At 35.3% G+C, this 144,179-nt stretch overlaps 6 protein-coding genes, 4 long non-coding RNA genes and 1 pseudogene across 10 annotated transcripts; 4 read left to right on the forward strand and 7 right to left on the reverse strand.

The window, feature by feature from the left end:
* Positions 1-1,009: 1,009 nt before the first annotated feature.
* Positions 1,010-1,975, forward strand: LOC146904313 (uncharacterized). The gene is made up of 3 exons (XR_015020071.1): positions 1,010-1,272; positions 1,379-1,460; positions 1,690-1,975. It is a non-coding gene; the product is annotated as an uncharacterized LOC146904313 (long non-coding RNA).
* Positions 1,976-12,933: 10,958 nt separating this feature from the next.
* On the reverse strand, positions 12,934-15,271 carry LOC146904314 (uncharacterized). Its single transcript, XR_015020072.1, has 2 exons — positions 14,835-15,271; positions 12,934-13,123 (listed from the first exon to the last, which is right to left on the reverse strand). It is a non-coding gene; the product is annotated as an uncharacterized LOC146904314 (long non-coding RNA).
* Positions 15,272-48,727: 33,456 nt separating this feature from the next.
* LOC146904315 (uncharacterized) lies at positions 48,728-49,886 on the reverse strand. The gene is made up of 2 exons (XR_015020073.1): positions 49,802-49,886; positions 48,728-49,087 (listed from the first exon to the last, which is right to left on the reverse strand). It is a non-coding gene; the product is annotated as an uncharacterized LOC146904315 (long non-coding RNA).
* An 11,545-nt stretch (positions 49,887-61,431) lies between these two features.
* On the forward strand, positions 61,432-61,960 carry LOC146904316 (uncharacterized). The gene is made up of 2 exons (XM_085726675.1): positions 61,432-61,538; positions 61,626-61,960. The coding sequence occupies exons 1-2, from the start codon at positions 61,446-61,448 to the stop codon at positions 61,737-61,739; spliced, it is 207 nt and encodes a 68-aa protein (XP_085582801.1). The 5' UTR covers positions 61,432-61,445; the 3' UTR covers positions 61,740-61,960.
* Positions 61,961-62,801: 841 nt separating this feature from the next.
* Positions 62,802-64,734, reverse strand: LOC146904317 (gamma aminobutyrate transaminase 1, mitochondrial-like). Its single transcript, XM_085726674.1, has 5 exons — positions 64,609-64,734; positions 64,284-64,531; positions 64,126-64,204; positions 63,637-63,752; positions 62,802-62,989 (listed from the first exon to the last, which is right to left on the reverse strand). The coding sequence occupies exons 1-5, from the start codon at positions 64,676-64,678 to the stop codon at positions 62,915-62,917; spliced, it is 588 nt and encodes a 195-aa protein (XP_085582800.1). The 5' UTR covers positions 64,679-64,734; the 3' UTR covers positions 62,802-62,914.
* Positions 64,735-68,286: 3,552 nt separating this feature from the next.
* LOC146904318 (uncharacterized) lies at positions 68,287-69,755 on the reverse strand. The gene has a single exon (XM_085727378.1). It carries the CDS (start codon positions 68,932-68,934, stop codon positions 68,575-68,577), a length of 360 nt encoding a protein of 119 aa, XP_085583504.1. The 5' UTR covers positions 68,935-69,755; the 3' UTR covers positions 68,287-68,574.
* On the reverse strand, positions 68,950-69,702 carry LOC146904319 (uncharacterized). Its single transcript, XM_085728262.1, has one exon. It carries the CDS (start codon positions 69,700-69,702, stop codon positions 68,950-68,952), a length of 753 nt encoding a protein of 250 aa, XP_085584388.1.
* A 2,892-nt stretch (positions 69,756-72,647) lies between the features above and the next one.
* LOC146904320 (uncharacterized) lies at positions 72,648-73,490 on the reverse strand. Its single transcript, XR_015019424.1, has 3 exons — positions 73,281-73,490; positions 72,877-73,036; positions 72,648-72,778 (listed from the first exon to the last, which is right to left on the reverse strand). It is a non-coding gene; the product is annotated as an uncharacterized LOC146904320 (long non-coding RNA).
* Positions 73,491-93,312: 19,822 nt separating this feature from the next.
* LOC146904321 (uncharacterized) lies at positions 93,313-94,689 on the forward strand. The gene is made up of 2 exons (XM_085728263.1): positions 93,313-94,276; positions 94,394-94,689. The coding sequence occupies exons 1-2, from the start codon at positions 93,313-93,315 to the stop codon at positions 94,687-94,689; spliced, it is 1,260 nt and encodes a 419-aa protein (XP_085584389.1).
* A 7,295-nt stretch (positions 94,690-101,984) lies between these two features.
* LOC146904322 (uncharacterized) lies at positions 101,985-106,302 on the forward strand (annotated as a pseudogene).
* Positions 106,303-137,037: 30,735 nt separating this feature from the next.
* Positions 137,038-140,689, reverse strand: LOC146904323 (F-box/FBD/LRR-repeat protein At1g13570-like). Its single transcript, XM_085727595.1, has 4 exons — positions 140,439-140,689; positions 138,187-139,216; positions 137,848-138,018; positions 137,038-137,537 (listed from the first exon to the last, which is right to left on the reverse strand). Exons 2-4 carry the CDS (start codon positions 139,174-139,176, stop codon positions 137,235-137,237), a joined length of 1,464 nt encoding a protein of 487 aa, XP_085583721.1. The 5' UTR covers positions 139,177-139,216; positions 140,439-140,689; the 3' UTR covers positions 137,038-137,234.
* Between the last annotated feature and the right edge of the window lie 3,490 nt (positions 140,690-144,179).

A 144,179-nucleotide genomic window follows, 5' to 3' on the forward strand; every position in this document is an offset into this window, starting at 1 on the left:
TCACTATACTCAACTTTTAGCAATAATTGTCTTCTTATGAAAAGAGTCATGAATATATGTACTTACTTATTGTCATTTCAGTCCCTATATGAAAAGAGTTATTGTGAGTATTGATGGATTATTTTAGTGTCATGGACTATTTTGACCAACAAAGTGGACAATCAAAGACTATTTTGAAATCTTAATCTTATCTTATCTTAATCTTAAATAATATACAAGCCACCAACATTTTTTAGACCACCAATCTTAGGTGTCAACCTCTCAACACCCTAATGCCACATCATCATTAAAAACTAATCTTAATCTTAATCTTAATCTTAATAATATACAAGCCACCTACATTTTTTAGACCACCAATCTTAGGTGTCAACCTCTCAACACCCTAATGCCACATCATCATTAAAAACTAATTTTATTTTTACCATTTTAAGCATTGACACACTTCAAACAATAAAATATCATTATCACACATTTTCCCTCTTCAATTCAAATTTCAAATTTCAAAATTGTTTAAATCCTCATTTTCCTCCTACTTTTTCTCTTACCCTAATAAATATCACTTTCTACATCATTTCTCTCTCATTCACTCTAAACTTCTTTTCTTTTTGGGTAAAATATGCTTTTCATCCCTGCAATTATATGCCATTTGATTTTTCATCCCTGAGCTTACTAATCCTCCCATTTTGCCCCTGTAAAAGTTAATCATTTGAGAATTCGTCCCTCATCAGAGTTAATCACTCATATGCACGCGAAATGACCAAAATGCCCTTAGTTGATGAAGGAGGGTATTTTGGTCCTTTCTGTTTAACTGGAACAACTAAGGCCATTTTGGTCATTTCGCGTGACGTGGCAATGATTAACTCTGATGAGGGACGAATTTTCAAATGATTAACTTTTACAAGGGCAAAATGGGAGGATTAGTAAGCTCAGGATGAAAAATCAAATGGCCTATAATTGCAGGGATGAAATGCATATTTTACCCTTTCTTTTTTTCCTCACTTTCTCTCTCACGGACACAACTCAACACCACTCTCACGTTTTTCACTCTCCCTTCATGAAACCATTTTTCCTCTACCTTCTTTCTATATTTTCGATCAACTCTGGCCTCCAATCCCCGAAAATAAAACCATCATAATCTTCGCTTTCTCATCCTCTACACAACCCACTCACTTTCTGCCACACCGGAGTTACACCACCGCCGTTGACAACCGCATCGGAATTCGCTTTTTGCCTAGCCGGAGTTGCTGTTTAAAGCTTCTTTTTTTGTTAAAGGTTAATTTCTTAATTTCAGCTTTTGTAGACCTCTTTTATAATACTGAACCATTTGTTTCTATTCACTTTGATCTTTGGTGTTTTTTGTTTATTGGTTTACTGATAGACTCGCAAAGGCTTCGGATTTCGTCGCCGAACTCCAATCCAAATCACTGCTCCAAAATTGTACACATAACCTTCAACTTCATGTATGATTCTCAAATTTATTCAATCTGTTTTATGTTTTTTATTTTATTTTTGTGCCTGAACAGTTTAAGGTAATGGGGTTCTGCAAAATTTGTTTTTTTGTTAAGAGTTCAATTTGGTTTGTAGTAATTTGGGTAGATATATATGACCTTTTTGTTTGAGTTTTTTTTTCTTCTAATTATTATTATTGAGGTTCTGACTCTATGTTTGAACTATGTTTCTAATTCATAGATCTTGCTTTTGTGGGCAAATGGAAATCAAATGGAGGGTCCTTTCACTATTAAGAGCATGTAAGTAATAGTTTATGATTATTGAAAGTTTTTGTTGATTCAAGTTTGTGCATTTGTTTGGATTTTCTTTACATATGTAGTGTCTCTATATTGGTGATGTAAATGTAACCCTCTTGCACTTCTTAATACTATGTGTTCTTTTGAATAGACAAGACTACTTTGTGATTACACCAATGTAATGTTTCTTGAGATATTTAACAATGAATCAAATTGATTGATTGGGATGAGATTTCTCTTTTAAAGTGGAAAAAAAATTCCAAAACACGGGGGGCTATGAATATTTGATTTAAGTTTCAGTTTAGTAAAATCTAAACTTTCATATTCCCAAAAAAACATGTGGTCTATCGGTATCTATGTTATCAATACTTTAAAGGGGAATTAGTCACTTTAGTCCCTGAATAGGGAAGGAGTAGTCACTTTAGTCCATGAATGCAGAGAAATTGCAAAACAGTCCCTGAATGTAGACTCTGTTGGTCAATTTCAGGGACTAAAGTGACTAACGAAGTTTACATTCAGGGACTAAATTGACTAACGGAGTCTGCATTCAGGGACTAAATTGACTAACGGAGTCTGCATTCAGGGACTATTTTGCAATTTATCTGCATTCAGGGACTAAAGTGACGACTCATTTCCTATTCAAGGACTAAAGTTACTAATTCCCCTACTTTAAATTATAGTGTCATTAAAAATATATTTTTATAACAGTTTAAAAGCAGCCTGTGCGTTGCAGTTGTTTTATTTATCAGTTGTTATAGATTAACTATATATTTTAATTTAGACCAACGACAATGTATCTTATTTATTTTGGTAGTGGCTCGAGGACCTATCATTCCAGGTACGACATTAATCTCTTTTTGCCCGTGCGTTGCACGGGGCAAATACTAGTTTTGATACATTTAAGGACTATTGTGACTACTCCTTACATATTCAAGGATCAAAGTGACTATTACTTATTTTTTTCAATGGAATTTTACTTTCTCATGTTGCTTAAGATTGAAGAAGAAACAGTTTTAATTTCATATCTATGAACTTGATTAGGGTTCGTCAATTTTGTTAGTTTATAATGAATTATTTTTGAGGGTAGCATTCTCGTATTTTTGAGTTTGGTTGAGTATATACCCAAATTTACCTTTTTTAATGAATTAATTTTTGTCATAAAACTTGCCTTTTTGTGAAGTGGGTATCTCATTTTGTAACTGTAGAGGTTAATCCATTGAGTCATGTAGGACTAAAGTTCTTGCTTGTAACATTGAATTGAATTGAAGAGATGGTAGGAAATAGTAAGTGGTTTTGACATTGATAGGCCCGCAAGTATATGACTATATTGGTTTTAATATAAATGGCTTGTCAAATCCACATAGATCAATTACAATTACCGCTATACAATGTTGCTAAATTATATCAACCTAAAAACATTAAGGTCTAAGTTAGAAAGTGTGTACCTTTTCACTTTGACATAAAATCCCTTGCCATTAGTTTATATTAGTTATAGCCAAATGACAAACATGTAAATTTGAATATAGTTTCTTAATTTACACCTAATTTGTTAATTTATACCAACTTTATTTATAAACCAAGAATTAATGAAACATATTTGTATACATTTATATGTACATTTTGACTTGTTTCATGTTTATAATTGTGTATTCCAAAAGAAAAATGTGTTATAACAAAATGGGTCTAAGTTAACAAGGTGAATGCGAATTAACAAATATTACTTAACGAAAGTTACAAAAAAAACCATCAAGTTATTAAGAAGGTGCACAATTGTCCAAATAAAAAGATGCACACGTATACACAATTATTATTTTTTACTTTAAAAACTAAATTTTACTAGGTTTATTATTTTTCCTTACACTTGGATATCCATCAGACATAGACTATATTAATAAAATTTAATCCAAGTCTAAAACGAAAATCCAAAATTAAAGAAAAATAAGTTAAATAAAACTAACGCATTCCAATAACACCACCCCATCCCATTTTTTTCAATGGAGAACAACGTTTGGATATATGCAATGCAAAAAGCTCGCAACTGTTTTTATATGCATCATGTGCCGTGATGCTTTATTGAACATTCGATGTGGGACTCCTATATATGATATAGCTCTTTCAACCACTCACTGCTTTCTATTGTTCTTCTCCTCATATCATGATTAATTGTAGCAACAGTTTAAATAACTTTTAATAATGTCTCAAATTATGTTTATTGGAATATTTAAATTAGATTATGGTATTTTCATGTATACCAAAAAGGTTACTCTTATTTTAATTAAATTATAGATGATATCTTGGAGTTATGGTTACTCAGGACAAAAACTTGATTCATTTCTGAGCATGGTTATTTAGATTTGTAATCAACTAGGCTTTTTTTTTTTTTGAACCAGCAACTAGGCTATATATATATCAACTAGGCTTGATTTTAATTAGTAGTTAACTAGTGCCTATAATCACTGAGAAAAAAAATCACTCAACCTACATATTTTCCTTTTAGAAAACGTGAGTGCGTAAATATTTTCCTTTTTCTTTTTCGATCTCAACCTACATGTAGTCGAATTTGATGAAATTAAGAATCAACTAGTCATGCATGTTCCAACTTCAAGCCAAGTGAACAATATCATTTTGGACCATAATCAACTTTCTCCATTTGTTGTCTTCAAGGGCATGTTACATAACTATGATTACAAACTCCTAGTTCTGAGTAATACTTAACTTCATTTCATATCTTAGTTAGACTTAGAAACTACTTCAAAAAAGTTCAATAGCTAGATTACCTTAACAAAAATGGTCCACTAACTATTATTTTCGATTTGAAACATTTTCCTGAATGAACAAAGAGCGAACTATTATATATACTCTATTATACAATTAGGCTGATTTATTAGTTACACACATACTTCATGAAGGCTCAGTTTAATTAGAAAAGCATAATGTATCATGGTACTAAGAAGATGCTTCCCCTCAAAAGTGTAATTTGTCCTCAATCAAAATCGCTAGATTTTACCAAAAAAATAATAATACTACATATATGTTATAAATGGTATATAGTCATAAATGACTTAGTTTATAAGAAATCGTAAAAGCGCAATCAAAATCGATGGATTTTGCCTATTTTGGGATTCTACTATGGATTTGAGTCGTTGAAGGTGAAGAAAGTTGCAAAATCCTAGATTTTAGGATTTAAGTCGGGATTTTGACAACAATGTAAACAACCTCTAACTTCCCCCTTATGCATATTGATTAGTTTCCTTTCTACCAATCTTTTAATAACCAGGGCCTCAGAATTTCAGATTTTTTTTTTAAATGGCAAATATTATTCTCGTCGAGTATAAAGAAACACAAAACTCGCGGAAAGCGGAAAAAAAATACAAGAAGGCGCCGCATATAGACGAAACACTAAAAAACCAGAACCCCCAAAACCTCGATATCAATTAATGAGGCCGAACTATGCATGCAACCAGCCAGCAGAAATAGTCCCCCTATACCCATGCATACCCCTGCCTCATTACGGAACCGCCAAAAAACTCTAAAACAGCCAAACACCAACAAGAAAAGCCGCCCTTCAGCAAAGAACTCAAACCAACAGACCCACTTAGCAAATAAAAAAAAAAAACAGCTCAGCAGAACACCACCAAAGATAGACCAGCAACCGCACCTCATCATAGCTGAAAGTCATCCATCCCAAAAGCCAAAGGGTAATGAATTGACAAAATGAATTTTGCTAGAACCTACTGTTCCTATCACAAAACCAGAAAAGTTCCTACAGCAAAACACAACCAACCAAGCTGCGACTGAACCTCTTGCAAAAAACAACAAGACTACACTAGACACGCATCGCTTTCCTTCAAGGCAAATTTGTAGATTCCAACACCACTCATAAAAAAGGCGTGCCGAAGTATGCATCCTATTCAACATCTATCACCATGACAACTTCTTAATCTCCTCCACTATCTCATCAACCTCATAATTAATCCCATTAAAACTTTTATCGTCCGCACTTTCCACAAAGCCCAAATTGTTGTATTCCAAATCAACAATAAGCCCTTGGTAATATTTTTATTTCTTCCCCCCCCACTCCAACACTCCCAATGGACAATGAGATTTGGAGGAGTTAGAAAGAAATAGTCCAGCCACCACATCATACTTCCTCCACGTCGAACTTGCCAAGTCACAATGAAAAAATAGATGTAGTGACGATTCTTCCCCCATATTGCACATGACACACACATTTGACTCTTCCGGAGCTAAAACATTCCTCAAAGCAAGGTTGACTTTAGTTGGAACTCGATTAAGAAGGACTTTCCAAGCGAACGCCACAACTTTCGAAAGTGCCGGACTTTTCCACAACTTTTCAAACACCCCTTTTTTCCTCTTCGCACCACAAATATTCCCACAACACCAATCCCTTCAACTTCGTATATGCCGACTTTTCCATAAAAACTCCCATGTCTTCTAAATTTCAACTCCTCACATCCTCATGGAGGGACCAAATCATACCTTCCAAGTCCTCCTTAAGACTTATTAACAACTCCTCTTCCCACACAAAAAGACGTCTTCTCTACTTAAATCTCTATTCCCTACCTAACTCCGATACCACCCCCACTTCCCCCCACCATAGCCTCCTTTTGATTTAAAATTGAATAGAGTCTTGGATATTTTATTTGAAGACACCTATCCTCTCTCCACTTGTCATTACAAAAGCTTGTATTCATGCCATTTCCTACTGTTGTGAAAGTGACTCAAAATTGGAGAAATTGAAGTTTGTTGAATCTGTCAAAATCGGGGCCCGAATGGTTCTGTCTGGAGCCCGAATTTTGCATGTTTTTGAAGACATTTGATTCGACTTTTTTCGGGGCCCGAATGGTCAAAATCGGTGCTCGAATTGTCGTAACAGCATAAAAATAAGCCGTATTTTTATGGGCCAAATATGTTCCAATTTTATGAGGGATACTTTTACTATAAATATAGATCTTGTATCAGATGTAAACCTTGAGATAGAGGGGGCTGAAACAAGGGTTTAGAATTCAAAATAGGGTTTGTATAAAGTTTGCTCTTGGCAACAAACACTAGGGTTGGGTTGATTCACCTTGGGAAACACTATTAGGATTGAGTCTCTTGGTCACGGGAAGAGATTGGGGCTTTAGGTAGAATTAGGCTGGAGACTTATTCTTGTAACCCATTGATCTCTCTTTTGTAAAGTTACTCATCATTATAGTGAAACGGATGGCTGCTCTCTCCCGCAGACTAGGTCAATTTGGACCGAACTGGGTAAACAAATTCTTTTGTGTTCTCTCTTCTTTTCTCTCGATGTTTTCTACCTTTGCTTGTGTTTATAACTTCCATACACTTTGTTTCGTTGCTTGATTATTACTTGCTCCACACATCAAGTATTTATTGGTGTGATTTTTTCATCGAATTCACAACAATTGGCGCCCACCGTGGGACAAGGGTCAAAGGATAATCAAGTATCATGGGTTCGAAGTGGGATATTGAGAAATTTACCGGAGATAACGATTTTGGGTTATGGAAGGTAAAGATGGAAGGGGTGTTAATACAACAAAAGTGTGAGAAAGCTTTGAAGGGTGAAGCTTTGAAACAATTTCCTAGCATAATTATTTTTTTGGTAGATTTTATATACTTTTTTTGAAGGATATTAGATTTTAGATACTATTTAACACTCAAATTGTCTTTTTTTTTTTTTAAAAAAATAAAAATAATATTTAAACAATCATTTTTTTGACAACTTTTGTAAAAACTTTCTCATTGATACTCACATTATGTTTTTATTTTCTCTCCTTATTGTTTTAATTTTGTGCCAATACTTTATTCACTTTATGAAATTCAGTTGTCTCAAAAATTATTATTTAAATAAATATTCAAATAAGACAACTCTTTTTTTTTTTTTTTACTTTTAACAAAATTTTACTAAATTTTGGTTATTTTTTCCTAAAATTTACTACCTACAAACTTTGATTTGAATTATATTAAAAAAAATTAATTTAATACAAATCAAAATAGCAAGTACAAAATTTAAAGGAAAAGGAGTTACAAAAAACTATCGTATACCATTATTTTTCAATGGTGAATGATGTTTGGATATATGCCTTACAATAAGTTCGCAGCTTTTTTTATATGCACCATGTGCTGTAATGCTTCATTGAACCTTCGAAGTGGGACTCCTATATATGAAATACCTCTTTCAACCAGTCACTGCTTTCCATTGTTTTTCTCCTCTCACTCGGTCACTCTTCATTCTCATATCATGATTAATTGTAGCAACAATTTATGTAACTTTTAATACTGTCTCAAACTCTGTTATAGCTATTATAAACTATTCTAATTTACACTCGATGCTGCCAACTCTTGAGCAATTTTCTGCAGTGCATTAGGGTGATCATTTCTGGTGTAACCTGGTCTGGAATTTCATTTTGTTCGGTGCAAAGTCAAACCACATGTTATTTAGAGCAGGAACTATGTACATGTTGTTGTCACTCCTATCCTATGTGTTTATGCTGCATTTTAAAAATAATTATTGTAGTCGTCAGCTTGCTAAAATTGGAGATTAGATTTCTTAGTTTCTGTTGCAAGTTTTTGTAGCTACTCTCATGTAATGTAGGAGTAATTTCATTTGACCTTTAGAAGTGGATAGGTGATTAGGTGAGGAGTTCTTGGCCTCTCCTCTTGGCCAAGATTTGAACAGTTCCAAAATATCTGCTGGCTTGCAGCTACTTTAGGATTTATATGTTTGACCTCTTATTAGAGAACAACATAAGAGACGAGGGCCGAAATGAAAGGATAATGATATTTGCATTGAAGAATATAGATCATGAACACTCCGCGAGCTAATGTGGCAGTAAGTGATTGGTTTCTTACAACACATACACACTGTGATTTCTGCTCGTTCCTGAACTATACACTGCTTCTTCCTTTATAATTACAACTCGTATCGATTCAGGAAGATCGGGATGAGGTGTATTCTTGATAAACAGCAGTACTAGAAATAAAATATGACAGTTATGATCAATTATGTTTTTATGAATTCAATTTATGTTATTGTCTGTTATGGTCAATTAAGATAGGTAAGAAACAGACCTTCATCCACATGCCTCTCTCTCATTAAACAACTCACTCGTTCATCTTCTTCAACCTACCAACATCCATCTGCTTATGTTAAATCACCATAACACTCTCTACATATTTTTTTATCTTGAAGAATAACTCACTTGTCTTCTCTTTATTTATTGATTCCAGTAAAAAATCATCTCTCTAATTTCCTCTGTCCATCTTTTCCAACCTGGTATCTTTCTATCCCTTTGAAACTCATTCCTTCTTCTAACTCATCTCATTCCCATTCTCTCATTCGAACCCACTCAAAGCAAGTTCAATAACAACTCTAAAATTCAATCACAGCTCAAAATCAACTCTCAATTCAGTTGTTGGGTTTGATTTGATGTTGGAACCTTTCGATTGATCTTTTGAAACAATACAATTCTTCTATTTCATTTGAATTGAAAAATGCATCTTCTTCTAATTGTTGGGTTTGTTGTGTGAATAAACTCCAATTTTTGGGTTTGATTTGAATTTGGTCTCTTTCATTTGATTTGAACTGTTGTTTGTGGAGATTTTCAATATTCTGTTTGTCTGGATTCTTTTAGATTCAAATTTTTGTGTTGGTGACCTTTTCTAGATTTAAATGTTTTTAATGGTTTGAAGAAGATGAAGGATTTAAGAAGATGAAGGAATGGGTTTGAGAGGGGGACTTGTTTGATGTGTCAAACTAGTGATCTAACCCGTGCGTCGCACGGTAAACTTTTTTTTGTTCATTTGTCTTGAACCGGATCTCGTTTGGTTTCCTTCAACAGTTCATCTGCATACCGTGATAAATATTGATGTACACAAACAAATGTAAAAATATAATATTGACTCGCACAAACAAATGTAAAAAGAGAAAATAGTTCATATATAAAACGAAAGATAAATTATACACCCTCCTGTCACAAATATAAGCAAAAATCCATATTTTAGATTCATTCAATAAATGATGTATATTGTCTACAATAAAGGCTACATGCATCAATTAATGAATGAATCTAAAACATATATTTTTGCTTATATTTGTGACCAGAGGGTGTATGTTAGACACAAAAACAAAAAACAAATGAAATAATGGAAATTTTGGAGTAGAAATACAAATTACAAACATTGTACCCAAAAAAAATGACGTCAAAACCCCCCACGTTCAACTAAAAACTTCACATGCTTTAACACAACTAAAAACAAAATAAAAAATCATATTTTTTGTGTAAAAAATAATTTCATTTAGGTTCAAAGATGCGCTCAAGTAATTAATGAGTTCGACAAAGTAATAAATTGTTCGGGGTTCAGTTTGATTCTTGGATGAAACAATTTTTGACCAGACTATACTTACCTCACGATCGAACTCCAAATTACCAGTATGCATGGCAATGAGGCGAGGTGGAGACAAATTTTACCTTCCCCGTCCCTAATTTACTTATATTTACCTGTTACCCTACCTATACCCAACAGGGATGAGAAATTGAATCTCATCCCCGTCTCTGACGGGTTCGAGTATCACATCCCCGTACCCAAAGCTAATAATTTATTTTAATACAAAAAGAAGTTTTCTCCAGCCCCTATGATAATGTTGTATTGTAGAAAATAGAGACCGAGGGTGTGAGATGTGGAAAAAGAAGAGAGAGAACTCGAGTGAGTCCAAATACACTGACATTCTTACTGATTGAGTGAAATGATTTAAGATTTGAATTTTTATTTATATAAAAAAGAGTAATATACTAATTTTTAACATCCGAAGGATGAGTTTGGGTATGGGTTCCGAGTGGGTATATATCCTTGTAACATGTCTCGTACCTATGTTTTGAAATCGAGAAAAAACCAAACCATATCCAAACTCAATCAAAACGAAAAAACCCAACCAATCAGGGTGTGTTTAGGCGGGTACCCACAGGGTATGGGTTTTGGTACCATGTCTAATTACCGGGATCCATTCTCCTAAAAACCATATGGTTAACACACAATAAAAGGCCATGTCAAATAATAGTTGGGAGGTTAAGAATCAAGCCACATCTCAATTCAACATAACTTTTGGCGTATTAGAACATATAATAAAAATACGATAATACAAATATCTATAATTAAAGAGTCAGGATCCATATAAGGTGTAAGGAAAAAGACTTATACTAAAGCTCAACCATTAAATCAAATTGATTCAACGGTTCATAAATTTTCCATAAGAAAGGCATGTGAGTCATGTTTCTATTTCTTTTTGTGTTTCTTATTTTTCATAGAGAGCAAAATGATCATCATGTCTATAAAAAGTTCAAGGAATGGTCCTTGTACACTTGGCTGACTTGATGCCACCTGTACAACACAGCACAACGCAGTAATGGAGCATTTGAGCAGAGGGACCATTTTGATGGACGTTTGTTAAATTCAGGTACAAAGTAGCCATTTGTCTGATTCGTGCAAATCCAGGGACGAATTTGACTATTCACTCAAATTTTTTTTAGGTAAAAGTTATTTTGGTCCTTTAAGTTTGACAAAAATACGTCATGTTAACTAGTGCCCCCGGAGCACTAGTTAAGAAAGTAAAAATTAGAAATTTTTACTTGAAAACAACAAACTTTTGACTTTTAAAAAATTAAACATATCATTTTTTAACAATTTTCAATGCAAAATTTCTAAATTAATCTCCTTATCTAGTGCACCGAGGACACTAGTTAACATTACCCAATACTTAAATATCAACTTGTTACAATTAATTAACTTAAAGGATCTAAATGATATTTAAAAAGACTTTGTGATGTAATTTAACCAGAAAAAACTATTAAAAATTGTTAAGAAAAATTAAAAGAATTTACGAACATAATTAATTTTTTAGTTGATTTTAGATACTACTATTTTACTCTCAAATTGTGTATGTTTTTTTTTTTTTACTTTAGTTTAAGAAAAAAGTTTTACTAGATTTTAATTATTTTTCCTAAAACTTTGGAGTTTATTGTCTCCGATTAAGATTATATTAACAAAATTAATATAAACATATATAAATCGGAAACGGTTCCATTCCAAAATTTAAAAAAAAATAAGTTAAATAAAACTAACATATACCAATAATACCACCCCATCCCATTTTCTCAATGTTGAACAAGCTTTGGATATATGTCTTACAACTAGCTCGCAACTCAATTTTATATACACCATGTGTTGGGATGCTTTATTGAACCTTCGATGTGGGACTCATATATATGAAATACATCTTTCAACCACTGCTTCCATTGTTCCTCACCTGCACTATATGCCTCCATTGTTCCTCACCTGCACTATATCAGAAACAGTTTATGTAACTTTTTGTTGTCTCTAATTCTGCTTATTGGAATATTTAGATTAGATTATTCTATTTTCATGTATACCAAAAAGGTTATTCTTATTTTAATTTAATTATAGATGATATCTTGGAGGTGTAGTTACTGGTACTCAGGACAAAACTTGATTCTTTTCAGAGCATTGTTATTTAGATTTGAAATAAAATATGACAATTATGGTCAATTATGTTTTTATGAATTCTTCCTTTATAACTACAAGACGTATCGATTCGGGAAGATCGTGGTGAGGTGTATTCTTGATAAAACTGAGAATTAAGTAATAAGTACATGATTTCTGTACAACAAAGAAAACTTCCAATCCAAGTAGATACAAATAAAGGATGAAGCATAACTTCTAAGAGTATTCTGCAATAGTCGAATCATATTAAACTTGAGCCAACAAATTGATTGAAGGAGATAATTTAAGTAAACAATAAGGTAAGCACAATAAAGCTATACCATGATCACAGTAAAATCTTCAAATTTCAATGCATGATAACATACTCAGTAACGAATTCAGCTTTGGAGAGGAGGTGGCCAGAACAAGTTGGAATGTTCAGGATCATCAGACATAAGCGAAATACCAACCTTCATCCAAGTGCAAAACACGCTCTACAGGTGCAGTTTCGCTATATGGTTCGAAAATATTATCATTATATCCTGACAATAATGCAGTGAAATTGCCAAATGTGTTTTATACATTTCCCAGAAGATTTAGTGTAACACCCATACCAGACGTATCTAGAAAGTCTAGCACGTGCGTTAATATTAGTACTGGATACATTAAAGTTTACAACATAAATTACATAAGAATGAATATTTATACAACAAATTGCGTTCGTACATACAACAACATAAACATCTCATCCATACATAGAATTTACGTCCTTGATTTTCTTGGCATCTTGAAGCGATACGAACGCGCACTTGTTGAAACATCCATCCGGCTTCAAGCTTGCATAACATCCTGCTTATCTGAAACAAATAAGGATTGGGATGAGACATAATGTCTCAGTGAGTTCCCCTAAATCCTAGGCTATAGGTAACCTCAAGGGGAAACCTACGGTCACCACGTGTCTACATTACAACCTGACGGTTGATTATACATGTGTGGGGACTTGCATACTTAGACGGTGTGCATACTAGGGCCGTCGTAATCTTATCTTAACTTGTTATAGGCTTCACTTCCTATACGTGTCATGGCGGTCGAGGGGAACCTAAGACCGCATTGCCAAAGATACGTTCTACATATCGAGGCCTAAACATAACATAATCATGGCACGATTCTAAACCGGACGATAAGGGAAAACCTAAGATCGTCATCGGTATCATGTTCATGTCTTACTCTATTCCATGCCTTATACTTGTCATTTAGCACCTGGTGCTCTTATTCATAAACATAATGTGCATGGCTTCATTCTTGCCTGATCTTGAACATAGCATAACCATAATCATAAGAAACATAATCATATTCATATAATGCATAAACATATATAAGTTCATTCGTTAGGTTAGCGTTGAACAAACAGTTATTATCTTGATTCATTTTACGGATAGTCCCGAGTGGAGTAACCCCGAGATAAATCCCATACATGACCGATGTACGTACATCGAACTCCCTCGGTGTCGTGCGGGTCCCTTGCGGCTTGAACCGTTCCCCTTAGGTCGAGAACCTCCCGTATCCCCCTGGCGTGGATAACAAGAGACACGAGCACCTACATCTTGCTTACTCAGTGACATGCGGGTCCCTTACGGCTTGAATCGTTCTCATTATGAGAACCCCTTGTATCCCCCTGATGTGGATAGCAAGAGACATGTCACCTACACATATTAATCATGGTCTTGTCGTGCATATAAGTTAAACATATACATACTTGCTTATTTACCTCGGAACCTTAATCGATCCGATTAGTGGTAACTTATACTTGTTCATACTTAACATGGTGGAGAGAATAACTTATCAATCCACAACTTACATACTAGCTAAGTCATTCTAGCTCATGTGCGAAGAGAATATCATTCGCGTCTTACTTACATATGTATTCATAATCTTATACTTGACATACTTAGTGATTCATGCTATCTTGCTAGTTCTCAACAACTATGTCGAGGCTCTACATTCATGCCCTTTCTTAAATCATGCTACCCGAGTAATATCGGCTTAAACTCTCGTGATTCACTCTTGTCATTCATGTTAAGATTGCCATGATTTTCATTTCAAGAATCGTTTGATGTTATGTGCATTGCCTAGATGTTGTTTTAGGGTTATAAAGTTATAAAACGTTGAAAGAAAATCTTCGGAATGCACCACAGACCCTGAACTGGGCCAACAGGCCAAAACAAGTTGGCCAAGTCCAGAGAGCTGCGCTAATAGCTCAGCTGGGGCGTGGCTCATCTTGAAAATTTCGCTATTAGCGTAGATTTCGCTAATAGCGTGGCTCTTCGGGTCAGAGGTACAAAATTTCCAGTTTTGACCCAAAACTTGTCCAGTTTGATCCTGCAATGCACCATAATCATCCACAACATATATTGACTTTAAATAACATATTTCATGGCAAACTAACATGGAATCAACAAGAATTGCTCAAAAGAACATTAGGGTTCTTACTCCCTCATAAACATAAATCAATCATTTCTAACATGAATTTATGCAACCAAAGGTAGGTAAACTATCTATGGAACTCACCTAACATGTTTTCTTGCTTTCCTTCAAGCTTCAAGCATCATCCTTAGTTTTCCCTTCATTCTTGATCTTTAGCTTTTCCCACCAAACCATGCTTAAATCCATGCTTCCTCTTGTTTCTTGCTTGCTAAGCTACCAATTGCATGATTTTGGAAGACTTTGATGCCTTAGAGAGGAAAGATTGGGGCGGCCAAGTAGAGAGAAGGAGGAGAGAATTTTCTTCCCAAAACCTAGAGAGAGAAAGTGGAAAGGAAAATGAATATTTTGGGTCCAAACATGCTTAAATACTCCCTTGTGCGAGATTACTTAATTGCCCTTCGTCTCAGTTGTGTTTACCTGACACTGATACATAAGTCCATGCTTAACTTATATTGCATACTTTTACTATCCTCCATACTTAGCATTCTTCATCATACTCACTTTCCATGAACCTGAGTCCTCTGATACATTTAATAGATAAAGTTTCCTTTAGTTGATGAGCGGGATGGTACACTCTACCCCTCTTAAAAAAATTTCGTCCTCGAAATTTAGAGATCGACTACCAATCATCATGACAAAACTTATCATCTATGGTATGAGTCAAACATTTTTCCTTTCATACATATCCAAAGGGTTTATCGCATCATGTCCTTATCTTGTTCACAACCCACATGTAACTGAACATAGCCTTCTTGATCTTAATATCACTCAAACTTAGAGCTATCTTGGTATGTCCTGACTTGGAACTTACCTTGCTACACATAAACTTCTTGTCTCAGACTCGCACCTTACTCACTTAACATAAACCAGTCATAAAAGTATCTTATCATAAACATGAACACTCAGGATTTGCCTTTTAACTCGAATCCTACCAGAACCCAGGTTTGCCCTGCAGTGCTTACTTGTAACTTTAAATCATCTTTTCATGCATACATAATCTTATCGGGTGAACATATAATTCATACATCAGTTAATTATTGTACCTTGAGACAGTTGCCTCATGCTGACATTACTTATCTTGGCGATTCTACGAATCTCTTGTCTCTTTTCAGAGTCTTAAGAAATCTTTCGATCTCATTACCATTCTTATTGCACCGAAATTTGTGGATGACTCATATAACTTGTCGTAGAGAGATGAAATTAATTATGCCTATACATATAACATTCATCAACCCGTCTTGTAGCTTACATGCTCTTAAAACTGCCAACTTAAACCTCTTGCATTTAAATACTCTTAACATATACTAGTGCGCGTCATAAGACTTTTCGAAAACTTTGTTGTTTGCTTCAACTCATATTACTTTCATAGCACTCGCATACCTTCAAGTGTCGTTTCTTGTTAAATATTGACAATACTCATTCTAACATATTACTTGAAGAAGTTTCCTAAACATGAGTATTCAGATCCTTGGAACGAATAGAGACATAATCTTTTTAAAGAATTTTGTGAAAAATGTCATGTTAAAAATAATTTCGTTTCCAAGTCCCTCAATACCCATTTTAAATTTAGGAGTTTTTAAATCATAGTTTGAAATCCTCATAGCAAGTATCGTGACCATTTAACAAGTTTGACATAAGAGGGTGTGCACTTCATCGTGCATAACTCATGATTTATATCTCCATTCATAATGAAATTCTTGAACTTCAAAAGTAGCTTCTTTATTCTTCTTTCTTGACTTACATACATATCTTGGAGACTCTCATAAATGCATAACATATATCATATAGGATTCTTGACCCACATAACATTATCTCATTTCCTCGTTCTAAAAACAATAAACTTGAATCTTCAAAACATCGTATCCGGTAACGATCACATATTATTTCTTATCATGCATAACACTTCTTTTATTACCTGTTCCACACTTGATAATTCAATCATTACTCTGAGTCACAAAGGAACCTTTCAACTCTTACATGTATTTCTCTTATCATAGCACATACTCTTCATTTGTGGTGACTCTAGCCTTTCCTATGTTACTTAGATGAAGACACATCCACATACCTTAACCCTTTTCATGACTGATTACATAAGTCTCCTTTCTTACTTAACATTTTGAGAACTTCTCGCTTGTCCCATAATGCTTCTAATGAAGGCTCTTACTATCACCTTCCATGTTCCATGATTACTGTTAGCATATACACCAATTAACTTTCGTTGCGCCACTCTGATTCCCACCAGTTGGCCTTAACCAATACTCTAATTCATTAAGACAACTGAACTTTACATATGAGCAGCATCTTCTTGAACTCTTGTCAAGACCTTCCGTGTGGCATTCAAAGCCATAAATTTACACTTCACAATACCTTGCAAAATTGGATCTCACGGTAGACTTGTCGAATTACCATATTCTTTTACTTGGAAGTAGACCTTACTTTCTCACTGGTTGAGTTTACCTCGTAACACATACTTATCATACATAAACTTGTTTCTGAGCACATCTCGAATTCCCATAGAGGACTCATCATAAATTCATACATACTTTTCTTGATCATACTTCATTGTATTCTTGTATTCTCGCGTACTATGTTTTGCGTAATCAAACGAATGCTTGCTCGTTAATTTCTTTCTTTAAGAAAACATTTTAATTTAACATACGGGTCATTGGGGTTGACGATTTCTCATCACATAAAATAAACATATTGAATTCTGGGTCCTAGTCGTTACCTTAGTATTCACGGAACGAGTTGACAACATAACTATGTCATCAAACCTTGTTCCAGGTGAATTTAACTTACTCTATGCGAGTCATGACCGACCAGAACCTACAAAATTCCATTTTAAAATTTATAAACATCAACTCCAATCACCCATATGCGTCTATCTTTCTAAAATCTTGTAAACTTTTTGATTCATCATCATAACGAGCCTTAGCAATTCAATTAAGCAAAACATAGATCCAGGGGAATACTCATAACTTCCTTAAATCTGAAAATCTTGTGACTTTACATAATTCTTTACCGCTTACCTTTCATCTCATGCCTTCGCATCCGCTTTATCCATTCATATGCCAAAACCTTAACACTCTCAACCCAAGCTCTTCCTCAGCTCTTGCCATGTTAACTTCTAATGTTACCTTAAACCGAATTGATTCCGTTAATACTTGTCCATGCATTTTCTTCCTTAGAAATCATAGAGTGTGATGTGCATTCGATACTTGATGTTATAGAGAGTGTTTGTTACATAAAAGATTGGGAAAACAACCTCCAATAGCTACTACTAACCCTAGAGACAAAATGACAGTTTTCGGGAAAACCGAAACTTCGCTCCAGTTTCGCTATTAGCGAAATCCTCTGGAGTAATTTCGCTATTGGCGAAATTTTCGCTATTGGCATGTTTTCTTCAACTCAGTTTTCCAAAAATCATATTTTACATAAAATCTTATTTCCTCAAGTAATCTAGTGCACATCATTCATTCCGGTCATCATAAAAAAAATAATTTCATAACTGTTGCATGGCAAGCATTAACACTAATCAATTCAATTCATGGCACATTAGAAACTAGTGTCTTGTTCATCATATCACTTAACATAAAACTTACACATAAAACTGTGACTTCATCCGATAATAACGACTTAACTTATTTCTCTGCCAACTCATTCTCTGTTAGAACCTTATTCTCACTGAACATATAAATCTTTACCTTCCGTTCTCATATCTCAATCCCTGAGAGCTTACTAATTCCATCAACACATGTCGACTTCTCCTTGACTTGTAGTCTTGTACTTACGTTCCAGAATATATATTTCCTTTGCATACAATAAACTTGTTCCAACAACAACTCCTACCGAAGCTTTCGGTCTTAATTAAATATTCCAAACTCTTTACTTACGGGTATACGAAGAACTACTAGCATCTCACCCAACGTTGTCGGAACATCCTGTCTTAACATCACTTTACATTCCCGGAGGATTCATACTTCTACTTGCTTAGTTCACTGGCCAATTACTGACACGATCAACCTCTTACTAATACTCAATCCATGTTCTTACTTCTAAGTTCACACTTTCCAGTGCATCTTCATCACATACTTCGTTCCTCCTGGGTCTTATTCAGCTCAGGCATCCATTCCAATCGTCAAATGCTAAATTGAGTTGATCAGGCTCAACTAACAACAACAATTAGAACTTTTACCCGGAACCCAATAGTCCCACTACCTTAGTTGTAACTTAATGACCCAAGGCACGGTCTGAATCGACCTGCTCTGATACCAATTGTAACACCCATACCAGACGTATCTAGAAAGTCTAGCACGTGAGTTAATATTAGTACTGGATACATTAAAGTTTACAACATAAATTACATAAAAATGAATATTTATACAACAAATTGTGTTCGTACATACAACAACATAAACATCTCATCCATACATAGAATTTACGTCCTTGATTTTCTTGGCATCTTGAAGCGATACGAACGCGCACTTGTTGAAACATCCATCCGGCTTCAAGCTGGCATAACATCCTGCTTATCTGAAACAAATAAGGATTGGGATGAGACATAATGTCTCAGTGAGTTCCCCTAAATCCTAGGCTATAGGTAACCTCAAGGGGAAACCTACGGTCACCACGTGTCTACATTACAACCTGACGGTTGATTATACATGTGTGGGGACTTGCATACTTAGACGGTGTGCATACTAGGGCCGTCGTAATCTTATCTTAACTTGTTATAGACTTCACTTCTTATACGTGTCATGGCGGTCGAGGGGAACCTAAGACCGCATTGCCAAAGATACGTTCTACGTATCGAGGCCTAAACATAACATAATCATGGCACGATTCTAAACCGGACGATAAGGGAAAACCTAAGATCGTCATCGGTATCATGTTCATGTCTTACTCTATTCCATGCCTTATACTTGTCATTTAGCACCTGGTGCTCTTATTCATAAACATAATGTGCATGGCTTCATTCTTGCCTGATCTTGAACATAGCATAACCATAATCATAAGAAACATAATCATATTCATATAATGCATAAACGTATATAAGTTCATTCGTTAGGTTAGCGTTGAACAAACAGTTATTATCTTGATTCATTTTACGGATAGTCCCGATGGAGTAACCCCGAGATCAATCCCATACATGACCGATGTACGTACATCGAACTCCCTCGGTGTCGTGCGGGTCCCTTGCGGCTTGAACCGTTCCCCTTAGGTCGAGAACCTCCCGTATCCCCCTGGCGTGGATAACAAGAGACACGAGCACCTACATCTTGCTTACTCAGTGACATGCGGGTCCCTTACGGCTTGAATCGTTCTCATTATGAGAACCCCTTGTATCCCCCTGATGTGGATAGCAAGAGACATGTCACCTACACATATTAATCATGGTCTTGTCGTGCATATAAGTTAAACATATACATACTTGCTTATTTACCTCGGAACCTTAATCGATCCGATTAGTGGTAACTTATACTTGTTCATACTTAACATGGTGGAGAGAATAACTTATCAATCCACAACTTACATACTAGCTAAGTCATTCTAGCTCATGTGCGAAGAGAATATCATTCGCGTCTTACTTACATATGTATTAATAATCCTATACTTGACATACTTAGTGATTCATGCTATCTTGCTAGTTCTCAACAACTATGTCGAGGCTTTACATTCATGCCCTTTCTTAAATCATGCTACCCGAGTAATATCAGCTTAAACTCTCGTGATTCACTCTTGTCATTCATGTTAAGATTGCCATGATTTTCATTTCAAGAATCGTTTGATGTTATGTGCATTGCCTAGATGTTGTTTTAGGGTTATAAAGTTATAAAACGTTGAAAGAAAATCTTCGGAATGCACCACAGACCCTGAACTGTTCCAACAGGCCAAAACAAGTTGGCCAAGTCCAGAGAGCTGCCCTAATAGCTCAGCTGGGGCGTGGCTCATCCTGAAAATTTCACTATTAGCGTAGATTTCGCTAATAGCGTGGCTCTTCGGGTCAGAGGTACAAAATTTCCAGTTTTGACCCAAAACTTGTCCAGTTTGATCCTGCAATGCACCATAATCATCCAGCAACATATATTGACTTTAAATAACATATTTCATGGCAAACTAACATAAATCAATCATTTCTAACATGAATTTATGCAACCAAAGGTAGGTAAACTATCTATGGAACTCACCTAACATGTTTTCTTGCTTTCCTTCAAGCTTCAAGCATCAACCTTAGTTTTCCCTTCATTCTTGATCTTTAGCTTTTCCCACCAAACCATGCTTAAATCCATGCTTCCTCTTGTTTCTTGCTTGCTAAGTTACCAATTGCATGATTTTGGAAGACTTTGATGCCTTAGAGAGGAAAGATTGGGGCGGCCAAGTAGAGAGAAGGAGGAGAGAATTTTCTTCCCAAAACCTAGAGAGAGAAAGTGGAAGGGAAAATGAATATTTTGGGTCCAAACATGCTTAAATACTCCCTTGTGCGAGATTACTTAATTGCCCTTCGTCTCAGTCGTGTTTACCTGACACTGATACATAAGTCCATGCTTAACTTATATTGCATACTTTTACTATCCTCCATACTTAGCATTCTTCATCATACTCACTTTCCATGAACCTGAGTCCTCTTATACATTTAACAGATAAAGTTTCCTTTAGCTGATGAGCGGGATGTTACATTTAGTATTTTTTTTCAAGTACTGCGTATGTTTGATATATTGTAAGTAGTTCTAGTTTCTAATTGGTTATTGATTCTCACTCTTTTTATTTACATGAATTCTCAGTGCATGTTATAATATTTTCTTCTGTTTTTATTTACATGACTTCTCACTCTTTTTTCACTGAATCATCATTTGAAAGGGATCATGTGCTTTTCTTTTTTAAAATTGTTCTTACTATGTTAGTTTATATGGTTTATGGTTTTTGTTTATTGTTATATTATTACAGTTGTTTTTAAAAACTTAGCTCAGCTTCTCCCTTTAATCAGAAGCAATATGTAGCACCATTGGTTGAACTTCAACTTCATTTTCTCTATTCTTGTATATAAAATACATGATTTTCGAAATAAGTATTTTTCGATGGAGGCGTTTGTTTCGCGGTTACAAAGTGAATTCCTGAAAAAGTATAAAAAATTATTTAAAAAGTAATCTTAAATTTTGAAATATAAATTACTAGAATTCCCAAACATAATTAGTTTTATTAGATTTTAGAGACTTCAACATAATTAGTTTTATTAGATTTTAGATTCCATTGTTCCTCATATCAGAAACAGTTTATGTAACTCTTTAATGTCTCAAATTATGTTTATTGGAATATTTAGATTAGATTGGATGTTTCTAAAGAATCCTCAGAAGTAACAGGATTATGCATTTTCCATGTATGCCAAAAAGGTTATTCTTAGTAGTAGTTACTGGTGTGAAGCTGCTGGTGCCTCTCTCTCATTAAACAATTCACTCGTTCATCATCTTTAACCTACCAACATCCATCTGCTAATGTTAAATCACCATAACACCCTCTACATATTTTTTATCTTGAAGAATAACTGACTTGTCTTCTCTTTATTCATTGATTCCAGTAAAAAAAAAAAAAATAGTTTTCAACCACAAAACCCATGAACCATGATTCTTTTAACAAATCTAATCTCCCTTTTCTTTAAAACTTTGGAACAGTTGGCTTGTGTTATAAGTAAAGGGATTGACAAGTGAAACATGAGATTTAATGCAAGGATTATAGGTCTTCGAGGTTATTCCATTCATTTTGATATCTGCTTTAACTTTGTTTTTGGCATAAAGCTTAAATCAAAATTATTGTGCATCCTATCGCTTGGACACTATCGTCCATACTTGGACGATTGTTCCCTTTCTAAATTGGACGTTTCTAAAGAATCCTCAGAAGTAACAGGTCTTAAATTTTTATACGAGCTTCTTGGAGTTCTCTTCAGGATTGTTAAATCTTACAGGTACACATTATCATAGGTGAAGTCGTTTGTGTTGATATATTGACTATATTAGCAAACCTTATGATGTCATTAATCCATTGTTTAGCAAACCTTATGATATCATTTTAAGAGAGATGGTTTTCTTGGACCATAATCAACTTTCTCCATTTGTTGTCTTCAAGGGCATGTTACATAACTATATATGATTGCAAACTCCTAGTTCTTCTGAGTAATACTTATCTATGACTTGATTTGTTCTCTTTGTTCTTATTTACTTAAATTAGGTTTTGATACTTCATCCTAGTTCTGAGTAATACTTATCTTCGTTTCATATCTTTGTTAGAAACTACTTCAAAAAAATTCAATAGCTAGATTTTACCTTAACTAAAATGGTCCACTAACTGTTGTTTTCGATTTGAAACATTTTAGTGAATGAACAAAGAGTGAAAGATGCAGAAAATCACTTTATACCAAGATTATATACTCTATCTATGAAGCACAGACACTCCTCGGATTAGCCGTGTCCTGGTGTCGGACACGTGTCGTGTCGGACACTGACACTGACACTTATAATTACAATGAAATAGGCGATTTTCTCAAATAATTAATGGTGTCGGTGTGTCAGTATCCGTGTCGTGTCCATTGTCCGTGTTCATATCTGTGCTTCATATCGTACTCTATTATACAATTAGGCTGATTTATTAGTTACACACTTACCTCATGAAGGCTCAGTTTAATTAGAAAAGCAAAACTTATCATGCAGAAACATGTACATCAATCTGGCCAAAATATATTGTTGAGGTAATTATTAGTAATCTTAAATAGCCATATAACCATTATGTGGTTTCTTGCAGAAACATTTTACCATTGGGATCAGCGGTGATTGATGAATGGTGTAACTTTGTCCTTAAGTATATGAATTATGTGCTGAGTTTAAAAACTCAGCTCAACTTCTCCCTTTAATCAGAAGCAATATATAGCACCATTGGTTGAAACTTGAAGTTCATTTTCTCTATTCTTGTATGTAAAATACAAGCATTAGAAACTATATGTGGCTTAATGTTGATAAAATACCAGTATTAGAAGCAATATTTTTTATTTTTTTTCATCTCAAGTTCCATATATTATTATTCATTTATATATAAACCATTATTTACACTTGAATAGAAGGTAAGCGGGCAACAAGCTGCGCCGCTAGACCTTTTTGGATGGCAAAACCAATCCTCGTGAACACAACATTCATGGACCTTGGAGACATGACATTGCTAAGCATGACCTTTTGAACTCTATGTAGAAGGTCAACAGCCTCTGGTGCTAAGAAATCGAAAGTGTCAAAAGCAAATGGTATAAAAGTATGTTGATTGTCAGAACACGCTTTCTCATGTTTGACCACTTTTCTTGAAGCGGCTTTTAGGGCTGCATGTCCTACGGTAAATGGTCCGACTCCTAATCCCACAAGTGGTGAAACCCCAGTCAAGTCTACACAAGCATGTTTTCCACCTACACATCCGCACACCATAACGTCCGCAGACCTGAGTGTTGATCTTCTATCTAGTGGGTCAGTCAGGAAGTTCACATGCGCCTCCTTCTTCACTGATATTCCCGCCCGTCTGAAAATATCAAAAAGTACACCCCTAACAAAGTCATGTATGTACTTAAAGCCGGGAAGCTACTTACAATGAACGACATGCTCCCCAAAAGTATCCAGGCACACCTTACGAAAAACAGGGCATACCTCATCAATACGAAACAGTGGAATCATAAGGCGATATCTAAGGATGGTACGATACTCCACTGGTGACATATGCTGACCTAACCCATCAATCGGGATAGCAAGAAGAAAATCCTGAGCAATTGCTGCTTGCAAACATCCAAAAATTGCCTTTTGTCTCGTGGTTATGTCAAACTTAACTTCCATATCCTTAACACTTTCACTAAAAAGAGCACTCGCCAAAACATGTTGTGCTTTAGGAGGGACGGTGTCTTTGCTAGTAAAACTGCTAACATCAAAATCTGGAATCGCACCACGAAGACCATCCAAAGCATTATCAAAATCTGAATCAATGCCACATAACTCACTGTCTCTCAAAATATGATCTTGTAGCACCCAAGATTGTGCCCAAGAAGCCACAAAAGCATATGAAGAAGCCTCTATGCTTAGTACAAACCCAAACCTCCAAACCTAATAGGTAAAGAAGCCAACCTCCATTAAAGGTCCCCAAAGAAAGGACCTCCACCAACCAAAATGTCATCAACCGCTTCATGCAGCTCTCTATCAAACAACATAGTCGTCTCCTCCATGTGAATCGGTTGGCACGTCCTTAAGCCAAAGAAAAGTTTGGCAATACCCATGCACGATCGAAGTAGAAGAAGCTCACTTTGAGGATCCCGTAACTGGGGAAGAAGATGCATTAAATCAGCAGTCCTGGAAGCTCTCTTCATGGTCAACCCCTTAATAAAACCTTTATCTCGGCTAACAGCCCCTCCGAGAAATTTCACCCCCAACGTCAGCCTCCCAATCTTTGCAGGGAACAAACCCCCACGATGCTTATTACCATCACATGAAGTCCAAAAGATCTCAGTCTTACGAATATTCAATTCAAGACCCAATTCTGGCCCAAAAACCCGAATGATGTCTAGAGCTTTAGCCACCTCCTCTGAAACCCCTACAAGAGTCCCATCATCAAGGTACCATGCATGAAGAAGAAGCTTGCAATTATCTCTAATCTAATGAATAAGAGGATGCAACACAAGAGCAAAAAGGAGTGGGTCTAATGGGTCGCCTTGTTGCACTCCAGTAGCAGACATAATATGACCATCACCAACGTATAATCTCGCTGCCTGTCCATAAAGAAATAGATGGGCATCTCAATCTCACCTCACGTAGTAGTGCCGACCTGTCTACCAAGTTGAAAGCATTCAAAATATCTACTGTAAGCATAGTCAAGGAACCATCTCCATGTCGCGGGTTCAACACTCTGTTGACACAGTGCAAAATGGCCTTCGCCCCACCTGAAACCCCAACACCAAACTGAAAGTCATTGAGATATTTAGCCATATCTTTACCAACTCCTTTCAAAGCAACTTTGGATACCAGATGCCTCCAAATAGTACCAACTGCAATAGGGCGTATCCCACCATCAGGCTTTCACAATCGTGTCAAAGGTGCAGAAGCTACAAACTCGGCCAAACTTAAGGGACATCTTCCTCCTAACCATGGGTTAACCACTAAAGTGATAGCACATAAGAGATCTCTAGCCACAGCTGAACCTTCTCCACATAATGCATCTAATAGGTGTTGGGCTCGCAGACCGTCTCTACCACAAGATGTCCCTTTAGGAAACGACTTAATGCATTTGAGAACGGTGTCAACTTCAAGCACAAGGGGAGCTTCATAAAACATGGTGGTAGGCATAGAGGGAGGTGGCCTGTACGGGTGTTTGACCCCCAAAATTTCTATAGTATCTTCATTATATGGGGCTACTCCGGATGACCCCAACACTTTCACTGCTGTTGTGAAGTGTCCATCAGCAACCTTACGAAGGCATTGTTTGATGTACACCAATATTCATTTTCTCCCAGCTTTGACTAATTATCTAAACAACATTTCACTTCCCCTGTCTATTGATTAGTTTCCCTTATACCAATCTTTTAAGAACCAAGTTCTCAAAATTTCAGTTTATTTCTCTAATTATTGATAGGATGATGAAATATTCTTTGATATGGGTTTATATATACTCCCCTCTGTCTCAAAATGTAAGAAAAATAAACTTACTTTCTTTGTCCCAAAATGCAAGCAAAAAAGACTAACTTTTATCCTATTTACTCTTTTTTTTTTAAAAAAAAAAAATTGTCTTTTCCAAGAGAAACTTTTGTTAAATTAAATGCAAATTAATTCAATTTTCTCTTCCATTTTCTTCATAACCAATTAAAATTGTTTTTACATCTTATAAAACTTATTCTAAAGAAAATACAAAAAACTATACTCCAAATTCTTATGTTTTAGTTTTTTTTTTTGAACAAGCCAAAATGCAATATATTATATCACCAAGATTGTTTCATCTCACACAAGGCGTGCAAAAGATAAACACCCCAAAAATGTACAAAACAATCACTAAAATCTCATGTTGAGCTGCTCGAAATTACAAGGAAAACAGATAAAAATTACAACATTAGACCCATACAAGATAAAGGAGACCTCCACCAGTCATGATAGCTGCACACGAAATTAATGAGATTCGCCTTCAACCACTGGAAAGATATCATTTTTACCTTAACTGTTAATTGAGCTGGAGCCAATGCCTTGTTATTAAAAACTCTGTTATACCTTTCCTTCCAAATGATCCAGACACACGCAAGCCATATCAACTTGAGAAAATGATAAGTAGATTACGGTAACCCGGAAAAATGACTAAACTGATGAAAATGTTCGCCAAGCACTTCAGGAGCCACGAAATTAATGCTTAACCAATGAAGAAGCCTATGTTTTAGTTTTCTTAATAAGTGTATGTAACCAAACAAAGTTTTCTTAATAAGTATATGATTAGATTTTGTTTTTCTTGCAATTTGGGACAGAGGAAGTATATTAGAGAGAAAGATTTGGGGTAACACATATCGTAAAACAAATAGTGAAAAATAACGCAAAGAGAAGTAAGAATAATAGATGAAGAATAGTCATAAGACTCAAAAAACCTATAAAATTTTTTTAAAAAAGTAATTCTAATATTTTTAGAAATTGATAGAATTTCCAAACATAATTACATATTTTTAATAGATTTTTACTACATTTTGGTTATTTTTTTAGAGATCTGATTTTTATTTCTAATTTAGGGTAATAATAATAAAATTTAACCCCAAAACAAGAAAAAAAACACAAAACTCAAAAAAAAAAAAAATTCAATTCAAAGAAAAAAATCGAGAGATTAAAATATTGGATGCATAATGAGCAAGCTCGCAGCTCTTTTTATATGCAGCATGTATTGTGGTGCTTCATTGAACCTTCGATGTGGGACTCCTGTATATGAAATACCTCTTTAGACCACTGCTTCCATTCTTCTTCTCCTCTCACTGAGTCACTCTTGGTAGCAACAGTTTTACTTGTGTTGTCGAAACGGCTCCCTTTAAGTGAGACAATCGGAATATGGGAGGAGTTCTTGGCCTCTCCTCTTGGAAAAGATTTGAAATGATGATAAAATGGAGAAAACAAAATGCAGAAACCAATATACTAACATAGTATAGAACAATTTATGAAACAAAAGCATAGGATCCCTTTCAAATGATGATAAAATGGAGAAAAAAAAATAAGGAAAGACAACTTTGTTTTTTATTACAAAGTAAAGAAGAAGATATTATAAGATTCATTGAGAAGTATAGAACACTTTTGGCAATTTCACTGCATTATTGCCAGAATTCTATCACTAAAACTGAGAATTGAGTAAAAAGTGCATGATTTTTGTACAACAAAGAAAACTTCCAATCCAAGTAAATACAAATAAAGGATGAAGCATAAAACCTAATTTTAGTAAACAATAAACAAAGAAAACAGATCAAGTCCTAGAAAAGTATATATCAGTACTTTAACTTTTAAGAGTATTCATATAAATATTTTGTCTTTTCATTTTTTTGGTTTGGTCCCTCTATGAATTTAGTGTTGGTGTTGGTCCCTCTCACTATGTGACTCATCAATTCACTTTGTCAAATCAACCTTATTTGCCATGTCATCCTCTGTTTGATACATACACGGTTTTGTAACAAATAGTGACGGCAGAGACCAAAACCAAAATGTTTATGACTTACTGTGTTTGTTTTAGGAAAAAAAAAGATATCGGGACGAAAACTAAAAACACGTGAACTTACATGAACGATTTACCTATTTAAGCCTTAAAAAAACTACTCAAAGTTTCAAATCTTAAACAAACATAGAACAACCAAGTCTCAAATCTTAAACAAAAAAGATTCAAGGCTTAAATATGTAAATCGTCCTTGTAATTTGACGTGTTTTTGGTTTTCGTCCGTGTATCCTTTTTTCTCTTTCTAAGACAATCCCTGTAAGTAGTAAGTTCATAACTTTTTGCATTTCGTCCCTCCCATCAAACTTTGTTACAAAAACGACTTGCTGGCTAACGGCGTGTGACGTGGCGGGTGCTGACTTGGCTAAACACGCTTATGTGGACCAACAGATGATCCCTAACTATATTACAGGGATCAAAACCAAAAACGAAAAGGTACAGAGGAACGAAATTAAAAACACGTAAATAACAAAATTTGAAATTTTGGTGGCATTCCAGATGATCTCTGACTAGACCAAGACCAAAAACAAAAAGTTTCTGAGTATGGTTATTTAGAGTAGTCACAATGATTGTGCTACCAGCTCCTAGCCAACCATGTCCCACTCCATTCATGATTTGCACAAGTTCCGAAGTACGAACATCATCAAGTACAACGAAAGATTTCATGCCTTTGAGTCTTCTCCTGATCATGGATGGTATTACCTTATAATCAATGTTAATATCAAGATCTTCCCTGAGTAACTTGGAAAGAAGTTTGTTGCATATGTAATTGATTCCATGTCTTTTTGATACTTCTGTCACCTCTTCTAAGAAGCAGCAACCTTCATATTTGAAAGATACCCTATGAAACATAGCAGAAGCAAGGGTTGTCTTGCCTCTGCCTCCCATTCCCCATAGTCCAATGATTTGAATCAAATTTTATCAAAGATTGAACGTTCCAATAGTTTTCATCAATTATGAAATTACAAGAAGGATCATTTGTATATTGGTGATCCAATTTTTCTAGTATTCTAGTTCTTGTAATGTCTTCAATCAAGTCAGATTCAGTCCTAATATACGCAAAAAAAAAAAAATATAAAATAATTAATACATATATCATCTGAATGTGAACCAAAGGTAAAATCCAATTCTTCCTCTCTGAATCCTAAAATTAAAATATTAGAAAAAACTAACAAGATACTCATGTATACCAATAAGGTTATTCTTATTTTAATTGAATTATAGATTCATTTATGAGGAGGATGTATATTATGAGAATGACTATCTTATATGAGACTACAAGAAATCTTGCATATTGCCAGGGAACAATGCCAGGAGCAAGAAGTCCTGGCAAATTTGACAGGAGCTATGCCAGGGAAAACTCCTGGCAAAGTTGCCAGGGGCAACTCCACACAAAAGCCGTGGCAAAATGTATAGAGCAAAAAAGATTCTTGTGTGGTCAGAAAAAGCAGGACGGTACAACACTTTGCCAGGGGTTGTGCCACCAAAAACCCCTGGCAAATTGCAAAGCCTGCAAATTTGTCAGCACAGCTTGCAAAGGCTACGTGAATTTAAATTATCAATTGTAGATCTATAATTTTTTGCATATTTGATCCTTTCCATTCTTCTTTCACGTGAAAACCAATTCCACTTTCCTCTTTAATTTTTCTCTTTTCAAAAGAACAGAGAGAGAGAGAGAGAGAGAGAGAGAGAGAGTTTTCTGCTCTCCTCCCTTCTCACCACCGTGCACCACCTTCAAAAGGCCATAACACCACCACATGACCTCGTATGGCAACCCAACCACCACCATTGAACTTCTCTCTCCTTCCTCTTCAAAAATCACCCTATTATTTCTATATTGGTGAGGTTTCAAAAACCCTAACCACCACCTTCTCTCTTACTTTCCGGCCACCATTGACCTCATTTGGATAAACGAATATGATAACTTTATTCCCCATGATGTCCACAACCAAAACCCCCAATTTATTTCAGGATTGAAGCAACTTCACCGGCAACCACCGTGCAGGAAATTGCATCTGCCGCGCCGGGAAATGTGACCGGTGACCATTTCACCTCCTTTCCTTCTTATTGGTGAGTCCTTTCTTCTACATCCTCTCTAAATTATATATTAGGAGCTGGTTATATTTATTTTTGGATTTTTGAAGAAATGCTTTTGTTAGACGTGTTGGTTTGTTAAAATTGATGACGTTAAGGACTTAATAGGGTACCAGTGAGTATTTATTGGGATTAGTTGTGGTTAGAGTCTTATTTGGGCTTATTGTATACCTAAAATCAACATTTACACTAGTAAAAACTTGAACCTATGTTCTTTTGTTTGAGATTGAGTTGTAGGTTATTGTGGAGAGATGTTGATGAAGTTCAGTTTTGACATCAAACATGTTCAATTTGAATTTGGGGTAAATGCTTTGTTTAGACACATTGTTTTGGTTTTAAAATGACAAGTAAATGCTTTGTTTATTTTGAACCTAAGACTACTTGTTTGAAGCTTAGATTTGTAGAAATAATATGAAATTTAGATTTCTCTTAAAACAATATTTTCAAATTCTGAATTTGATATTAGTTTATAAGGTGAAGTTATAAGAATTGAAGTTTAAAAAGAGTTTAAGAAGAGTTATAATGCAGTGTAAGTGTTCTTGGGGTTATTAACAAATTAATATTATGATTCCTTTTTAATATTATTTGATATTATTAAATATTTATATTATGATTTTATTAACAAATAAAAAACATTTTTTTTTAAAAAAAAATCGTACACAATTTGCCAGGGGTTAACCCCTGGCAAAGTCCCTGACATGTTTTGAAAAGGACTGATGTGATGCTGACACGGTCTGCAAAGGCCAGCATTGACTAGAATGCGTCAGAAAAGCCTGCACTAATACAGACACAATTTGCCAGGGGTTGAGCCAGGGCCTATGCCAGGAGCGCATTTTGCCAGGAGCTAAACCCCTGGCAGGACAATTTGCGATGACCAGATTTGCTGGTGATTCTGCTCCTGGCAAAACCCCTGGCAAACGTCCAATTGCCAAGGCTTTTAGCATTTTACCAGGGCTTCTGCCCCTGGCAAAATGCAACATTTCTTGTAGTGGAATGATCATCAACCATTAGATCAAAAATAAATGGTTGAGATTAAAAAGTCACATATATACCTCACCTTATTACATCAATTCTCATAAACTCATTTCCCTTTTCATCTTCTTCTCTCCACAATCATCACTCCCATAAATATGATTTAAACTAGAGATTTAATACTAGGATTTTACATGATAAACTTTCTCTCTCACCTGAGGGTTTAGATCATCACTCCCAATCTCATACTCTCGTTTTTTTTTCTTACTAAAATCTTCAACAAAACCTAAAATGGCAAGAACTAAGAAGTTGAAGGTACCTACACCGTTTTTTTTTCCTTTCATTTTTGTAAAAATACTTGAATCCTTTTTTAATATAAATTGTAAATGTATGTGATAATTAAATTGTCGCTGCCTCCCTTCTCTGTGCTCGTCACTTTCAAATATGTACAATGCTATTTTCGTTTGTAAATCCAAAATCACAACAATTGTTGAAATTGAGTTTGACTTTTCATTGTCGTCATTCTGATTGTGCCTCCGGCGGCGGCGTTTTTGCGATTGTGGATCTGAAATCGTGTTTCCCTTTCGCCTTGTGTTTTCAGCTCTCTCATGTTTCCATGGAGTTTCAACATGTCTGTGTCATTTAATGTACCAGAACAATCAAAAATATAAAACAAAACTAATTTACTTTTAATTGTTTTCTTAGTTTATTAAAAAAAAAATTGTTTTCTTAGTATACAACGAATTCAAGATGACTTAATTAGATGGAATATTATTTAATTTTGTTTAGCTATGATTGTGGGAGAAGAAAATGAAAAGGGAAAGAGTTTATGAGAATTGATGTAATAAAGTGAGGTACATATGTGACTTTTTAATCGCAACCATTTATTTTTGATCTAATGGTTGATGATCATTCTCATCATTCTCATATAAGATAATCATTCTCATAATATACATCATCCATTTATGAGTATGGTTATTTAGAGTTGTGATCAACTAGGCTTGATTTTAATTAGTAGTTAATCACCATTACCCATAATCACTGAGAAAAAGAATCACTCAACCTATATATGTGATTGTTCTTTTTTTTTTAAAACTCTGTGGGGTATATATCTTCCTTTTTCTTTTTCAAACTCAACCTATATGTAGCCGAATTTGATGAAATTAAGAATCATCTAGTCATGCCCCAATTTCAAGCCAAGCGAACAATATCTCGATAAAAAGTTGTATCAAATTTGAGGTCGAAACATTGATGTCATTTTTAGAAATGAGTGTGAATGTGTGTAAACTATTCTTATTCTCAATTAGGGTAATCGGTTCTGGTGTAATCCGGTATGGGATTTCATTTTGTTTGGCGCAAACCATGTTATTTGGAGCAGAAGCTGATGTACATGTTGTTGTTTCTGCAATGTGTGTTTATGCTGCATTTTAACAAGAATTATTACTCTGTAATGTAGGAGTAATTTCATGTGACCTTAAGAAGTGGATATGTGATTAGGTGGGGTGGTGCTTGGACTGATCTTGTTATTTTAAGGAGGAGTCTTTGCTATTTTGCTACATGTTTGGCAGACAACATTGTATGTGACTTGTGTATTATTTTTTGATTTATTTTTTTGGCTTATATATGTGATTAGTCCCTGCAGTTTGATCATTTTTTGGTTTTGGTCCCTGCACTTTTTTTTGTTTGGTTTAGGTCCCTGCACTTTGGAAAAAATTTGTTATTGGTCCCTCTGTTAGTTGACTGTTAAAAAAAAAACAAAAATTAACAGAGTGCCACGTGGTCCAGTAATATCATGCCACGTGGCACACTAAAAAACAAAAGTTAAATAATAAAAGAAATCAAATAAAATAATTGTTTTTTAATTATTATTATTATTATTAGAGAACTGCTATAGACAGACGCTTAAACACTCGCCCATCAACACAGGCTCCTACAGTCAGCCACGTCATTCCTCCTTAGTTGGCTACCGGCTATCCAATTCTTTTTTTTTTTTATTTTCTCTTTTAATTATTTCATCAAAACAACTCGGAAACCGGAAACATTTTCGCCATTACCCTTTTTCAAAATTCTATGGATTTGCCATATATTTCATATGGTTCTGCAGTGAGAGTCTTAGATTTTGCTAAGGTGAGTCGCAAGGGGTGGCGTTCTTCCAAAAAATGTGAATGGTGGAGATGGTATGGTTCAGTAGAAATGAGTGGCTGGTTTAGAGTTATGGAACGATAGTGACGGACACTGGCAACGCAGACGACACCGGCAACAACGACGACAGCAGAGGGTTGTATCCTCCTATCTCGTGACCGTTTTCAATTTCTTTCTCTGTCCTAATTGATTTTCCATTTATTTTTTCTTGAGATGGAGATGAACAAACGAAAAAGAAGGGTGACGTTGAAGATCAAAGAGGTTGAATTTGTTCTCCTTTTTGCCTACTTTTTGGGTTGTGGGTTTTGGTGGTTCAGATGGAGGTTTCAGTGGTTATGGTGATAGTTTGGTGTTAGAAGCTGGTGGCAGAAAAGAGAGGAAGTTGACGAGAATCTTGTGGTTGTTTGTTTGAGAGATTGGTGTTGTGTTGCTAATAAAAAGGGTTTGGCATTTGATTTTGTTTTAATGGAGTTTTGTTGAACACGCAGGAGGGTCTTTGAAATGTTAAAGATTAACTTTTGTTATTTTATTTGATTTCTTTTATTATTTAACTTTTGTTTTTTAGTGTGCCACGTGGCATGATATTACTGGACCACGTGGCACTCTGTTAATTTTGGTTTTTTTTTAACAGTCAACTAACAGAGGGACCAATAACAAATTTTTTCCAAAGTGCAGGGACCTAAACCAAACAAAAAAAAGTGCAGGGACCAAAACCAAAAAATGGTCAAACTGCAGGGACTAATCACATATATAAGCCTATTTTTTTTTGCACTTTCTGTGTTTAGGGCATAGTTTTAAAAACCGGACCGGACATCGACTCGGTTAAGGTACTGGGTCACTAGGTCATTGGTCGAACCAGTAAGTCATTGGTCGAACCGCATGACTGAACCGTATTAAACCGGAAGACTCGGTAGTATGACTCGGTCTATATGAAAAAATTATTGTATGGTTTATCTTTAATGAATTAGATTATTTGATCTATATAAAAATATTCAAGTGGCATGATGCCTACAAAATATAATAAAATAAAATCATAATAAACCAAATTAGCATTATGTTACTCATAAAATAAATTAACATAAGACAAATATAAATGTCTATGGATTAATTGTTGTAAAAAAAAACGTATATGGATTTTTTTTTGACGTTGATTATTGTTTTTTTGGTACAACACAAACTATAAACTATAAAAAAAACAAGAGTACTACTGTGTCAAGCAAATAATAAAAAGCAAAGTTTCAAGCAGTGCATAAGCATCACGTGATTCAATATAGATGGAGGGTAATATTGAGATATTCTTTTTTTTTTTTTGGTCGAAATATTGACATATTCTAATAAGTAGGGTTTCCATTCATTTGTTTAAAGAGATAAATGCAAGCGCAGTGACTCTGAACAAATATCAGCAGCCGTCACCTCTTCTCTTTGTAACCTCATCTCCAATTTTTATGAACAGCAATGGCAATTAGAAAATATAGATTCAACTTCCACAAACAATCAATTGTCTCCTCTTACATTTACGATTCCATCTATCTGAATTTTCCTTTTTTGTTTCTTACTTCTTCTTTCTTGTTTCTCCGTCTCAAATGAAATCTAGATCTGGCATTTTTTCAATTATTGAAGAAAAAAGTAGAGGTAAAACGCTGAACCGGCTGGTTTACAGAAACCCCCGAGTCACCGGTTTATTCCGGTTTTGACCGGTTCACGCCGGTTTGCACCGAGCCAATAACATGGACGATCCGATAACCAGACCGGACCGGTTATCCTACCGGTTCCTGGTTCAACCGGTTCGACCGGCCGGTCCGGTCCGGTTTTTAAAACTATGGTTTAGGGTAGAACCTATCAATATATTTTGCTTTTTCAAAAAAAAATCTTATTCTCAATTCTCACAAATAATGTGAGATTCTTTTTCAAATTCAAATTAAAATAATCAATCAAGATATGGACATATTGTCTTTGCTATCGTTGAAGAAGAGAGGAAGGCGAGGTAGTGTTTCTCGTGGTGTGTTAGTGAGTTATTTGGTGTTTAAATCACAACTCTTGATTTTTAATTTAATGGCGGATAATTGTTTTTATCATTCTCATATATAAAAATCATTCTCACTACTAGCGATATAACGGGCATTCACGTGTCCGTCTTTCCGCTCTTTTTATTGAGATAACATTTGAAAATTATGAACGATGTTTTTTTATAAAATTTTGATTTTGATTAAAAACTAAAAAAATTTGTTGTTTTCAAGTTATAACAAACCAAACTAATCATGATTATCTATTTCAATAACATCAACAATATAACAAAAAAATATAATATAAATTCTTTTTTTAATGACACCTTCAACATTCTTTATTATAGAAAAAGTTATTTAAAGGTGTAATTGAGATAATGAAAAAGTAAATATAAATATAATCATCTAGTTTGTTACACTTTTTAAATAATAAAGGAAAAAATCAAACATATAGATATTCATATGGTGTTTGTTCAATTTTTTAATATTAAAATTTATTCTTATTTATTTGTTACATATGTTATTTGCATTGAAAATTGATGGCATTTTCAAAAAGAAAAAAAGCCTATAAAAATAGACTTTCCCTCAACAAAAATAAAATAGACTTAGGTGTTAGAACAAGTAGACAGAAGAACTTTAGATTATGTGACAGAGAAAGATATCAAAAACCTATAAAAACATCAATAATTACTAGCGGAAAGACGGACACTATCGTGCCCGTCTATCCGCTCTTTTTACTGCGCTAACGTATGTGATTTTTTTTTGAAGGACGTATGTGATTATTTTATTATGTTTGTTTGTATAATTTTGATTAAAATTTTTAAATTTTAAAATATGAATAGAAATTATTGATATATTGATTTATAAACAAAATATTGTAAAGGCATATAACAGAGTTAATTTTGGACTCAACATATTTTAGTTTGCTTGTATATAAAATTAAGATAAAATAATGATCATTTATTGTTTATTCTAATAGTAATTAGTAACATAATAACATAAATGTATAAATGACATGTTATGTAAAAGAAACATTGCTATGAATACGATAAAAGAATATCTTTCAAAACTACATTTTTCGTAAAGTCTCCATCTTCTCTTTCTATTTTCCCTTCTTTAATGAGAACTTTTGTTGAATTTTGAGAAATTTCTTTTGATAAAGCTACATATAATTGACCATGGCTGAAAACATGTCGTGGAAGATAGATTCCGACATTGGAAATGGTCTGCCCTTGTGACTTATTTATGCTAATAGCAAAACATAGACTAACGGGAAACTGTTTTCTACTAAGAACAAAGGGAAGTCCTGAACTCACATTTATTTTTAATTTAATTTTGGGCAAGAATGCACTTTTTCCAGCATTGCTTCCTGTTAGGATTTCCATATCCAACATATTCTTAAATAAATCACGACATGACATTATATTTTGCTCACGTTTGTTACTAATCTTTTATTCATAAGATTTAAAGTCCAATCATTAACATTATTTTTTGCTCACATTTGTTACTAATCTTTTTTTAAAGTATTTAAAGTCCAATCTTTAACATTATTATTTTTTTCTCACGTTTGTTACTAATATTTTTTTAGAGGATTTAAAGTCCAATCTTTAACAATATTTTTTGTTCACGTTTGTTACTAATCTTTTTTTTAGAGGATTTAAAGTCCAATCTTTTTTTGTTCACGTTTGTTACTAATCTTTTTTTAGAGGATTTAAAGTCTAATCTTTAACAATATTTTTTACGCACATTTTTTACTAATATTTCTTTTAGAGGATTTAAAGTCCAATCTTTAACATTACTTTTTGCTCACGTTTGTTACTAATATTTTTTTAGAGGATTTAAAGTCCAATCCTTATCATTATTTTTTGCTCACATTTGTTACAATTGATCTAAGGTTAAGGAAGAGTAACTTATATTAATAAAATAATATGGAAATACTGTTTTTTGTGGAAGTAATAAAATAATATGGAAATACTACTTTTTGTGTAAGGGATATGAAAATATTTGGCAATCTTTGTCGGTTGTATTGAGGGAAACAATACAGATATACAACATAAAATCGACTGATAAAAAAGTAACATGCGTTTTTGTTTTGTGCTAGTTATTTGTGAGTTCATAAGGAATTGTATGTACATTTTCTCCTTAAATTAAATTTATTATTATTTATTTATTACACATGTTATTTTTATTTAAAATTAAAAATTAAGGATATTTTTGAAAAAAAAATCCAGAGATAAATAATTGTTTTTTTTTTAAAGACTAAATTTTAGTAGATTTGTTATTTTTCCCTAAATTCGGTATTGCAATTTCAAATTTGGACTATATTAATAAAAATTTAATCCAAATCAGAAAAGTAATACCAGATTTAAAGAAAAATATGTTAAATAAAACTATTCCATTTTTCTCAATAGAGAAAAAAGTTTGGATATGATATCTACACGGCGACAAGCTCGCAACTCTTTTTATATGCACCATGTGTTGTGATGCTTTATTGAAACCTTCGATGTGGGACTTCTGTATATGAAATAACTCTTTCAACCACTGCTTCCATTGTTTGTTCCTCTCCTCTCACTAAGTCTTCGTCCTCATATCATGATTAATTGTAGCAACAGTTTATGTAAATTTTAATAACGTCTCAAATTCTATTTATTGGAATATTTAGATTAGATTATTCTATTTTCATGTATACTAAAAAGGTTATTCTTATTTTAATTGAATTATAGAGTAGTAGTTACTGGTACTCAGGACTAAACCTGATTCATTTCTAAGCAAGCTTATTTAAAGTTGTAATCAACGGCTTAATTTTAATTAGTAGTTAATAACTATTACCTATAATCACTGAGAAAAGGAATCACTCAACCTATATATTTGATTGTTATTTTTTAGATAACGTGAGTGCCAAAATATTTTCCGTTTTTTTTTATGAACTCAACCTATTTGTTGTCAAATTTTATGAAATTAAGAACTTTGACAGCATAATTTGCTTGTTACTGCTGTCTTGGGCAGGTCTGTTTTGTGTGATGTGTGTAACTTGGATTGACTTGTAGGAGGTTTTTAATTTTATTGCTTTGCTGCTCGAAGGGTTCGCTTATATACGGACCTTCGTTTGTTGTATCTGTTTTTTCTCTTGCGAGTTTTAGTGCTTCTTGCGCTTGCTCTGCTTAATAATATTTGCCGATTCAAAAAAAAAAAAAAAAAAGAATCAACTAGTAATGTTCCAATTTCAAGCCAAGTGAACTATATCTTGATAAAACGGTGTATCAAATTTGAGGTTGGAACATTGACGTCATTTTTAAAAATATGAGTGCAGCTGTTTATACACTATTCTTACATTTGTTCGGCGCAAACCATGTTATTTCGAGCAGGAGCTGTTGTACGTTGTTGTCTCTGCTATGTGTGTTTATGCTGCATTTTAACAGATGCTTCATTGAACCTTCGATGTGGGACTCAACCACTTACTGCGTTCCATTGTTCTTCACTTCTTCTCCTCTCACTCAGTCACTCTTGGTCCTCCTATCATGATTAATTGTAGCAATAGTTTATGTAACTTTTAATAATGTCTCAATTCTGTCTCATCTAGATCAATTGTTTGCGGTCAGCCATTACCCCATTGTACATAGTTTTACTTGTGTTGTCAAAACGGCTCCCTTTAAGTGAGACCTCTCATCTTGGCCAAGATTTGAACGGTTCCAAAATATCCGCTGGCTTGCAGCTACTTTAGGATATATATGTTTGACCTCTTATTAGAGAACAATATAAGAGGAGAGTGCCGAAATTAAAGGGTAATGATATTTGTATGAAGAATATTGATCAAAAACGCATCACGAACTGATTTGGCAGTAAGTGATTGGTTTCTTATAACACATACATGCTGTGATTTCCGCTCATTCCTGAACTATACACTACTTCTTCCTTTATAATTACAACACGTATCGATTCGGGAAGATCGTGATGAGGTGTGTTCTTGATAAATAGCAGTACTAGAAATAAAATATGTTAAGTATTTCTCAGAACTTTAACTTCCAAGAGTATTCTACACTAGTCGAATCATATTAAACTTGAGCCAACAAATGGATTGGAGATAATTTAAGTAAACAATAATTTTGATATAAGCTTTATGCCAAAAATCATGCTACAACAGATAGCAGAATGAATGAATAATCTCAAACACCTATAGTCATTGAAAGAAAGACAAAAATGTAGTTATAAATCAACAAGTCAAATGAAGGAAGTTATGAAGATATTGAAGTCCACATACGGATTTCAACTTATACAGGAAGTTTCTAGTTCAAAAACATCCAATGTAAGTTCTACTTGCAAAGATTATCCAATGTAACAAAATTCTAGTTTCGCTACATGGTTCGAAAATATTATGCAAAAGATCGCACAATTCCCTTTGGCAACAGACAAATCCGAAGAACAAAACTCTATCACCTAAACTCTTCAGCTTGGTAACAAGAAACAAAAAGAACTTTACTATTAGAATAAAGTGCTTCTCCACAACTAAAGAACTTCTTTACTTTGCACCAAAAAGACTAAGCAACTTATTCTATTCAATATTCACCACAAGCAAGGAATCAAAGAATTTTATCTTTTTGCGGATGGAATCGACATAAAACATGATATCAGTGCGACATTTTAACACTACAAAATTCCCACATGACACTACTAGCAGTGACAATATGTTTTTCACACTATAGTTCATTCACTTGAATTGATTTTTTGTGCAATTATTATCATTTTGGAAGTGTAATTTGTATATGTATAGGATTTTCAAATAATCGTTATCATTTTGGAAGTGTTTGTTTAGGATTCTTAAATAATCATCTTTGACTCTTAAATGAAATGTTATTAGGATTAGGCTTAATTAATGATTTGGTCTCTTAAATTATTTGTTGGTTTGGTCCCATAAGTTATTACCGTTACGTTTTGGTCCCTTAACTTATACTTTGTTATCCAAATAAATCCTTGCCGTTAACTTTTGTCAAAAACCGTTAAAATTCATCATCACATTCATCATCTTCATGAACACCCTTCATGAGATTCATCAGTAAACCCAGAAAAATTAAAAAAAAAAAAACTCAAGAAACCCAATAATCTATTTTAAACATCAATATTCAATTTTCCCCCCAAATTCAAACCCCTAACCTCAAATTTTCCATATTTCTTCTAAACCGTCTTCTTCCCCAAATAAATTCACGAAACAAACCAAACAACCCCCATAAAAAGAAACTCAAAATCATCATCTTCAGCTATGTCTCGTTTAACACTGCTAAAAGCAATAACTTATCACTCAAATCCATATTGGTGCTCAACTACCTCTTATTCCTCACAAAATCATTCCAACGTGATCAACACAACCCAAAAGTAACTACCCACAACAATAACACAAGCCAAAAATTTTAGAACTTTATAACTTTTGATCAATTTCAACAAATATAATCAAAACCCAATATCTCAAAACTTGTAACAAACCCAGAATTCAATTACCAAACCCCAAAATTAAATTTACAAAAAAAGAAAAGACTTCAAATCAATGGTTCCACAAGAGCATGGAACAATTTTGAGTTTTGGTGAGAGGGATTTGGAACGATTTTGTGAGAGGGAATTTGTTGGTGATGATTCAAAGCGAGAGAGAACAAAACCATGAGAATAACAAATTACTTGATTCTGTGAAAGGGATTGATTTTTTTTTTTTTTTAATAATTATAAGGATTGGAATGTTAGAGCATGGAAAGATGAAAATAAGAAATTGTTGGAAAGAAGATATTAAGCTATAAGTTCATGGGTATTGAAATTAGTTTAAATATGAATAAATAATTTGGGAATTTTTGGGTCATTGAGAGAAGAAGGAGACGATGAAGATAATGAGTTTTCTGGGTTGTTGATGAATGTGATGAATTTCTGGATTAGATGATGAATTTTAACTGTTTTTGACAAAAGTTAACAGTAACGATTTATCTGACTAACACTAACAGAGTATAAGTTAAAGGACCAAACGTAACATTAATAACTTATGGGACCAAAACATAACCAACAAATAACTTAAGGGACCAAATTATTAATTAAGCCTTAGGATTAACATTTTTTAAAATCTTTTTTTTTTTTTTCAAAACAAGAGGGTAACACAAACCAGTTAAAAATCAGTTTTTTACACAATAATTTTTTTGGTAATAAACAAACTAGAATAACTTTAGATTTTGATTAAAATCTCTAAAACAGTATCCCTATATTTTTAACTGGTTATTTTTGGTAATCTTTAAACACTAAATTTGATTAAATTTTGGTTATTTTTTCCTATAAGTTTGGAATTACATTTCAGACATGGATTATATTAATAAAATATAATTTTAATCGGAAAAGGCCACCCTAAATTTAAAGAAAATATATCGTACACCAATAATACCATCTATTTTCAATTAAGAACAAAGTTTGGGTATATGCACAACATAAAGTTCGTAGCTCATTTTATATGCACCATGTGCTGTAATGCTTCATTGAACATTCGATGTGGGACTCCTATATATGAAATACCTCTTTCATCCACTCACTGCTTTCTATTGTTCTTCTCCTCTCACTCAGTCACTCTTCATCCTCATATCATGATTAATTGTAGAGTGTAACAACAGTTTATGTATATTTTTATGTATGCCAAAGAGGAAAAAAAAGGTTAAATAAAACTATGGTATACAAATAATACCACCCCATCCCATTCCCATTTTTTTCAATTGAGAACAAAGTTTGGATATATGCCCTACAACAAGTTCGCAGCTCTTTTTAGAAGCTGAGTTACAAAGTTAAGTTAGAGGGACCAAAACAAAAAAAAAAACAAAATTCGTAGAGGAACCAAAACCAAAAAACGAGAAGACAAATTTCAAAATTTAAAAACCATTGCTCATCCATCTTCTTCATGTCGTCTTTCTTCATCCATCTTCATCTTACACCTTCACCATTTCTTCAACCCATATCTTCCATTTCTGCTAAAAAATCACAGATCGATCATAAAATTTTACAGTTCCCATGATAGTGCAAACAAGAGCATTGATCCTAGTTGCTAGGAGAATTGAGACGGGAAACATAAAGACTTTCAGCACCATCAATTGTTACATCTCAACCGCACACTCAATATCCTATTTTCTCAAGCACCTTTGTATAGTCTACCAATAATAGAGTGATAACTAGAAGAATTAAGTTTGACACCACCTTTTATCATCACAGTTGCTGCACTTTTAGCAGATTTCACCTCTGCAGTGCATGTATCAACAACCATCTTTTGGTTCCTTGTCAATTTGTAGTGCATGTATCAACAACTGAATGGCTATTTGCGTTTCTCCGCTCTTAGATAATTCATTGATTAAAATAAGATAACTATGATAGTTCAATATAAAATCTTTAAGTCGTTAAGTTCCGTTTTTGTTAACAAAAATATAAGATGTCATATTTTAAGCCCTCTACCCTGCATTCAGCGATTTATCCTTAATCACAGCCTCATGAACCAATGTAATCATATGCACCTTTTCTTTACACATCTCCATCGAAAATGGAGGAAGAACACAGAAGAAGATGGAAGAACAAAAATTTTTAAATTTAAATATTTTGTCTTCTCATTTTTTAGTTTTGGTCCCTCTACGAATTTTGTTTTTTGGTGTTGGTCCCTCTACGAATTTTGTCTTTTTTGTTTTGGTCCCTCTCTCTATGTGACTCATCATTCACTTTGCCAAATAAACCATATTTGTCACGTCATCCATTGTTTGCCACATACACGTTTTTGTAACAGATGGTGATGGCAGGGTCCAAAACCTAAATGGAGATGACTTACAATGTTTGATTTAGAACAAAAAAAGATACCAGGACTAAAACAAAAAACACGTGATCCTACAGGGATGATTTACCGATTTAAGCCTTATAAAAACTAGGTGTTTACTTTACCTTCCATTTAGGCGAATTTTGGTTTACCATGTGTGAAAAAAAAGTTGGAGATTCCCTCCTCGCCATTTTAAGATTCTTTGGTTTTCACCTCTGAGTTCGTCTCATAGTGCAAGTGTGCTTACATGGCACGCTTACGGGGTAAAAATATGTGTGTGGCATGTTGAGTTGGATCTTTTTTAATTATTCATGATATTTTATAAATGAATGGTTTTTTCTCACAAAATGTAACGTTTTAAATTAAGTCTTTAATTAAAAATTTTACCTCGTCAACGTAACATGTAAGCACATTTGCACAGTCAGATGGACTTCGGGGTGAAAACCAAAGAATCTTGAAATCACAAAATCTACTCAAAGTTTCAAATCTTACAAACATAGAACAACCAAGTCACAAATCTTTAAGAAAAATATTCAAAATCTTAAATCGTAAACTATATATAACTCAAAGCCATGATCCTAAAATCACATGTTTTTATTGTGTTTTCACGATTTGGATCGAATCATAATACAACTAATTTTGAATAGAATTAAGACACGATTCAACATATGTGCCTTTTTTTTTACTTTAAACACAAATTTTAACTAGATTTTGGTTAATTTTTTCCAAGACTTTAGTTTCTCATTTAAATTTGGGTTATAATAATAAAATTTAACCCAAACATCAAAGAAGAAACAAAATTCAAAGAAAAGGTTATATAAAATTATTGAACTAAAAATCCAATCCCATCTTTTTTCAATGAAGAACAAAGATTTGCTATATGCTCTAAAACAAGCTCGTAGCTCTTTTTATATGCACCTATGTATTGCAATGCTTCATTGAACCTTCGATGTGGGACTCCTACGAAATAGCTCTTTCAACCACTGCTTCCATTCTTCTTGGAGTAGTAGTAGTTACTGTTTTTGCAACAGTTTATGTATCTTTTTAATGTCTCAAATTATGATTATTAGAATATTTGGATTAGATTATTCTATTTTCATGTACACCAAAAAGTTAATTCTTATTTTAATTGAATTATAGATGATATCTTGGAGTTATAGTTACTGGTACTGATCAGGACAAAACTTGATTCTTATTTAGATTTGTAATAAAATATGACAGTTATGGTCAATTATGTTTTTATGAATTCTTCCTTTATAATTACAACAAGTATCGATTCGGGAAGATCGTGGTGAGGTGTATTCTTGATAAATAGCAGTACTAGAAATAAAATGACAGTTATGGTCAATTATATTTTTATAAAATGACAGTTAAGACATGAAATGATGATAATAATAAGATGTAATAATATAACAATGAACAAAATGCAGAAACCAATATACTAACATAGTAAGAACAATTCAGGAAACAAAAGCATAGGATCCCTTTCAAATGATGCTACAATGAAAGAAAAGAAGATATTATAAGATTCATTGAGAAGTATAGAACACTTTTAGCAATTTCACTGATAAAATGGTATTCTATCACTAAAACTAAGAATTGAGTAATAAGTACATGATTTTTGTACAACAAAGAAAACTTTAACTTGATCAAGTCATAGATAAGTATTTCTCAGAACTTTAACTTCTAAGAGTATTCTGCACTAGTCGAATTAATCATATTAAACTTGAGCCAACAAATGAACTGAAGGAGATAATTGAAGTAAATAATAATTTTGATATAAGCTTTATGCCAAAAAGCAGGTTACAACAAATATTAGAATGAATGAATTATTGAACAGTGAAGATCACAAAGAAGAAAAGCATGACGGTGTAGCTAGCTTGCATTACAAGTTACTAACCTAGTGTTGTACAATCTAGAAAGAAAGGAAGAAATGTAGTTATAAATCAACAAGTCAAATGAAGGAACATATGAAGATATTGAAGTCCACATACGGATTCCAACTGATACAAAAAGTTATTAGTCAATATATAAGTCCATTTCAAAATTTCTGTAAGTTCTAGTTGCAAATTAAAAACGATCCAATGTAACAACATAAGGTAAGCACAATAAAGCTATACCACGATTTTAATTTCAATGCATGATAACATACTCAGTGACGAATTCAGCTTTCGACACAAGGTGGCCAGAACAAGTTGGAATATTCAGGATCATCAGACATAAGCGAAATTCTACCTTCATCCAAGTACAATACACTGTCGAAAGGAGCAGTTTCGCTACATGGTTCGAAAATATTATCCAAAAGATCACACAATTCCCTTTGGCAACAGTCAAATCCGAAGCAATAGCAGAAAATGAACATATTAAACTTCTAAGAGTATTCTGCACTAGTCGAATCATATTAAACTTGAGCCAACAAATGGATTGAAGGAGATAATTTAAGTAAAAAATAATTTTGATATCAGCTTTATGCCCAAAGTCATGTTACAATAGATATCAGAATGAATGAATTATTACACAATGAAGATCACAAAGAAGAAAAGCATGACGGTGTAGCTAGCTTGCATTACAATTACTATATCTAATCTAGAAAGAAAGGAAGAAATGTAGTTATAAATCATCAAGTCAAATGAAGGAACATATGAAGATATTGAAGTCCACATACGGATTTCAACTTATTCTCAATTAGGGAGATCAGTTCTGGTGTAATTCGGTATAGGATCTCATTTGTTCGGCACAAACCATGTTATTGCGAGCAGGAGCTATTTTACATGTTGTTGTCTCTGCAATGTGTGTTTATGCTAACAGAGCAGTTTCATCTAGCTCAATTGTTTGCGGTCAGCTTGCTGTATTTCGAACCCAACTTAAAATAATCAATCAAGAAATGGACCTTTGTAAACATAGTTTCCAAATGGTTCAGCCATTACCCCATTGTACATAGTTTTACTTGTATTGTCGAAACGTCTCCCTTTAAGTGAGACACACAGAAAATGGGAGGAGTTCTTGGCCTCTCCTCTTGGCCAAGATTTGAGTCCAAAATATCTGCTGGCTTGCAGCTACTTTAGGATTTGTATCAAATCCTAAAGGTAATGATATTTGTATCAAATAACATAAGAGGCAAGGGCCTCTTACTAGAGAACAACATAAGAGGCGAGGGCCGAAATTAAAGGTTAATGATATTTGTATCAAATAATATAAATCACGAACACATCGTGAACTGATGTGGCAGTAAGTGATTGGTTTCTTATAACACATACACGCTGTGATTTCCGCTCAATCCTGAACTATACACTACTTTATAATTACAACAGGTATCGATTTGGGAAGATCGTGATGAGGTGTGTTCTTGATAAATAGCAGTACCAGAAATAAAATATGACAGTTGTGAATTGTCATTTATGTTATTGTCTGTTATGTTTTCTATTTTTAGGAACAAATAGAGAAAAGAAAAGAGAAAGTGGCCGGTTACTTGCTAGTTGTTGAGTGGTTCTGTGAGGGAGTGACCAAGCTCTAGATATCGTCATTTCTGGTAAGGCATATCTAGATATGGAATTTGTTTGAAGTAACTTCTAACTAAGACATGAAACGATGATAATAATAAGATAGGCATGAAACAGATGTAATGAACAGAAGGCATAAACCATAAACAATACTAACATAGTAAGAACAATTTAGAAAACAAAAGCACATGATCCCTTTCAAATGATGATACAATGAAGTGTAAATGAAGGAACTTATGAAGATATTGAAGTCCATATACGGATTTCAACTTATACAACAAGTTATTACTTAAAAAACTCAGTCAATGTATAAGTCCATTTCAAAATTTGTATAAGTTATAGTTGAAACCAAGGACTTATTGAAATATTTAAATGGACTTATATATTGACAATTAGTTCAAATATGTATCTGGATTTCAATATCTTCATAAGGTCCTTCATTCAACTTTTTCATTTACTACTACATTTTTTTCTTTCTAACTTTGGAACTAAACAGTTGACTTGTTTTAAAAGTTAAACTCAAACTACAATATACTACTTATAAGTAAGGGATTGACAGATGCAACATGAGATTTAATGCAAGGATTATAGGTCTTCGAGGTTATTCCATTCATTCTGATATCTGCTTTAACTTTGTTTTTGGCATAAAGCTTAAATCAAAATTATTGTGCATCCTATCATTCGGACACTATCGTCCATACTTGGACGATTGTTCTCTTTCCAAATTCGATGTTTCTGAAGAACACTCAGAAGTAACATATCATTAAAACAAGGGTTAGATTATTACAAGAAAACCGAACTGAGATTCACCATATTGGTTGTCTTCATTTCCTATCTTTGTTAGAAACTACTTCAAAAAAGTTCAATAGCTAAATTACCTTAACAAAAATGGTCCACTAACTGTTGTTTTCGATTTGAAACTTTTTACTGAATGGACAAAGAGCGAACGATGCAGAAAGTCACTTTTTATACCAAAATTATATACTCTATTATTATTCAATTAGGCTGATTTATTAGTTACACACATACCTCATGAAGGCTCAGTTTAATGGTACCTCTACAGAAACATGTACATCAATCTGGCCAAAATATATTGATGAGGTAATTATTAGTAATCTTAAATAGCCATAAAACCAGTATGTGACTTCTTGCAGAAACATTTTGCAATTGATTGACAATATAACTTTCAACGTTTTTGTCATCTAAAGCTTTTGAATGCTCATCCTCTTCTGCATCAGGTGCATCTGGCAATGTAACACTTTGTGCTTCACTAGAATCCACATCCATATCGATTTTGGAACTAGCTAGAAGTAGCCTGATCTTGCATGGTGAAAAATAATCTTTGCCCATTTGTTTTGACTGAATTTTTTATGTCTTCAAAAAAACTAAATATAGTCATCAAATTTTTAGGATGATGGAATTTTAAGGCTGATTTTGAGAATTTTAAGAAACGAGTTATGATTGGAATAATTTTTTGAGTTAGGTTTATATTTTTTCATTTTCTATGTTTGATGATGCTGCTGCAATATATTTTTGGGTTAATGGATAATTTGATTAGGGGTTTTGAGTTTAGAAGAATACAAGATGAACATAACAACTATGAACTTTCAGGATGTACTTCATATCATATATTTCTGCATTCTCATTTGGTCCTTGTTTTCCAAATTTCACTAAGTAGAAATTTTTTAACAGTGAGAAGGAACTTTAACAAAAAATAGTAAATAAAACACTAACATGTTGGTCAAAGGAATTTTGATTGAGATTAGAAACTTAATAAATAACCTTACACACACCCTTCTTATACATATAACCTTACACTTTCTTTATTTCATTCTACCAACACACACCCTCCTTTGACCTGCTCACTCCTCTTGCTGCTTTAATCAATTGGTATCAGGATCATTGTCCAGTAGAGTTAGTGAATAACCATTAGCCGTAGCAACTTTATCGGCTTTTGTTTCAATTGCCTTCTTACCACGTTCATTCACATTGTGTATATACAAACACATTGTAGAACCCGGAGGCCTTTGCTGCATGTCGTTATTGGCAGCCTTGAGCTCCTTGAGGCTTTTCACTTTGTAGTTGTACTCCATTGTTCTGTAGAGTGTCCACAATGATCTAATTAGATATGTTCAAAACATACAAAAAGTTTTTTTGAAAAGAAAAAAAAAACTTTAATACTACGATCAGTCGTGAAAATTGAAAGTGTGAACAAATTTTTTTTTTTTGTTTAAATCTAATATATATAGTTGGACAAAGAGAGAGTATATCTGTATTGAAAATGTCTTGTAATTAAGTACAGTTATAAAAAGAGTTGGAAAATCAACAATAGAAAATCCCTTATACAAGCGGAAACACAATTCATGAAAGAAACAATAAGAAATAAAAATATAACTCACAAATTGATAATAATTATCTAATTTTTTTTCTTTAATTATATCATTACTTTACTTGAGACTTGGATGAGGATGAATATAGCTGCTAAACCGTTTTAGAAAAAATGTCTTTAAATAAAACATAAATATATAATGCAAAGTGGCTGAGTTTTATGGGTTTTTTCGAAATTCTTACTGTTGTCCAATATTGATAATCTTTTGAGGTTGCTTTATCAATAATTAACCTAGCATTATGAAACTAGTCAAAGAAAAAAGAGAGCATTATATATGAATGAAATTCCAAACATCAAATGAAGGCAATATTAAAGAATATGCACTATAGTAATTATCCCAACACAATAGAAAGTTAGTCCATGATCAACCTCACAAAAATTGAAAAGAAAAAAGATCAGTCGTGTTTGTTTCTTTTACTTACAATAGCAAGTTTTTGAGACTTCTCTCTGCCTTCTCTATTGCCTCTACAGCAAAAACGGTAGTGAATAAATCTACTATACTTCTACTTCTACTATATTATTATTACTTATTATTACTTATATAAAAGGAATGTCCGGTGAATTTACCATTTGGCCCCTATTAGGGGCATTTTGGTAAATTAATTATTGGAGAGTTTTTTTTTTTTTTTTTTAAGTTGGCCTATTCAGTTGCTCCTCCATTGCTGTTGTGGGAGATTAAGATATCGTTTGACGCAACTTTTTTCAAACTTCTCTACATTTTTAAGGAGAAGTTAGGTCAAACACAATATCAATTAAGTACTTACTAAAAAAAGTACTTTTTTTGAACGCATAAAATTGAATGGAATGAGCTTTGACCAGAAGCTTTTGAATGTTGCTTTGAAAAACTATTACTCGACAATTTATTTCACAAGCACCTCTTGTCAACGCACGCTGGGGACCTTTTCTTTAATTTTTAATATTATATTTCAATATGTTTTTTTTCTTCCATTTAACTTTATTTTTTTTAACCGTTCCATTTAATTTTTTAAGGAGGTTCCATTTAATTTTATCTTTTTTTCAAAGAAATTTTATTATCTTTTTATTCCATTTAATTTTATCTTTTTTTCAAAGAAATTTTATTATCTTTTTATCACTTATGTATTTAATTTCAATATCGTTTAATCAGCACAATCTCACAAATATTTTTATTCACGTTGTCATTTAATGATCCCAAATATTTTTATCTCCTTTCTTCAACCTCACGAATATATACACACATTAACGTTTAGAGTAATATTTTATGTCCCTCTGTCTGTTTTTTTGTTACGCTAATGCATATAATTTTTTTAGTGTTGCTTGGTTGAGTGCTACCTCACCAATTTTTTTTAACTATTTTCCAATTTTTATATTTTTAAAGGAATGTCCGGTGAATTTACCATTTGGCCCCTATTAGGGGCATTTTGGTAAATTAATTATTGGAGAGTTTTTTTTTTTTTAAAGTTGGCCTATTCAGTTGCTCCTCCATTGCTGTTGTGGGAGATTAAGATATCGTTTGACGCAACTTTTTTCAAACTTCTCTACATTTTTAAGGAGAAGTTAGGTCAAACACAATATCAATTAAGTACTTACTAAAAAAAGTACTTTTTTTGAACGCATAAAATTGAATGGAATGAGCTTTGACCAGAAGCTTTTGAATGTTGCTTTGAAAAACTATTTCTCGACAATTTATTTCACAAGCACCTCTTGTCAGCGCACGCTGGGGACCTTTTCTTTAATTTTTAATATTATATTTCAATATGTTTTTTTTCTTCCATTTAACTTTATTTTTTTTAACCGTTCCATTTAATTTTTTAAGGAGGTTCCATTTAATTTTATCTTTTTTTCAAAGAAATTTTATTATTTTTTATTCCATTTAATTTTATCTTTTTTTCAAAGAAATTTTATTATCTTTTTATCACTTATGTATTTAATTTCAATATCGTTTAATCAGCACAATCTCACAAATATTTTTATTCACGTTGTCATTTAATGATCCCAAATATTTTTATCTCCTTTCTTCAACCTCACGAATATATACACACATTAACGTTTAGAGTAATATTTTATGTCCCTCTGTCTGTTTTTTTGTTACGCTAATGCATATAATTTTTTTAGTGTTGCTTGGTTGAGTGCTACCTCACCAATTTTTTTTAACTATTTTCCAATTTTTATATTTTTAAAAACTTTTAACTATTTGTCCACACTCGCAACCAATTGCACCCACAAAAACTCCAAACAGCTAGGGGTATAAGTTGTTCGGACAAAACCGAAAATCCAAACCGAACCAAACTGAAAATGTATCCGACCTTGTTTGGTTTGGTTCAAAACCGAACCGAACCAACCTAAACCTAAATCGATATAGTTTGGTTCGGTTCTCGGTTTTTAATTTTGAGATCCAAAGAAACCGAACCGATGCTAACTTCACTCCTCATTTTAGTGATATTATCTCTCTTCACACAGACTTATGATTAAGCTCAAAATTGAAGTTCAACATAAAATACTTCATAATTCATTCACTTTCTCCCATCATCATCTCATCTCATCACTCACACTATATTTCGTTTATACTAAAAAAGAACACTAGCTGCAAGTCACACTTAACCCATCGTTTCTCACTGCCGTCGGGATCGTCCATCTCTTGTTAGTTTCTTCATGTTAGTTATCCTTATTTATTAATTTTGTTACATCTGCATAAATTTAACCTTTTCCCGCTCATTTGCTTTATTAGGTTTGCAATTATATAACCTAACAAATTCCATCTAAAAAAATGCATCGCACCAATTTCATTCTATCCTCTCGCCTTTTTTTTCTACACTTATCCTTATTTATTAATTTTGTTACATCTGCAGCAATTTAACCTAATTTTTTCTTATTTATTAATTTTGTTAGGTCTGCAACAATTTAACCTAATTTTTTTCCGCTCATTTACTTTATTAGGTTTGCAATTATTTAACCTAACAAATTCCATCTAAAAAAAATGCATCACACCAATTTCTGCTCGCTTTTCATTCTTATCATGTTTTGTCATCGTTTGTGTGTGTGTGTGTATATATATATATATATATATATATTGTTTCTGTAGACTTTTTTTTTTACAAGAATTAATGTTAATATTCCTGAAGTCCAATAACTTTAAACCAAATACTCTCATACTTCTTTATTTTCATACGTCTTTAAAATTTTATTTTATGGCAAAGTATTATACCTTTTAACATATTATTTTATTTATGATGCAGACTATGAATATTATTTTCTACCACTATAAGCCAAGTATTGATAGCTTATTTAGGTGCGAAACTAAAGTCAATATTTGTGGTTAAAGGATTTTAACCATTAATATGTTATGTTGTTTAATGACATTTATTTATGAATTTAAATTATTTCAACCTAATATATTTATGTTTGCCCGAACACAAACAAAAATTTGCTTATAATAATTAACCCGGGCAACGCCGGGTATTTAGACTAGTACAAAATATTTGAAAAACAGGGAACATGGAAAACAATGTTATGTGAAATATTTGCGTATGTTGTATGCATGAAACCCATTTTTCATGAAAATATGGATTTTTTTAATTGCATTTTAAAACTAACCGATCAACTGAACCGATCCAATCCGAACCAAATTGACTAGTTTGGTTTGGTTTCTTTTTTAAAAAAACAGTAAAAACTGAACCAAACCGAATCGATGAAGATTTCATTGGTTCAAACATTTTTTTTATCAAAAACTGATCCAAATCGAACTGTTACACCCCTACAAACAACCAAAGCCCATTCTAACAACAAGAATCCGTTGAGCTGCAACAATATCAGCCCCTTGCCACAACCTTCCACCCAAAAGCAAACAACCCCTCCAATATAACAACAACGTGAACACTAAACCTCCACATAACAACCACAACCAAAACAATAACCTCAAATTCAAGCAAAATCCTTAACACCTACAACCCTCATTCCTGCCAAAACAGAGAGACGATAGTTACAACCACTTACAACATCTGCATCTCGTCCGACACAACCTAATACAAAACTAACTTTCAGATTCCAACTTCATTCATAAAATAAACAATCATCCTATATATTCTATTATCCTTCTACACGATAAAAAGTCAAACCCTCTGATAAAACTACACCATAAACACTGGATCACCCACAACAATCATAACCAAAACGACAACCACAAATGTAGAAAAAGCATATGCACCATACATCAACATCCCCAGTCACTTCCAAAACAGAGAGACAACGACTACAACCATTTATTACAGTTTTACCTTATTTGACACAACTTGATACACACTATTAATAATTAAAAAAAATGGATCTTGTTTGTTTCTTAATGAAACGTGTTGAGAAATTCAAAAGTAGAAATTTTGTTTTCGGATTTTTTAAAAATATTTAAAATAATTAAATACACAATTTTAATACTCCAACAATATTTCTATATGCATATTTTTAACAAAAAATACATGCTAGCAGTTAAAAAAAAGATGGTTGAAATTTAAAATCCTTATTTGTCGAAGTCACGATTAAGGATGTCAATGAGTATTTGTCGACACCGATATTAATCATCCACTATTTATATTACGATAGATAAATATGATATTAACGTCCACCCCATATCCGTGAGGATATCTGGTAGATGAGTGTTTAATGAATTTTGAGGTATTTGTATGTTTCTATTATCTTTTATTGGATAATTGCATTTCTTTAAAAAAGTATTACTTTTTGTTAAGCTATTTGTCTCATACTTGTGGCGGGTTTTATATACATATATGCAAGTATGGATTTTTTTTTTTTTGTCATCTCTAATAAGTTATAGCCAAGATGTTCTCAATTTCGTATAAAAATGAAGAGTTTCATTTTTAAAAGAGATAGACATAAATTAGATATTCATGGAATCCATTTTAACAAATGAGATGTTTATTCCATTTATCAATAGAGAGTTCCATTAATAAATGAGTCTCACTGTTATTCCATCTATCTATCCATCTATCTATCTATTTATCTATCTCTTTTGTAAATTAAGTTCAATTTCTTTTGAAAAATAGAGAAAGTTTGAACCGATTCCCAGCCATGTTTTTTTTGAGGGAAACATGCTTATAGCATTTCATTGATAATAGTAGTTTCAATGCCGTTTAATTATGATTCAAAGCGTAGACATAGAACGAGTAGGTATTTAGGCATTCATATCTATCTCTAGTTATCAAAGAATGTTTCTTTACTCATTTTTCATTTCTTTCGTGCCAGCTTTCCATTACTCATGATGAGTAACATTTTTAGATTTCATTGAATCCATCATTCTCTAGAGTTAGAGTAACCAGACTATTCTTTATTTAAATAATATATAGCCATTTTAACCATTAAAATTATATTGGTCGATTTATTTATTTTGTGTTTTGATTGATGGATTATGAAGAGAACATTTATTAATTTGTTTTAAATCATGGATAATATAAAATATTTTATGATTTTCTTCAAAAAATGATAAATTAAATGTGATTGAAATATTACATGATATATGTTATTATTTCAATTTTTATAAAAAAAAATTAGTATTAAAAAAGAAAAACAAATCATCCCCTCAATTTTCTTCATAAACTTTCTATTCAAACACACCCTTAATATCTCAAATTCATGAAATAACAAATTAATCCATTCATCAAAATATATTTTTAATAAACGACCATCAAAATAAATAAAAGACATATATATAAACAAAATATGCCATTTAATAGTGTGTTACATTTAAAAAACTTACTAAATTAATTTTTTGAAGGATTAATCAATCGATATTTTTTTAAGAAATTAAATGACTATCTAAAAAAAAACTCACAAATAAATACTTCCTTTTTATTGAAAAAAAATACTGAATTTTCATTTTGAACTCTTGTTGAAGCTGTACATTAAGAGGAGTAATATTGTCTTAGTATAATTTTCAAGCCATGATATGTGAGGAATTGCATGTAATAATCTATCTATAAAACAAGAGGTTTATGAAAAGAAGGGAAAAAAAGTAAAGAAGAAAAGAAAAGGGAATTGGGTTACATCCCCAAAATGAAAAACCTCAATGATTTTACTGTGAAAGCTGTCTCGTCCTTTCCTTTACTGCCAACTTGACAAATTAAGAGGGGTTACAGTCAATGGCCTCAGAATTGCTTGCAGGTCATACTAATTTCATGTTAACGAATCACACCATGAGTCAACTCAATAGTAGTAACCGAGTCATCATTTTTTTATTTTATATTCCCCATAAAAAAAACTACTTCTTCAAGCAAATTAAGTCTACAGTTTCTACTGACTTGGTCCCTTGTGTTTTTGCTTATGCTAGCTTGAGTCAAAATCAAATTCCCTTGATGACATTAATGGTCCGTTTGGTTCGAGAGTTTTGGAGGGGAGGGGAGGGGAGATTTTTAATTTGAAGTGTTTGGTTCAATTTTTAGAAAGGGAGGGGAGGGGAGGGGAGATGAGCAAATTTTATTACACTGTCAAAATTATCCTTATATTAATTTAAAATCTCAATATTATCCTTCTAACAACATTTATTATTATTATGTTATATTATCATTGAAACAATGTTTACTATTATTAGGTTATAGGTTATATTATCTTGTAACAACTTTTATTTCATATTATTAACATTTTTTATCTTGTAACAACTTTTATTCCATATTATTAACAATTTTTCCTTGTAACAACTTTTATTACTCCTTGTAGCAACCCTATTACTAATCCATTATTCCATCGTCTACATCATGTTGTTATCGATTACATCGTTATTGTTTCGTTACTTTATTATCCTTATTTAATTAAGTTTAAGGGTAAAACAGTAAAATAATTATAAAATCCCTCCCCTCCCCTTGTGAACCAAACACACTTTTAATTAAAATATCTCCCCTCCCCTCCCCTCCGTTAAAATTCCTCCCCTCCCCTCCCCTCCCCTCCCCTCCTAATTCTCGAACCAAACGGACCCTAAAGATCATTGCTGTTGTAGCATAGTATTGTAACTTGCAAGAACTAATAATAATGGTAAGTAATTATAACCTATATAGTATAGTCATACTCCATTTCAATTTTAGGTCATACTCGTTTCAATTTTAGGTTATGTTATGGTGTATAAGTGGGAAAGAAAGAATAAGTATGTGTGAATTTGGTTGGGGTTTTATCATTTGTGGAATTAGAGATCAATGTTTTTATGGTGAATCGACAACATTTAAAGCCACGTCAAACAAAGCGGTAAAATATAAGAAATCGTGTTATCTCAATCAACAAGTTTTTTATATGTTTTGCGTTTGACACTTTAAGTTTTTTAACATTAGAGATTGTTGATCTTTTACTTGAACTAAAAATGGTCATCCATGAAAATGTCGTGTTTCCTATGTTCATGAATATTGTGTGTTATGAAGATTGATTTTGACATACAAAAAGAATTAGTAGCGCAACTTTAGTTTGTCTTTAATTTTACTTTTGAACAATAGTACGGGTGTGTTTGGTTTTAACTTTAGAGGATCAAAAATTGATTTTAGATGTCTATTTGATTGATACTTTCTCCGGTTACATTTATAAATAAAAAATAAATAAATAACTTTTATTTTTTTAAATTCATTAAATAAATGATGTATATGAAAATACAATATAGTCTAGATACGCTTATTTAATAAATTTGAAAACGTAAAAATTGCTTATAAATGTGACCAAAGGAAGTATGTGCGACTCTTCTTAAGTAATATTGATTTTATCGTTAAAATCGATTTTAATTTGAAGCTATAAACTCAACTTTAAATTCTAGAATTGATTTTTCAATTTTAATTTATTATTCAATTCATTTCTTTTAAATGTATTTAAATACAAATTTTTTTTTACCTTCAATTCATCTATGGGAAATGTCAACAAGTGCCCTTGGAGCATTTGTTAAGAAACTAAATATAGAAACTTTATTTTGAAAATTGTGTGTTTGATTTACATAAAATTTACATAAAATTTTGAAAGTAACTTTTTTTTACATAAAATTTAACACTTGTTTCTTTTTTTAATCCTTAACTAGTGTTGAAATTTTGGGGCCTAACTCATCCTTACAAAACCCTTTTTCTTGATCATTCTGAACTTTAACACTTCTCAAGCTCAGAGTCAAAGCATCAGTCAGAACTTAAGTCAGAGTTCAGCTTCTTCTCAATGTACTTCGTACAACGATTTTTCCAATCTGTCTCAAGTTAGGCCAATTGTTGAATTTATAAACTTAGTCAAGATCTGCTTTTTTATGCACAAACATGCAATTAAATACAATAAAAATCCAAAAATAGCAAATGTCTACGTGTCGTGTGTTTGGTTATGTATGTTACCAATTGTTCAATAGGTCTTCTGTTCGAGCCGTGGGTCCCCCCCATTATTTGTTTTTATCCGGTTCGAGCCATGGGTTCCCCCCATTATTTGTTTTTATTTTTCGCTAGTTTTTATTTTTATTTTTGTTTTTATTTTTCGCCAGTTTTATTTTTATTTTTAAAAGTCTTCTTCTTCGCCCGTCGTCTTCAAAACGGGTCTTTTGACCCATATTACGACCCGATCGAATCTCTCACGATATACAATGAAATTCTAAGATTTTTACGTAGTTTTGATCGGATTTGAAAGGCAAGGAGAAAGCACATGTTTATTTTGCAAATCCACAAGTCAATCACAGTTATTATTTTTAAGGAACTCGCCGGAAACATATGAAAGAAACAAGGACAAAAACTTGCAAATCCATGTTTTTTACCAACGTAATACGTATGCTTGGTTCTGGGTACAAATTATTTTCTCAACAATGCCAAATTCCCACTGTAAACAGCACCTCATTGTTTTTGTGTGGTGTGTAAATTGTGAGGAAGAAAGAAATGTATTTTTTTTTTTTGCACGAACAGATTTTTGTTGTACTTGGAAGAGAATCATGTGTAGAGAGAGAGAGTGTATGATGTGTTGTGATTGAGTGTGGAGAGATGTAAGTGTTCTCTTGCTGATGTTGAGAAGATCCAATCCATTTATTTAATCCTAAGGTAAAAAAAAAAAAACATCTTTGCTCCCTCATGACATGAGGGACCTATTGGCTAGGGCTGGAAATGAGTCGAGTCGAGTCGAATTCATCTGAGCTCGGTTCGACTCGATAAAAATTGACTCGGCTCGAAACTCGACTCGAGTTCGATACGAACCATTTTTTTAACTCGAGTTCGGCTCGTTTAAAGTTCACGAACAACTCGGTTCGGCTCGTTAGGTTCAACTCGTTTGCTCGAGTAACATAATTCAAAAGTTTCTTTTTCTGTTTTTGTCAAAAAATATATTTTGACCTTTTGATTTTATTTATAAAAAAAAAACAACAAAAATTGAACTCATTAAATTATGGAAGTTGAAGACCACAGGAAAAAAGCGACGACCTTATAGTTACTAATGTTGTGATGCCCTTATGCTTCTCTTTATAATAACTCTTCTTCACTGATGTGATTGAACTCACCGATGTGGGACAAATTTTAGTACATATGCGTTGTTAAAACTTAAAAGCCTAAGCCTGCATTTGTATATTATTAGCTTCTTTTTTTCTCTCTTTTCTTGTAATTATTCTTGTTAATTGTTAATTATTTTCTCTCTTTTCTTATAATTATTGTTAATTGTTAATTAAATTAGTAATATTTTCTCAAAAAACAAGTACTTAAATATGAGAGGAAGGTTGTAATAAATTAGATATTTCATGTTTTAATATTTAAGTTTGCACTTTATTAAATTTTACTAAACCAATAAATAAATATAAATATGTATATATATTATCGAGCCAACTCATGAACCAACCGAGTCGAACTATATACTGCTCAAGTTCGGCCCATTTATTTAACGAACTTAATTTTCAGCTCAAGTTCGGCTCATTTGGTTCATGAACCAAGTTCAACGAGTTAATTGTCGAATCGAGTTCCGAACTATTGTCGAGTTGGTTCGGTTCATTGCCAGCCCTACTATTGGCTCCCTCATCCTAGCCTCCACCAAAAGATAATAGTGGTGCATTTTACTTTGGAATCCCCCAACTTTTTCCAAACTCTCATGTTCACTGATTATTTTATTTCATTCAGCACGATGCACCACCTCAATGATATGTCAATTTCTTCTTCCTCATTTTTGTTCATAATTGCCCTGATCTAAATATTTTTCTTCACCAATTTAAGCTATTTCGACTTTGTGGTGAGAGTCATCATCATTTCATAAATGTAGATCATCACTCACTCCAAGTGGTAACTAACAATGATGGTTGTTTCTTTGTGCAATTATTACTTTGTGAGTATTTTTATTGTAGGAGCAAAATTCACAGTGTTAAGAAATTGGAAATTGCAGACTTAAAATATATCAAATGACCCGTAATTTTTTAATATATGATAAGCCATAAGTAAAACTCATGATTTCCCACACAAAATCAGAGATAAATCTGAAGGCTTATCCCTGTAGTTATTCTGGTAACTGCTGAGTCAAGAGCGAAATTGGATAGCCATGCACAAAGCAGAATGTTTCACATCAATGGTTCAACAAAATTCTGTGCTATATTTTATGTTATGAGATTTTGTTTCCTTAAAAGGAAGAAGGTCCACATTAAGGGCAGTCACTATAGTGACATTACCTGCTATGTCATGTGCCTGTTTGCAAATAAATGACCCGTAATTTATTTATGAGATTTCTGTACTACTCTTCTATGCTCACTAATGCCATGTCCTTGCATGTAAAGTTGGTTAATCCCTTACGTTGTCCGTTAAAAATAAGCTGGATTTCAAACTTAGATAAATAAAAATACAAATGTCTCCTTGATTCAAGTAAACTGCACTTTAATTAAAATAAACTCCTTGAAAAACAATGAAGAATACTACTTTAATCGATATTGCAATCACCACCCTTTATGTGGATGCTTTGAGTATGCAACCTGGAGATTAAGTCTTATAAAATCTTCTACTATTTTTGGTTTCTATAACCTTTATTGATCTCTTGACGATGTCAGTACTACTATGTAAATATATATGTTCAATTGTTCATCAACAATCTTATAGAGTTTGTTGAATGTATTCAATTTTTTGTAAAGAATATTTCAATGCAACAAAGTAATGGAAATGTTATATCAAACACAGTGTGTCTAAATGAAACAATATTTTTATCAAATGATTATTAAATATGTTCTTTTTTACACTTGTGATGAATTGCCGTTATAAATTGTTTTTGACTAAAAAAAGATCTTATAGATATTAAATTAATACTTATATTCATCATTTTTAATTTGCAAAAATTAGTAACATTAAAAAGGTGATACTGATAATGTAAAACGATAACATTTTTTACTAAACGATAACATTTTTTTAAAATGTTAATTAAATAATGCTATAGACATAAAATAAATGCTTCAAAATTCATAATTTTATAACACAGTTTAAATATTTTAGTAACAAAACTTGATCGTGCTTTTATTCAAAAGTTATTAAATCTAATTGGTAAAAAAATTCTTGATTTGGTAACATTTGTAAAATGTTACTAAAACCCAAATATGTTGTAGTGAATTTTACGGTATTTAAAACTTGATCATCTCAAAAAAAAATCATTATATTCTTTTATTATTATTTTTATTTCAAATATCTAGAAATAAAATGTTATATTATCTACTCTCTCAAATAAAATAAATTTTTATTCATAATAAAAATAAATGAATTTTATCAACAACAAAACTCTTTTTTGTAGTTTATAAAGTTTAATTAAACTATCAATGTTGATATTGTTAAGTTTGACCTCTTCACCTATGTTTGAATCTGAAACCTAAAATCCTTTTTGAAATAATATTTCTAAGGGGTGATTTATGGTTTGTGCAAACATGCAATAAAAATGAGATAAGTTTTTTTTTTTTTTTTTTTTTTAAGGAAAAAATGAGATAAGTTTTGTGTATTTCATTTAAAATAATTAAACGAGATATTTTTTATATGTAATTAAATGATGTGTTCAAATATTCATGACCATGCCTTCATGAGGGTTATTTATGGGTGATTATTTTTTGTTTCGAAGGAATTATGAGATATTTTTTATATGTAATTAAATGATGTGTTTCGAATGGATGCAATGCAATTCGCTCTTCCAGTATTGGGCATTGTTGCGGCTGCAGCAGTGACCTTCTATGCAGTGAGTTTCAATGAGATTAGAGAGGTAAGTCATTAAGCAACATCATCAATTATATATGTAATATATATTACATGATATCTTTATCAATCCTATAAAATTGAATTATGACAGAAATCACTTCAAGATTGGGATGATTCTGAATCAGAGAATGGAGGTTTTAGACCAACATCCAGCTCCCGAGAGAGGCGAGCTAGAAGACAAGCTAGTAAAAATACCAAAAAATAACTTCGACAAATGAGAATTACTCTCTTTCAATGTTATGTTGTCTTTCATTTCTTAATTTTTGATGCTTGGTTTTATACTAAATAAATAGTAGCAAATTGTTTGTACTAGGTTGAGTGACCTTTTCAATAGTTCTTGTTAGTGCTTGTTGAATAGTGCCCGTGTTCCATTTTCTATTGGAAAAATGTAGAAAATTGTGTATCAAATTTGAGTTAGAAGTCACACATTTTTTGTGTTTTCTCCTGGGTCAGTGACTAGTCTCACAACAAGTTGCACATCCAGAGGCCAAAATAGTTGCATGTTCATTTTTACATCTCATCCTTGAATGACTTTTCTCCCTCGTTTTCAAATTTCAATGTTATACTCCTTTTATATTTTAATGGTCTAGATTCTCTCATTATTTCCTCTTGAGAGGATCTTAATCCCACACTTGAGGGTGAGAATGTCGGTTAGATTACCTATATGTTTTTCTTTTTGACAGTTGATTACCTAAACTATATTAGCAATGAGAAAGTAAACACGCCAAGGATAAGCAACAGACGTAGAATAGTAGTTTTTTTTTGGTCAAAAAATAGTAGATTTTTAATACGTAGGTTGTATAGTCGATGAAAGAACAGGTGACTTAAATTTGGTCCGTTGAGGCTGGTGTGACAGTGTGATCACTAAAAAGTAATATCAGGTGTCTTTTATTGTGCATCACAAATCTGATTTAGTTTTACATAGCTTGTGTTTTGTGTTTTTTTTTTTTAGAAGATATTATTTTAATCATTCGTATGTCAATTAAATATAAGTCACCAAAACTCAAAGTTACCCGAAGTATTTTCCTTAATTTTGTTGGCTCAACTTCAGATGCTCGATATAACACTATGATGTGTGGCGAGCATTACTGGATTGTCTACGGTCATCTTCATCACCATACTGGATTACGAGTATCAATCTCATGTCCCTTCCCTTGATAATAAAGTTTAATGCTAAAATTTGGAAGTGCTCCCTTTGCAGTTTACTTTAACAAGGATCCGAATTACGCGCACACACTACACACTAATATTTACAAGAACAAAAAGGTTGGAACAAAGTTTCTATTAAGAGAAATTTGCCTGATAAGTTATTACATTAAAAATCTCCTCTTCACACAAAGGAAGTAGAGTTTATTATTTCATCGTCATCATCTGCCTCGGCTACTTGCGTTGAGACTTGGACTCTTGTACTCTCTTTTCCGTCTCTCTTAAAGCTTTCCCATAAATGCTGATTAACTGGGAAAAAAGGAATACAAATCTCACTTATAATAAAATCCAAATTTAAAATCTGCAGTATCATTTAGCAAAAATTGTCTACTGAATAATAATATAAACGAAGGAGATACTACACAAGTTAATGTTTATGTTATGCTTGTTTGCAGAGGAAACATGTGACTGTTGGTCTTTTGAATCTTGAAAAAGTCGCAGCAAAAATTCAATAGAACCATAGGCCATCATACTAACTAGTCAATCACTTTGGGCAGATGCATTCAATTCAGTTTGAAACAAGAGTTTCCCTGATAGGAATGTGCAGCGGCCGATTGACTTGTATGTTTTGATGTGTGGCCAATTTTTTTTTTTTTTTCCAATTACTTTGTATGTACAATTTTTAAAGCAAGACCACTCAAATAAAAGAGTATTTATGTATGTATATTCCTTCATTTGAAAGTTTTGCAACATAGATAAGAGTATTTATCATGTCCCCACCAATGAGGTCGCTAAAGAACCTAGGATGATTGAACAGAAGAGTGTGTTTCTTCACGCCGGTCATATTCAATAATTTAATTTTTGTGATACTTTTTTCTGCTCCAGATGTTAAATTTTAAGAAAACTTTCTTCAATTTAATGAAGTGGAAAGAACATAAGTTTGTTTGTAAAGTTACCTCGTCAACTTCTTCAGGTGATATAATAAATGGTGGAGACATCATGATACTATCCCCAGCTACACGAACTAGCATCCCACGCTTCTCGCACTGTGCTCCAAAATAGGCACCTACTCCTGTAATGTATATCATAGTGTTAGAACAAACTGGTAAATATGCCCACATGTACATAAAAACAGTATGCATGTTCAAAGTTTAAACCAGTAAGCTGATTATTTACCACAAAAAAGAAGAGTAAGACGGCAAAATGAGCCATTATAGACCTAAAGAGAAATATATCTATCGTTTATAGATCCTAAACTTGAAAGGAGGAAGCCTGCTTAATATTGATATGTCTCACTCCGATTGTGTATTTATCTAAGGATAGTCATGTATTAGATAGTATGCTGCTTAAACTACTCGTAATATCACCAGACAGAATAAAATAAAACCCATGTTGTAAAAATTAAATGGGCAAAGGAGTGGATGAAAAATAAGTCTTGAACTTGCCCCATTCAGGAGGAAATGGATCATTGGGTGATTTGTTGTCTACGAACTCAGTCCCTAGGATCAAGCTAGTTCCCCGTATCTGCAGATCGAGAAGTGTTACATTTTTCATGCATTTATATCAACCACAAACTTAAAACTAACCAGCAAATAATATATACCTCTCCAATGATGGGACTGTCAGAAAAAGCTTTTATGCCATCTTGGAACTTAGGAGCTATCTTGTTCACTACATCAACAATATTTCTTTCCCTGTGAAGACAAGGAATTATCACATTCCACAGCCAAACAATGAAAGCGGATAAAATAAGCGTCGTATTAGTTTTAAAATGGTAGATCTTGAGTGCTTCAAGTGCAACAACACAGGGTACGGGTGATCCAGAATAAGTGAACCCATGAGAAAATACACCTAAAATAAGCAAACATGTGTCAAAAATACTAAACCTAAAGATGAGGTGTTGAATGAATGAAAATGAACTGTTATACCAAGTTTGTTGCTTTGTGAATGTATTACTTCTGTAATTTCAGGGCTCACAAGGATAGCTCCAATTGGCATGTATGCAGAAGAAAGTGCCTAGAAGTCAAACAGAAAATGAGAAACATAGTGCCAACTTCAAAAAAATTATGAAAAGGTGAATATGTAATTAGAGCTGTTCAATTTTACCTTCAAAAAAATGGAGGAGCAAATTATGCATGGCATATCAGTTTTCAAAATGGAAAACGGCATTAGTTCCACCCCATTCCATATATTAATTCATCCTACTTTATTCAATTTATTCCACCTGTTAATAAGTTTTTTCAGAATTTAGACAATAATAATCATAAAAAGAATAATATGGCCAACAACGAATTATTAGATATATAAGAACTAAGATGTTACACAAAAATACACCTGTTTATATATACGTGAGTAATACTTGGGTCAAATACTTCAATTACTAGTTCAAGCAGAAGCCTGGTATTACTAGACTAGTAATCCTAACATCATCTAACTGTTAAACTAGAAATACTTTACAAATAATTCCTTCTAGTAATTTTTCATCTCTAGGACCGAGAATACAAATGAAAATGCATTACTGTAAACACTTAAAAGCATCTTTTAGGGACTATTTGGTTTGATAAGTTAGAAAACATCTTTTAGGGCCCATTCATTCTTTAATCATTTTGATCCTCAAATTGCGTATATTTCATTAGTTAGTGCTAGTAGAGTTCTTGAATGTATCTTCTATTAATCATTTAGTTTATAAATGAGGTTTCTCAATTACTAAGAGAGGCTGAAATGTTCACCTTTCTTAAATCATTGTATGATGAATAAATAGCCAATCAAATTTCCAAGTACATGAGCCTTCACATTCTTTTAATTTAGTTCTTAAACTATAACCCTCACTTCAATTTAGTATCTAAATCTAAACTACATAAATAGACCAAGTAGTTCTAAACCATATAAAATCGATCATTTTAGTCCTTACTGTTAAGACGTCAAAGACTAAATTGACGGATTTTTTATATACTTTAGAACTAAACTGATGAATTATTTCATATGATTTACAAATGAGGTTTCTCAATTAAAGAACCTGAATTTGACATGTAATATTATGAGGCAGCCGTTTACGATAGTTATGGCTGGGGTGAAACATGTTGTTAGGTGGTACATTGCTATGCTAGTTTACCTGTAGCTACATTGCTGCATAAGAAAATGTAATGTGGTTTGTTTCATTACCGGTAGCTACACTACGGCGTGATTTGGTTTCTCTTCCAGTTCCAAGCTCTCTGGAGATAACAATAACCGAAGTATTTTCCCACAAGGTAGGGTTGGATGTGAAGAGCACTTGAGACAGAGTATAGCCCAATTTAAAAGGATTTAAATCAAAGCGGCATTTCGAACCTCTGGGTTATAGAACTCGATGACATCATTTGATCCACATATACAACTCCATCCAGTGGAAAAGATTTTGTTGTTGTTGTTGTTGGTGTTGTCTTCTATCAAAGCTGTTCCGGGATGGAATATTAACAACCTCTGCCAATGAGACCTCCGCCGATGATGTGTTACCCTCAAGATTAGGCGTTTGTTTTCTTAACAATGAGTTATCTACATGTTCTCTTGTCCCCTTCCTTTTTTATGCTAGGCTTGTAACCACCTTTAGCTGTTCCCGGGCAGTTCTCCTCAATTACTTGGTTCATGCTTGTTACCATAAGGTTCGCGGATGAAACTGTCTCCAAATGTCCCAATGGTTTGTGATATGATGCCGTTATGAGGACAACGATAACAGACCGAGAAAAGGAATAATAGGCCAAAGATGATGTACATGGCCATGAGGCAATACACATCTCGAGCAGAATGTTGCTTAGGATCACGAAGCTTTGGCCAACTAGCAGGATGAATATTTCAAGCAGTCCAAAGTCATGTAAGGGAAAAATGGGTTAGAGTATTCGTTATTATTAAATAAATATTATATTTTAAAATAGCAGTTATGGTAATTATTGTGTAAGTTATTATGTAACAAGTAATTATATATTAAGTTAGTTATGTATTGTGTGTGAATAAAAGGGAAACCACAGGCTGTTGTGGATTATTCTAAAAAGTAGAAAGTGGTTATTTGGAAGGGAGAGACCAAGCTCTCGAATTCTTGGAGGGGAGAGAACCAAGACTCTCGAATTTCTTGGAAAATCTATTGTATTATTAATATTGATTTGTATTTTGATATCAGGTTCTATCAAAATGCTTATGCAGTTTTACTGTCAAGAGATGGCTGAATCATGCTTTATGATGTTCCAATCTTCAGGACAAATCGTTACAAGAAGGCAGACCATAGTTCTCCTAAACGTCGATCTTTAAAATTCTAACAAATTTCTACTGCGGAACACACCGAGACACCCTAGGTGTCTAATATCTGTTTCTAATTCCCTTCCCATCATTGTTTCTAATGACATAGAATGCACACAAATAACCAAGGGTCAATAGCTTCATTGTAATTTGTAACCATTGAGCACCAAGCTTCAGCCACCAACAAACATTAGACAAACCCTTTGCAAACAGACAGCTCGTGTTCAACAGATGAACACATCGTAGTTTTACATCAAACAAAGGGGCATACTATACAAGAGTAAATATGACATTGCATTTTCCGTATCTAAACACCACTAAACAGACTAAAGACAGATACACATTGGGGACACGATGTTCAAGTTGGTAATAGTGATGCTAAAGAAGACCCTGGTGTACTATTGTTGTTGCACATAACCATTTCATACATCAAAATGTAAAGCTTCCAATTTAAAATTCAAGTTCATTCAATAACATGTCCAAATCCCATCATCCAATGTTCTAGTTATAAACCTCTTTGATAAAACCTTTAACATTTCATGGTATCAACAAAAACAAGAGAAATGGCGCAATCATATGAAACTATGATAACGTGGCTCTCTTATCACCACTTCTCACCATCATTACCAATAGAGATTCAAAATCAAAATCATGAGAAAATAACTGGCGAGAATAAATTGATTAACAAAATCAGCATTAAATTAAGTAGTCAACCAATCTCATCGCTTATAATGTGTTTGGTTAAGATTCCATCGGACTCAAAGCCGAGTAGAACATGTCCTGGGACAAATTTTACCAAAGCAAAAAGTTGATGCTTCAGTCAAGCATACGGCAAAGCAATCAAAGCATTAATTTGGCATTGTCATAAATAAAGATCCAAAAGTAAGTTGTATTTACGTTCATTAGCAGTAGGACTTTAAATTGAAACCGAAATAAACCATCCTCATATTTTTAAATGTTCCAAAATACAAAATATGACCATCCAACTAAACTAACAGACATCATGAATAGAAGGATAATATAATATTAGCATAAGGATAGAGTTGGGTTATCCCTTATGATGTCAAGGTCCCAACCAGAGGCAAAAAGAAAATCACATAGATAACACGAGATATGAATTTTGTGGGTAATATTATCACAACATGGATGCAATAGTATAAACGCATTCACAAAAATAACATTTGAATCACAAAAATATTACAAATATAAGAAAACCAAAACAACCGAAGCTGACAGCTACAACCCAAATGCGCCGGCAAAACAACCAGCAAGCAAATTATAACTCACAAAGAACATCTCAATCTTTACAGCTAAAGTACAACGATGATTCACACCACACATGAATAGCAAATTCACTCTCATTAAAATCAAACAATAGCACAATGATTCACACCACACATGATAATTTTACCAAGAAACAAAGTTAAAAGAGACAACTAATCAACAGGAAAAAAAAAATACATAAACCTAAAAACAACATGACTAACCACAGCTATAAAGAATCTATAATTCAAACACGAACTATGCTTACATCTAGAGTATAAACTTTAAAGCTAGAATAGATATTGAAATGCTACTACCCATATACTATACAGAGATACAGCAAGGGTTATCTGATCTTATAACAATCACTTTGAAACGAGAAGTATTTTAGGTTTCTTGGCCTTGGTAGGTGTGTTGACATTTGAAGCAACAGCAGAAGCTGAAGTAACAGCATCCCTAGTCCTGTTATCAAGCTGAATGAGACTCCTTGTAGCAAGTATTGCTTGAGGCACCAGATCATGAGAAGCTCTTGCATACAAACACCTAACCGCAAAAGAAGCAGCATCTTTCACCTCTTGAGATATCAATGGACCCATCAAACAATGTCCTAGAATTCTCAATGTAGGTTGAAGTATCTCCCAAGGTAAAGGGATTCTATCCCCTTTCGCAATTCCCTTTGGAGATTCTTCACATTCAGGATCATGATGAATCTCCAAATTCCTCATGTTTACTGCAACCTCCTAAATCTCAACCTCACTCTCACCATCACCATTGCTATTACCATTACCATTACCATTACCATTACCATTACTCAAAGCTAGAGTATTGTTGAGGTTTTCGATTTGATCGAATTCTCTCCGGCAGGGGCAATCCTGACCGGCCCAACCCGTGGCAAATCTGCAAAATTCAAGCTTGGACCAGGAAGGCATATGTGAGATCTGAGAGAAGTAAGAATGAAGAGCAACACCGATGATGGAGGCACGTTTAGTGGATTTGACAGCAAGGTGAGGATCAAGAGGAGTTGAAATATTACACCAACAGAGTGGACACGAGAGAGGTATAGACCAGAGAGAGAGGGATGAATGAGAGGACAACGAGACGGAGGTGAGGATCGGAGGAAAGTGTCGTAAAGCCAGTGACAGAGGGGATCGGAGTGGGACCCGGAGAGGGAGGAGGAGAGGGCGGAGTAAGCGGTGGGGGAGGAGAGTAGAGAGAGAGAGAGCAGGGCGTTCGGAGTCAGCGAGGGGAGAGAGAGTGGAGGTGTGTGTAGGGAGGATTGAGGAGAGGGAGTGGATTCGGGAACGGGCTTTGGAAACGGATTCCCACCATGAGTGCATTGGATCGTTGGTGTTGGTGATTCTGTTAGGGTTGTTGTTGGTGGCGGCGGTGGTGGTGACGGAGGAGGAGGAGGATGAGTTGGAATTGGAGGAACATTGTGGAGATGATGAATTGTTGTTGTTGTTGTTGTTACGGTGCTGATGCTGAAACTCCATTTTGTTTCTCCTCCTCCGATAGAGATACCTACTGTTACTAGGATTCAATCAATTCAAAAAAATTCAATATTCTACTGTCACTCTATATATTCTAACTGTACAACTCACACTCGGCTAATTTCACCGTTTTTGTTAATCACACTGTTAGCCTTCCAGATATTTCATCTTAGCATTTTTTACTTCACAAAATTATGGAGATGACAAAATTACAGTTATTCCCACCACAGAGCGTGTAACCCCCCCATTTATTTCCCCTTCCTCTTCCTTTTGATTTCAATTTTCTCTCTCTTCTTTCTCTCACCATTATTTAGGTTGCAACGCCATTCTCCCTATTCTCCCTGTTCATATCTTTTATTTCAATTAGGTTGTAGAAACATATTATCAATAAGGAAAAACTTCAAAATCATGAGAATTGTTTTTTTAAAAACTAGACCTTGTTTAACAAAACTATTACGGTTAACAACACTGTTAAGGAAATCGGACATTGTTTACTTTGTTTTCTGGGAAAAGAGTGAGGAAAAAAAAGTAAGAATTAAGGTTTTTATTTTCCTTCAATTTTCCTTATGATTTTTGTCACATATTTAGAGAGTTCAATTGAATGGAAATGAAGAAATTGAAGTGAGAATTTGCAATTGAAGTTTTTAATTGAAGTGAGCATGTAGATGTCCATGATGTGAGATATCCTTTTTTTTTATCAACCTGAGGTGAGATGATCTTGTATTTTCTACGTTTGATTCTTCCAATTTAAAAGCAAAACAAAAACAATAAAAAACCGTTTTAACATTCAGAGAACATAGATAGAGAGCGCCTCGTGAAGATAAATGAAAAGAAAAAGTGTGCACGTTAATAAAACATAATCCCAACCGTTGGCTTAAATCTGATGGCTATTATTTACTCCTCTCACCCTCTCACAATAATCACTCCTCTCATTTGATACATCCCCTATATATATATATATATATATATATATATATATATATATATATATGGGGGCTGTTAATTTGCACCCACCTAAAAACACTAAGGTGCAAGTTAACAAGCTGCACCTACTAGTTATTTACCAAAACACCCATGTTTTTCTATTATAAACAAATATTATTTATGCTATTTACAAAAATGTCCTTTTAATTAAAATAAAGTTTAATAGAGACAAAAGGGTGTTTTAGTAAAGTACAAGTAGGTGCAGCTTGTTAACTTGCACCTTAGTGTTTTTAGGTGGGTGCAAGTTAACAGCCCCCTATATATATATATATATATATATATATATATATATATATATGAAAAAACCAGCTGAAGTGTGCAACTTGCAGAGAGTAACAGACCAGATATCTGACATTTATGATAAAAAAAGAAAAAAAATGAATAAAATGCAAGAGCAAACAACACCTTCCAACTATTTGAATATGCATGAGTCGTAGCCCAAAGCAACCTTGAACCAGACCAATTGTTGCATAAATTAGACTTGCCATTTTCTGCAAAATAAAGATGAAATAATTAACTTGAATTAAATGATACACGACCAAACTATCGACAAAAATAATACATGCACATAATATTGACCTCCAAGCTTGCATTGAGCATGAGTTAATATCCCTGCATCCTTCCGATCAGCAAGAAAATTCATCAAAGCCACATAATATTTTTCCCATAACGTTATATTGTCCATTTTGTTTCACTTCATTTTCATGGTTTGGTCTACAATTAAGACATAATATAAAAAACAATTTTCAAAGTTGAGAAATATTTCTACTGGAATTATATCTCCAAATTTGATGTGGCTACTTAGACCTCCTATCTAAATATGTACAGGGGTTTTGTTATGGGTGCTTTGAGCATTGGTTAATCTTGATTTCTGCCTGCTAGTGCAGTGGGGTGTGAGTGTAACCATACATAAAGAAATTGCAAGGTAGATACAAACCACAGAGAAGAAAAAAAAAAAACTAAAAATAGCTATCCGAAGATACAACTTATAAATTACAAAAAGGAGGCATGCACACAGGGGGCTTCATTCCTTTTTAATTTTAAGAGCTCTAAGGGGCATTTTCACTTCCAAATCAAACATTTCATTAAAAGCCTAAGATATGTTTATCAAACAAATGAAAGAGTTTTCCAGTCTATTTGACAATTGAGTCATCTTTCAAATGTCATGTATACATATGAAGTGGGGAAATGAATTCCAAACTTACATTTTCACTGCCATTACCAGAGGTATAAGGCTGCAAGTCCAAAACCATAGAGAAACTAACATGATTGTCAATTTAGTTTAGTCAAATGCTGCAGTTGAAGGTGCTTTATCAGGCACATGCTGTTTTTTCCACATATACTTCTTGATTGTAGCTCTTATATGTAAGCATCTCATCAATCTTTAAACTTGTTCAAATTTGACCTCATCTTCTATATTAGTTTTTTCTTCTCTTTAAAATCCTCATTAAACTCTACATGGTTAAAAGAGTTTACTTTTTAGGTTGAAATGGTTCAAAAACTTCCCTAGAAAGAGTTGTAAACATGCATGAAAATTTAAACTAACTAATACTTCATCAATTCAAAAGTATCATAATTTTAAGTTGATTTTTTTTTAAAATTCTATTTAAAAGATAACTTGCTTTAAACTAAGTAATACTTTAAGGTAATTTCAAAAACTTAAGATTAAAAAGATTAAAAAGTTTTGTATTTAAGCATATATTCAATTCAGAATTCATTTTTATAAGAACAAAAGTAACAATAACTGCATTATATTCATAAAGTTGGGTCGATGCATACACACCGTCTCCCTCACAAGAATTTCAGGATCTTCAAGTCTTGTTGTTTGCTCATATAAGTCAATGCAAGCATCATTCTAAGCCAATGCATGTTATGAGACTATTGTGAATTACTTAGGGGCCTCATATATGCAAACCTTATGTTATGCTCAGGCAGACCTAATGAGCTTTTAGAAAGTATGTTGTACCTGTTACCAAGACGGGCATGTAGTTGTATATTTGATCCTCTTCCATTTCAATAAAGCCACCTCTCTTAAGGTCCGACCTCAAATAATTAATCCATCTCAATCTACAACTCTTTCCACATCTTAGAAGACCTTCAAAAATATGCAGCATGTTAGAAACACATTTTCAATGAAACTTATCTATCAACTAAAAAGCATGTGGAAAAAAAACTTTTAATTAAAATATTTACCTGCAAGTTTAGGAACCATTCTCCAATACTGAATCCCAATTATTAAGGATAAAGTTCACAAGCTTGTGATCTTCTTCAATAGTCCATGGTCCTCTCTTCAAACCAACCTTATCACAACATGGTTGTCTTCCCATTTTCTTTGAACCTCTAAAGTCTTTACCTTTGAAAATATCAAGATATCACGTTAGAGTTACCAAGTGTGATGACATTGAAAATATGAAAAAAATATATATGCAAAGTTAGAGGAGTTGTTGATAATGCTAACAGATATGTGTCGGTGTCGGTGTCGTTTTGGTGTCGAACACCAACGCGTGTGAAGTCGGACACGGAGACACACCTAATCTCATAGGTGACCTTGCGTCATTAGTCAATTTAGAAAAGGTTTAGAGGTTGCTGCAACTCACCTTCTTGGATGATTTGCCTGATAATCTCTTGGATTGAGCAGCCAAGTGATCAATAACTTGAAAAAAATGCAGTTTGCCCCAACTCAGTGCAATTTTGCCAGTAAAAAATTGCCAAATCCCATCCTCTAACTCTCCACTCTTGAAACTTCTTGTCAAAGTCAATTTCATTCTTAGATACATATGATCTCAACACTTTATTATAAACATATATTGTCCCCTGCATCAAGCAACATTTATCTCATTATTTAACTGAAGAATAAACTTTATCTCATTATTTAACTGAAGAATAAACACAACTTTCACATTCCTTGGTAAATGAAAAAGAAATTAAACATACAAAAAAAAAGTGTTGAGAAAAAGAGTACTATATTGTAAAGTGTCCAAATAGACATTCTCTCAAACATGTTATGTTTTCCTTACCTTAGTTTTGGGATACCACATGTATATGAACAGGGCAAGCTTTAATTCTCCATACATGAGCAACCTTCATAAAGTTCCAACGTTAATTTTTTTGTACAAATCTTATTAATCAAAATTGAACAATGTACAAATGGCTAAAAAACTTAAGCACTCACCATCCATTAACCACATCAGCAAATTTTTCCAGTACTGTCAAAAAAGCTACAATGATCCTGCAAATTAAGGATGAACAAACACATAAATCAAACAATGATTATCAACTCCATTAGCACATGCCTAACAACATTATCATAGCATCCAACAAAATTGTATATCCCTGACCACAAATTCAAGTATATCCCTGATTTGATTACGGTTAGATCACATAAATCAAACACTTGAAAATCTATTGCTATAAAAATATCTATTTTGAAACTGATGCCACTGTTGAATAAATTGTTGGTGATTTCCAAAATAATGGAATCACTTTAGATCAAGAGTTGTAAATCTTCATGAGAAGCTTTCATATACATTAGAACCTTTGGCAAAGGGGTGCTTAATGAACCTTAGCATTGGTTCAAATGTGAATGATCATAACCTTTGGCAAAATGGTGCTTAATGAACCTTAGCATTGGTTCAAGTGTGAATGATCATAACCTTTGGCAAAATGGTGCTTAATGAACCATAACATTGATTCAAGTCAAAGGGGTGCTTTCTCTCATGTGAAGGGTCATATAATGCACTATAAATACTTGGCATTTGGGCATTAATTTGACACACAATTTTGGACAGAATTTTGTTACATTAACAACATAATTCTACATCATTCTCTTACTCTAAATCATCCATCAATTCTCTAATGCATGAGTGAATTGCTGGAACCATAAATCTGTAAAATATTGTTAGGAGATACGCTTGATGTGGTTGTGCAATACACGTCAAGGAACTCATAGTATCCTGAAGGGGATTCGCCGGTCATTCCTTATTGCATCCAATATACAGTTATTGGTGGGGGCGAATCGAACCTAAAGGTTAGTGTGGCAACCCCATACGCTTTGAGTTTTACATGCATAATCATTAAACATTTCAGGTTTCAAGTGCAGCAGCCTCTTCCCAACAAACAAGATATATAACAATCTTTAGGTTCGATTTCTATGGCTGCTTCATTGAAAGAAATGACTTCTGACTTTGTTAAGTTGGAAAAGTTTGATGGGGGAAATTTCATCCGCTGGCAGAAGAAGATGAAGTTTCTTCTTACAACATTGAAAGTGGCATACGTTCTGAACATGGCAAGGCCTGAAGAGAAGGATGATGAAACCGTTGCTGAGACAAGAGATAGACAGAAATGGGACAACGATGATTACATCTACTTGGGACATATCCTGAATGGTTTGTCTGACTCTCTATTTGATATCTACCAGAGCAGCCCTTCTGCAAAAGACTTGTGGGACAAATTGGAAACCAGATACATGCGTGAAGACGCAACAAGTAAGAAATTCCTTGTCTCTCATTTTAATAATTACAAAATGGTAGATAATAAGTCTGTTATGGAACAATTATATGAGATTGAACGTATTCTTAACAACTACAAACAACATAACATGAATATGGATGAAACAATTATTGTATCATCCATAATTGACAAACTTCCTCCTTCATGGAAAGATTTCAAACGAACCATGAAGCATAAGAAGGAAGACATTTCTCTTGAGCAACTTGGCAATCACCTTCGTTTAGAAGAAGAATACCGAAAACAAGAAGGTATTAAGAATCATGTCACTCAAGAGAAGGTTCATGTTATGGAAGAAGGAAATTCAAGCAAATCTTCCAAAAAGAGAAATCATGAAAATGATAAGTCTCATCAAAACCACAATGGTAATAACAACAAAAAGAATAGGAAAGGTGAATGTTGCTTTTGTGGGAAAGAAGGACACTTCAAGAATGAGTGCAGGTTCTTTAAAAAGAAGAACAAAGAAAAGAATTCAAGAGCAACAAATGATGATTTTGTTGCGGTCATTTCTGAAATCAACATGATTGAAGATGTTGATTCTTGGTGGATAGACTCTGGTGCTACTCGCCATGTGCGCAAAAACAAGAAAATGTTCAAGACCATCAATGAAGATGGGAGTGTTTTGTACATGGGAAATGCTTCAACTGTGCAAGTCCAAGGAAAAGGGACCATAAAGATTGAATTCACTTCTGGAAAAACACTTACTCTTAAAGATGTATTTTATGTTCCTGAAGTTAGGAAGAACTTGATTTCTGTACCATTATTTAATAAGAATGGGTTCAAATCTGTATTTGAGGGAGATAAATTTATCCTCTCAAAGGGGGGTGTGTTCGTAGAAAAGGGATATTTGTGTGAGAATATGTTCAAATGTAATGTTGCAAATATTAATAATAATAATAATAATAATAATATGATTTCTGCTTATATTGTTGAGTCTTGTGATTTATGGCATATGCGATTAGGACATGTTAATTTTAGAAAATTGGAGGATATGATGAAATCAAATCTAATTCCTAATTTTGATAAAAACTTTGATTCATGTACTACTTGCATGTTGACTAAAATTACAAGACAACCTTTTAAAAGTGTTAAAAGAAGTTCTAGGGTGCTAGATTTAATTCATTCAGATGTATGTGATTTACATGGTTGGCCCACCATTGGTGGTAAAAAGTATTGTGTTACTTTCATTGATGATTGCACTCGATTTTGTTATGTTTATTTAATGCATTCAAAAGATGAAGTCTTAGATAAATTCAAAATATTTAAAGCACAAGTAGAACTTCAGCATGAAACTTTCATTAAATGCTTTAGAAGTGATAGGGGAGGAGAGTTCTATCATCCGAGTTATTTTGAATCCACTGGTATTGTGCATCAAGTAACTGCACCATACACCCCACAACAAAATGGAATAGCAGAAAGGAAGAATAGGACTTTGGTAGAAATGTTTAATGCCATGTTGTCCTATTCTGGATTATCTAAAGGATATTGGGGTGAAGCAATGCTAACAACATGTTACATCCTCAATAGGGTTCCAAACAAAAGGAACAAAATAACCCCATATGAACTTTGGAAACAAAGGAAGCCGACTCTTAATTATTTAAAAGTTTGGGGTTGTAGAGCAATTGTGAAAGTGCCTGAACCAAAAAGAAAGAAATTGGGTGAAAGAGGAATTGAATGTGTATTTTTAGGCTATGAAGAAAATAGCAAAGCATATAGATTCTTGACTATTGAATCAAATGACTCATATTCTGTTAATACAGTAATTGAGTCAAGAGATGCAATTTTTCAAGAAGATAGATTTAACTCAATTTCTTATCCCAAGGATGTTGTTCATTCTAATGTACAAAATTTAGAAAACAATGAATCTAATGTAGATACATTGGATGGTTCAGAACTTAGAAGAAGTAAAAGGATCCAGAAAGAGAAAGATTTTGGATCTGATTTCTTCATGTTTCTTGTAGAAGGAACAGGTAAATCCATAAATAGTTATGGACCAATTTTCTTTAACCTTGAGAATGATCCGGTAACATATGAAGAGGCTATAAAATCTCAAGATTCAGCCTTTTGGAAAGAAGCTATTCAAGAAGAAATGGATTCAATTATGGGTAATAAAACTTGGAAAGTGGTAGATCTCCCACCCGGATCCAAACCGATAGGTTGTAAATGGATCTTTAAAAGGAAAATGAAAGTGGATGGTACCATTGATAAATTCAAGGCTAGACTAGTTGCTAAAGGGTTTACACAAAAAGAAGGCATTGATTATTTTGATACATATGCATCTGTTGCAAGAATAGCATCAATCAGAATGCTAATTGCACTGGCATCCATCCATAAGTTTGTAATCCATCAAATGGATGTTAAAACTGCTTTCGTAAATGGAGAGTTGGATGAAGAGGTATATATGAAACAACCGGAAGGGTTTGTGATAAAAAGGTCAAGAAGATAAAGTGTGTAAATTAACTAAGTCTTTATATGGGTTGAAACAAGCACCCAAACAATGGCACCAAAAGTTTGACCAAGTTGTGTTAGCCAACGGATACATCATAAATGAATCTGACAAGTGTATTTACTGTAAATTCCAAAATGGAAAAGGGGTCATGATTTGCTTGTATGTAGATGACATGTTGATCTTTGGTACAAGTATAAATGAGGTAGAAGAAACTAAAGCTTTCTTATCCAAAAATTTTGATATGAAAGATTTAGGAGAAGCTGATGTGATTTTAGGAATTAAAATCATAAGAGATGGTAACCATATTGGTTTATCCCAATCTCATTACATAGAAAAGGTGCTTCAGAAATTCAATCATTTAGATTGTAAACCGATATCTACCCCATTTGACCAAACTGTCAGTTTGCAACCAAACAAAGGTTATCCGGTGGCACAACTTGAATATTCTAAAGTAATCGGATGCTTGATGTATGCTATGACTTGTACTAGACCTGACATAGCATATGCTGTTGGAAGGTTAAGTCGGTATACCAGCAATCCAAGTAAAGAACACTGGCACACTGTGAAAAGAGTATTAAAATACTTAAAGGGAACAATGAATTATTGTTTAACATATAGTGGAGAGCCTTTTGTTTTGGAAGGATACACAGATGCTAGTTGGGTAACATATGTTGAAGATCATGCTTCCACAAGTGGATGGATCTTCAACCTTGGTGGAGGTGCAGTTTCTTGGGGTTCAAAGAAACAAACATGCATTGCCGACTCCACCATGGCTGCAGAATTTATTGCATTGGCTGCAGGGAGTAAAGAGGCAGAATGGCTAAGAAATTTATTGTATGACATACCAGTTTGGCAAAAGCCAATGGCGCCAGTATCCATACATTGTGATAGTCAATCCACACTATCAAAATCTTATAGCCAAGTTTATAATGGGAAATCAAGGCATATTGGTTTAAGACATAGCTATGTAAGAGACTTGATTTCTAATGGAGTAATTTCCATCATGTTCGTAAGAACAGAGAAGAATCTTGCAGATCCTTTGACGAAAGGTCTGACAAAGGATATGGTGTTGAAGACATCATTGGGGATGGGACTCAAGCCCATATCTAATTGATTACCAATAGTGGAAACTCAACCCACACTTGAGTAGCATCAAGTCTTGGGTTCAATGGTGAAAGTACACTATTAGAGTAATTGTAGTACTTGACAATAGATACATCCCAAGGGTAAAAGTACTTGGACCATAAGAAGAGAAAAAGGTAGGATGAGGTTTTCCTCTTAATGGACATATATCATATATTTGCTGGAATGCATACTTATGGGGCATTTCCGATGTAGTCTACCTATGTGAGAATGAAGTTTGGCCGCTTCACGGAGTTCAAGGGCTTGACTCTTAAATTCTCATGAAAAGGGATATATCACACAAGGCCTTCTTAATGTGTCATTTTACAAGTCTCTTTATCAATGGTACCGAGATTCTATGTGTAGGTTATGCACACTTGTTCTTATGAATAGTTGGTTCAAAGCTTGCCTACCATACTATTTGGGAATGAGCGAAAACTTAACTTACTAAGTAATGGTTCAAATTGTGAGATACCATTATCTGAAGGCATGGAATTTCCGGATTTATGAGATTTAGTATTTTGAAAATGGTGGGGGATTGTTGGTGATTTCCAAAATAATGGAATCACTTTAGATCAAGAGTTGTAAATCTTCATGAGAAGCTTTCATATACATTAGAACCTTTGGCAAAGGGGTGTTTAATGAACCTTAGCATTGGTTCAAATGTGAATGATCATAACCTTTGGCAAAATGGTGCTTAATGAACCTTAGCATTGGTTCAAGTGTGAATGATCATAACCTTTGGCAAAATGGTGCTTAATGAACCATAACATTGATTCAAGTCAAAGGGGTGCTTTCTCTCATGTGAAGGGTCATATAATGCACTATAAATACTTGACATTTGGGCATTAATTTGACACACAATTTTGGACAGAATTTTGTTACATTAACAACATAATTCTACATCATTCTCTTACCCTAAATCATCCATCAATTCTCTAATGGATGAGTGAATTGTTGGAACCATAAATCTGTAAAATACTGTTAGGAGATACGCTTGGTGTGGTTGTGCAATACACGTCAAGGAACTCATAGTATCCTGAAGGGGATTCGCCGGTCATTCCTTATTGCATCCAATATACAGTTATTGGTGGGGGCGAATCGAACCTAAAGGTTAGTGTGGCAACCCCATACGCTTTGAGTTTTACATGCATAATCATTAAACATTTCAGGTTTCAAGTGCAGCAACCTCTTCCCAACAAACAAGATATATAACATAAATTTTCTCAATTCTTTTACATTATCAATTCCTAATAATAGTGATTTTATCTACAATTTTCCCAAACACTTTGTGAGCACTCAATTTCACATAGAAAAATCAAATACAAAATCATGTCAAAATAAGACAAATTGAATAAAACATAAATACCACAAAAATAAGACAAATTCAAAACCAATTCCAGAAGAGTACAAAAACCTTGTAAAATAATGATATAACCAAACATATAGCATCACAGCAAATTACCATAATCCATTTGCATGCATTTCTTCAAAAAAAAAAACAATAAACACAAAATCACCAAGCAACAAACCCAGAAACTTCAATGTTACAAACCTGCAAAAAAAAAACAAAAATCAGTAAACAACTTAAAAACTAAAACTAATTAACTAAAAATTAAAAAAATTGTAGCTAAAACTATTTTTGATCAAAGATTAACAACAATTAAAATCAACAACTATCTTCTCTATCCCTCTTCATACCTACACAATCTAAATCACAAGATCAAATCAAAAACATCAATTAAATCAACAACATTAACAACATAATTAACAATTTCATTAACAATAACAGAAACACAAAAACCCAATCAAACAAAACTCACCATAAATCATAATTGAGTGGGTGAAATGAAGAATTAGAACTTGTTAGATCATTAGATTATGCTGAAGATTACAAAATCCTATTTGCATGTGGAGTTTGGTGAAGAAATTGGTGAAATTTGTGTTAGAGTAAAACAGAAGGGAATTTTGTCTATATTATTCAAGTGCAAAAGAGTAGCTCTTTAACATTGTTATACCCTAATTTTGGACCTAAAAATACTAGCTCAATTCTTCTTTTCTTGCATTTCAAGTCATTTGAATTTGTCCTTGATCAATTGCACCTTCCTCTGCATCTTATTTCAATGATATTTGCAAAATTCATGAAAAAGGGTATTCTAGTCATTTCCTGCATTCAAATTCATTTTAGTCCTTGAAAATTGTTTGTGTCTTTTCATTTGATTTGTATAAGTCCTTGTTTCACTCTCATGTTAAAACCCATTTCAAAAATCACAGTTGAAGTCATTTTGAGTCAGTTTAGCCCCTAGGGGCATTTTAGTCATTTCCTATGTTAAAACTCTGTTTAATTTCTAAAAATTGTCTCTGAGTCTTTTAATTTGCTTGTATAAACTCTTGCCTTAATTCCATGCCAAAATCCACTTCAAAATTTGCATTTGAGTCGTTTTAGTCCTTAGGGGCATTTTGGTCTTTTCACATGAAATTTTGACAGAGAGAGGTTACTTTAAAGTACCTCATTTGTGTAGTTGGTTCATTTTAGTCCTTTTGTTGATTTTATTTTCGTTTCACTTTACGTTATTTTCATTTTACCAAATTTTAACCAAATTTTATTTTAATTACATTTTAGTCCCTAAAAATCCTCTTATTTGCATTTTAGTCCTTAAAGTCCATACAATTTGCATATAAGCCTTTTTTTTACCATTTCAGTCCTTAAAGTCTTTTTCATTTTTACATTTTCAGTCCTTTAGTCCTAATAAAGTGCAGTCCAGTCCATTTTTATTAATTGCATATTGGTCCCTCAGCTTTCGAAAATTGCAAAAAGACCCTTAAGCCAAAATTAGTCCAATTTTCAGTCCAAGTATGGTCCAGAATACGTGGCAAGCACCCATTGGGTCTCAATCACAGGTGTCAGCCTATAAAAGGCCCAATCATCACAGTACCATAGAGATTGCAACAACTCATCAAAATCACAGAAACAGAATCACACATTCTCTCTCTTGGCAGTTACGATCAAAACACAACAATTTTCCAGAAAATTCATCCCCAATTTCAAACCCTAATTGTCCAGAATCAAAATCCACATCAATTCACAACAAATCCACATCAATTCACCACAAATCCACACCAATTTCATCACAAGAAAACTCAATTCATCAAATATTGTACAAAATCAGTTCGAATTTAGAAAAAACTCTCAGAGATTCGCAGAAGAATCATCATCACTGAGTTTTCACCTTCGCAATTCAAACGTAGATTCATCACCAGCGATGACGAATCCAACGTGATCACGAAGGATTTGGTGAGAAGAGAAGAAGAAAGATTGAATTGGAAGTTGAAAAGAGAAGAAGAAAGATTGAATTCAAAGTTGAAAAGAGAAGAAGAAAGTGGAATTTCACCGATTTATTTTCGGTGTTAACAACAACAAATCATTCACCAGGGAAATCAGAAGCTTCATCGAAGTTTTCCGAAGCATTTCGCTTCGTCTTTCTCCGATCTAACCACAGGTAAGCTCTTCATCTTCTCTCTCTCTTCTTCCAAGATCTCAACAAAGGCATATGTATGATGTATATTCACAGATCGATGTAGATCGGAAGCTTTCATGAAGCTTCTTTCAAGAAGTTTCAGAAAACATAAAAAATTTTCAAAACCGTAAAGATTAAGTTCCGATCTACATAGATCTAGGGTTTTTTTGTGATTTCTGGTGTTTGATTCATGCTTAGAACGAAAAATAAACGGTGAAAAGCTTTAGATCGTAGAGTTTTGGTGAGTTTGGGTGACGGTTAGGTTTCCGGCGTCGGAATCTTCACCTGCGGCGGTGAAACCCGCCGGAGAAGAAAACCTGAAGTGAAGAGAGAGGTGAGAGCTTCTCTCACTAGACTGCAGGTTAGAGAGAGAATGAGAAGAGAGAAATGAGATTGGACCGGTCCCATATGTTTATATAAGGGACGTGAACCGGACCGGTTCGTTTGAACCAGTCTGGTTCACCCCTGGACCAAGTGCTTGCACCGTCAGATCTAGGGTTTTAGGGAGTTGGATCAATCCAACGCTCCTGATGCGTTTGGATGATCCAGGATCCATTTCCTTTGGGCTTGGGCTCCTTTCTGCGCAGGTTTTTAGTTTTTTTGTGATTTTGTTGCTATTCATACCTTGCTTCTTGCTTTTTACACCCCTGCTTTGCCCAAAAACTCACATTAAAATTCCTAAAATTTTCTATGTGTTCTGGACAATTTTCTTGACATTTTTGTGACATTATTACATGTTAAAACATGACAAAAAATATTGATACATTTTTTGTTTAATGCTTGGATTTTATGTTGAAAAGTTTGTGAAAATGTGCATAATTTTGATTCTAATGTGTTGACATATGTTTGGGACTTGTGATGTGTGAATTTGTGATGGATTTGTCACTGTTTGTATGTGTTGTTTGCTGCATGTGAATATATGTGATTAGTTTCTTGTCTTACAAGCCATGTGAATGTTTGTTTGTGAAAATAAAGTGCCAAGTATGTCTAAAACATATCATGGTTCTTGACTTGAGTGTATCCTTACAATCCTCATATTATTGAATGTGATAAAACCTTTAGAAAAGTTGGCATGATGTGAGGATTATAGGTCATACACTTGTCTTGATATTATGATAAGTTTTAGGGATATCTTGTCACTTTTAGGTCAAGGGTTTCATTACTTTTGGCCAAGTTTTTTAGTGTTTCTTTTTGCTTGCAATTTCCATTCTATGATACCCTATGCTACTAACCACTTTACTTCATGTTTCATGCATTCCATAAAGCATCTCATCCTCCATCTTCTATTCTTGGTCTTTATTTTAAAATTCATGCAAAAATTAGAATGTAATACCTAGGAATTCTTGTATTTTACTTTATGCTTTTAAATTCTTGCAAGATCATAGAATGTAAACTAGGCCAATGATGTAAAGGACAATGGACTCTAATGATGTACACCGACACAAGCACCGACACATGCACACACATCACATGGATATTTTAGATGTATGCTTAGGGAATGCATGTTTAGATGTATGTTTAGGATCCTTGAAACTTAGGAAAATTCTCTTTCTCCAAAAAATATAAACAACATCCCTCAAATCATTTTCTAAATAAACCTTGGGATCAAAATCCCATTGATTTTCCCTTTATTTTCTTAAACAAAAAACTTTAATGAATTTTAATCATACTTAGACTTCATTTAGCAAAATGACTAATTCAACCTCACAATTTCACAATCTTATGCCCTTGAGGCCTCTCTCTCTCATTCTTCAAAAACAAAAACAAAAACGTTTTTTGGAAGAGAACTACGATGGATTTGATCCCTTAAAAGGGTACGTAGGCAAGGAATCAAAATTCCTTCAATTCAATTAAAATAAAAATTCAAACATCTTCTTCTCCCTCCAATTCTTGACTTAGTAAACTCTTAGGTGTGAATATCATTTTCCAAATAGCATTTAAAAATAAAGCGCGCGCGTAGAAAGTAAAGACGGTTCCTATAGGATACTATAGTCGTTATGGGTGCCTAACACCTTCCAGTAGCGAAAACAACTCCCGGACCTCGATTCTCAAGGGTTTTACTTATTTTTTCCCTTCCCAAGAAAAAAATGAGATATCAAAGGTTAAAAAGGTTCAAACGTAATCAATGTTTGACACCCGAAAAACTAAGATAAAACAGCTGGCGACTCCACTGGGGAGATTCGAGAGTTACGCCTAGTCTATATTTCCGCGCTTGCGCTTTCGTTTTTACTTGCTTCTTTTTTTGCTTTCCTATGTGAATAAATGTTTAAATTCTTGCAAACGTGTGGGGTGAGAATATCAAAAGTCCTATACCCGAGTTGAGTGAACTTAGGATTTAGGGGGGATATAATCGACAATTCATTCCGAGGGTTGCCTCGTGTATTGGATTATGCGATCAATCCCACATAGCTGAGGCATTTTGGGGGTGATATTGTCGGTGCGTGTTGTCGCGTTTAGGCACTTTACTTCTAATTGTTCTATGACGCTATGAACCGTAGATAACCAAACCCATCCATAGCCATTTTCTAGGATGTAGTGCGGAGGCTAAACCGAGTGTTGTCTCGAATTTTAGTCGTCACGCGATACTACACTCAAGTTAGACCTTCCTACGGATAATCATGGAGCGAGTGTTTGTCTCGTGGCACAGTGATATACGTCGGAGAGGTTGCAACTTGGGAACCTTTTTAGAACCCGGTTACTATTATCCAAAGCCCTAGATTCACCGGACACCGTGTCCACCCATGACTCCTTGACTTTGAATTTCAACCCACCATGTTTTCTCCATACTTGAACATAATCATGCATACATGCATAAACTTTTTCCATGCATTTTATCGAAGGGCTTGGACAAATTGAATTTGTAAACATTGTAGGAATGGGGAAGACTAAGTCCTACAAGTTCAAGGAAGTGGATGAGAAGCTTGTGCACACTCTAGTGCAATTCTATGATCGGGACTATCGGTGCTTCACTTTTCCCGACTTTCAGTTGGTGCCCACACTCGAGGCTTATTCTTGCTTAATGGATCTATCTATTGCTAAGGGGGTACCCTTCGCGGGACTTGAGAATCCTCCTACTCCATTGTTTATTGCTAAAGATCTCTATCTCAAGACCACCGATGTCTCCAAGAATCTTGTCACTAAGGCTCACATCCGAGGGTTCACTTCGAAGTATCTACTTGAGAAAGTCAACCTCAAGACCACTTGTCAAGACACTCTTGAAGCTATTCTTGCACTCCTCATCTATGGGCTTATTCTCTTTCCAAATCTTGATGACTTCGTGGATATGAATGCTATTATGATCTTCCACTCCAAGAATCCGGTTCCTACTTTGCTAGCTGACACATACCATGCTATTCACGATCGATCCGGCAAGGGTCGTGGATACATTCTTTGTTGTGTACCTCTTCTCTATAGGTGGTTTATTTCGCACCTTTCGAAGTCTTTCCATGATAATCCAGAGAATTGGTCTATTTCACAGAGGATCATGGCCCTCACCCCGAATGAAGTGGTTTGGCTCACTCCCGCTGCTAGAGTCAAAGAAATTGTCCTTGGTGGTGGAAAGTTTCTTAATGTACCTCTTCTTGGTACCCGGGGTGGAATCAACTATAACCCGGAGCTCGCCTTGCTACAATTTGGGTTCCCGATGAAAGAAAAGCCCATCAATCTTGCTACATCTCCTTACTTCTTCCACTACTCCAATGCACCCGCAGGAATAAGAGAGGATTTCATAGAGGCTTCGTCTAAACTTCGGAAGAAAGAGGTGAAGCATATGGGTGTAAGGTCCGGTGTTGCTCATGAGGCCTATACACAGTGGGTGATAAACCAAGCTGAGAAGATTGGTATGCCTTACCCCGTCATGAGGTATGCGTCTGCATCTATTCCAACCATGCCTTTGCCTCTACTCCCACCTACTCAGGAGATGTATCAGGAACATCTAGCTATGGAGAGTCGAGAGAAGCACCAATGGAGGACTAGCTACTATGAGGCTGAGAACTTGATCATGACTTTGGATGGAAAGGATGAGCAGAAGACTCATGAGGTTTTGACACTAAAGAAAGAGTTGGCTAAAGCTAGGAAGGAAATTGAAGAAAAGGATAAGTTGCTTATGAGGGACTCCAAGAGGGCTAGGGGGCCCGTAACTTCTATGCCCGATACTGCAGCTATGAATCTGGGTCTGAGTCTGAGGATGATACTTCCATTTCCTATACTTGAGGATTTCTGTTTCCTGTTGTTATTTCCGGTTGTTATTGCTGTTTTACATTTCAAAGTCTATCCATTGGCTTAGTATTTCAAAGGGAATTATCTTGTAAGACTCTGTGATGTTTGATTGTTTTGTCTGGTTTTGATGTTTCAATTGTTTAGTAATGTTTACAAATTTCTAATTTGTCTAATACCCTTCGATGACATAAAAAGAATCTTTTTGCATATGCATTAACACATCTCATGCATCATATGCATTCATTGGTCACAAAAGACTTCTCTCGTGCTCATTGCCTCCTGGTTCTTCTGCCGCAGTCTGAAAAGTGGCTCGTGCTCGCAAGGTTTATCAACCAGATAGAGTTCATCAAACAAGATTTTACAAGAGAAGAAACATGACTAACTTTGAAGAAGAAAATGCTCAGCTCCGTGCCGAATTGGCTGCTATGAAAGAAGACTTGGCTAAGGCTCATGACGCTATGTCTACTATGATGGTTGCACAAGAACAACTAGCCACATCTGTTCCAGCTTCACCTGAAATGATTACATCTATCCCACTGTCTACTGTGATGTCTGATGCTCGGTTTGTTATGCCCAATGGACGCCCTTATGGACTCTCAGCTTCCTATGCTCCTAATACTGCGGCCGGTATTTCTGGTATTGGCAATCAAGGACAGATTCCCGTGACAACTTTTGCCTCTACACCTATCTCTATGCCTCAAATGACTACTGTTGTTACCGATCCTGTTGTACACACTGTGCAACAGGTAATCGATGTTGGCACTCCGCGTGGACAAGACCCTATGATGGAGGCTATGAGAAAACAGTTAAGAGAGCTAGCTGGAGAACTCCGTGAGGTCAAAGCTAGCCGTGGGAACGGTGCTTCTGCTAAGGCTCGTGATCTATGCCTAGTATCCCGGTTTGAGATTCCTAAGAAGTTCAAAGTGCCAGATTTTGACAAATACAGTGGAACTTCTTGTCCACATAGCCATGTCATTCGGTACGTCCGAAAGATGGCCAACTACGCAGATAATGATGCGCTGATGATCCACTGCTTCCAGGATAGCTTGATAGAAGATGCGGCAGACTGGTACACTGGTTTAAGCAAAGATAATATCCATACTTTTGAGGAACTCGCTGCTGCTTTTGAAAATCACTATGAGTTTAATACCCGCTTGAAGCCGAATAGGGATTCTCTTAAGTCTTTGTCTCAGAAGTCAGATGAAACCTTCCGTGAGTATGCTCAGAGATGGAGAGGGGCAGCTGCCCGTGTTTCTCCTCGGCTTGATGAGGAAGAACTGACACAGACATTCTTGAAAACTTTGAAGAAGGAATATGTCGAAAGAATGATAGTCTCTGCTCCGAATAATTTCTCCGACATGGTTACTATGGGAACTCGTCTAGAGGAGGCTGTCAGAGAGGGTATCATTGTTCTTGAAAAGGGTGAGTCCTCAACTAGCGCGTCAAAGAAGTATGGTAATGGCCACCATAAGAAGAAAGAATCTGAAATAGGGATGGTATCCGGTAACCAGTCTACAGCTGCTGCTCAGTTACCCCTGCCCTACCAATACATGCAGTACTCTCAACATCCTTTCTTCCCACCATTCTACCAGCAATATCCTCTGCCACCGGGTCAACCACCAGTACCTGTTAATGCCATTGCTCAACAAGTACAACAGCAGCCTCCTGCTCAACAGCAAAAGCAGCAACAACAGGGTCCTCGGCCCAAGACTTATTTCCCACCAATACCAATGCTGTATGCTGATCTACTCCCAACTCTACTCGCTAAAGGCCACTGCGTCACCCGACCAGGCAAGCCTCCGCCTACACCGTTGCCTCCCAGGTTCCGACAGGATCTCACATGTGAATTCCATCAGGGTTCTCAAGGCCACGATGTTGAAGGTTGCTATGCTCTGAAGTATGTTATAAAAGATCTGATAGACAGAGGACGGTTAACTTTCGAGAATAGTGTTCCCCATGTTCTCGACAATCCACTTCCAAACCACGCTGCTGTTAACATGATTGAGGCTTTCGAAGGAGTTCGTGTTCCTAGAGAGGCTCCTGCTTTAGATGTCCGTAATGTTGCTACTCCTTTGATGCCACTACATGTCAAACTTTGCCAGGCTTCTTTGTTTAATCACGATCATGCTTTCTGTTCAGAATGTCTTCTAAATCCTATGGGTTGTGGTGTGGTGCAAGATGATATACAGAGCCTGATGGATGACAAGCACTTGATTGCCAGTGATGTTTGCGTGATTGTGCCAGTGTTTCATGATTCTCCGGCTGAAAGGGCATCTCAGACAAGGAATGTTGAACCTTTGGTGATCAGGCTACCTGGCCCGGTGTCTTATGCCTCTACGAAGGCAATCCCTTACAAGTATGATTCAACTATGACTGAGAACGGGGTGGAAGTACCTCTGGTATCCCCAGCTACGGTTGATAACGTCGCCGGAGAAATTACAGCTCTGAGAAGCGGAAAAGTCCGTCCACCCTTGTTCCAAAAGAAGATGGTTACACCTGTTGCCACAATAACTCCACCAGTTGCTCCTCCTATTGACAAGAATGCCAGCCCATCAGGCCAATCTATTGAAAAGTCTAATCTGGACGAAATTCTGAGGCTTATCAAAAAGAGCGATTATAAGATTGTAGACCAGCTGCTGCAAACTCCGTCAAAGATATCCATCTTGTCTCCGCTCCTAAGCTCAGAAGCCCATAGGAAAGTGTTAATGAAGGTCCTGGAACAGGCCTATGTTGACCATGAAGTCTCCGTGGATCAATTCAATGGAATAGTGGGTAACATTACTGCTTGCAATAACCTGGGGTTTGGTGACGATGAGCTCCCCGAAGCAGGGAAACACCACAACTTGGCTTTGCATATCTCAGTACACTGTAAGTCTGACATGATATCCAATGTGCTGGTGGACACTGGATCATCCTTAAACGTAATGCCTGAGTCTACGCTGAGACAGTTGAGTCATCATGGACTCTCTCTAAGGGGAAGTAGTTATTTGGTTAAGGCTTTCGACGGATCTCGTAAAGATGTTCTTGGGGAGGTAGATCTACCGATTACCATTGGTCCTGAGACATTTCAGATCACTTTCCAGGTCATGGACATCAATGCTTCTTACAGTTGTCTCCTCGGAAGACCATGGATTCACGACGCTGGGGCAGTAACTTCTACTCTGCACCAGAAGCTCAAGTTTGTGAGGAATGGTAAGCTTGTCACTGTACATGGTGAAGAAGCATATTGGTTAGCCAAGTGTCATCTTTCTCTTGTGTTGAAGCAGGGTCCGCTGAAGGGACGTCATTTCAAGGCTTGACTGTTAAAGGTGCAGAGCCCCGGAGAGCTAGTGCTAGTATGGCTTCATTAAAAGATGCCCAGAAAGCTGTTCAAGAAGGGCAGGCTGCTGGATGAGGCAAAGTGATACAGATTTTGGAGAACAAGCGTAAAGAGGGCCTTGGGTTCTCCCCGACCTCAGGCGTTTCGACAGGAACTTTCTATAGTGCTGGTGTCATACCCCAATTTTTGACCTAAGAATCCTACATTCATACACCGACACATGTCATTTAACCTTGATCAGTCTCTGACTTTTCAGTGAAGATTCGGCAGAGAGGTATTTTAAAATACCTCATGTTTGGTTCCGAGTCGAGTCATCTTCTCTCAATTTTCATTTTTTAATTTAAATTTAGTTTCCATCTTTTATTTAAATTCCTTTTAATTAATTAACTTTAAATTCATTTTTTTAAAATCTTTATTTATTTATTTATTTTTCTTTTATTTTTATCTCATTTTATTTTTTAGTCTTTATCCCTTTTGTATTTTTTTTTTAGTCTTTATCTTTTTTTTTTATTGTCCAACAAAATCCAAAAATAGTCCAAAAATGCAAGCTGTCCAAGTTCATTCACGTTTTGCTCCCTCATCCCAATCCAGCAACAACATTGCTTTTCCTCCTCCTCAAGCCACCAAATTTTGTGCTTCCTCTCAACAAACCTAAGCCAATAACCCGTTCACTATAAATTCATAAACCTGCAGAGAACAAAGGACGACCAAACCTGCAAAAAGAAGCATCACCGTAACCAATTTTCACAACCATTTTCACACCCTAGCCGTCGCAAGATATTATAATTTCATAACCTAGTTCCTCTGCCATTTTTTTCCATTCAGCGGTGTAAACTGAATTTGCTCTCAATTACCATTTTTATATCATTACGATTCATCCCAATTCAAAAGTTTCAGTTTTCTACTATTCTCTTTCACTCCAGTTTATTAGTTGTTTTCCCGTAATATATATTTTGATTTATATTAGAGTTTTGATCAGTACTTTCTATTGAATTGCGAATTCTAGTTTTCTCAATTATTCCTTTTTACTCTTGTTGGTGCGGTTTCATTTGTATATATTCTGCTATTACATTTCATATAATTACAATTCATTCAAATTCAATTAACTTGCTTCTACGTGTGCTTTTATTCATACTAGTTCCATTGATTCCATGCTAATACATAATATTTTGATTCCCATCCTATACTGTTTGCTAGCTGCCGTATTTTGATAATAATTCTGAACGATATTTTCTTTTTCAATAGCAACTTTCAATTGTCCCTTTTATCATATGCATTCACGTCATTGTTCCCAATTTAATTCACAAGTAATTAGTTCCTTTATTTCAATTTTCACGTTACTGTTCCATTGCTTGCTTGTTGTTCCGTTTTGTTGTTTCTTTCTTGTTTTTGCGGTTTTGGAGTGGCTATTCCATTTAATGGTGCTTGCTTACAACACTACTGCCGTGGCTTCATTCTTCTTTATTTAAAGTTTTGTTTGTGTTTAGGTACTGTAGGTACATGTGTTTGTGCCTAGTTATTATTATTTGTTTGTTTAGTCCATTGTTTTGCAGTACGGTTCCTTACATAGCAGTTTGCATCGAATTGTTCGAGGGAATTGATACTCAATTAAAGTTTCCAGACTTTTACAGCTCTATTTTTCCAATCAAAGAGTTGTCGTGGCTGCTCTCCAAATCAAAGATTCCATAGAACTGGTGGCCCATTTGCATTCATTTATTTATTTATTTATTTTTTCTTTCTCATGCATTTTTATTTAGTTTAGGTTTGTTACTCTGCATTTTATCATTTACTTATTGCATATTTATTTATTTTTTTCTTATGTCATTTATTTTTATCGCATAGAATTTAGATTGTAATTTAGGTTTAATGTAAATCATGTATGTTTTTTTAGAATGTAAAATTAGGCCTTAATGTAATTTATTTTTTATTGCAGACCCTAGAATGTATAATAGGTTTTATGTAATAGCTTTAGGGGCATGTGTGCGTGCGTGTGTGTATGCCCCTTATTTTGTTTCTAGATTAGGTTAAAGGTTTTCGTGGTGATCCAACGTCGCCAGGAAATACCTACGCTTTTATTTTGTTTCTAGATTAGGTTAAAGGTTTTCGTGGTTTTCGTGGTGACAAAAACATGCAAATGACCAAAAATCACAAAAATATTTTTCTTAAATAAACTTTGATCTTAAATCAAGTGACCGTCTTTTTTGTTTTATTTTCTTAATCAAACTTCAATCAATTTAATCTTACTTCAAGTCTCTTTTTGTCATTATTAAAAAACACAAACAAATTTAGTTTGCCACTTGGCTTTTCATTTTTAAAACCTTTTTCAAACTAATAAAAAACACACAACCAATCAAACGTCAATTTTTACCCCGAACTACGAGGTTTTGATCCCTCACGGGTACGTAGGCAGAGGACACTCGTCCTTCCAAATCAATAAAATGTAGATAAACTAGGTCTCCTTTCTTTTATCATTTCAAAATCCATTTTTTCAAAACAAGCAAGTTATAGCACATTATTTTAAATAAAACCAAGAGGTTCCCGTAAAGTACTGCGGACATAAAGGATGCTAACACCTTCCCTTTATGTAACTAACCCCCGAACCCTAAATCTTTTCAAAATGGGGTGTTTGAACTTTTTTCCCTTTTTTATAAAAAAATTAAATGTTCAGTCGTGAAATAATTAGTGAGTCAATAAGCTAATCAAATAGCCTTGATCTCCAAAAAATGACGCGACAGAAATGGCGACTTCACTGGGGAGACCCCTAAGAGGGTTGAGCCTAACTTGGTTTTTCCTAAATTTTTGTGCTATAACTTGCTTAAAAAATCAAAAAAAAAAGATGGAAATACCTGTATATACGTTCTCCCTTCTTCTTCTTTCACCTTTCTTTTAAACGGGAGTGGTGAGATAAGTCCTACACCCGAACTTGAGAGAAATTTAAGATAGGACGGTGGTATAATCATAGTGTCTTGCCAAGAGTGAATTTTGGTTTGTGACACATGTGATAACCCCACTCAACTGAGGGATCTTGGAAGTATACTATGTTGGCATGAGTATTCGTGTTTGGCATGTTATTTTCAAGTGACTGTCAAAAGTTGAGGACCTTTAGTTACCTTTAACCCCTCTTGGCCTTTTAGGACGTGGTGCGGTGGCTAATCATGAGTAATCTTGGTTTAGTTGAGACGCGATACCACACTCAGACGAGACTTTCTTACGAACATTGTTGGATCGGAAGTATTTCTGTAACCCGATAGTGTTCGGGAGTGGTTGATAACTCTGGGAACCTGGTAGAACCCGTGATACAGGTACATTTGAAAACCATAGTCCTTACCAAATGGCGTTGTTACCCTTAACTCCAACATTGTGGACCTAACCTCACTATGTTTTCTCCGTATTTTAGCATAATCATGCATACATGCATTCATTCATAAAAATTTTCTTTTTCATCATCAAAATGTCGAAGGACTTATATGAAATTTTTTCTTTTGTAAATATCGTAGATGGAAATTCCTACAAGAAACACTAGGAAGTATACTTTCCAGAAGCCAGATGTGGCTAAATTAAGGGAGCCAGGGAGGAAGGTAGCTAGCAAGGATGATTTTCGCGATCTTTATGGGAAACTGCTGGATATCCTCAATGTAGATGTTACAAAAGGCGTCTTGGAGACTTTGGTTCAATTTTATGACCGTCATTGTCACTGTTTTACTTTCCCAGACTATCAGCTTGTCCCTACACTAGAAGAGTACTCTCATTTGATCGGTATAACCGTGCTTAACAAAGTACCTTTCAGCGGCCTTGAACCCAATCCTAAAGCCTCAACCATTGCTAAAGTCCTCCATCTTGAAGCCTCCATTGTAAGAGATAATCTTATTGTCCAAACCAAAGAGGGTCCCTCAGGTTTCTCCACCGATTTCCTTTACGATCAGGCCTCCATTTTTGAGACGTCTGGCGCCAACCATGCCTTTTACTCTGTCTTAGCCCTACTTATCTATGGTCTTGTGCTTTTCCCGAACATTCCTAATTTTGTCGACATCCGTGCCATCCAAGTTTTTCTTACAAAAAACCCCGTCCCTACTCTTCTAGCAAACACCTACCATTCCATCCATGATCGAACTCTTGCAACTCGTGGAGCTATCCTTTGTTGTGCACCTTTACTCTACAAATGGTTCGTCTCTCATCTACCTCAACCCCGTTCTTTCATAGCCAACCTTGAAGGTACCACCTGGTCTAAAAAAATCATGGCCTTGACAACAGCTGATATAGTTTGGTACCATCCAACCTGGGATGACGGGACAGTCATTATCAGGTGTGGTGACTATCCCAATGTACCTCTCATTGGTATGGAGGGAGGAATTAGCTACAACCCCGTCCTTGCCCGACATCAATTGGGATACCCAATGAAGACCCAACCAAGTAACCTTGCTTTAACCAATGAGTTCTACTACAATGACAGTAATCACCTAGGTAAAAGGGAGGAATTTTTGCAAGCTTGGCGGAGTATTCACAGACTTAACAGAAACCAACTCGAAAAAAGGGACAATTTTCTGCATGGATCTTACATTTAGTGGGTCATCAGTAAAGCTATCCAGAATCAGATGCCTTACACGGTACCGAGGCTCGTATCCGCAACAATTCCATCTTCATCTTTACCTTTACCCTCTAAGACTCTAGGAGAGCACCAGGAACAATTGGATGATAGAGTCCGAGAAATTGCCACTTGGAAAAGAAGATATGATGAGACTATGCTCATGGTAGAAGAAAGAGATGAAGAAATCAGAAGACAGAGAAGTAAGCTCCTCAAGAAAGAACGTCAGTTGATTGAGAAAGACGCTCAGATCCAAGCTCAAAGTGCGAAGCTTGCACAATTTATCAGTTAGAAGGAGTGTATGGATTTCTTCGCAGGAGCGCACCTAGATTTCGAGGAGTAGTCTACTGCAGGAGCTCAAGAGTTCCCCAGTTGTTTCACCACTTTATGTTATTTCCTAGCTTTTTGTGATGTAGTTTGGAGTCTATCCCTTGGCTCAGTTTTGTTAAAAGGGAATTATCTCGTACTTTAATTATTCAATGAAATTTTCAATTATAATGTTTACAAATTAGCTTTTATAAGTCCTTCGATAAAAAAAATGTGTGTCTATTTTTGCATAAGCATCATGCATCATTTTGCATTTCATAGTCTCAATTCCGAGTCTCACAAATGTTTTCTTTTCCATAAAAGGGTCAACCCGTTTCACAAAGTAGTCCGACTGTTCTCTTCCAAAGTCGACTCGCACCTACGACACTCGTGCAAACAAAAGAGAGAAGTGTGGACAAGATATCACAACACTCCAGGCCGAGTCAAAGCAGTCGCAGTTCCAGCAGGGGCCCGAACGCCAACATCAACAACAGCCTCGATAAGAGGCTCCAAAGATGCAGTTTGACCCAATCCTAATGACGTATGCGGAGCTGCTTCCCATCTTGCTCATGAAGAACCTTGTCAAAACTAGAAAGCCTCCTCGAGTGCCCAACGAGTTGCCGGTTGGGTATCAACCTGACCTCACATGTGCCTTTCATCAAGGAGCACCCGGCCATGACATCGAGCACTGTTTATCTTTGAAGATTGAAGTCCAGAAGCTGATTGAAGCCAATATGTTGCTCTTTGAAAGTTGAATTCGGATGTGCAAATTAATCCATTGCTAAATTATATTGCCTAATATTGTGACACATGGACTGGATAGCTACAATTGGGTCATTTTTGATGTTCCTCCTAATACTTATTTGTTCAAATAATGTTTGTTTGTTGCTCTTCGTCCCGCCCAAGACGAAAGTGAACTTGTGTAGGGCTTTTTGCTTCATGTGTTTTCCATCATTAATGAAAAGGTTGTTTTGATCCCGACTTTGTTTTATTTTGTGCTCGAAAGATGGTAATACAAAAAACCAAAAAATATAATCATTCTCAAATATCTGCATAATCATAACTTATACTTACTTGTCAAAATCAATAATCAAATCATGCATTAATAAACCCGTTGAACACATTAACCATGTACTCTCTTCCGACTTTGAGTTCCCTGTGTCCGAAGCTGAAGAAGGGAAGAATGAAGAGATTCCCGACGAGATCTCTCACATACTGGGGCATCTTAGCCATTGAAGCTGCAAACAAAATGTCAAGGAGTTTGTCCAGAAGATGACATTCAATTACGAAGACTGGCTCAAGGTGCTACCATTCGCTTTGCTCAGATATCATACTTCAGTACACATTTCAACAGGGGCAATCCCCCCTTCTTCCCCAATATGCAACATGGAGATCGTGCTTCCCGTGGAGGTTGAAGTCCCGTCAATAGGAGTTCTGCTAAAGTCCAAGCTTGATCGAGTTTAAACGCATGACGACCTTGTACAGATATATCAAAAGAGGTTTGAAACAAGCTTCTAACAAAAAGGTTCGTCCCCATGAATTTCAAGAAGGGAACTTTTTACTACTTTCCAACCAGACTCCAGGGGCAAGTGGGCGCCTAACTATGAAGGCTCGTGTGCAATGACTTTTATAATTATGGACGTCGACAAACTCACACGTCCCATCAATGTCGATGCAGTCAAGAAATACTCTGTCAAAGAATAAAAGCTCGATAAGTCGCAAATCATAAAAAGCGGCTTAGGCAAAAATGAGCGTCTCGGTGGACTGAAAACCCGAAAGGGCGGTCCAGGCAAAAATTAGAGACATGAACAAAAAGGATTATCCTGATAGGTCGAAACCCAATAGGGCGATCTATGCAAAAGTTAAGGATCATGACAAGTAACTGCATCAGTCAGTACAGTCCACTTGGGGCATCCAGTCGTCAGAAGAGCCTCCGATTTGAAGCATCTGCAGATCAAACACTTGAAACTGGGGCATTCAAAGTTGTTAGGGAGTATAGCGGTTATTGTGTTCAATGTACCTCCCCATTACAATTACCATTTTCCAAAATTTTCAAAGATCCGTGGAGCCATGCCATTGGCAGGTCACCACCCAATTCATCAAATTTGAGCCTGTGCCCATTTATTTGGAACTCTCATTTATTCTATTTGCAAAAATTTCTTCTATTTTTGATGACAATACTTGAAGCAAAAATTTTCAAAATACGAAACTTTTTTTTTACATCTTTTGAAAAGTGTGAACAACAAACACACTCTCTTTGAACTCGTGAGTAGTTGAAGCGTACATTAGCATCCGCCTCGAAAACGGTTACGTTCCAGAAGAGAAACATGGCTAAGCACAATGAAGAGGACCTCTGCTTCGAGCAAAATGCTTTCACAGTCAAAAAAAATATATACAAAAATAAAAGCTCGCTAATTTGAAAACCTGAAAGGGCGGCTTAGGCAATAGAGAGCGTCCCGGTGGACTGAAAACCCGAAAGGGCGGTCCAGGCAAAAATTAGGGGCACAAAAAAGGAATATATTCCCGATGGACTGACAACCCGAAAGGGCGGTCCAGGCAAAAGTTAGGGATTTTTCAAAAAAAAAAAACACAAAAAAAACATGACTGTTGAAGCATGCCAGGGGAAAAGCTCTCCGCGTTGGTTTACAAATGGCGACTTCTTCCAGACTTTCGGTTAAACATTAGGCTCTCTCCCCAGGAGGTATCAGTTGCTACCTTGTGCCGGGTTTCACCCCATCAATGGCTCAATTTGTTCACAATAATATCATCTCCAAGGAAGTTTGCCGAGTGTTTGTACTGCGATGTCGGTCCACCTCCCATCCTACATATCTTGTCTCGTTTCATCGAGTCGTCTGTCATATACAGTTCGTACAATCATACAAGTTACATTCATACATCCATACAATCATACATTCATACAATCATACATAAATACTTTCACTTATTCATACATTCATACATATCATATACGCGATATCAATTCATACATGATTGCATTAGTCACCAAAATCTTGTTTCGGGCATGTCTTTTCAATTTGGTCTCTACTTATCATTGTGTCAAGCCGCAAGTTTCTACGCATGAACATCTGACATTTACCTTCTCATCATCAAAAGTGTCATCCCCAGTGTGTCTGGTCAAGAGATGTCACCCGTCAGTGTCAAGTGGCAAGTCCTAAACAACGGACAGCTTGAGTCTACCTTTATCTTGTTTCAAGTGGCAAGTCCTAAACAGCGGACAGCTTGAGTGTACCCGTCAGTGTCAAGTGGCAAGTCCTAAACAGCAGACAGCTTGAGTTTACCTTTATCTTGCTTCAAGTGGCAAGTCCTAAACAACGGACAGCTTGAGTTTACCTTTAACTTGCTTCAAGTGGAAGGTCCTAAACAACGGACAGCTTGAGTTTACCTTTATCTTGCTTCAAGTGGCAAGTCCTAAACAACGGACAACTTGAGTCTACCTTTATCTTGTTTCAAGTGGCAAGTCCTAAACAACGGACAGCTTGAGTCTAGCTTTTATCTTGTTTCAAGTGGCAAGTCTTAAACAACGGACAACTTGAGCTTTTATCTTGTTTCAAGCGGCAAGTCCTAAACAACAGACAGCTTGAGTCTACATTTTATCTTGTTTCAAGTGGCAAGTCCTAAACAACGGACAGCTTGAGTCTACAATTTATCTTGTTTCAAGCTGCCAGTCCTAGACAACGGACCGCTTGAGTCTACTTTTTGTTTCAAGCTACCGGTCCCAAACAACGGACCGCTTGACTTTACCTTTTATCGTATTTTGAGCTGCCAGTCCTAAATAACAGACCGCTTGAGTTTATCTTGTTTCAAACTGCTAGTCCCAAACAACGGACCGTTTGAGTTCATCTTCTTTCAAGCTGCCAGTCCCAAACAACGGACCGCTTGAGTTTATCTTGTCCCAAGCTGCCAGTCCTAAACAACGGACCGCTTGGGTTTACCATTTATCTTGCTTTAAGCCGCCAGTCCTAAACAACGGACCACTTGAGTCTACTTCTTGTTTCAAGCCGCCAGTCCCAAACAACGGACCGCTTGAGTTTATCTTGTTTCAAGCCGCCAGTCCAAAACAATGGACCGCTTGCGTTTACCTTTCATCATGTTTCAGACGGTCAGTTTGAACCAATGAACAGTTTGAAATCATATTTTATCTTCCCGAAAGTGTCATCCCAGTCTATCTGTTCCAGAGATGTCACTAAATCAAATCAATTTCAATGGTGTCATCCCCAGTTTATATGTTCCAGAGACGTCACTAATCAATTTCGAGTGGCTAGTTCCGACGAAAGGACAACTTGAGTCAAATCAATCAATTTCAAGTGGCTAGTTCCGACAAAAGGACATCTTGAGTCAAATCAATCAATTTCAAGTGGCTAGTTTCCGACAAAAGTTCATTCACGTTTTGCTCCCTCATCCCAATCCAGCAACAACATTGCTTTTCCTCCTCCTCAAGCCACCAAATTTTGTGCTTCCTCTCAACAAACCTAAGCCAATAACCCGTTCACTATAAATTCATAAACCTGCAGAGAACAAAGGACGACCAAACCTGCAAAAAGAAGCATCACCGTAACCAATTTTCACAACCATTTTCACACCCTAGCCGTCGCAAGATATTATAATTTCAGAACCTAGTTCCTCTGCCATTTTTTTCCATTCAGCGGTGTAAACTGAATTTGCTCTCAATTACCATTTTTATATCATTACGATTCATCCCAATTCAAAAGTTTCAGTTTTCTACTATTCTCTTTCACTCCAGTTTATTAGTTGTTTTCCCGTAATATATATTTTGATTTATATTAGAGTTTTGATCAGTACTTTCTATTGAATTGCGAATTCTAGTTTTCTCAATTATTCCTTTTTACTCTTGTTGGTGCGGTTTCATTTGTATATATTCTGCTATTACATTTCATATAATTACAGTTCATTCAAATTCAATTAACTTGCTTCTACGTGTGCTTTTATTCATACTAGTTCCATTGATTCCATGCTAATACATAATATTTTGATTCCCATCCTATACTGTTTGCTAGCTGCCGTATTTTGATAATAATTCTGAACGATATTTTCTTTTTCAATAGCAACTTTCAATTGTCCATTTTATCATATGCATTCACGTCATTGTTCCCAATTTAATTCACAAGTAATTAGTTCCTTTATTTCAATTTTCACGTTACTGTTCCATTGCTTGCTTGTTGTTCCGTTTTGTTGTTTCTTTCTTGTTTTTGCGGTTTTGGAGTGGCTATTCCATTTAATGGTGCTTGCTTACAACACTACTGCCGTGGCTTCATTCTTCTTTATTTAAAGTTTTGTTTGTGTTTAGGTACTGTAGGTACATGTGTTTGTGCCTAGTTATTATTATTTGTTTGTTTAGTCCATTGTTTTGCAGTACGGTTCCTTACATAGCAGTTTGCATCGAATTGTTCGAGGGAATTGATACTCAATTAAAGTTTCCAGACTTTTACAGCTCTATTTTTCCAATCAAAGAGTTGTCGTGGCTGCTCTCCAAATCAAAGATTCCATAGAACTGGTGGCCCATTTGCATTCATTTATTTATTTATTTATTTTTTCTTTCTCATGCATTTTTATTTAGTTTAGGTTTGTTACTCTGCATTTTATCATTTACTTATTGCATATTGTTATACCCTAATTTTGGACCTAAAAATACTAGCTCAACTCTTCTTTTCTTGTGTTTCAAGTCATTTGATATGTCTCTGATCAATTGCATCTTCCTCTGCATCTTATTTCAATATTGTTTGCAAAATTCATGGGAAAAGGGCATTTTAGTCATTTCCTATGTTAAAATTTCTTTCAATCTTTGAAAAATTGTTTGAGTCTCTTCAATTGGTTTGAATAAGTCCTTGCTTCAATCTCATGTCAAAATCCATTTCAAAAATTGCATTTGGAGTCATTTTGAGTCAGTTTAGCCCCTAGGGGCATTTTAGTCTTTTCATGTGTTAAAACCCTGTCTAATTTCTAAAAATTGTCTCTGAGTCTTTTAATTTTGCTTGTATAAACTCTTGCTTTAATTCCATGTCAAAAAACCATTTTAAAATTGCATTTGAATCATTTTAAGTCGTTTTAGTCTCTAGGAGCATTTTGGTCATTTCACACGAAATTTCGGCAGACAGAGGTTACTTTAAAGTACCTCATTTAAGTAATTGGTTCGTTTTAGTCCGTTTTGTTATTTTTAATCGTTTCACTTTAAGTTATTTTCCATTTTACATTTTTTAATCGATTTTAGTTTTAATTGCATTTTAGTCCTTAAAGTCTTGTTATTTGCATTTTGGTCCTTTGTAGTTTGTTATTTTGCAGGTCAAAGTTGGTCAAAGTTTGTTAGGGTCCAAGTGCCACATGTCCCACTCCAATTGGTCCAAGGCTTACCACATCACCTATAAAGGTCCAAGTCAAGGTCAAAGTCCACACCAATCATTTTTTTACAAATTCCACAAAAAAAATCACAAACTTTTTTCTCTCATTTCTCTCCCTCTTTCTCTCTGATCTAACTAACTCATCTTCAACCCCTCAATTTTCTCTCTCCACCGTAACCAACTCTCACCACCACTCAACCACCCTAACCAATTTCCTCCAACCTCCACAACCACCACAAACCTCCATAACGAACCTTAACCACCACTTCTAAGCTTCTTCCACCACCATCACCCTCATCGACCTTCACCAATTCACCAAAAAAAATCACCAATTCCAGAATTTTGTTTTCGCCGATTCACACAATCCTCAAGAACTGAATCACACGCAAAGCTCACATAATCTGCTTCCAAACCGTTTCAAAGTCCATTTCGGATCACTGTTCATTCAAGCCTTTCAATAGCAAGTTCGTGAATTAAACCACATCACTATCGTGTTCAAATGGATCCCGTCGCATAACGTAAACGCAAGGCACAAGGTGGAGCAAATTCGAACAGCAGAAAGTCGTTAATCACCGGAACGAAACAAAGTTGGAGCGAAAGAAGAAGAGAAATCAAACCCGTAGTGTACTGGATTCGCGAAATCAGCGAAAGAAGAAGAGAAATCAAACCCGTAGTGTACTGGATTCGCGTGGATCAAGTCCGAGGCGCACTGAAGCTTCTTTGAAGGTAGCGTTTCATTCATCTTTTCTCATTTAACTTCCCGTAGATCTAGACTCTGAGGTTTATTTATTGAAAATTTTGTTTGCGGATTTGAATAGAGGAAGGAGAGAGGATTTGAGACGTGTAAAATTTTTTAAGTTTGGTGGAGTTTTGAAGCTCCGACACGGTGGCGCCACCACCGGCCGCCATGCCGGAAGCTTCAAACTCGCCGGAGAAGAAGGTGTTTGGGGGACGGTGCTGTTTTGTTTTGTTTCAGCAAGTTTTTTGAAAACAAATGGATCCTTTGCTAGTTGAAACGTATATATATACTCCCTGTTTTTCCACGCATGCCGGTACACAATAATGCTATGCATCTTCATTTCTTTGCCCTTGGATCTTAATCTGATGGTTTGTATTGATGCTACCCCAGAATCCAGTAACCCGACCCACCGTTTAGGCCTTAACCCAAGCCCGTTTTTGAACTGCCTAGGCCTGTTTTCTGTTTGCTGCGTATACCCCCATGAATGCTTTTTACACCCTTGTTCATTCAAAAACTCTTGGAAAAATTCCACAAAATTTCCAATAATTTTCTTGTGTCTTTTGATGAATTTTGGGGTATCTTGCATGCTAAATCTTGATCACGATATGTAAAAATTATCTTGATTCTTGATTAATACTTTGTATTCATTTTTACTCGAATCTTAATGAAAATTTCTAAGTGTTTTGTGAATGTTGATGTGATCAATTTTTAGCACTTGATACTTGTTCCTTGGAATATAGTTACATGTTAAAACCTACTTCAAAAATAATGTGTGTTTGTTTTTGTCATTTTTGCCACTTTTTGTTAAGACTTTTGTGAAAATTGTGATGTGATTTTGTCCTTGAATTTTGGTGCATAAGTGTGACTTTGAGTATGTCATTCTTGGAGTGATTTTGTTTCTTTTTAGTATGTGCTTGCTGTTTTGTTATGGATCCCTCACCTTGTGAATAAGGTGGGTTTCTTGTGTTAAATAAAGTACAAATAGGCTTGAAAATACTATGATTGTATTGCATGCTAATTTCCATTGATTTCTCACATCATGATTGATTTAAAACCTTTGGAATATTGCCATTGATGTGAGGATTATAGGCCTTAGTTTTGCCTTAGAATTCTAGTAGCTTTAAGTACTATCTCATCATGCTTTCTTTTGGTTAAATTTTTGGCTATTTCCTTGTTAAATTCTAGTTACTTTACTATGCTCTTTTTGCTTGCTTCCATTTCATTTTACATCTTATTCTACTAACCCTTTTGTTTCATGTTTCATAAGCATATCATCCTTCCTTTCCAATTTATATCTTACACTTTAATTTTCATGCCAAAAGTTGGAATGTAAAGAATTAGGGACTTGTAATATTACTTTCATGTCATTTAAATTCTTGCAAGACCATAGAATGTATCTAGGCCAATGATGTAAAGGACAATGGACTCCAATGATGTACACCGACACAAGCACTGACACATGCACACACATCACATAGATATTTTTAGATGTATGGCTAGGATATGCATGTTTAGGTGTATGTTTAGGATTGTATGTTTAGATGAATGCCTAGGATTTACACTTAGAAAAATCATTTTCCAAAAACAACTTGAACAACATCACTCAAATCTTTTTTCATAATAAACCTTGGGATCCAAAATCCCATTGTATTCTCTTTTATTTTCTTAATCAAAATTATAATGAATTTTAATCATACTTGACCCTTTTTTCAAAATAACTAATTAAACCTCACTTTTTTCCTTAAATCTCATGCCTTTAAGGCCTCTCTCTCTTATTCTTCAAAATCCCATTTTCAAACTTAAAATCAACCAACAAAAACAAAACATTTTTGGAAGAGAACTACGGTGGATTTGATCCCTTAAACGGGTACGTAGGCAAGGAATCAAAATTCCTTCAATTCAAATAAAATAAAAATTCAAACACATTCTCCTCCCTCCAATTCTTCACTTAGAAAACTCTTAGGCTTAATATCACTTTCTTAAATAGCATCTAAAAATAAAGCGCACGCGTAGAAATTAAAGACGGTTCCTATAGGATACTATAGTCGTTATGGGTGCCTAACACCTTCCCGTAGCGAAAACAACTCCCGGACCTCGATTCTCAAGGGTTTTGCTTATTTTTTCCCTTCCCAAGAAAAAATGAGATATCACTGGTTAAAAAGGTTCAAACGTAATCAATGTTTGACACCCGAAAACCAAGATAAAACAGCTGGCGACTTCACTGGGGAGATTTGAGAGTTACGCCTAGTCTTTATTTCCACGCTTGCGCTCTTTTTACTTGTTTCTTTTACTTGCTTTCCTATGTGAATAAATGTTTAATCTCTTGCAAACGTGTGGGGTGAGAATATCAAAAGTCCTGCACCCGGGCTGAGTGAACTTAGGATTTAGGAGGGATATAATCGACAATTCATTCCAGGGGTTCTCGTGCTTTGGATTATGCGATCAATCCCACATAGCTGAGGCATTTTGGGGGTGATGTTGTCGGCGCGTGTTGTCGCGTTTAGGCACTTTACTTCTAATTGTTCTATGACGCTATGAACCGCAGATAACCGAACCCATCCATGGCCATTTTCTAGGATGTAGTGCGGAGGCTAAACCGAGTGTTGTCTCGAGTTTTAGTCGTCACGTGATACTACACTCAAGTTAGACCTTCTTACGCATAATCATGGAGCGAGTGTTGTCTCGTGACACCGTGATATACGTCGGAGAGGTTGCAACTTGGGAACCTTTTTAGAATTCCGGTTACTATCTCCTAAAGCCCTAGTCTCACCGGACACCTTGTCCACCCATGACTCCTCGACTTTGAACTTCAACCCACCGTGTCTTCTCCGAACTTGAACATAATCATGCATACATGCATACATGCATAAACTTTTTTCCATGCATTTATCGAAGGGCTTAGACAAATTGAATTTGTAAACATTGTAGGAATGGGGAAGACTAAGTCCTACAAGTTCAAGGAAGTGGATTTGGCTAGTTTGAGAGATTTGGCACTCAAGATCGAGGATCCGACTGGTTTCCGACACCGTTACGGGGCTTTACTTACTCTCCTCCAGACTAATGTGGATGAGAAGCTTGTGCATACTCTAGTGCAATTCTATGATCGGGACTATCGGTGCTTTACTTTTCCCGACTTCCAGTTGGTGCCTACTCTAGAGGCTTATTCTTGCTTGATGGGTCTATCTATTGCTAAGGGGGTACCCTTCGCGGGACTTGATAATCCTCCTACTCCATTGGTTATTGCTAAAGATCTCTATCTCAAGACCACCGATGTCTCCAAGAATCTTGTCACTAAGGCTCGCATCCGAGGGTTCACTTCGAAGTATCTACTTGAGAAAGCCAACCTCAAGACCACTTGTCAGGACACTCTTGAAGATATTCTTGCACTTCTCATCTATGGGCTTATTCTCTTTCCAAATCTTGATGACTTCGTGGACATGAATGCTATTATGATCTTCCACTCCAAGATTTCGGTTCCCACTTTGCTAGCTGACACATACCATGCTATTCATGATCGATCCGGCAAGGGTCGTGGATATATTCTCTGCTGTGTACCTCTCCTCTATAGGTGGTTTATTTTGCACCTTCCAAAGTCTTTCCATGACAATCCGGAGAATTGGTCCATTTCATAGAGGATTATGGCTCTCACTCCTAATGAAGTGGTTTGGCTCACTCCAGCTTCTAGAGTTAAGGAAATTATCTTTGGTGGTGGGAAGTTTCTTAATGTACCTCTTCTTGGTACCCGGGGTGGAATCAACTATAACCCGGAGCTCGCCTTGCGACAATTTGGTTTCCCGATGAAAGAAAAGCCCATCAATCTTGCTAAATCTCCCTACTTCTTCCACTATTCCAATGCTCCCACAGGAATAAGTGAAGATTTCATGGAAGCTAGGTCCAAGCTTCGGAAGAAAGAGGTGAAGCATATGGGTGTAAGGTCCGGTGTTGCTCATGAGGCCTATACACAGTGGGTGATAAACCAAGCTGAGGAGATTGGAATGCCTTACCCCCCTATGAGATATGTGTCTGCATCTATTCCTACCATGCGTTTACCTCTACTACCACCTACTCAGGAGATGTATCAGGAGCATCTAGCTATGGAGAGTCGGGAGAAGCATCAGTGGAAGACTAGATACTATGAGGCTGAGAACTTGATCATGACTTTGGATGGAAAGGATGAGCAGAAGACTCATGAGGTGATGACACTGAAGAAAGAGTTAGCTAAGGCTAGGAGAGAGATTGAAGAAAAAGATAGATTACTTATGAGGGATTCCAAGAGGGCTAGGGGTGCCCGTGACTTCTACGCACGATACTGCAGCTATGAGTCTGAGTCTGAGTCTGAGGATGATGCTTCCACTTCCTATGCTTGAGGATCCCCATTTCCTGTTGTTATTTCCATTTGTTTATGTTGTTTTACATTTCAAAGTCTATCCCTTGGCTTAGCATTTCAAAGGGAATCGTCTTGTAAAACTATATGTTGGTTGTTTGTTTCCCGTTTATGTTGTTTAGTAATGTTTACAAGAGCTCCAATTAGTCTAAAACCCTTCGATAACATTAAAAGAATCTTTTTGCATATGCATTTACACATTTCATGCATCATATTCATTCATTGGTCACTAAAGATTTCTCTCGTGCTCATTGCCTCCTGGTTTTGTCCGCCGCAGTCTGAAAGGTGGCTCGTGCTCGTGAGGTTTACCAACCAGACAGAGTTCATCAAACAAGATTTTACAAGAGAAGAATCATGGCTAACTTTGAAGAAGAAAATGCTCAGCTCTGTGCCGAATTGGCTGCTATGAAAGAAGACTTGGCTAAGGCTCATGACGCTATGTCCACTATGATGGCTGCACAAGAACAACCAGCCACATCTGTTCCAGTTTCTACTGAAGTGATTCCATCTATCCCACTGTCTACTGTGATGTCTGATGCTCGGTTTGTTATGCCCAATGGACGTCCTTATGGGCTCTCAGCTTTCTATTCTCCTAATAGTGCTGCTGGTGTCTCCGGTTTTGCTGGTCAAGGACAGATTCCTATGACGACTTTTGCTGGTGCAAGTACTTCTATGCCTCAAGTAACTACTGTTGTTACCGACCCTGTTGTACACACTGTGCAACAAGTGATTGATGTTGACACTCCGCGTGGGCAAGACCCTATAATGGAAGCTATGAGAAGACAGTTAAGAGAGTTAGCTGGAGAACTCCGTGAGGTTAAAGCTAACCGTGGGAACGGTGTCTCTGCTAAGGCTCGTGATCTATGCTTGGTATCCCGATTTGAGGTTCCTAAGAAGTTCAAAGTGCCAGATTTTGACAAGTACAATGGAACTTCTTGTCCACACAGCCATGTCATTCGGTACGTCCGAAAGATGGCCAACTACGCAGATAATGATGCACTGATGATTCACTGCTTTCAGGATAGCTTGATGGAAGATGCGGCAGACTGGTATACGGGTTTGAGCAAGGACAATATCCATACTTTTGAGGAACTTGCTGCTGCTTTTGAAAATCATTATGAGTTCAATACCCGCTTGAAGCCGAATAGGGATTCTCTTAAGTCCTTGTCTCAGAAGTCAGATGAAACCTTCCGTGAATATGCTCAGAGATGGAGAGGGGCAGCTGCCCTTGTTTCTCCTCGGCTTGATGAGGAAGAATTAACGCAGACGTTCCTGAAGACTTTGAAGAAAGAATATGTTGAAAGAATGATAGTCTCTGCTCCAAATAATTTCTCCGACATGGTTACTATGGGAACTCGTCTAGAGGAGGCTGTCAGAGAGGGTATTATTGTTCTTGAGAAGGGTGAATCCTCAACTAGCGTACCTAAGAAGTATGGTAATGGCCACCATAAGAAGAAAGAATCCGAAGTAGGGATGGTATCTGGTAATCAGTCTACACCTGCTAATGCTACTCAGTTACCATTTCCCTACCAATATATGCAGTACTCTCAACATCCTTTCTTCCCGCCATTCTACCAACAATATCCTCTGCCACCGGGTCAATCACCAGTGCCCGTTAATGCCATTGCTCAACAAGTACAACAACAGCCTCCTGCTCAACAGCAGCAGCAGCAATAGGGTCCTCGGCCCAGGACTTATTTTCCACCAATACCAATGCGGTATGCTGATCTTCTCCCAACTCTACTTGCTAAGGGACATTGTGTCACCAGACCAGGCAGGCCTCCACCTAATCCCTTGCCTCCTAGGTTCCGATAGGATCTTACATGTGAATTCCATCAGGGTGCTCAAGGCCATGATGTTGAAGGTTGTTATGCTTTGAAATATGTTGTAAAGGATCTGATAGACAGAGGAAGGTTGACCTTTGAGAATAGTGTTCCTCATGTTCTTGACAATCCACTTCCAAACCATGCCGTAGTTAACATGATCGAGGCTTTTGAAAGAGTCCCTGTTCCCCAAGAGGGTCCCATGTTGGATGTCCGCAATATTGTTACTCCCTTGGTACCGCTACATGTCAAACTTTGCCAGGCTTCTTTGTTCAATCATGATCATGCTTCTTGTTCAGAATGTCTTCAAAATCCTATGGGCTGTTGTGTGGTGCAAGATGATATACAGAGCCTGATGGATGACAAGCACTTGATTGCCAGTGATGTTTGTATGATTGTGCCAGTGTTTCATGATTCTCCCGCTGAAAGTGCATCTAAGGCAAGGAATGTTGAGCCCTTAGTGATCAGATTACCTGGTCCAGTATCTTATGCCTCTACCAAGGCAATCCCTTACAAGTATGATGCAACTATGATTGAGAATGGGGTGGAAGTGCCTCTAGTATCCCCAGCTACGGTTGATAATGTTGCGGGAGAAATTACAGCTCTGAGAAGCGGAAAGGTCCGTCCACCCTTGTTCCAAAAGAAGGTGGTTACACCTGTGGCTACCATAACTCCACCGGTTGCTCCTCCTGTTGACAAGAACACCGGCCCATCCGGCCAGTCTATTGAAGAATCTAATCTGGACGAAATTCTGAGGCTTATTAAAAAGAGCGATTATAAGATTATAGACCAGCTGCTTCAAACTCCGTCAAAAATATCCATCTTGTCTCTGCTTTTGAGCTCAGAAGCTCACAGGAAAGTGTTGATGAAAGTGCTGGAACAGGCCTATGTTGATCATGAAGTCTCTGTGGGTCAGTTCGATGGAATAGTGGGTAACATTACTGCTTGCAATAACTTGGGGTTTGGTGATGATGAGCTCCCCGAAGCAGGAAAACACCACAACTTGGCCCTGCACATCTCAGTGCACTGCAAGTCTGACATGATATCCAATGTGCTGGTGGACACTGGATCATCTTTAAATGTAATGCCTGAGTCTACACTGAGACAATTGAGTCATCATGGAATTTCTCTGAGGGGAAGTAGCTATCTGGTTAAGGCTTTCGACGGATCTCGCAAGGATGTTCTTGGGGAAGTAGACTTGCCAATTACCATTGGTCCCGAAACATTTCAGATTACTTTCCAGGTCATGGACATCAATGCTTCTTACAGTTGTCTCCTCGAAAGACCGTGGATTCACGACGCTGGAGCAGTAACTTCTACTTTGCATCAGAAACTCAAGTTCGTGAGGAATGGTAAGCTTGTCACTGTGCATGGTGAAGAGGCATATCTGGTTAGCCAAGTGTCATCTTTCTCTTGTGTTGAAGCAGGGACCGCTGAAGGGACGCCATTTCAAGGCTTGACTGTTGAAGGCGCGGAGCCTCGAAGAACTGGTACTGCTATGGCCTCATTGAAAGATGCCCAGAAGGCTGTTCAAGAAGGGCAGGCTGCTGGCTGGGGCAAAGTGATACAGATTTTGGAAAACAAGCGTAAAGAGGGCCTGGGATTCTCCCCAACCTCCGACGTTTCAACAGGAACTTTCTACAGTGCTGGGTTTATCAATGCTATTGCTGAAGATGCTGATGAAAGTAGTTATGTGCCTACATTTGTTGTACCAGGAGGCACCGTGAGAAATTGGGAAGCCATTGATGTTCCTTTAGTCATGCATGCTTCCATGTAATGTGTCTTGTTGCTCATGCTTTTTTGTTTTCAAAATAACAATCCTTTCGCTCTGCCCAAGGCGAAAGTGATATCATTGTAAGGGCATGTTTGTTTCGGCATTGCCGTTATCAATAAAAGTTGTCGTCTTTCTCACGACTCTTTGTTTTTATACTTTTCCTTAGTGCCTTTTTCTTGGAAATAATGGTAATGCCAGAAAAAACCAAAACATCTGTATTTTCTTATTAATTTCAAAAATCTGCATGAAAAACTTTTTCTAAAAATCATCCCAATCATATTATGCAGATTGAACCACAATAAACCCGTTGAACACAGTGACCCTATGGTTCCTCCAAATTTTGAATTCCCTGTATATGAAGCTGAAGATGAGGAGGATAATGAAAAGATACCGTATGAGATCACTCGACTGCTTGAGCAAGAAAGAAGAGCCATTCAACCTCACCGGGAAGAGATTGAGCTTATCAACCTGGGTACTGAAGAAAACAAGCGAGAGATCAAGATCGGTGCTGCACTTGAGCCAGAGGTGAAGAGGAAGATTACTCAGCTTCTCCATGATTATCCAGATGTCTTTGCATGGTCCTATAAAGATATGCCGGGTCTAGATCCCAAGATTGTGGAACATCGGATACCGACAAGACCTGAATGTCCTCCTGTCAAACAGAAATTGAGAAGGTCTCGTCCAGACATGGCTCTTAAAATCAAGGCTGAGGTGCAGAAGCAAATTGATGCGGGTTTCCTCATGACGGCTGAATATCCTAAGTGGATTGCCAACATTGTACCAGTACCGAAGAAAGATGGAAAAGTACGAATGTGTGTTGATTACAGAGATCTGAATAAAGCCAGTCCAAAAGATAATTTCCCATTGCCTCATATTGACGTGCTTGTTGACAGTACTGCTCAGTCTAAAGTGTTCTCTTTTATGGATGGTTTCTCTGGCTATAACCAGATACGGATGACACCTGAGGATAGAGAAAAGACGTCCTTCATCACTCCATGGGGAACGTTCTGTTATAAAGTGATGCCGTTTGGCTTGATAAATGCTGGTGCTACCTATCAAAGAGGTATGACAACTCTGTTTCATGATATGATTCACAAAGAGATTGAAGTATATGTTGATGACATGATTGTGAAATCAAGTGATGAGGAGCAGCATGTTGCGTATTTGAAAAAGATGTTTGAAAGATTAAGAAAGTACAAGCTGCGGTTGAATCCTAACAAGTGTACATTCGGTGTAAGATCTGGAAAGTTGCTAGGCTTCATTGTCAGTCAAAGAGGCATTGAAGTTGATCCTGATAAAGTCCGAGCCATCAGAGAGATGTCGGCCAATCAAACTGAAAAGCAAGTCAGAGGTTTCCTCGGACGTCTGAATTATATTTCAAGATTCATATCTCACATGACTACTACCTGTGGACCAATTTTCAAATTGCTCTGAAAGAATCAGCCTGTTGTATGGAATGATGAATGCCAGGAAGCTTTTAATAGCATTAAAGAATACTTGTTAGAACCACCTATCCTTGTCCCGCCAGTGGAAGGAAGGCCTTTGATTATGTATCTGTCAGTGTTAGATGATTCTGTGGGTTGTGTTCTCGGTCAACAAGACGAGACTGGAAAGAAAGAAAATGCTATCTACTATCTGAGCAAGAAGTTCACCGACTGTGAGACTCGGTATACGGTGCTTGAAAAGACTTGTTGTGCTTTAGCTTGGGCTGCCAAACGCCTGCGTCATTATATGGTGAATCATACAACTTGGTTGATATCCCGAATGGATCCAATCAAGTACATCTTTGAAAAGCCTGCTGTTACTGGAAAGATCGCACGATTGCAAATGTTGTTATCTGAATATGATATTGTGTACAAAGCTCAGAAAGCAATCAAAGGAAGTATCCTTGCTGAGCATCTTGCTTGTCAGCTTCTTGATGATTACCAGCCGATTAAGTTTGATTTCCCTGATGAAGAGATTATGTATTTGAAAGCGAAAGACTGTGAAGAACCACTGATCAATGAAGGGCCGGATCCTAATAGCACGTGGGGATTGGTGTTTGATGGTGCTGTTAATGCTTATGGTAAAGGAATTGGGGCCATCATTGTCACTCCGCAGGGGCACCACATTCCTTTCACTGCTCGAATAACTTTTGAATGCACGAACAACATAGCTGAATATGAAGCATGCATTTTGGGCATTGAAGAAGCCATTGACCTGAGAATTAAGCACCTTGACATCTATGGAGATTCTGCACTTGTTATTAATCAGATAAAGGGTGAATGGGAGACTCATCATGAGAAGCTAATCCCTTACCCTGACTATGCAAGACGTCTGTTGACATACTTTACCAAGGTTAAGCTGCACCACATCCCTCGGGATGAAAACCAGATGGCTGATGCTCTTGCTACTCTGTCTTCCATGTTTCGTGTAAATCACTGGAATGACGTGCCCGTAATCAAGGTGCAGCGTCTTGATAGACCCGCTCATGTGTTTACTATTGAAAATATGCTAGATCAAGCTGATAAAGATGTGAATAATGGAAAGCCTTGGTATCATAATATCAAACAATTCTTGCGGAATCATGAATATCCACCTGGTGCTTCCAACAGGGATAAAAAGACCTTGAGACGATGGGCTAGCAAATTCCTTCTGGACGGAGAAATCCTATACAAGAGGAACTATGACATGGTCTTGTTGAGGTGTGTTGACAAACAGGAAGCTGAGAAGTTGATGCATGATGTACATGATGGTACTTTTGGGACCCATGCTTCGGGCCACACCATGTCAAGGAAACTATTAAGAGCCGGCTATTACTGGATAACTATGGAGCGTGACTGCCACAGACATGCCAAGAGATGCCACAAGTGTCAAATTTATGTTGACAAGATTCATGTGCCTCCACATGCCCTCAATGTTATATCTACCCCATGGCCTTTCTCTATGTGGGGCATTGACATGATCGGAAGAATTGAACCAAAAGCTTCCAATGGACATCGTTTCATTTTAGTGGCAATTGACTATTTCACCAAGTGGGTTGAAGCTGCTTCCTATGCAAACGTGACCAAGCAAGTGGTTGTCAAGTTTATCAAGAATAACATCATCTGTCGATATGGTGTTCCCAACAAGATCATCACTGACAACGGTTCCAATCTGAACAATAGCATGATGCAAGTTTTATGTGAAGAATTCAAAATTGAACATCACAACTCTTCTCCTTATAGACCTCAGATGAATGGTGCAGTTGAGGCCGCTAACAAGAACATCAAGAAGATTGTTCAGAAGATGGTCACTACTTACAAAGACTGGCATGAGATGCTACCGTTTGCCTTGCATGGTTACCGTACTACGGTGCGCAGTTCAAACGGGGCAACTCCTTTCTCCTTGGTATATGGTATGGAAGCAGTTCTCCCTCTGGAAGTGGAGATTCCGTCTCTCTGAGTGATCATGGAAGCAAAATTAACTGAGGCTGAATGGTGTCAAAGTCGGTATGACCAATTGAATTTGATTGAAGAGAAACGTATGGATGCTATGGCTCATGGACAGTTGTACCAAGTGCGAATGAAGAATGCTTTTGACAAGAAAGTCTGACCTCGAGAATTCAAGGAAGGCGAACTTGTATTGAAAAGGAGGATAAGTCAGCAGCCCAACCCAAGGGGCAAGTAGACACCTAACTATGAAGGTCCTTATGTTGTCAAGAAGGCTTTCTCTGGTGGTGCTTTAATCCTTACACACATGGATGGTGTTGAACTCCCAAATCCTGTTAATGCCGATATAGTCAAGAAATACTTTGTCTAGAAAGAAAAGAACAGCTTGGTAGGTTGAAAACCCGAAAGGGCGGCCTAGGCAAAAATGCGCTTCCCGGTGGATCGAAAACCTGAAAGGGCGATCCAGGCAAAAGTTAGGGACAAAAAAATGAATATGAAAAAGCTCGCTGAGATTGTACGCAGCTCAGGCAAGAATGAGCGCCTCGATGAGCCGAAAACCCGAAAGGGCGGTTCATGCAAGAATGAGGTTGATAAAAGACAAGTAACTATAGCTGGCAAACCGCCATCATCCCTTGGGGCATCTGCAACTATCAGTGATCGTCTTCATCCGAAGCTTCTGTACTTGTGAATTCAAAATTTCTATGAAATGTAGTGGTTATCATGTTCAATGTATCACCAAACAATGAAATTACCATTTTCCAAGCTTTGTAAATCCGTGGAGTTATGCCTTTGGCTAAATTTCACTCTTCTACATCAATTTGAGCCTGTGTTATTGTTTGAAACTTTATCTTTCTTTCTACTTTCGATGCTATATACAAAATATTTTCCTTCTATTTGATGATGTCATTGTATGAAACAAACATTTTCGAAAATTGAAAAATCTTTTCCTGTCTATTTTGAAAGCAAACCTGAGCAATAGGGTACATTTCAATGAAACATGCATGAATAAATGAGTGTCAATGTCTATTTCAATACATGTTATGAGCAGGTTACTCCCCAGGATGATCTGTGGTCAATGGCAAGAATGAAAAAACAGAATGAAAATGAAAAAAATTGAAAAAAATGAAAATGAAAGGCTCGCTAAGTCGAAAGCCCGAAAGGGCGGCTTAGGCAAAAATGAGCACCCCGCTGGTTGACAACCTATGAAGGCAATTCAGGCAAAAATGGGGCAATGAAAAGAATTTTATTCCCCGGTGAATCGAAAACCCGAAAGGGCGGTTCAGACGAAAATGGGATTGAAAAATGAAAGAATGAAAGAATGAAATGTTGAAGAGCGTTGATCACAGATACGAACATCCAATGTTTACCCAGCACTGACACGCCTAACAACGGCGACCTGTATCCAAGAATCTTCCAAAGGTCCCTCCTCTACAAGTTTTATTACCCTCAGCCATGGTTTCGATACGTCTCTCAATGACGGTCTCTCCAAAGAGGATTCCTATGTGAATATGTTGCAGCACGAGCCACTACGTGCCCAATCTTCCAATGTTTCGTCTGCCTCTGTGAAATTTCTCTGTCAAACTACAAACCAATCATGCATTTCAAGCATTCATACATGCATAATCACGCATTTTACATGCTCATACATTCAATAATCTTGTTATACCATACAAACATGTTGCATTCCCGATTTCAATTTCCCAACTCAACTCAATCTTCACTTTCAAACTCAACTCAGTCTCCAATTTCGATCCAATCTCAATTTCAATTCAATTCAAATGTCAAATTCAAACTCAATCTCAACTTTCAATCCAATTTCAATGTCAATTTAACTCAATTTAATTCCAATTTCCAATTCAATTCAATTTCAACTCTCCAATTCAATGTCTATGTCTATGTCTCTGATTAATTTCAATTTTCAATCTCTCTTTCAATCTCAAACTTTCAATTCAATGTCTTTGTCAATGTTAATCCATTCTCAATTTGCTTTTGGGCCAACAAAAATGGTCATGTCTACCTTCAAATCAAGTCAATATCAACTTACTCTCAATTTGAATCTTTCTAAATCCAACTTCCAATTTGTATCTTGTTATTGGTCAAGTGGCTAGTTCGATACCTACTTATATGCCTATATTTCCGGTCAAACGGCAAGTTCGATCCAAAGAACAGTTTGTACCCTTTGCTTATGTTTTGTTATCGGTCAAACGACAAGTTCGATCCAAAGAACAGTTTGCACCTACTTACATGTTGTGGTATTGATCAAGTGGTAAGTTCGATCCAAAGAACAGCTTGTATCTGCCTATATGGCTATGTTTTCAATCAAGTGGCAGGTTCGATCCAAAGAACAGCTTGTACCCATCTCTTGTTTGTATTTCTTGGTCAAGTGGCAAGTTCGATCCAAAGAACAGCTTGTACCTATCTTTTGTTTGTATTTCCTTGGTCAAGTGGCAGGTTTGATCCAAAGAACAGTTTGTACCCATCTCTTGTTTGTATCTCTCGGTCAAGTGGCAGGTTCGATCCAAAGAACAGCTTGTACCTATCTTTTGTCCCCTGGTTTGTCTACCCTGTCAATGTCTACCTAAATCCCTAGTGATATGACATGCTCTGTTAGACTCCAGTTGCTTGTCTTGCATTCATAATCAAAATGTTGCATGGCATTCATGTTTTAAAAATCTAAGAGCGTATTTTTATGTCCAAAAACAGTGCGAATGTTAATATTTAAGTATCTTCGTCCCGTCAAGTCAAAGACCTCGTCTCTTGACTCTCCGGACAAAGAAACTTAAATAGGGGCAGCTGTTATACCCTAATTTTGGACCTAAAAATACTAGCTCAACTCTTCTTTTCTTGTGTTTCAAGTCATTTGATATGTCTCTGATCAATTGCATCTTCCTCTGCATCTTATTTCAATATTATTTGCAAAATTCATGGGAAAAGGGCATTTTAGTCATTTCCTATGTTAAAATTTCTTTCAATCTTTGAAAAATTGTTTGAGTCTCTTCAATTGGTTTGAATAAGTCCTTGCTTCAATCTCATGTCAAAATCCATTTCAAAAATTGCATTTGGAGTCATTTTGAGTCAGTTTAGCCCGTAGGGGCATTTTAGTCTTTTCATGTGTTAAAACCCTGTCTAATTTCTAAAAATTGTCTCTGAGTCTTTTAATTTTGCTTGTATAAACTCTTGCTTTAATTCCATGTCAAAAAACCATTTTAAAATTGCATCTGAATCATTTTAAGTCGTTTTAGTCCCTAGGGGCATTTTGGTCATTTCACACGAAATTTCGGCAGAGAGAGGTTACTTTAAAGTACCTCATTTAAGTAATTGGTTCGTTTTAGTCCGTTTTGTTATTTTTAATCGTTTCACTTTACGTTATTTTCCATTTTAGTTTTAATTGCATTTTAGTCCTTAAAGTCTTGTTATTTGCATTTTGGTCCTTTGTAGTTTGTTATTTTGCAGGTCAAAGTTGGTCAAAGTTTGTTAGGGTCCAAGTGCCACATGTCCCACTCCAATTGGTCCAAGGCTTACCACATCACCTATAAAGGTCCAAGTCAAGATCAAAGTCCACACCAATCATTTTTTTACAAATTCCACAAAAAAAATCATAAACTTTTTTCTCTCATTTCTCCCCCTCTTTCTCTCTGATCTAACTAACTCATCTTCAACCCCTCAATTTTCTCTCTCCACCGTAACCAACTCTCACCACCACTCAACCACCCTAACCAATTTCCTCCAACCTCCACAACCACCACAAACCTCCATAACGAACCTTAACCACCACTTCTAAGCTTCTTCCACCACCATCACCCTCATCGACCTTCACCAATTCACCAAAAAAAATCACCAATTCCAGAATTTTGTTTTCGCCGATTCACACAATCCTCAAGAACGGAATCACACGCAAAGCTCACATAATCTGCTTCCAAACCGTTTCAAAGTCCATTTCGGATCACTGTTCATTCAAGCCTTTCAATAGCAAGTTCGTGAATTAAACCACATCACTATCGTGTTCAAATGGATCCCGTCGCATAACGTAAACGCAAGGCACAAGGTGGAGCAAATTCGAACAGCAGAAAGTCGTTAATCACCGGAACGAAACAAAGTTGGAGCAAAAGAAGAAGAGAAATCAAACCCGTAGTGTACTGGATTCGCGAAATCAGCGAAAGAAGAAGAGAAATCAAACCCGTAGTGTACTGGATTCGCGTGGATCAAGTCCGAGGCGCACTGAAGCTTCTTTGAAGGTAGCGTTTCATTCATCTTTTCTCATTTAACTTCCCGTAGATCTAGACTCTGAGGTTTATTTATTGAAAATTTTGTTTGCGGATTTGAATAGAGGAAGGAGAGAGGATTTGAGACGTGTAAAATTTTTTAAGTTTGGTGGAGTTTTGAAGCTCCGACACGGTGGCGCCACCACCGGCCGCCATGCCGGAAGCTTCAAACTCGCCGGAGAAGAAGGTGTTTGGGGGACGGTGCTGTTTTGTTTTGTTTCAGCAAGTTTTTTGAAAACAGATGGATCCTTTGCTTGCTGAAACGTATATACATACTCCCTGTTTTTCCACGCATGTCGGTACACAATAATGCTATGCATCTTCATTTCTTTGCCCTTGGATCTTAATCTGATGGTTTGTATTGATGCTACCCCAGAATCCAGTAACCCGACCCACTGTTTAGGCCTTAACCCAAGCCCGTTTTTGAACTGCCTAGGCCTGTTTTCTGTTTGCTGCGTATACCCCCATGAATGCTTTTTACACCCTTGTTCATTCAAAAACTCTTGGAAAAATTCCACAAAATTTCCAATAATTTTCTTGTGTCTTTTGATGAATTTTGGGGTATCTTGCATGCTAAATCTTGATCACGATATGTAAAAATTATCTTGATTCTTGATTAATACTTTGTATTCATTTTTACTCGAATCTTAATGAAAATTTCTAAGTGTTTTGTGAATGTTGATGTGATCAATTTTTAGCACTTGATACTTGTTACTTGGAATATAGTTACATGTTAAAACCTACTTCAAAAATAATGTGTGTTTGTTTTTGTCATTTTTGCCACTTTTTGTTAAGACTTTTGTGAAAATTGTGATGTGATTTTGTCCTTGAATTTTGGTGCATAAGTGTGACTTTGAGTATGTCATTCTTGGAGTGATTTTGTTTCTTTTTAGTATGTGCTTGCTGTTTTGTTATGGATCCCTCACCTTGTGAATAAGGTGGGTTTCTTGTGTTAAATAAAGTACAAATAGGCTTGAAAATACTATGATTGTATTGCATGCTAATTTCCCTTGATTTCTCACATCATGATTGATTTAAAACCTTTGGAATATTGCCATTGATTATAGGCCTTAGTTTTGCCTTAGAATTCTAGTAGCTTTAAGTACTATCTCATCATGCTTTCTTTTGGTTAAATTTTTGGCTATTTCCTTGTTAAATTCTAGTTACTTTACTATGCTCTTTTTGCTTGCTTCCATTTCATTTTACATCTTATTCTACTAACCCTTTTGTTTCCTGTTTCATAAGCATATCATCCTTCCTTTCCACTTTATATCTTACACTTTAATTTTCATGCCAAAAGTTGGAATGTAAAGAATTAGGGACTTGTAATATTACTTTCATGTCATTTAAATTCTTGCAAGACCATAGAATGTATCTAGGCCAATGATGTAAAGGACAATGGACTCTAATGATGTACACCGACACAAGCACCGACACATGCACACACATCACATAGATATTTTTAGATGTATGGCTAGGATATGCATGTTTAGGTGTATGTTTAGGATTGTATGCTTAGATGAATGCCTAGGATTTACACTTACAAAAATCATTTTCCAAAAACAACTTGAACAACATCACTCAAATCTTTTTTCATAATAAACCTTGGGATCCAAAATCCCATTGTATTCTCTTTTATTTTCTTAATCAAAATTCCAATGAATTTTAATCATACTTGACCCTTTTTTCAAAATAACTAATTAAACCTCACTTTTTTCCTTAAATCTCATGCCTTTAAGGCCTCTCTCTCTTATTCTTCAAAATCTCATTTTCAAACTTAAAATCAACCAACAAAAACAAAACATTTTTGGAAGAGAACTACGGTGGATTTGATCCCTTAAACGGGTACGTAGGCAAGGAATCAAAATTCCTTCAATTCAAATAAAATAAAAATTCAAACACATTCTCCTCCCTCCAATTCTTCACTTAGAAAACTCTTAGGCTTAATATCACTTTCTTAAATAGCATCTAAAAATAAAGCGCACGCGTAGAAATTAAAGACGGATCCTATAGGATACTATAGTCGATATGGGTGCCTAACACCTTCCCGTAGCGAAAACAACTCCCGAACCTCGATTCTCAAGGGTTTTGCTTATTTTTTCCCTTCCCAAGAAAAAATGAGATATCACCGGTTAAAAAGGTTCAAACGTAATTAATGTTTGACACCCGAAAACCAAGATAAAACACATATTTTTTTTTTCTTATGTCATTTATTTTTATCGCATAGAATTTAGATTGTAATTTAGGTTTAATGTAAATCATGTATGTTTTTTTAGAATGTAAAATTAGGCCTTAATGTAATTTATTTTTTATTGCAGACCCTAGAATGTATAATAGGTTTTACGTAATAGCTTTAGGTGCATGTGTGCGTGCGTGTGTGTATGCCTCTTATTTTGTTTCTAGATTAGGTTAAAGGTTTTCGTGGTGATCCAACGTCGCCACGAAATACCTACGCTTTTATTTTTATGCTCCGTTAGTTTAAATTCAAAATGACAAAAACATGCAAATGACCAAAAATCACAAAAATATTTTTCTTAATTAAACTTTGATCTTAAATCAAGTGACCGTCTTTTTTGTTTTATTTTCTTAATCAAACTTCAATCAATTTAATCTTACTTCAAGTCTCTTTTTGTCAATATTAAAAAACACAAACAAATTTAGTTTGCCACTTGGCTTTTCATTTTTAAAACCTTTTTCAAACTAATAAAAAACACAACCAATCAAACGTCAATTTTTACCCCGAACTACGAGGTTTTGATCCCTCACGGGTACGTAGGCAGAGGACACTCGTCCTTCCAAATCAATAAAATGTAGATAAACTAGGTCTCCTTTCTTTTATCATTTCAAAATCCATTTTTTCAAAACAAGCAAGTTATAGCACATTATTTTAAATAAAACCAAGAGGTTCCCGTAGAGTACTGTGGACATAAAGGGTGCTAACACCTTCCCTTTATGTAACTAACCCCCGAACCCTAAATCTTTTCAAAATGGGGTGTTTGAACTTTTTTCCCTTTTTTATAAAAAAATTAAATGTTCAGTCGTGAAATAATTAGTGAGTCAATAAGCTAATCAAATAGCCTTGATCTCCGAAAAATGACGCGACAGCTGGGTTCATCAATGCTATTGCTGAAGATGCTGCTGAAAGTAGTTATGTGCCTACATTTGTTGTACCAGGAGGCACTGTGAGAAATTGGGAGGCCATTGATGTTCCTTTAGTAATGCATGCTTCCATGTAATGTGTCTAGTTGCTCATGCTTTTTTTTTTCAAAATAACAATCCTTTCGCTCTGCCCAAGGCGAAAGTGATATCATTGTAAGGGCATGTTTGTTTCGGCATTGCCGTTATCAATAAAAGTTGTCGTCTTTTTCGCGACTCTTTGTTTTTTTTACTTTTTAGTGCCTTTTTCTTGGAAATAATGGTAATGCCAGAAAAAACCAAAACATCTGTATTTTCTTATTAATTTCAAAAATCTGCATAAAAAACATTTTTTCTAAAATCATCCCAATCATATTATGCAGATTGAACCACAATAAACCCGTTGAACACAGTGACCCTATGGTTCCTCCAAATTTTGAATCCCTGTATATGAAGCTGAAGATGAGGAAGATGATGAAGAGATACCATATGAGATCACTCGACTGCTTGAGCAAGAAAGAAGAGCCATTCAGCCTCATCAGGAAGAGATTGAGCTTGTCAACCTGGGTACTGAAGAGAACAAGCGAGAGATTAAGATCGGTGCTGCACTCGAGCCAGAAGTGAAAAAGAAGATTACTCAGCTTCTCCATGACTATCCAGATGTCTTTGCATGGTCCTATGAAGATATGCCGGGTCTAGATCCCAAGATTGTGGAACATCGGATACCGACAAGACCTGAATATCCTCCTGTCAAACAGAAATTGAGAAGGTCTCGTCCAGACATGGCTCTTAAGATCAAGGCTGAGGTGCAGAAGCAAATTGATGCGGGTTTCCTCATGACAGCAGAATATCCTGAGTGGATTGCCAACATTGTACCAGTACCGAAGAAAGATGGGAAAGTTTGAATGTGTGTTGATTACAGAGATCTGAACAAAGTCAGTCCAAAAGATAACTTCCCATTGCCTCATATTGACGTGCTTGTTGATAGTACTGCTCAGTCTAAAGTGTTCTCTTTTATGGATGGTTTCTCTGGTTATAACCAGATACGGATGTCACCTGAAGATAGAGAAAATACGTCCTTCATCACTCCATGGGGAACATTCTGTTATAAGGTGATGCCGTTCGGCTTGATAAATGCTGGTGCAACGTATCAGAGGGGTATGACAACTCTGTTTCATGATATGATTCACAAAGAGATTGAAGTATATGTTGATGATATGATTGTGAAATCATGTGATGAAGAGCAGCATGTTGTGTATTTGAAAAAGATGTTCGAAAGATTGAGAAAGTACAAGCTGCGGTTGAATCCCAACAAATGCACATTTGGTGTAAGATCTGGAAAGTTGCTAGGCTTCATTGTCAGTCAAAGAGGCATTGAAGTTGATCCTGACAAAGTCCGAGCTATCAGAGAAATGCCGGGCCCTCAAACTGAAAAGCAAGTCAGAGGTTTCCTCGGACGCCTGAATTATATTTCAAGATTCATATCTCACATGACTACTACCTGTGGACCAATTTTCAAATTGCTCAAGAAAAATCAGCCTGTTGTATGGAATGATGAATGCCAGGAAGCTTTTGATAGCATTAAAGAATACCTGTTGGAGCCACCTATCCTTGTCCCGCCAATGGAAGGAAGGCCTTTGATTATGTACCTGTCAGTACTGAATGATTCTGTGGGTTGTGTTCTCGGTCAACAAGACGAAACTGGAAAGAAAGAACATGCTATCTATTATCTGAGCAAGAAATTCACCGACTGTGAGACTCGGTATACAATGCTTGAAAAAACTTGTTGCGTTTTAGTTTGGGCTGCCAAACGCCTGCGTCATTATATGGTGAATCATACAACTTGGTTGATATCCCGAATGGATCCAATCAAGTACATCTTTGAGAAGCCTGCTGTTACTGGAAAGATTGCACGTTGGCAAATGTTGTTGTCTGAATATGATATTGTGTACAAAGCTCAGAAAGAAATCAAAGGAAGCATCCTAGCTGAGCATCTTGCTTGTCAACCTCTTGATGATTACCAGCCAATCAAGTTTGATTTCCCTGATGAAGAGATTATGTATCTAAAATCAAAAGACTGTGAAGAACCACTGATCAATGAAGGGCCGGATCCCAATAGCAAATGGGGATTGGTATTTGATGGTGCTGTCAATGCTTATGGTAAAGGAATTGGGGCCATTATTGTAACTCCGCAGGGGCACCACATTCCTTTCACAGCTCGAATAACCTTTGAATGCATGAACAACATAGCTGAATATGAAGCATGCATCTTGGGCATTAAAGAAGCCATCAATATGAGAATTAAGCACCTTGACATCTATAGAGATTCCGCACTTGTTATTAATAAGATAAAGGGTGAATGGGAGACTCATCATGAGAAGCTGATCCCTTACCGTGACTATGCAAGACGTCTGTTGACATACTTTACCAAGGTTGAACTGCACCATATCCCTCGGGATGAAAACCAGATGGCTGACGCTTTTGCTACTTTGTCTTCCATGTTTCGTGTGAACCATTGGAATGACGTGCCCGTAATCAAAGTACAACGTCTTGATAGACCCGCTCATGTTTTTACTATTGAAAATATGCCAGATCAAGCTGATAAAGATGTGAATAATGGAAAACCTTGGTCTCATAATATCAAACAGTTCTTGCAGAGTCATGAATATCCACCTGGTGCTTCCAACAGGGATAAAAAGACCCTGAGAAGATGGGCTAGTAAATTCCTTCTGGACGGAGAAATCCTATACAAGAGGAACTATGACATGGTCTTGTTGAGATGTGTTGATAAACAAGAAGCTGAGAAATTGATGCATGATGTATATAACAGTACCTTTGGGACCCATGCTATAGGTCACACTATGTCAAGAAAACTGTTAAGAGCCGGCTATTACTGGATAACTATGGAGCGTGACTGCCACAGACATGCCAAGAGATGCCACAAATGTCAAATCTATGCTGACAAGATTCATGTGCCTCCACATGCCCTCAATGCTATCTCTTCCCCATGGCCTTTCTCTATGTGGGGCATTGACATGATCGGAAGAATTGCACCAAAGGCTTCCAATGGACATCGTTTCATTCTAGTGGCAATTGATTAGTTCACCAAGTGGGTTGAAGGTGCTTCCTATGCAAATGTCACCAAGCAAGTGGTAGTGAAGTTTATCAAGAATAACATCATCTGTCGATATGGTGTTCCTAACAAAATCATCACTGACAATGGTTCCAATCTGAACAATAGCATGATGCAGGCTTTATGTGAAGAATTCAAAATCGAACATCACAACTCTTCTCCTTATAGGCCCCAGATGAATGGTGCAGTTGAGGCCGCTAAGAAGAATATCAAGAAGATTGTTCAGAAGATGGTCACTACTTACAAAGACTGACATGAGATGCTACCGTTTGCCTTGCATGGTTACCGTACTACGGTGCGCAGTTCAACCGGGGCAACTCCTTTCTCTTTGGTGTATGGCATGGAAGCAGTTCTCCCTCTGGAAGTGGAGATTCCATCTCTTCGAGTGATCATGGAAGCAAAACTAACTGAGGCTGAATGGTGTCAGAGTCGGTACGATCAGTTGAATTTGATTGAAGAGAAACGTATGGATGCTATGGCTCACGGACAGTTGTATCAAGTGCGAATGAAGAATGCTTTTGACAAGAAAGTCCGACCTCGTGAATTCAAGGAAGGCGAACTTATATTGAAAAGAAGAATAAGCCAGCAACCCGACCCAAGGGGCAAGTGGACACCTAACTATGAAGGTCTTTATGTTGTCAAGAAGGCTTTCTCCGGTGGTGCTTTGATCCTTACACACATGGATGGTGTTGAACTCCCAAATCCTGTTAATGCCGATATAGTCAAGAAATACTTTGTCTAAAAAGAAAAGAACAGCGTGGTAGGTCGAAAACCCGAAAGGGCGGCCTAGGCAAAAATGCGCTTCCCGGTGGATCGAAAACCCGAAAGGGCGATCCAGGCAAAAGTTAGGGACAAAAAAAAAATGAATATAAAAAAGCTCGCTGAGATTGCACGCAACTCAGGCAAGAATGAGCGTCTCCATGAGCCGAAAACTCGAAAGGGCGGTTCATGCAAAAATGAGATTGATAATAAAAGACAAGTAACTATATCTGGCAAACCACCATCACTCCTTGGGGCATCTGCAGCTGTCAATGATCGTCTTCATCAGAAGCTTCTGTACTTGTGAATTCAAAATTTCTATGAAATGTAGCGGTCATCGTGTTCAATGTACCACCAACCAATAAAATTACCATTTTCCAAGCTTTGTAAATCCGTGAAGTCATGCCTTTGGCTGACTCTCACTCTTCTACATCAATTTGAGCCTGTGCTATTGTTTGAGACTCTATTTTTCTTTCTATTTTCAATGCTATATACAAAATATTTCCTTTCTATTTGATAATGTCAATGTCTGAAACAAACATCTCTTAAAATAGAAAAAATATTTTTGTCTATTTTGAAAACAAACTTGAGCAATAGGATGCATTTCAATGAAACATGCATGAATAAATGTCTATCAATGTCTATTTCCATACATGTTACAAGCAGGTTGTTCCCCAGGATGATCTGTGGTCAACGGCAAGAATGAGAAAACAGAATGAAAGTAAAAAATGCAAATAAAAAGCTCGCTAAGTTGAAAACCCGAAAGGGCGACTTAGGCAAAAATGAGCACCCCGCTGATTGACAACCTATGAAGGCAATTCAGGCAAAAATGAGGCGATGAAAAGAATTTATTCCCGGTGAATCGAAAACCCGAAAGGGCGGTTCAGGCAAAAATGGGATTGAAAAATGAAAGAATGAAAGAACGAAAGAATGAAAAGCATTGACCACAGATGCGAACATCCAATGTTTACCCAGCATTGACACGCCTAACAACAGCGACCTGTATCCAAGAAGCTTCCAAGGGTCCCTCCTCTACAAGTTTCTATTGCCCTCAGCCATGGTTTTGATACGTCTCTCAACGACGGTTTCTCCAAAGAAGATTTCCATGTGAACATGTTATAGCGCGAGCCACTACGTGCCCAATATTCCAATGTTTTGTCTGTCTCCGTGAGACTTCTCTGTCAAACTACACACCAATCATGCATTTCAAGCATTCTTACATGCATAATCATGCATTTTATGTGCTCCTACATTTACTGATCTTGTTATACCATACATACATGTTGCATCTCCAATTTCAATTTTCAATTCAACTCAGTTTCCACTTTCAATTCAGTTCAATCTCTACTTTCAACTCAACTCAATTTTAATCTCCAATTCAACTCAATTTCAATCTCCAATTCAACTCAATTTCAACTCTCCAATTCAATGTCTATGTTTCTGTGAAACTCCCAATTCAATTCAAAGTCTATGTCTATGTCTTTGTCTATGTCTCTGATTGTTTTCAACTTTCAATGTCTCTTTCAATATCAACTTTCAATTCAATTCAGTGTCTCAATCAATGCTAATTCACTCTCAATTTGGTTTTGGGCCAACAATAATGGTCATGTCTATTTTCAAATCAAATCAATGTCAACTTACTCTCAATTTGTATCTTTTCAAATCAAACTTCCAATTGGTATCTTGCTATATGTCTTGTTATTGGTCAAGTGGCTAGTTCGATCCAAAGAACAACTTGCACCTGCTTACATGCCTATGTTTCCGGTCAAACGGCAAGTTCGATCCGAAGAACAGTTTGTACCCTGCTTATGTTTTGTTATAGGTCAAACGACAAGTTCGATCCAAAGAACAGTTTGCACCAACCTACATGTTGTGATATTGATCAAGCCGCAAGTTCGATCCAAAGAACAGCTTGTATCAACTTTTTGTCTATGCCCCCAGGTCAAATAGCAAGTTCGATCCAAAGAACAGTTTGTACCTGCCTATCTGTTTGTGTTTTCAATCAAGCGACAAGTTCGATCCAAAGAACAACTTGTGTCTACCTATATGTCTATATTTTCGGTCAAGTAGCAAGTTCGATCCAAAGAACAGCTTGTACCTGTCTTGTATTTCTATTCCCAGTCATGCGGCAAGTTCGATCCAAAGAATAGCTTGTACCCATCTTCTGTTTGTATTGCATGGTCAAGTGGCAAGTTCGATCCAAAGAACAGCTTGTACCTATCTTTTGTCCCCTGGTTTGTCTACCCTGTCAATGTCTACCTAAATCCCCAGTGATATGGCATGCTCTGTAGACTCCAGTTCGTTTGTCTTGCATTCATAATCAAAACGTTGCATGACATTCACATTTTGAAAATCTGAGAGCGTATTTTTATGTCCAAAAACAGTGCAAATGTTAATATTTAAGTGTCTTCGTCCCGTCAAATCAAAGACTTCGTCTCTTGACTCTCCGGACAAAGAAACTTAAATAGGGGCAGCTGTTATACCCTAATTTTGGACCTAAAAATACTAGCTCAATTCTTCTTTTCTTGCATTTCAAGTCATTGAATTTGTCCTTGATCAATTGCACCTTCCTCTGCATCTTATTTCAATGATATTTGCAAAATTCATGAAAAAGGGTATTTTAGTCATTTCCTGCATTCAAATTCATTTTAGTCCTTGAAAATTGTTTATGTCTTTTCATTTGATTTGTATAAGTCCTTGTTTCACTCTCATGTTAAAACCCATTTCAAAAATCACAGTTGAAGTCATTTTGAGTCAGTTTAGCCCCTAGGGGCATTTTAGTCATTTCCTACGTTAAAACTCTGTTTAATTTCTAAAAATTGTCTCTGAGTCTTTTAATTTGCTTGTATAAACTCTTGCCTTAATTCCATGCCAAAATCCACTTCAAAATTTGCATTTGAGTCATTTTAAGTCGTTTTAGTCCTTAGGGGCATTTTGGTCTTTTCACATGAAATTTTGACAGAGAGAGGTTACTTTAAAGTACCTCATTTGTGTAGTTGGTTCATTTTAGTCCTTTTGTTGATTTTATTTTCGTTTCACTTTACGTTATTTTCATTTTACCAAATTTCAACCAAATTTTATTTTAATTACATTTTAGTCCCTAAAAATCCTCTTATTTGCATTTTAGTCCTTAAAGTCCATACAATTTGCATATAAGCCTTTTTTTACCATTCCAGTCCTTAAAGTCTTTTTCATTTTTACATTTTCAGTCCTTTAGTCCTAATAAAGTGCAGTCCAGTCCATTTTTATTAATTGCAAATTGGTCCCTCAGCTTTCGAAAATTGTAAAAAGACCCTTAAGCCAAAATTAGTCCAATTTTCAGTCCAAGTATGGTCCAGAATACGTGGCAAGCACCCATTGGGTCTCAATCACAGGTGTCAGCCTATAAAAGGCCCAATCATCACAGTACCATAGAGATTGCAACAACTCATCAAAATCACAAAAACAGAATCACACATTCTCTCTCTTGGCAGTTACGATCAAAACACAACAATTTTCTAGAAAATTCATCCTCAATTTCAAACCCTAATTGTCCAGAATCAAAATCCACATCAATTCACCACAAATCCACATCAATTCACCACAAATCCACACCAATTTCATCACAAGAAAACTCAATTCAGCAAATATTGTACAAAATCAGTTCGAATTTACAAAAAACTCTCAGAGATTTACAGAAGAATCATCATCACTGAGTTTTCACCTTCGCAATTCAAACGTAGATTCATCACCAGCGATGACGAATCCAACGTGATCACGAAGGATTTGGTGAGAAGAGAAGAAGAAAGATTGAATTCGAAGTTGAAAAGAGAAGAAGAAAGATTGAATTCGAAGTTGAAAAGAGAAGAAGAAAGTGGAATTTCACCGATTTATTTTCGGTGTTAACAACAACAAATCATTCACCAGGGAAATCAGAAGCTTCATCGAAGTTTTCCGAAGCATTTCGCTTCGTCTTTCTCCGATCTAACCACAGGTAAGCTCTTCATCTTCTCTCTCTTCTTCCAAGATCTCAACAAAGGCATATGCATGACGTATATTCACAGATCGATGTAGATCGGAAGCTTTCATGAAGCTTCTTTCAAGAAGTTTCAGAAAACATAAAAAAATTTCAAAACCGTAAAGATTAAGTTCCGATCTACATAGATCTAGGGTTTTTTTGTGATTTCTGGTGTTTGATTCATGCTTAGAACGAAAAATGAACGGTGAAAAGCTTTAGATCGTAGAGTTTTGGTGATTTTGGGTGATGGTTAGGTTTACGGAGTTGGAATCTTCACCTGCGGCGGTGAAACCCGCCGGAGAAGACGACCTGAAGTCAAGAGAGAGGTGAGAGCTTCTCTCACTAGACTGCAGGTTAGAGAGAGAATGAGAAGAGAGAAATGAGATTGGACCGGTCCCATATGTTTATATAAGGGACGTGAACCGGACCGGTTCGTTTGAACCAGTCTGGTTCACCCCTGGACCAAGTGCTTGCACCGTCAGATCTAGGGTTTTAGGGAGTTGGATCAATCCAACACTCCTGATGCGTTTGGATGATCCAGGATCCATTTCCTTTGGGCTTGGGCTCCTTTTTGCGCAGGTTTTTAGTTTTTTTGTGATTTTGTTGCTATTCATACCTTGCTTCTTGCTTTTTACACCCCTGCTTTGCCCAAAAACTCACATTAAAATTCCTAAAATTTTCTATGTGTTCTGGACAATTTTCTTGACATTTTTGTGACATTATTACATGTTAAAACATGACAAAAAATATTGATACATTTTTTGTTTAATGCTTGGATTTTATGTTGAAAAGTTTGTGAAAATGTGCATAATTTTGATTCTAATGTGTTGACATATGTTTGGGACTTGTGATGTGTGAATTTGTGATGGATTTGTCACTGTTTGTATGTGTTGTTTGCTGCATGTGAATATATGTGATTAGTTTCTTGTCTTACAAGCCATGTGAATGTTTGTTTGTGAAAATAAAGTGCCAAGTATGTCTAAAACATATCATGGTTCTTGACTTGAGTGTATCCTTACAATCCTCATATTATTGAATGTGATAAAACCTTTAGAAAAGTTGGCATGATGTGAGGATTATAGGTCATACACTTGTCTTGATATTATGATAAGTTTTAGGGATATCTTGTCACTTTTAGGTCAAGGGTTTCATTACTTTTGGCCAAGTTTTTTAGTGTTTCTTTTTGCTTGCAATTTCCATTCTATGATACCCTATGCTACTAACCACTTTACTTCATGTTTCATGCATTCCATAAAGCATCTCATCCTCCATCTTCTATTCTTGGTCTTTATTTTAAAATTCATGCAAAAATTAGAATGTAATACCTAGGAATTCTTGTATTTTACTTTATGCTTTTAAATTCTTGCAAGATCATAGAATGTAAACTAGGCCAATGATGTAAAGGACAATGGACTCTAATGATGTACACCGACACAAGCACCGACACATGCACACACATCACATGGATATTTTAGATGTATGCTTAGGGAATGCATGTTTAGATGTATGTTTAGGATCCTTGAAACTTAGGAAAATTCTCTTTCTCCAAAAAATATAAACAACATCCCTCAAATCATTTTCTAAATAAACCTTGGGATCAAAATCCCATTGATTTTCCCTTTATTTTCTTAAACAAAAAACTTTAATGAATTTTAATCATACTTAGACTTCATTTTGCAAAATGACTAATTCAACCTCACAATTTCAAAATCTTATGCCCTTGAGGCCTCTCTCTCTCATTCTTCAAATTCCAATTTTCAAACTTAAAATCAACCAACAAAAACAAAAACGTTTTTTGGAAGAGAACTACGATGGATTTGATCCCTTAAAAGGGTACGTAGGCAAGGAATCAAAATTCCTTCAATTCAATTAAAATAAAAATTCAAACATCTTCTTCTCCCTCCAATTCTTGACTTAGTAAACTCTTAGGTGTGAATATCATTTTCCAAATAGCATTTAAAAATAAAGCGCGCGCGTAGAAAGTAAAGACGGTTCCTATAGGATACTATAGTCGTTATGGGTGCCTAACACCTTCCAGTAGCGAAAACAACTCCCGGACCTCGATTCTCAAGGGTTTTGCTTATTTTTTCCCTTCCCAAGAAAAAAATGAGATATCAAAGGTTAAAAAGGTTCAAACGTAATCAATGTTTGACACCCAAAAAACCAAGATAAAACAAACCTAGCTTTACAGAGAGATAAAACAAACTGAACAAAATGACTCCACTAACTAAACGTGAATAGTGGAACAACTAAGTCAATCCCACTATCCCTTCCTAACAAATAGGAATTATTAACTACATGATAGGAGCAAATACCAACAGCTATCACAACTAATTAAAACACGTTCAACATTCCCTCCCTTAAACTATTTGCACTATTGCAATTAGTTTATGTATCTGGCATAAAACACATTCCAAGCAGTCCACGTAGCTTCTCAAATACTTCCAACTTTAATGGCTTTGTCATGATATCTGCTATTTGATGCTAAGAGTTACAGTGAACTAGCTCTAATGTTCCATCATTGGAAAGATCACGGAGGAAGTGGAAGTGAACATCAATATGTTTGCTACGACCAAGAAGCACAGGGTTCTTTGAAAGCTTTATTGTTGAGCTGTTGTCGCAATACACAGTGATGCTTCCAGATTGAGTGTGACCAAGTTTCTCGCGAACTCTTCGCATCCAAACACTTTGACAAGCACAGAAGGCAGCTGCAATAAATTCTGCTTCAGTTGTCGATAAAGTAACCACCGGTTGCTTTTTAGACGACCATGAGACTGCACCTGAACTAAGCATAAATACATATCCGGAAGTACTTTTTCTATCATCTAAATCACCTGCATAATCACTATCTGTGTATGCCTCCAGCTTCTCTCTTCCATCCCTCTTATACATAATCCCCAAATTAATTGTGCCATTGAGATATCTGAGTACTCTTTTTACTGCATGCATGTGTAACTCAGTTGGACAATTCATGTACCTGCTAATTAGACTTAATACATACATCAGATCAGGTCTTGTGGCTGCTAAGTACATCAGACAACCAACAATTTGCTTATACTTTGTAGCATCCACCTTCACACCATTTTCATCTTTAATCAACTTGCACCCAGGAGCAATAGGATTCCTAGGCAAATTACTTTTCTCCATGCCAAACCTTTCTAACAAGTCAGTTACATATTTCCTTTGACAAATATAAATTCCTTCCTCATTATGAATTACTTCAACTCCAAGGAAATAGTGCATCTTTCCAAGGTCTGACATGTTAAATTCCTTTTCCATAGATTTCTTAAACTCCTTAAACATATTCTCATCATTACCAGTGAATATTAAATCATCAACATAAAGACTAACAATGAGAATATTACCTCTTTCACTCAACTTCACAAATAAGGTGTGCTCATATGGACATCTCTCAAATCCTTCCTTTGTGAAATAGGCTTCAATGCGGTTGTACCATGCTCGTGGTGCCTGTTTAAGGCCATACAATGCCCTTCTAAATTTATACACCTTCGACTCATCACCCTTCTTCACATAAACTTGTGGCTGATCAACAAAAACTTCTTCATTCAGCTCGCCGTGCAAGAAAGCGCTTTTAACATCTAACTGGTACACATTCCATCCTTTTTGGGCAGCAAGAGCGATTACCATTCGAATGGTGTCCTATATAGCCACTGGTGCAAATACTTCAGTGTAATGAACTCCATATTGTTGAGAGTATCCTTTGGCTACAAGTCTAGCCTTGTACTTTTCAACCTCTTCATTCTCATTCAACTTTGTTTTAAAAATCCATTTGAGGCCAATAGTTTTTGCACCTGCCGGTAAGTTAGTCAACTCCCAAGTATTATTATTCTCTATTGCATCCATCTCATTATTCATTGCAATCCTCCATTTCTCACTTTTGACAGCTTCTTCAAATGTAGTTCGATCAGATGTTATAGTAAACATCACAAAATTTTGTGTTTCTTCTTCTTCTGATAACCCTTATCCACTCACGAAATCTTTCATCCATACTGGTGGTTGTCTCACCCTTCCTTCTTCTAGAGCCTCTGCTGATGAATGACTTTAAGAAGAGCCCATTTTTTCTCCACCTTCTGAATTTTCGTTTTCTTCTTCACTGTGAGGAGAATCATGCCTTTCTTCTTCACTTTCACCCCAAACTAATATACTTGATTTATGATTTTCTAGACTTTTTTCCCAATCCCAGCACTCATTTTCTTCAAAAATCACATCTTTGCTAATCACAATATGTTTGGTAGTTGGATCAAAAAGTCTATATGCTTTGGATTCATCACTTACCCCTAACATCACACATTGAAAGATCTTGGGATCAAGCTTCTTTCTCTTGGCATCTGGTATGTGAACATGTGCAACACAACCAAAGACTTTAAAATAATGAACTGATGGCTTAATGTCACTCCACACTTCTTCAGGTGTCTTATCTTTCACTGCCAAGGTTGGGCTTCTATTCAGGATGTGAACAGCCCAATTTACTGCCTCTGCCCACAAGAACTTCGGGACATGTTTTTCTGACAGTATTGAACGAACCATATTCATAATAGTCTGATTTTTCCTTTCCGCGACTCCGTTTTGTTGAGGTGTAAAAGCTGCTGTCAATTGTCTTTTAATGCCATGTAAGCTGCAAAATGAATTGAATTCTTTAGAGGTGAATTCTCCTCCCCTATCTGTTCGAAGGCACTGAATTGAAGCCCCTATTTCTTTCTCAACCAAGATTTTAAATTTTTTAAATGAAGTAAATGCTTGAGACTTTTCAGATAATAATGACACCCACATATATTAGAGTGCACCAATTGGAGTTTGTGTGTAGCTCTCCACAAACTTTTCTTTGGCATAGACTTCCTCTGTTGCTTACCCATGACACAATCCTTGCACAACTTGCTTGGTGTCCTTATTTCCGGCAGCCCTGTTACCATCTTTTTAGATTGAAGAGTTTTCAGTCCCTTGAAATTTAGATGGCCATAACGACAGTGCCAAAGATGTGTTTCATCTTCCGAGACAGTCTTGAAGCATGTTGAAACTTGAGACATCGGAGTTGCATGAAATACAAACATTCTATTTGTTGACATCTTTGTTTGCAAAAACAGACCATCATTTGAGTGATAGCAACGACATTCTCCATTTTGAATCAACACAGAAACTCCCTTCTCTATCAATTGTTCAATGTTAATCAAGTTGTTTTTTAACTCAGGAACATAGTACACATTAGTGATTACTTGTGTAATTCCATTAGCATGCAATCTAATATTACTGTTCTCGACTACAACCATCTTGGAGTTGTTTCCGAGCTTGACAGATTGTTGATATTGCTCATATATGTCTGTGAACCACTGTTTGTTTCCTGTCATGTGATTGCTGCATCCGGAGTCAAGAAACCAAATCTTAGCACTCTTCTCATCATCACACTCGTCATGAGCCATTAGGAGCATTTCTTCTGTTTCATCTAATTCAGCATAGTGTGCATTCCTTTCCCAATCAGGGCACTCATATTGAAAGTGCCCCAATTTTTGACACTTGTAACACTCAACTAATGCTCTGTTGTATTGTTGTTTACCCCGACCTCTTCCTCGGCCTCTAAAGCCTCCTCTGCCTCGACCTCTTCCACCATTTTGGTCACCATCTTTCCTTCCAGCACTGTCATCAAATGCCACTTTCAGCACCTGTTCTTCTCTAATGTGGGATTGCATTCTCTGCTCATGAACAAGCAGACTGCTTTGAAGTTCATCGATAGTCATTGTGTTGAGATCGTTGGATTCCTCTATGGAAGCCACAACATAATCAAATTGTCTAGTCATAGACCTTAGTATCTTCTCCACAATCACCAATTGATCCATGCGCTCTACATGTGTCTTCATTTTGTTGGCAATGGATAAGGTTCGAGAAAAATATTCATCCACTTTCTCTCCATCTTTCATGCCGAGCACCTCAAACTCCCTCCGGAGAGCTTGCAATTGAGCTCTCTTCACCTTCGTGGACCCTTGATATTTTTGCTTCATCGAGTCCCAAATATCCTTGGCCGTGTCGCGGTTAAGAATTGTTTCCATGTTTTTTCTGTCAATAGCTTGGAAAAGATAGTTTTTTGCTTTAAGATCCTTTAACTTTGCTTCTCAATTGCCTTGCTTTGTTGTTCTGTTGGTTGAACTCCTGCTGCTACAGTTGGAATCCCGCTCTCCACCAAGCTCCAGTACTCTTTCGATCTTAAGAGATTTTCCATCAACATAGACCAATGATCATAATGACCATCGAATCTAGGTATGGTTGGTTGAACAAAATTGTTGTTCTCTGTTGTCATATTTGTTCTCTTCTCAAATTTTGGGTTTCTCTCACACTTAGTCTCTTGTGTTTCACTCACTGAAATGGTTACTCTTTCTAAGAAAACTGCAGTTTTTTAGCTCTCAAATTCCCTAATCACCAGGCCCCGTGAGAAGCTCGGATGCCACAATTGTTAGCATAAAACATAAGGGAATTTTGTCTATATTATTCAAGTGCAAAAGAGTAGCTATTTAACACAGCTTTACAGAGAGATAAAACAAACTGAACAAAATGACTCCAGTAACTAAACGTGAATAATGGAACAACTAAGTCAATCCCACTATCCCTTCCTAACAAATAGGAATTATTAACTACATGAGAGGAACAAATACCAACAGCTATCACAGCTAATTAAAACATGTTCAACAATTTGATAGAAAGGAGAGAAGAGAGGGTGAGGGCGTGTTTGAGAAGAGAGAAGGAGAAGATCGCGTTTTTGTTTTTTTAGAGAGAGAAGGGAAAGAAATATGTTTGTAGTGAGAGAAAGTGGGTGGAGAAATGAGAGAAATAGGGGAATTTAGCATATATATATATATATATATATATATATATATATATATATAGGAACACTCCCCCAATTACCAAATGACGAAAATACCCCTCCTAAGGGCAAAATGGTAAAAAAAATGGACATGGATTTTTCTATATGGTTTAGTAGATGAACCCAAATGGATCAGCAATTTTTTTAGTTAGTGGATGTAAACTTGCAATCCTCTTTAATATATGATGATTTCGTTCTGGTCTCATGCTCTGTTATATTTATATTCCAAAAAAAAAGTTTAACTTTTCAACAAAATGAAAACTAGACTAATCACCAAAACCAGAATTTATAAACTATCAATTGAAATCCGAGACACCAACTACAAACTGCAGTTAACCAAACACATGCTAAGAACATTGAAAACGCAGTCACAACCTCCCCCATTAGAAATATATATATATATATATATATATATATATATATATATATATATATATATATATATATTTAGGAAGAATAAGGGAGAAATATATTTATTTATTTATCAAAATAACAAGTATATATATGATATAAATGATAAGCCAGAAGGTAAAATACCCTCCACCAAATGCAAGCATTATAAGAGGATATAAAATAAATAATACACATAATGAAAATATAAAATCCCGGAAATAACCCTCTAGAATAAGTATGACCATGTCCAAAAGACCAAAACTGGTCTAACCAATAAACTACAAACAAATAAGCATATCATACAAAACCTATGAAGCACGGACTCTGACACGGACACCGCGACACGACACGACACGGACACCGCGACACCGCTAATGTAAAAAATATAGGACACCGACACCGTTATATATATGTTAATTTATTTAAAGACGATTTAAAATATAACCTAAAATACATATATAAACATCATCTAACTTGAGCAATTTACTCCATCCGGTCACATTTATAAGCAAAAAATCACTTTTTAGATTCATTGAATACATAATGTATTTGGTCTATATATTGACTAAATACATTAAGTATTGAAAGAATCTAAAAAGTGATTTTTTGCTTATAAATGTGACCGAAGGGAGTATGTCATTAGAAAAAGTTCTACAATAAAATATCATAGTATTTGACCTTTATTAATTCATGTACCGTCAAAAAAGCTAAAAATGATATAATCAACTATAATATCTTATACTAAATAATAAAGTTCTTTTTCTAAAGAAAACAATTACTTTTAAAAAAATCCTTACACTTCAGTATCCAAATTGATTAGAGTAATTATTAAAAAAAAATTGATTAGGGTGTTAGTTAAAATGTTAAGTTGTTATTTTAGTACCTTATTATACTTTCGTACCTCAAAATCACGTTATTCGTGTAACCAAAAACACAAATCTACAAATATCGTAAAACTTTATTAACGTCTCCATATCTATTTGGAAAAAGGTAGTAACACATATTATCATGAGGGCATAGGATTGATAATCGGTAGAGTTATATAATATTTGTCTCCATATCTATAGTTTGAAAAATAATTTATACATGAACTTATACTCTGTGAGTAGCAACCTTAATACCAGTGTATGTACTCATACTTTGTATATGTTACCAACGTTTTAACTAAAATAAATTGATGATCACAAAAAATATCATTTAATCATCATAACTCCAACAAAAATAGGAAGGCCAAAATATTTGGGGATAATATTTGTACGTCTCTTTTTTACGTACTTAATGAGTTCATAATGTCATCATTTATTCTAAAAAAACTCAGCTTAAAATATTATATGAATTTTTGAAGGAAAAATATTCTACTTATTGGTGTGCCCACAAATAAATATTTTTGGTTCCCCTACTGCTTAAAAGTAGTAAAGCTATGAGCAATGCTAATATAATTCTATCAATTGGCACACAAAACACATAGAATTATACAATCTTATAAGAGCACAACTTTTTCTCGACCTACCACTCCTTCAACTTGAAGCTTTTCGATCATCTTTTCACGCCCACTTTGAAACCATACCTGATCAAACTTCCAATTCGAGTCATAATCTTTCCAATAGGGACTCACAACTATTTTCTCAAGTTTGTGTGCATATTTTATAACATTCATAACAAACTCAATTTCAAACCAATTGCCAACACATCCTCCAAATTCAATAACTTTTACCTCGTTGTGAGAGAATACTTCAACATCCATAATATCATTCTGATTTTCATGGAACCTTGGACGTGCAAACTAACAAAACAATATTAAAAAAAATAAAACAAAACAATATTAAAATCACAACATGAATGCAAATCAAGATATCTAATAAAATTATCTAAACAAATAACAAAAGTTTGTAAAATTATAAAAATAAAATATTTCAAAGGAAGCGTTAAACTCCTTAGAGGAATCATATTAAAAGTTAGATTTTGAATGATAATGGGTAACCAAGTGTAAGATATTTAAATGTGCATGGTTTATGAAGCCATCGATAAAAATAAAATCAGTAAGATAGCCGTTAAATAAAAGTAAAGCATTTGTATCAACTATGTTCACTCACCATGACAGAGAGTTTCTGCAGAAGAGGAGAAGCTTGAAGGATGTTTAAAATCCACAAAAGACTACACTCATCGTCGTCGTCATCATTGTCATTTAAAGTGTACCAATCAATGATAAAGTCCAATTGTTTAAGATGTCTGAACGATTGAGTTATTTTTATGGAAGTTGTGACCTGACCAATGACGTGCACAATTCAATTTATAATTCAGAAGAAAAAGAAATGTAAAAGGAAGTTGTGACCTGACCAATGACGTGCACAATTCAATTTATAATTCAGAAGAAAAAGAAATGTAAAAAAATAAATAAAAAAACTCACTCTTTCCAACATTTTATGACTAACCTTCATATATATATCCAAATGCATAATTTCAAGTTCAGGAAAAGTTGTGCAGAGAGCAAATGAGTTAAGATCTTGTTCCAATGAAATGGAGGAGAAAATTTTCTTCAATGCATGTGTATTAATGTTCAAGGTATATAAACCATTTTCTCCATGATACTCTAATGAGGAGAGTTTAAGGCAGTCCACTAACATCAAGTTTACAAATGTCCGCCTATTGTTAGATACCTTATAGCAATTTGAAACCTTGAGATGACATAAAGATGAACTTACTATCTTTGGTATTGACAATTTGAACTCGCAATAAACTAAGCAAAGCTCTTCAAGCAGTCCACAATTAGATAACAAGCTTTCTATGAACATTTCATCCACTTTTACTTCATTAAGTGAAAGATTTGTCAAATTCTTGAATGGAATAAAGTCACAATTGGTTGGATTGCAAACAATACAACATTCAAGATGTAGATGTTTTAGAGCAGAAGCAGTGGTCTCCGAAAATAAGTCAAAGGCAAATTTGTAACGTTTGCTTGGATTTGGGTGAGGATTAGGGTGAGCTGGATAAGGCTCTCCAAGAAGGAGTAAATCGATCCTTCCAACTCCCCTTGCAATTGCAAAACTTATCCATTGATCAATAGTGTTGCTTTGTTCGCAATTTAGATAGAAGCTCACTAGGAAAGAATTGATCACTGTGCCAGGAAAATTCTTGACAAATTGATCTACTCGTTTTACAAATTCATCCCTAGTCTTATACAAATCGATACATCTATCAACAGAAAAGCGACTAGTGACATCAATGAGATACCCAGTTTCTTGTAGTTCCTTCTCGCTGCTTCCAAGCACATTGAAGACATCAAAGTAGAGATCTCTCCTTAAACCCCAAAGTTTGGACCACCTTTTAGACAGTATACTGGATTTCAACAAATCTTTCATGGATAATGTTGTGAGCATATCACACAAGATGTCGTCAGGCAATTCACTAATGCGATCATCCATTTTATAGTCCAAAAGAAAATAGTCACAACTCACAATGCACCTGAAATATATATATAGCTAAAGTTCAATGTTAATTTTCGTAACTAGCCAATTATGCTATATTATCAGCTTTTACATATGTGTAGTGTTTCTTCGTTTGGATTCCAACAACAGATGAGAAATTAAAGTTGAAGAAAAATAAAATTTGAAATAAGAAAATTGTGAACGAATGTTGCAGCGGCCAGCAGCAATATTGCGTAATCCTAAACTAACCCAACCTGCATGGATCTAATAATTTTCTACGTGCCTCGATTTTCTGTGTAAATCATTCATTATATATATAAACTTGCTAATTATGATGCACTTATAAGAAATTAAATTTGAACAAAATAAAAGTTAGAGCAAAATTAAGTGACACTACCAGCAATCAAAATAATAAGAAAATCGAAATAAGAGAATTGTGAGATGCGAGAACTCACTAACCCCGAAACAGTGGCGGAGCCAGACAAAAAAGTTTGGGATGGCCGCCATCCCGCCAACAAAATAAACTAAAATATATAAATCATATTGCATATAACATATTTAAGTCGTAATAAACCAAAAACCGATCATTCAAAATTTAAAATACATAATATATAAAGTCGTTCTTTACATACCTAAAGTTACACTTTACGCTTTCCGAGTGACTTAAAAAAATGTAACTAATTAAATCTTTTCACAACTTCTTAACAGCTTAATAAGAGAACTCTCGAATACTGCCAATAGATTACCATCACATTCAACTAGAAAGTTGTTGAAGAACTTGTTGAATTGAAAAACTGGACTTATATTGTAGACAGGAAACGAATCAAAACAAAAATTAGGTAAAGTTCTATACTTCTATTTCTTTCAATTTTTAATGATCAAGTAAAGATAGAAACAAAACAACACTAATTATTAACAAAGTATTATCAGAGTGTCACATTAGCCTAGCACATCTAATTATATCAAAAATTAGGTAAAGTTGTGTACTTCTATTTCTTCTAGGCGCACAACACAATCTCACTGCAATGAATCATTCAAACATTTTCCTTCACCAGCAGCTTAAAAAGCATTTAGTCTGTTAAGTGTCAAAGGTTTAAACTCTAAAACAAAGAATACCAGACATCTCCATACAGCAAACAAGACATGTAATCATCTAGGTTTAACAACAACAGATGGAAAACTCATGCAATTAACTAAAGAACATGTAATCATCAATGAAGAATCAGATTTGAAGGAAATTACATTCAATTTCACATTACCTTACAATTTACAACAACTAGGGTTTGTGGAGAGAGATGGAGATAGCTTTCTAAACTGAAGAATCAACTCAGAAAATGGAGGAGGATGCGGCAGTGATGGATGAAGAAGGAGATGAGCGGTCGCGTCGGTGGTGGTGTGGTGGATAGAGAGCGGTGCAGTGGTCTGGTCTGGGTCTATGGGAGAAGAAAAAGAAATCGCGTTTCAGATGGAAGAAGAAGAATTTTGTTAGCGTATCGTCAATCGTAATCCTAACCTAATCCTAAGTGTCGGCATCAATCAATTTATTACCAGTAACTTTTTATATGCACGTGCGGTCTCAATTTTCAGTTTATATTTTCTATACCAATCTAAGTTTTAAATATTATACTTTTTTTTAATATAAATAAAACTGTACAAAAAATAACTCAAATAAAATAAAATATTATACTTAAATATATTGATCTTTTATAAATATATCGGTGGAGTTCCCGTGAGCTTAGCTCAGTTGGTAGGGACAATGCATAATATATCTGTGAAAAGACGGACAATAACTCTTTTTATTGCGCTGACACGTGTAGATTATCAACAATTTTTATAAAAAATTTGCGTATAAATTACAAACGATATTTTTATAAATTTTTTATTTGTGACTATCAAATGTAACAAGCTCAACGAACCATATTTATCTTTTTCAATGATAAGAATAATATAACAAATAAGGTTAAATATGTTTTTGGTCCCTATAAATATATTAACTTTTTTTTTAAGTCCCTCTAAAATTTTCCTTCAAATTTACTCCTTATGAAATTTCAATAGCTAATTTTGGTCCCTATAGAATTTTTAGAGGGACTAAAACAAAAAGTTAACAAACAATTTTTTTTGAATATTTGTGACTTTCAAATGTGACAAACTCAACAAACTATATTTATCTTTTCCAATGATAAGAATAATATAACAAATATAAAAAAAATTCTTATCTTTTTAATAACACCAAAAACAAACATTATTATAGATTTTTTTTGTTTAAGGGTATAATTGGTATAACAAAAAGCCAGCCTAAAATCTTTCCAAAATCCCGCAATTCTCTTTTTAACGCGCTAACGTGTGTGTATATTTTATTATGTTTGTTTGTATAATTTTGATTACAATTTAAATTTTTTAAATATTGATGGAAATTATTTGTACATTGATTTATCTACAAATTATTGTCTAAGCATAGAACGAAATTATTTATCAACTCGGGCATATTTTGGTTTGTCTGTATGTATACTATATATAAAGAAAATAACATTTTTCAGCTCTTTTGGGCTGACTTTTCCTATTTCCAAATTTGCCTTCAAGTTTCAATACAAATAACACATACAACAAATATATAAGAATAAATTCAAATATTAAAATAAAAGTGTAACAAACACGATATATATGTCTAATTTTTTTTATTTTATCCTTTAAAAAGTGTAACAGATTAGATTAGTATATCTATACTTGTTTTTTTCATTATCCTAATTATACCCTTAAACAACTTTTTGTATAATAAAGATTGTGTTGGTGTTATTTAAAAAGTAAGAATTTAAATTATATTTTTTTTTGTTATATTGTTGATGTCATTGAAATAGATAATCATGGTTAGTTTGATATGTTATAATTTGAAAGAAACAAACATTTATATTTATAATTTTAATCGAAATCAAAATTTCACAAAAAAACGCCGTTCAAAATTTTCAAACGTTAGTGTGCAATAAAAAAGCAGAAAGACAGGGCACATGAGTGTCCGTCTTTTCGCCAATATAAATAAAATATTGTTAAAAAATGGTTTTGAGTTGGCTTTTTCTTTTCCTAATTATACTTTTAAAGAAATTTGATTATAATAATGCTATTTTGTTGGTGTTATTCAATAATATAAAAATTTATATTATATTTTTTATATTTCATTTGAAAGATATTATTTTTGTTATATTGTTGATATCATTAAAAAAATAAGTGTAACAGTCCAGGCGGGTCCCGGCTAGGCACTGTACCCCCCGGCACTGTTACTCACAAGCTTAATTATAGTAGTGTTTTTGCCTCCCATGGGAATCGAACATAGTACCTGGGGTTAAGTACTACTTCAATGCATTCCCACTACCAATTGAGCTAGTAGCTGGGGTTAAGTATCTAGGGTTAAGTACTTGGAATGTTACTATTAGTTACTAGCGGAAAGACGGGCACTATCGTGCCCGCCTGTCCGCTCTTTCTGTTGCGCTAACGTATGTGATTATTTTATTATGTTTGTTTGTATAATTTTGATTAAAATTTTTAAATTTTTAAATATTAATGGAAATTATTGATATATTGATTTACAAACAAAATATTGTCAAGACATATAACAAAATTATTTTTGAAATCAACATATTTTAGTTTGCGTGCATATAAAATTAAGATAAAATAATGATCATTTGTTGTTTATTCTAACCAATGTTTTACAAATCGAGAGTTTACCTCAACTCGTTTTACCTAGGTAAACTCGACTCGTAAACTCGTACGAGTTTACCTAAAATTGAAATTTTATATAATTCATTATACGCATGACATTGATAAGCTTACATTTAACTTTCCTAGCATCACCATGAACATCTGTTCCATATTTCCACCCAATATCAGTCCTATTACCCCTAATATTTTTCCTCCCTCTTCCTCTAAATGAAGAAGATGATCCACATGCACTTATGTTCGTTTCAAGTCCACCACCATTACCATCCTCAGAAGCCATGGTTGTGAACCTAGAAAACAAAACATAACCTAATTTAAATAACAAACTTTAACAAGCTTCTGATATTAATAAACAGTAATCAGTTATTTAGAAAAAGTGAAAAACACTACAAGCAGTAGCACAATAACACCGCTATTTAGAAAAAATGCACATTCACCAATTCATGAGATGCCTAAACCAGTAACAGTGTAACACACTAACACCGCTATTTAGAAAAAAATGCAATCTATGATTCTATGTTAATACTTAATAGAAATAGAAACAGAAATAGAAACCTGATGATTAAAAAAAATGCAATCTCTGAATCTATGATTCTATGTTGAAGCTTTGATGATAAAAGAAACAATAAAGGAAAGGAAAAAGAGAGTCTGAATTTGAAGTACCTTTTGAAGTTTGAAATCGGAGTTACAACGGTTGGAATTGGAATTTCTTTGTTTTCCACCGGAAACCTAAGGTTTCAATCGCCGCTTCCGTGTTCTTGAGGACTGAGAAAATGATATGAGACTTTCACTGCAGTAGTAGGTTGAAACGTGTTGTAGAAATGTTTCATTTGGGCTTGAAAATAATGGGCCAAACAAATGGGCCATTCTTAAAAAAAAAAAAAATAGCATTAAACTGGCAAAAACGGTAAACTCGCCCGATTTTACACGAGTTTACTCCGAGTTAACTCGGTCAAACTCGTCAAACTTTCCGATTTTACCAGAAATCGAGTTTACCTCCGAGTTAACACGTTTTGGGCACCTAAACACGTAAACTCGGTAAACTCGCCGAGTTGACACGCGATTTGTAAAACAGTGATTCTAACAGTAATTAGTAACAACATAACATAAATGTATAAATGACATATTATGTAAAAGAAACATTGTTCTGATTATGAAAAAAGAATATCTTTAAAAACTACGTTTATCGTAAAGTCTCCATCTTCTCCTTCTATTTTCCCTTCTTTAATGATAACTTTAGTTGAATTTTGAGAAACTCCTTTTGATAAAACTACATATAATTGACCATGACT

Source organism: Medicago sativa, chromosome 7, assembly GCF_051527215.1.
Source record: "Medicago sativa cultivar Bolivia chromosome 7, Bolivia_mono, whole genome shotgun sequence".
In the NCBI taxonomy this organism is placed as follows: Eukaryota; Viridiplantae; Streptophyta; class Magnoliopsida; order Fabales; family Fabaceae; genus Medicago; species Medicago sativa.

Coding starts and splice junctions, on each gene's coding strand:
- LOC146904316 (XM_085726675.1), top strand. CDS start 61,446: ATGGATGCAATGCAATTCGCTCTTCCAGTATTGGGCATTGTTGCGGCT. Junction 61,539..61,625: donor GTTTCAATGAGATTAGAGAG/GTAAGTCATTAA, acceptor GAATTATGACAG/AAATCACTTCAAGATTGGGA.
- LOC146904317 (XM_085726674.1), bottom strand. CDS start 64,678: ATGCCAATTGGAGCTATCCTTGTGAGCCCTGAAATTACAGAAGTAATA. Junction 64,532..64,608: donor TTCACAAAGCAACAAACTTG/GTATAACAGTTC, acceptor TGCTTATTTTAG/GTGTATTTTCTCATGGGTTC. Junction 64,205..64,283: donor ACAGTCCCATCATTGGAGAG/GTATATATTATT, acceptor CTCGATCTGCAG/ATACGGGGAACTAGCTTGAT.
- LOC146904318 (XM_085727378.1), bottom strand. CDS start 68,934: ATGAGGAATTTGGAGATTCATCATGATCCTGAATGTGAAGAATCTCCA.
- LOC146904319 (XM_085728262.1), bottom strand. CDS start 69,702: ATGGAGTTTCAGCATCAGCACCGTAACAACAACAACAACAACAATTCA.
- LOC146904321 (XM_085728263.1), top strand. CDS start 93,313: ATGGAAATTCCTACAAGAAACACTAGGAAGTATACTTTCCAGAAGCCA. Junction 94,277..94,393: donor CAATGACAGTAATCACCTAG/GTAAAAGGGAGG, acceptor TCATCAGTAAAG/CTATCCAGAATCAGATGCCT.
- LOC146904323 (XM_085727595.1), bottom strand. CDS start 139,176: ATGGATGATCGCATTAGTGAATTGCCTGACGACATCTTGTGTGATATG. Junction 138,019..138,186: donor ATTTGGATATATATATGAAG/GTTAGTCATAAA, acceptor GTCATTGGTCAG/GTCACAACTTCCATAAAAAT. Junction 137,538..137,847: donor TGCAGAAACTCTCTGTCATG/GTGAGTGAACAT, acceptor TTGTTTTGTTAG/TTTGCACGTCCAAGGTTCCA.